Source organism: Ascaphus truei, chromosome 5, assembly GCF_040206685.1.
Source record: "Ascaphus truei isolate aAscTru1 chromosome 5, aAscTru1.hap1, whole genome shotgun sequence".
NCBI classification, from domain to species: Eukaryota; Metazoa; Chordata; class Amphibia; order Anura; family Ascaphidae; genus Ascaphus; species Ascaphus truei.
In genome coordinates, this window is record NC_134487.1 from 190,111,086 (window position 1) to 190,234,522 (window position 123,437).

Sequence of the window (123,437 nt, forward strand, 5' to 3'; positions counted from 1 at the left end):
AGAAGGTGGTAAAAATTGATGACAGTGTATTGAATGCACAAGGGGTTATGGTGTTTCCTCATTTTGAATTGTCAAATGATATTCTGTATTGGGTGAACAAGCATACACAAACAGGGGAGGTCACCAGACAAATCTTGGTCCCTAAGGTATTTATTAAAGCTGTCTTCACCCTAGCCCATACTATCCCGTGATGTGGTCACCTCGGTAGAGAAAAAAACATGGACTGTATTTTGTCCCAGTTTTATTGGCCAGGGATGCATGATGATGTTGCAAAATGATGTGTGGCATGTCCTGAATGCCAGCTAACCAGTCAGAAGGGGCAAAATCCAGTCCTCTACCCTTGGTCTCAGTTCCCTTTGAGAGGATTGGGGTAAACTTGGTAGGACCTCTAGAGCCCTCTTCAAAGGGACACAGGTTTATTCTGGCTTTTTTATTCTCGGAAGTTGACTATGTAACAAGGTACCCTGAGGCATTTCCCCTGAGAACAGCAACCAGGTTACAGTGAGAGCACAGTGATGTTAATTAATGGGCTGGTTTATGTACAGGTTATGGATCACCCGCAGTCGTCTCTCCACTGAAAGGCTTCTCGTCCTTGTAACTTGGTCAGTTGAACAGGAGCGGTGGTCAGCTATAAGTATGTAAATGTTTTCTGTATATAGTGTAAATAAAATGTAAAATTGTATACAGTATTTTAATTGGTTATGTTTGTTACTTTTTGTATTGATATGTTTGTAAATTTGTTTTGTTTTATATAATAAAAAAGATACCCTACATTCAATATAAACCCAGGTCTGCTTGAGCATGTCCCTGATAATCTGCAGTCAGGAGCTCACGCTACATTAGATAAAAAACCCAGGACTGTCTGATCCTGACCCTGATAATCTGCAGTCAGGAGATCACACTACATTAGATATAAACCTACTTGGCTCACAACAGCTTTATGCAACATTACCTACCTCTGTGATACTGAACCTGGTATGTACCTTAACTTTGTTCTTTCTCGTGGCCTCATGGAAATGTCGCTCCCTCTATCCACTACAAACTCCACCCTCCTGGCCCACACCCAACATCACCATACACCCTAGATTAAACAAAAGCCTTGCACTATCACAGAATGTTGGTGGATAACTCAAAACCAGCACACCAACCACCACACACTCAAAAGGCAAACATCACAAATTTACAACTTGCAAACAACTACTCAAATTTCTACTCCTGGTATAACTCTCTCTAGCAGGTAATATTGAACCTAACCCAGGCCCTCCCTTTCAACTCTGTCCCATACCCAAGAAAATACCTCCTTCAAATTCCAAAAACGTCTATCTGTCGCCCATATAAATATCCGGAGCCTCCTGACCAAATTGGATGAACTAAGGGCATGGTCACTTATGCATAAACCCAAAGCCATCGTTCTTACAGAAACATGGCTAACATCTAAAACCCTTGATGCAAATATCGCCTTTGAGGGATACTCAATTTCTAGGAGAGATAGTTCAAAGAGGAGGGGTATTATTTTATATTGCAAACACCTTACAATTTACACTGTTAAATTGCCCCCCAAGCCAACCCTCTTTTGAAATCCTAGTTGGCAAAATCTGCCTTCCCTTTTCTAAGCCTATCTTGGTTGCTGGCATCTGCAGCCCCCCTAAAGCCCCTCTACAGTCCCTGTATCACCCAGTTTCTTGGCTCCATTTCCTCTCTGAATGAGAAGAGTGAGCTGCTAGTTCTTGGGGATTTCAACTTCAATTGGCTTGACCCTAAAAACCACAAAATCCAGATACAACTCATGTCACTTAACCTAACACAACTCATTTCCCAACCCACACGGACAAACCTGAAATCTCACAACCATTCCTTGCTTGACTGGATTCTCTCCTCAAATCCCAGCAGAATCCAATCCTCTGGCATCCTTCCTGACATTTTCAGTGACCATGCAATAGTGTACTGTGTAAGGAAAATGAAACCACCCCAATCAAGCACTAAAGTTCTCCTCACTAGGACATTTAGAAACTTTAACCCACAACAGTTTCTGGCTGACCTTACCAACTGCCCTTGGTACAGAATCGACATAATTCCCGACCCTGATTCTGCGCTCGACTATTTCCAATCCGATTTCGTAAAACTCTGTGATACCCATGCTCCACTACGCAGAATAAGGGTACAGGGGGCCCACCTTCCATGGGTTACAACTGACCTTCTAGCCCTCTACCATTTCAGGGATGCCTTGTGGAAAATCTACAAAGTAACTGGCACTACCAAGGATCTTAATCACTACAGATGCCTGCGGAATATGTGCACAACGCAAACAAGGCATGCAAAAGCACAATATTACTCTGACAATCTTCTTCAGAATTCATCAAACCCCACTTCTCCAGAATACATCAAACCCAGCTAACTTCTGGAAGGTTATCAAAAATATATTCCAGCCTTCTATCCATCAACAACCAAGTAATATCACTAAGGAGGATATTACTCTGACAAACCCCACTGACATTGCAGTCAATGATTACCTTGTGGGTTTGCTACTAATTTATTAGTGAAGCGCATCCCAAACCACAAATATGAATCTCATTCTGTGAGTATCACTATAGCCCCACCCTCTCCCAACACTGCTCACAATTTCAATTTGTCCCAGTATCCGAAGAGATTACACAAGCGCTCCTCAAATTAAAACTAAGCAGCCAATGTGGACCTGACTTACTGCAATCTAAGTTCCTAAGACTTGGTGCCCCAGCCATTGCCAAACCATTTGCTTCCATAGTCAACACTATTCTGTCTGCAGGCCATATCCCTAAGACCTGGAAAACTGCTTGAGTTGTCCCAATCTTCAAAAGTGGGGACAAAAACACTGTCTCAAACTTCAGGATAAATGTGTTCACTCCCAATTAAGCGACTACTATACCAAGACAAATTTCCCTAGACAATTCCAATCTGGCTTTCGCCCCAAACACTCCACCGTAACTACCCTGCTAAAAGTTTGCAATGAAATCCAGTGTGGAATGGAACGGGGACAGCTCACTGGTGCAGTATTAATAGATTTTGCAAAGGCTTTTGATACTGTTGATCATGTTATCTTCCGTAACAAACTCCAGAGCTCTGGTATAGGGAAGCATGATTTAAACTGGTTTTATTCCTACCTATCAGGTAGATCCCAACATGTGTCCATCTCTGGCTTTAACTCCAACCCCCTGGATATCACCTGTGGTGTCCCGCAAGGCTCTGCTCTGGGGCCCCTACTCTTCTCAGTGTTCATCAATGATCTTCCCACAGCTTGTAAGGGAGCCTCAATACACATGTATGCAGATGACACAATCTTATATGCACACAGCCATAGCCTCTGCGACCTTGAACACATACTTCAGTCTGACTTTTTGAGACTTGAAAATTGGATTTCCCAAAACAAACTGTTTTTAAACACTGACAAGACTGTAACAATGGTATTTGGGACCAAAGCTACATTTTTAAAGCTTCCAATGACTGAGCTCCAGATCAGAACCAACGCTAATACCACCCTAACTCCGGTTACTAGTTTTAAATACTTGGGCATATGTTTTGACTCCCATTTAACATTTGGGATGCACATTGATACCCTGACATCCAAAACCTACTGTATGCCAAACTAGGTGTACTTTCCAGGAACAAATCCTCCATCAAAAGACTGTTCATGGTCCCAAGGTTCAACAAAGTATCCGGCCGCTCCTCCTTCTCTTACCGTGCACCCCAAAACTGGAACAATCTACCAGAGACTCTCAAATCCACCACCAGTTTAATGTCTTTCAAAACTAACGCTGTCTCACATTTTAATCTGGTCTGTAACTGTTACATACGCCTATAATATATACTATAACTGTGCATGCAATGTCTTGTACTGTATATAATGTATACCCTGTTCATTTATGTAACTGTATTTGTAACCATGTATTATTTGTCATTATAACTCTATGCCCAGGACATACTTGAAAACGAGAGGTAACTCTCAATGTATTACTTCCTGGTAAAACATGTTATAAATAAATAAACCCAGGACTGACTGCATGAGCCTGTCCTTTATAATCTGCAGTCAGTGGGTCACACTACATTAGATAGAAACCAAGGACAGTCTGAGCCTGACCCTGATATTCTGCAGTCAACTCACGCTACATAAAATATAAACCCAGGACTGTCTGAGCCTGTCCCTGATAATCTGCAGTCAGGAGTTCACACTACATTAGATATAAACCCAGGACTGTCTGTGCCTGTCCTTGATAATCTGAAATCAGGAGGTCACACTACATTAGATATAAAACCAGGACTGTCTGTGCCTGTCTCTGATAATCTGCAGTCAGGAGGTCACACTACATTAGATATAACCCAGGACTGTCTGAGCCTGTCCCTGTTAATCTGCAGTCAGGAGGTCACACTACATTAGATATAAACCCAGGACTGGAATGAACTCCAGCATTTTCTACGAGCTCCTGGGAATTTTACACAGAAACACCTGGAATTATTTAGGACAAAAATTGCTCCCTCAGGGGTAGACCCAGTGTGGGGTGGGGGAGGGGAAAAAAAGATGCAAACCCCACTGATTAATACAATGTTTTATAGGGTCTGCATGAAATGCTCAGTCTATCGGTACCAGCCACGCAATCCCAGATTTGCATGGCAATAAGGCACTCAGAAATTGGGTGACCAGCAAATCCTACAACATACTGTAAGGGGCAACGCAAAATCATTGTTGGGGCAATAAGGCACGCAGGAGTTGGGTTACCATAAGGTTATATCCAAGCAGTTACAGCATTCCGTTCATTGAGCAATGCGTGGCAGATTTCTGTTAGAGAAGCAATAGCCTGCAGATAAGTTACACGAGGTTAGTGGCCCTCTGCAGCTGCAGGAGAAACGCTGTGCAGCCCCCCGCCTAGTTACATGAGACACACTCAGCCCCCTCTCCGGCACGGGACCCTATGCTCTGCTATCCGGTGTTATGTCTGTAGGGTTAGAAAATCCCTGACAGGACACCCCCCTCCCTACCCTGACTGAAGAAAGGGGTGAGAGGTGCAGGGTGGGGGGATAAGGTCTTCTCTCCCCCTCCCTCTCAGCCAGGCTGGCTGTTTCCCAGGGACACGATGATATCCCAGGGGCTGTAGGGGGCTGATCCTAAAAAATCCCGCCCCTCTGAAACATCACATCCCAAAAAGAGAGAGGGAGAGCAGAGGCTGTCCTGAGTCCGGCAGGAGATAGCTGTGCTGCCAGGATGCCCTGGGTAGACCCCCCATTGCTTCTGTGGGTGCTGATCCCATGGGTGCTCCTTTTGGGACAGGGGCAGGAATTCCCAGATTATTCCTATGATCTGGAGGAGGAGGAAGACAGCATTGACTACAAGGACCCCTGCAAAGCTGGTGAGAGAGAGGAGGAGGGAGAGAGAGAGAGGGGGAGAGGGAGGTAGAAAGAGGGGACTGGGAGAGAGGAGGGGTGGGTAGGAGAGTAGAAAGAGAGGAGAGAGAGAGGGAGAGGAGAGAGAGAGAGGGAGAGGGGGGAGGGATGAAAGAGGGAGAGAAGTAGACTGGAGTGAGAACTTTGGACTGTACAGCTCACAGTGCAGTCTATAGCTGTGTGACTGTTACTATATGTATTACTGCATGTGTGTCACAGAGAGGTAGTACTGCATGTGTGTCACAGTGAAGTAGTACTGTATGTGTCACAGTGAGGTAGTACTGTATGTGTCTTTGTATGTGTGTTTATCGTTAGAAGTAACTGTGTATTTCTGTGCAAGTTTGTGTGTGTATATCTGTATATAATGTGTGTGTGTGTGTGTGTGTGTATGTGTATATATATATATCTTATATTTATATTGTGTGTCTATACCTGTGGGTGAGTTGGTAGACATGTGTTATCTCTGTGTTTTGTAACAATGGTGTGTGTCTTTATACTGTATCTGTGAGTGAGTTGGTATGTGTGTCTTTGAATGTGTTGTGTGTGTCTTTGAATGTGTGATACTTGTGTCTGTGTGTGTGCGTTAGCAGACTTGTGTTTTGTAATGAATAATGTGTGTGTGTGTGTTGGTGGGGTTTTTATGCTGGAAAGTTTTTAGGCTTAGAGAGAGAGAGAGAGCGAGAGAAAGAGAGAGAGAGAGAGAGAGAGAGAGAGATTGCCACACAGACAAACAGGGGATATAGATTGCTAGAAAGAAAAAGGGAGAGAGAGAATCCCTCCACGCTAACAGGACAGACACGACAACAAAAAGAGGCATTAGAGACTCATTATATATATATAATATATATATATATATATATATATATATCAGTCTTAGTATTTATTTATAAAGAGACTGATGCGTGTATGTGTGTGTCTGTGTGTATATATATATATATATATATATATATATATATATATATATATATATATATATATATATATATATATATATATATACACACACATACATACATGTATGTATACACACGTACACACGTGTCTGTGTGTATATATATATATATATATACACACACATACATACATGTATTTATTTATAAAGAGAGAAACTTGTGTGTATATATATATATATATATATATATATATAATCAAAAAATAAATAGATGATACCGTTCTGTGGCTAACGAAATGCTTTTATTATTGAAGCTCGGCTAACACGGTACTGATACCTCTACATGAATATATATATATATATATATATATATATATATATATATATATATATATATATAAAATATATATATATATATATATATATATATTCATGTAGAGGTATCAGTACCGTGTTAGCCGAGCTTCAATAATAAAAGCATTTCGTTAGCCACAGAACGGTATCATCTATTTATTTTTTGATTATATATATATATATATATACTGATACAATGTTTTAGCAAACAAAAGGTCCCAACACTACTACACACACACTGAAAGACATTCACTTCCAAACACACACACCGCTTCTCAGTGAAAAACATACACACACACACACACATAGACATCTTCTCTCTCCCCTCCCCACACACAGGGAAAGATTCAATGCCACATAAACACAAAGGCAGACACGCACACACACGCAAACTGACACACTCATTCATACATAATGCTCTGAGTCACACATACTGACTCATGTGTGCCTGGTGTGCTTATACATGGTATGCTTATACATGGTATGCACACAAGTAACACACACAGGGTACCCGCAGGTCACACTCACACAGCAACTATATTTGACATTTGCTATAAAGTCTGCTTTTGTCTGTGAGTGTGTGCAATTGTGTATTAGACAGACGGTGAGTGTGATTGTGTGTCACATGAACACTGTGTGTGATTTGTGTATTAGAGACTGAGTGTGACTGGTGTGTTTGACTGTGGCACTGTGTGACTTAGTAGGAGATAAACTTGGTGTGACAGTGTTTGTGGTTGTGTATTAGAGACTGCTGTGTCAGACTGTGACTTTGCATGTGATGTGTATTTTAGAGTACTGCATACTCCGGGGGGGGGGGGGGGGGGCAGTTGGGCCATGTTCAAATGAAACCCCCCATTGACTTTAATAGGAGTTTTCTTTAATTAGTCACTTCGGACAATATAGAATGACCCTCTTTTGTGTGATTGTGTGTGTGTCAGAACGTGACACTGTGTGTGACTGTTTTGACAAGACATACTGAGTGTTGTTGCGTAAGTTTAATTAGTGCCAATACTAACATCTGGATCAACATGTGTATTATTGTGTCAGCAGTTACTGTGTGTGTCTGATCTTATTTCTTGGTTGGTTTCTGCCTGTTGTTCTGCATCTTTCTATGTGTGCCTACAGTTTGTCTGTGGACACTGTGTGTAAATGTGTGTGTTGCATGTGTACAATCTGTGTGCGTTTGTACAGTCTGTACATGTGGTGGGGGGAGTTCGTTTTCACAGCTTATTACGTCTACATCGCATACAGTGAAGTCTGTTCTCAAACACACACACACAAGCACACACAGCATTAACACAAACACTCTATACTTAATAATTACCTGGGGCATATATCTCTCACCCCCTGCTAATATGCAGGCATCAGGAACACGTACCTCTCATCCCCTCCTAATACAGAGACATCAGTTACAGGCACCTCTCACCCCCTACTGATATGCAAACATCAGGGATGCATACCTCTCACCTCCTCCTATTACACAGACATCTGGGACACATACCTCTCAGCCCCTCCTAATACACAGACATCAGAGACACATACCTCTCAGCCCCTCCTAATACGCAGACATCAGGGACACATACCTCTTACCATTTCCTAATATATATATATATCAGGGCCATATACCTTTAACCTCCTCCTATATAGGTGTGTGTGGATGGGGGGGGGGGGAGGAGGGCAGGATGAGGGTTTCCTCTTCCCACGGTTTGATTTCTAACAGGAAATAAAAGCCATGTTCCTTTCCAGGAGGACACAGTGTGACATGTACAGCAAGATACGCAGTGATGCAGTGGCAGTGCCACACAAGGATATCCGCAGTCACAACAAAAACAATCTATTTTGACGACAAAATATCTTAAGGCAGATCACAAAATCCATGTTATCAATGAAATGACTTCAGGCATTTGCAAAATCCATTTTTGTTGACAAAAGGTCTCGTGAAAAGTAGCAAAATCTTGTTTGTCGATAAAATGACAGTCATTGTGTGGGCAAAAATGTCCCTTTACAAACGTCACCCCCATACGCACCCAGTGACGTGAGGTGACATCCTTAGTGACTCCAAGGTGGGCTCCATGCTGCTGATTGGACGGGCCGCCTTGCGTTCTAGTTGGCTGCTCCATCGTGTGCATTCTGATTAGCTGCTCACCCCCTGCTTTCTGATTGGCTGATCGCCTTCTCTCTCTCTCTCTCTCTTTCTCTCTCTGTGTAGTCGCTTTCTGGGGGGACATTGCTCTGGATGAGGAGGATTTGGCCAGCTTCAAGGTGGATCGAATCGTGGACCTGACAAAACGTACCATCTCCTCAGGTATATACTGGTAAATGCCCTGATCCGTCAGTATACTGATCAATCACTGTCCAGATCCATCAATGTCATGACTAATCAATATCCCAATCAATGTCACAATCAATTAGTAATGTGATCAATCAATTTCCTCATCTCTTTCCAGATCATTCGATATTATGATTTGTCAATGTAACTAATAATATGTGTCGCTCAACCCATGTCCATAACTGATCAATTTATATCAATATATATGGTCTTGATCGGTCCATGTTCCGTTCAACGTCTATCAATATCCTGATCAATTTATTGCAATCTGGTTATCAATGTCAGAATCAATCAGTATTAATTTCCTCACCGATCAGTGGCTCATCCATATACAGTGCATACTCAGTACTGTACTATGATACTTAGTACTATTATACAATTAGGGGTTTCCCGTCCTGTATATATACCCTGTCCTCTCTCCCTTTGTTTCTCTCTCCTGTATACTGTATGTTCTGGTGTCTCTCTGTCTCTAATCTCACCTCCTGTAAACACCCTGCTCTCTCATCCTGTTTTTCTGAAATCTTTCCTGTTTTACTAAATTGTCATGGAAATTGGAATTCTCACTTAAGTCATTCAGTATGAAGAACAATGTTGTGTGTGTATGTGTCTATATATATATATATATATATATATAGAGAGAGAGAGAGAGAGAGAGAGAGAGAGAGAGAGAGAGAGAGAGAGAGAGAGAGAGAGAGAGACCAGTTAAATACTTGAATGAGATAAACCTTTTAATAACAAGCAAAAGCCATCCTGTGGGGCACAGATAGTTACATCACACGACGAACCCTCCAGCCTCACTGCTAGGGATCCTCTTTACATTTCCATATCATTATTAGCACTGTTCAATATACTATATGTAACCAGCTATACATTATACAATTGTATGTACTGCACATACAGTATCTCCAGACCTTCCCGCCCAAGTAAACAGCAAACTCAACACAAGTATCTATAAAACATGCAGAGCATTTTTTTTTAGACAGAAAAGAGTGAGGGATCTCTGACGTGAGGATGGGACCGGGGGGGGGGGGGGGGGTGTGATTATTCTTGGACATGTGCAATAATACACCCATTTATTCACATTGCAAAATCGTTTCAAATCTATTTTATTCGTTTTGTAAATAATAATTATTGCATTCTAATTGTTTTACAAAACATATAAAAATGTGTTCACTTCAGATAATCACAATGATGTTATAAAATGTACCGCCTGGTCTCTGAAAAAAGGTACAGGAGCCACGTTCCACCACTTTCCCCCTGAAAAAAAGGTACAGGAGCCACGTTCCACCACTTTCCCCCTGAAAAAAAGGTACAGGAGCCACGTTCCACCACTTTCCCCCTGAAAAAAAGGTACAGGAGCCACGTTCCACCACTTTCCCCCTGAAAAAAAGGTACTGGAGCCACGTTCCACCGCTTTCCCCCTGAAAAAACGTCCTGGCAATATGTAAAAACACTCTGCAGCTCACATAGTTACCTAGTAGATGAGGTTGAAAAAAGACGTACGTCCATCAAGTTCAACCTATACTTTATCCTATATCCGTACTTACCGTATATTGATCCAGAGGAAGGCAAACAAAAAACCCCAGTGTCATATCATCCAATGATATCTCATAAGGGAAAAATAAATTCCTTCCTGACTCCAAATATTGACATCATGGATCAACATCCTTCCCATGTTTATTTATTTGGTATATCCCTGTATGCCTTTCCTTTCTAAAAAGATCTCCAATCTTTTAAAAATATATATCTATTGTATCTGCCATCGCAGTCTCCCTGGGTAATGAATTCCACATTCTAACTGCCCTTACTGTAAAGAACCCGTTCCTTTGTTGCGGATGAAATCTCCTTTCCTCCAACCTTAAGGGATGACCCGTGTCATTTGTACTGCCCTTGGGATGAATAGTTATTTTGAAAGCACCTTGTATTGACACTGAATATATTTGTATATAGTTATCATATCCCCTCTTAGACGCCTCTTTTCTAATGTAAACATATCTAATTAGCTAGCCTCTCCTCATAAATCAGATTTTCCATCCCCTTTATTAATTCGGTGGCTCTTCTCTGCACTTTGTCTTTTTCCATAATGTTTTTTTTTTTAATGGAGTGGTGCACAAAACTGTACTCTATATTCAAGGTGTGGTCTTACTGCTGCTTTATACAGTGGCATAATTATGTTTACTTTCCTTCCATCCATACCTAATTTAATGCAAGATAAGATCTTATTTGCCTTTGCTACATTGGGCACTATTGCTAAGCTTGCTGTGTTCAAGCACTCCTAAATCCTCCTCCACCCAGAATTGACCTAATTTTGCCCCATTTAATTTGTAAGTCGCCTGTTTATTTTTGTTTCCCAAATGCATAACCTTACATTTATCTGTATTAAGCCTCTTCTGCCATTTACCTGCCCACGTTTCCAGTCTCTCCAAGTCCTTCTGAAGAGAAATTACATCCTGCTCTGATGCTACTACCTTACACAATTTGGTATCATCAGCAAATATGGAGACTTTGCTCTCTATGCCAACCTCAAGGTCATTAATAAACAAGTTAAAAAGCAGGGGTCCCAGTACCGATCCCTGGGGTACTCCACTCACGACTTCAGCCCAACCTGAAAAAGTTCAATTTATGACAACCCTCTGTTCTGTCCTTTAACCAGTTTTCAATTCCAGGTGCATATATTATTACTGAGTCCAATTTTCTTTATTTTGTACACCAACCTCTTGTGTGAAACCGTATCAAAAGCCTTTGCAAAATCTAAGTAGACCACATCAACTGCATTACCCTGGTCTAAATTCCTACTTACCTGCTCAAAGAAACAGATAAGGTTAGTTTGGCAAGATCTATCTTTCATCAATCCATGCTGACTATTACTAATAACTGTGTTATACTTTATGTACTCCTGATTATTATCCCATACTAACAGCGGCAGATTTAAAAATCCGCCACCCTAGGCACTTGCCTGTGTATGCCTCCTCCTTTCTGCCAACCTCCTGCTTCTTTGGCCTCCCAGCGTCAAATGACGCCACGGACATCACGCATGTGACGGCGCGCTGCCATAGAAATGCGATGTCATGACGTAATTTGACGTTGCAAGATGCCATGTGTGGCGTCATTTGGCGCTGGTATTCCAAAGCAGCAGGAGGGTGGCAGAAAGGAGGCGGCTGACGCTGCGTACTAAACCTTCAAGTAGCTTCCCCACTATTGATGTCAGGCTTACAGGCCTGTAATTCCCCTGACTTGACTCTGACGTCTTGACCGCTGTTTCTTCTTTCATGTTGGCACTGCTTTTTCTTCTGTTAAGTCTCAATCAGTCTTGCAGTTCATGTGATGTCACTTCCTGATCTTTTCTTTGTTGGCCGTCCAGCTGAATCAGAGTTGTCGTTGCATGCCCCTTTCCTTGTTACCCGTCTCGGGTATTTATAATGGAAGGGTCCCCATTGGCTGTCAGTGTGTCTGAACTTTCATGTATTATCCTTAGGTCCCTGGTTTCTCATAAATGTGTCCTCCTGGTCCGTGTAAAGGATATAGAGCCTTGGTTGCCTTTGATGGCCCAAGATATGAGAGAGATAATGGCTTCTTTACGCCTACCTACTGGACCCTCTCCAATCGTGCATCCGCACAGCATACTCAACAGAAACCGCACTTACCAAGGTACCCAATGACCTCTATAGTGCCAAATCTCAAGAAGCTACTCCACTCTGATTCTTTAGGACCTCTCATCCACTTTCTATCATTTTGACCACACTCTTCTTCTACACATTCTTAACTCTCTTGGCATCCGTGGCACTACCTTCTCCTGGATCTCCTCTTATCTCACTGCTACTTCAGTTTCACTCTTGCCAACTCATCCTCTACCTCCTATAGATCTCTCTATATATGTACCTCAAAGCTTTGTTTTAGGTCCCCTACAATTCTCTCTGTGCCCTCTTGCTGAGTGACCACATGGATTCATTTGGATTTAGCTATCACCTCTATGGTGACGACACACAACTATATCCTGACCTTACACCTGCAGTTCAGTCACAAATCCCAGACTCCCTATCTGCAATCTCTGCCTGGATGGCCCTTCATTGCCTCAAGCCTAACATGGCAAAGTTTCTCATATTCTGCCCCAAACCGAGCCCCATTGTTCCCTTTTCCACTACATTCACTAACACCACTATCCACCCAATCTCGCAAGTGAATTGACATTTGACCCCTCTCTCTCCCCTCATAAACGCTTTTAATAGCAGCAAAACGTGAAAAATCCTATATGTTTTTTTTAAATAAATCTGTTATAGTCTGCGTTTTTTTTCTTTTAATGTACTGATCATCCTTTGGTTACTACAGCAACCATTTAAAAAGTCATATCCACTTCCTCTTTTGAAACAGGCTCTCACACACCTTTTTTGAGCGCTGTACTTTGGCAATAAAGTATCACTAACAGATCTGTTGCTGCGTTCCAAACAGCAGACTGTCTATTACTCTGAAAGCTGTAACAATAATGTGTTACACTTAGTAATATCATGTTACATATCAGCTGCAGAATTTCACAGAGTGCAGCACAAAGTTAGAAGGCGGCCATTTCATTAGGCACACAATCAGGATTTTGATTTAGAACAGGAGCACCAAACGATTGCCAGTTTAGGTAAGAATGCAGAATGATACATTGTCACATGCTTTACATATACAAATAAGAGAAGAAAAAAAAGGGGGTGTCCCTTCCTCCAACATTGCTAAGATACACCCCTTCATATGTTCCACTACCACTAAACCACTAATGCATGTCATTGTTCGCTCCCATATTGATTATAGCAGCATTCTTTTATCTGGCCTCCCTGTCTCACGCCTCTCACAATTTATTCAAAATGCTTCTGCCCGAATCATCTCCTGCTCTTCTAGACGTGATACAGAAGTGAAGCGCAAACCCAAACCTATTATAAATAATCCAGTGATTAAATACAAATTAACATCACCAAAAGGGAGATGCAGCTGGCGGTAGGTGTTTCACAACACCTCAGACGCACGTCACTTGTAGACGTGTATCTGCTTCCGACCTCCTGAAACCGCGCTGCCAGCTTCTTATTCATTTCCGTATAAATGACAACTTTCTCCTCCTTTGCTTTAAGAATCTACACTCCTCTGTATGTCCAGATATCAAAACTCTGATCTCGTTACCAGGGTCGGCTGGGAGTTTTGCGGGGCTCGTGCAGTGGGGTTTAGGCCGGGCCTCTTACCTTCTCCAGAGTGGCATCTCCTCCTGCTACGTCACGTTGTAATGACAGCGCGGCGGCGGCATGTAAGGCCATGAGACGCATCACGTGGTCACAGGATTGCAGGAGTAGATGCCGACTCCAGAGAGAAGGTAAGAAGCACGGAGGCCTCACTCGCTCCCCCAGCCATCAGTTTAAATGTTATGGGGAAGAGCGCGAGGCCTCTGTAAGTGCGGGGCTTAGGGCAGTGGCACTGATGGCACTGCCATAAAGCCGGACCTGTGTCGTTATACCCGTACTCATCTTTTATGCTCAATCCAAGTTTGTCCCATTTTTGTATTTTTTTACCTCCAAACCCCTCTTCCATCTTAACCCTTTTTTTTGTAAACATCTTAACTTTTTTTAACCTCTCTCGACCTGTAGAACTCCCTTCCACTCAATATTCGTGAAGCACCTTCAACTTTTGAAAAAAGAAACATTTTATTAAATTATCTACGCCTCTACTTCTGACTCCAGGTGCACTTAACCTCCCGGACTGAACTTTTAATAATACACTTTTTCTCGTACCGTGCCTATAAGTCTCCAAAATACCATTAAGAGGTTAGCTCTTATCCCCATTTTTTGTAACTTATTTACCTTGTTTTGTAATGATCAAATAATGACAACATTACAAGTAACAGTTACATACATGTTTAGAGTAGGAAACAGCCGAAATCTTCAAATGAAATTGTTCCAGTAGAGGTGTTCGGTAAGAGAAGGAAGCGCCACCAGATTCTTTATTGAACCTTGGAACCATAAGCAGATTTCTGGAGGTGGATCTAAGCAGTGGGATGAGAAGCCTGCTCAGGTAATTGGGTAACTTGTCAAGAAAGTATTTGAAGGTAAGACAGGAGGGATGGATTTTGTGTCTGGACTCAAGGGAGAGCCAACCTAGACCACTTAATATATCCCAAAGGTAGGTGTTGAAGTTACGTCGTAAGACAAAACAGCATATTGAGTTGTAAAGAATGTCATGTTTGCTGAGGTGATTTTGGGGTGCTCCATACACTATATCCCCATAGTCAGTGATTGACATTAGCATCTGTTGTGCAATGCACTTTCTGACCATTGAAGCTAGGCAGGATTTATTTTTATAAAGTACATTCAGTTTGGGATAGGTTTTGGATGTTTGGTTTGTCAACAAGCAATCCATATGTTAAATGGGAGTCTAGCCACATAACCAAATATTTAAAGCTAGTAATTGAGGCAAAGTTAGTACTAGAGTTGGTTCAGATCAGTAGCTGTGCCGTGGGAAGCTTTAGAAATGTATCCTTGGTCCCAGGTACCATAGTTACTGTTTTGTCAGTGTTTAAAAACAGTTTCTTTTGAGTGATATAGTTGTCGACCTTTGAAAAAATCAGATTGCAGTACATTTTCAAGGTCAGAGACCCTGGGACCGTATGCATATAGGATAGTATCACCAACATACATGTGCAAAAAAGTTGTCTTACAACTGTGGGAAGGTGATTTACAAAGACAGAAAAAAGTAATGGCCCAGAAAAGAGCCTTGGGGGTCCCCATAGGCAATATCCATGTGGTTAGAGTTGGAGCCTTAGGCCTCGGCCAAGCTTCGTGCTGATGCGCGCTGAGGCTCAGGGAAAGCGGGTGCTTTCCCTGGCCTTGCGGTTGCTTGCCCTGCGCACCGGCAGGGGGCGGGACAGTCACGGAGCTGGTTTGCCCTCATTGGGCGAACCGCTCACGTGACCAGCCCTGCGCTCCGGCAAGCGCTTGATTTTTAAAATGACCTAAGACCTATGCTTCCGCGCGCTTGCGGAAGCGTAGGCGAGCCCCTACTAAAGCCGCTCTAATTGCGGCTGTAGGGGCTCAGTGCCAAGCATGAGCGCGCGTCAGCACGCTTCAGCGAGCAAGCGCTTACCATGGACGAGGCCTTAGACACATATTGGGATCTTCCTGATAAATAAGAGAGAACCCAGTTTAAAGTGTGTGGTCCAATACCAGAGTACTGGAGCTTGTTTAACATAGTAGCATGGCAAACTGTATTAAAATCCTTTGCAAAATGTAGGAATACTGCACCAGTCAACTGTCCATGTTTCATTCCACACTGAATCTCATTGCATAATTTTAAAGAGAGTCGTGACTGTGGGGTGATTTGGACAGAAGCCAGATTGTAATTGACTAAGAATAATTGACGTCTTATAAAAGTTGCTTAGTTGGGAATGAGCACATTTTTCCATGACTTTGGATAGTAGAGGTCGAAACGAGATCGTTCTGTAGCAGGAGACAATGTTTTTGTCACCACCTTTGACACCAGGGATAACTGGCAGTTTTCAAGGCCTTAGGGATGTGCTAGGTCTGTACAGTATATTCAATGCTAGGGGAAGGGGAGGGTCAGTGTAAGTGATCTTCTATACTGAATGGTAATGATAACAGCACCAATTTATGCTGTGCGCGTTCCCTGAGCGGAATAGTCTCATCCTGCAGTGACGTCACTGCGCTCAGTGCTGTGCACTCCCATCTAACAGCTGAAGGGAGGAGGTCTTGCTCCTACGGTGCGTCTCCAGACACTCTTATATATTCATCTACTGCAGAAATCTTTATATAGTATTTACTTAAATGTAGGGCGAGTATAGCTATTCTCCCTTGGGGCTACCTCCCTTACCCTCCCTCTCCCCAGTGTAGGGTTGTAAATACAGGGTTAGGGCTGCTACCCTTTCTCCACACTGACGGCAATAGACAGAACTAACCCTTACTGTCTGAATACTCTCCTGCTTGGAGACAAGTGCGCGGCAGACGTTGGTATTTACACAGTGCTAGCACCACTATTTCTATATAGGGGATTACTAACGACAGCCTTCCCAGCATTACACATACCCATTCAGCAGGTGGAAGCGGGTCTCGCACCGCCCTGCTGCACACGCAGACTCCCACTTCTGCACGGAACCGTTTCACAGCCTGCAGCACACACAGATTCTGTTATAGACGGAGGACTAGCACGCTTGCTGATATTAGGGATACCTATCCCCCCTACCCTACTCATTTCCTGCCGGATCAGACTCTTCCGCTCGGGGAACGTGCGCTACACAAGTCGGTACTGATATCCTTACCATCCTTACCATTCTATATAAGAGATTACCGACGCCGACCCACCCAGTATTCAACATATCTATCTAGCAGCTGGGGGCAGGTCTCAAACATATACCCCCCCCCCCCCCCTCCTGCATGCGCAGACTCCTAGCCCTGCACGGCAGCGCACTTGAATTCTGCTAATAACGCAGGGTTAGCATGCCTACTCATGTGAGGGATACTTACCCCACAAATCTCTACTGCAGGGTCAGAGCTATAGATACAGACTATGTTTAGTTATCCTTGGGTAACTAAACCTGCCGTAACTCGGGTAACAAACTCTTAAGCTAGCACATAGCATACCCTTAAGCCGACCACCGGCCACTCAGGTACTGCACCGCAGTCACGACAACAGCACCTGCAAGGCGTCTCTCTCAATACATTTTAGAATGCTTCACCAGTGCAGCGACGGTGTAGTGTCCTGCACGCGTCTCTCAGACCCTCGTTATCGGAGTGTGCGCCTTTTATTTTCACTGCATCGACTCACGTTGTCACCTTTTTATCTATCTTTTGCTCCCCATTTATTTGCGCGATTTTCATTAATAAAAATGTTGTGTCTCAGTATCTCCACTGACATTCACATTCATCAGCGTCTACTGGGTGCGTCACATTTTTTCGGTCACCTAGTATATTGTGGACTCATCATCCTATACCTCCTCTCAATCACATATTGGTATTTTCTGGCCATTTAGTCCTTTTGCGTCCTGCGTCTGGACTCCATCCCATGAGATGGATTCACACTGTGATACTGACCCAGACTAATAGGTAACTGAGTGCATACAACTGGGGCCTGCCCTGCCTTTCTCCACTTCTGTGGGGGAAATTCTTTGGGCTCAGATTTTTTCTAGACCTATTTTATCAAATCTACTGAGGTTGAGCGAGTATCGCCTTCTGCTGTTAATTGCCTTAGGGATTTGGCCAGAAGACCAAATAGAGTTGATTATGGAGACAATTGGTTTAGCAATGACAGGGGCACCAAGACGTAGGAACTTAGATTGGTCTGGCCCACTTTGGTTGTTTTAGCTTTCGTGTGAGGAGCTACTGTACAATCTCCTCTTCAGACACTGGGCTGCATTCCTGAGCACCGTGAGGAGGGGGTACGGGTATAGGAATGCGCTCCGTCTGGCCTTCTGGATCAAGGTCACGTTTTGCGTCTTGATAATGAAGAAGCAGCCCACCCCACAAAGTACTGTATTCATTGAATGTGTTGCCAATGCCTGAGTTATCAGACACAATGACATAATTATTATTGATACTGGAAGGTTCTTGGAAGATATAGGGTTTCCACAATTATATTACATAGTAACATAGCAACATAGTAGATGAGGTTGAAAAAAGACATGCGTCCATCAAGTTCAACCTATGCTAAATTTAGACAACAGATACTGCATCCTATATCTATACTTACAGTATATTGATCCAGAGGAAGGCAAACAAAAACAAACCCCAGTAACATATCATCCAATGATATCTCATAGGGGGAAAAATAAATTCCTTCCCTACTCCAACAATTGGCAATCAGATTACTCCCTGGATCAACATTCTTCTCATGTTTACTTATTTGGTATATCCCTGTATACCTTTCCTTTCTAAAAAGATATCCAACCTTTTTTTTTAACAAATCTATTGTATCTGCCATCACAGTCTCAATGGGTAATGAATTCCACATTTTAACTGCCCTTACTGTAAAGAACCCTTCCCTTTGTTGCTGGTGAAATCTCCTTTCCTCCAACCTTATGGGATGACCCCGAGTCCTTTGTACCGTCCTTGGGATAAATAGTTCTTTTGAAAGCTCCTTGTACTGTCCCCGAATATATTTGTATATAGTTATCATATCCCCTCTTAGATGCCTCTTTCCTAATGTAAATAAATCTAATTTAGCTAGCCTCTCCTCATAAGTTAGATTGTCCATCCCCTTTACTAATTTGGTGGCTCTTCTCTGCACTCTGTCTAGTTCCATAATGTCTTATCTAAGGAGTGGTGCCCAAAATTGTTCTCCATATTCAAGGTGTGGTCTTACTAATGCTTTGTAAAGGGGCATAATTATGTTTACTTTCCTTCCATCCATTGCCCGTTTGATGCAAGATAAGATCTTGTTTGCCTTTGCAGCTACTGCATGACTTTGGACACTATTGCTAAACCTGCTGTCTACAAGCACTCCTAAATCCTTCTCCATCAAGGATTCCCCCAGTTTATCCCCATTTAAGTCGCCTGTTTATTCTTGCATCCCAAATGCATAACCTTACATTTATCTGTATTAAACCTCATCTGCCATTTACCTGCCCACGTTTCTAGTCTCTCCCGTCCTTCTGGAGAGAAATTACATCCTGCTCTGATACACAATTTAGTATCATCAGCAAAGATGGAGACTTTGCTCTCGATGCCAACCTCAAGGTCATTAATAAACAAGTTCAAAATGATTAACACGTTAAATAAATGTTAATGAACATTTCAGAATTTTGTAGGATTTGATGTGTATTGATAAGAATTGAGTAGTATTGTGAATTTGCAAGAGCAGTTTGCCTTGTGCATCTATTCAGCAGGGATCTATAATTATAGCGATTTCACACCCCTGGGCTAAGCTGTGGAAGATTGTCGGATACTCTGTTAAAGTAATAGTTTCCTTTGCTGTTGTTCTTACATCCCTCTTATTTGTTCATTGTCTTGAGATTTCAGCAAGGTGTTAATGATCAGTAAATTTGACTTAACCCTTCTCCCTGTCAACAATTGGGCTGAACAAAAAAAACTAATTGTTCAGTGGTGTGAATGAATAAAACTCTATGCTAATGGCCCCCTCAGTAAAAAGTATTTTTCGTAAGGTCCTTTACCGTCTTGATGGAGCTTTTACAACCAATCTGCTTGATGGAGGGTGATTTAAACTAGATGTTGCGTGAAAAATATCCCCATTTCTGGCAAATGGCCTAACTTCAGCGCTGGGAAATGACCGCCCCGGTGTCACTTACAAGAAAGTATTGTAAAAAAGCGATCGTTTATTTCAGCAACACAGAGAGACGGCAGCAACGTTTCAGTTCCAACACGGACCTTTCACCAGTCATCACTGTAGTCTTAATCTGGAATACAATGTCTGGGAAATGTGCCCTTCATACTTGCTATCACTGATTTGTAGTTAAGCTTATTGCTTTGCATGCAAATTTCTGCACACAAAGAATAATATCCGGCGACTATTAAATAGTGCTTTTAAATTCCATGTGTAACCCTATCTGCCCGGCTGCTAGGGAGTTTACATCAGTGCCTCTTATATTAGCAACTCAGAAGGGGTTACCTTGGGCTTCTTCTATAGTGCTCGCGATTCCTCCGCCGTGAGCGCGCGTCAATCATAGTTGGCTGCGTTTGGCATCCGTATAGATGGGACGCACGCGCAGACAGGAGAAAATGTAATGAAAATTATAGGCCAATCAGAGCGCGCCCTAACACTGTCACGCCCCCTAGTCGCCCGCGTCACCGCCTGCAATATCTAAACGAAACGCGCGGCGCCCAGCAGCGCGCACTATAGAACAGGCCTTATCAGGGTCCAGGCTTCGTGCGCCTGGGCGACGAGTTAGCAAAGATGGAAATGATGGGCGCCAGGAACTTTTGTAGTACAAGCAACACTCTTTTTTTGCACGTCTTTCTCATTCATCACAGTACACATATTTACAGGTTACATTGTTTCCTTTCAGTTGTTTTTACTCTTATACTGTATGTTGCATCCCTGTGTGCCCTCACTTACTGTAACCCCCTGCGGAGGTGCAGATTCTTAGAGGTGTTTGGATTAACTGAGCTGTCCCCATTCTGCATAACATCCATTACGCTCTATCATTAGTCGCCCCTTCTCTGGCCCTGGCCGACTCAATCTGGGTAATGGATCTATATCCTGCTCTACTGTGTGAACTGCCACTTCTAGGCAGACTAGTGCTGAGGCAAGAGGGGACCTGCCTGCAGAGCTGGTCCGGTTGCACCCTGGGGATTCGCTCATGGGGACCTCTGTTGCGTGCATACCTAAGGTGACCATATTTTAGTGACAAACCTAAATAAATAAAATACAACATTATTTATTAATCATCTCTCACTCACCCCTCTCTCTCTCATGCCCCAACACACACACAGAGCTTCCCCACAAGACACACACAGCTGCCCCACAAGACACACACAGCTGCCCCACAAGACACACACACAGCTCCCCCCCAAGACACAGACACAGCTCCCCCAAGACACAGACACAGCTCCCCCAAGACACAGACACAGCTCCCCCAAGACACAGACACAGCTCCCCCAAGTCACAGACACAGCTCCCCTAAGACACACACACCTCCCACCAAAGACACGCACACCTTTCCCCCCCAAGACACACACAGTGCTCCCCCCAAGACACACACACATACACAGCTCCCCTCCGCCAAGAAGCACACACGCAGCTCTCCCCCTAGACACACACACAGCTCTCCCTATACACAGACACAGCTACCCCAAGACACAGACACAGCTCCCCCTAGACACATACACACCTCCCTCCCAAGACACACACACCTCCCCCCAAAGACGTGCACACCTTTCCCCCCCAAGACACACACAGTGCTCCCCCCAAGACACACACACATACACAGCTCCCCTCTCCCAAGAAGCACACACGCAGCTCTCCCCCATACACACACACCAGTCCCCCAAGACACATACACACCCCCTCCCAAGACACACATCTCCCCCCAAGACACACACATCACACCCCCAAGACACACACACCTTCCCCCCCCAACACACACACACTGCTCCCCCCCAAGACACACACATACGCAGCTTCCCTCTACCAAGAAGCACACACACAGCTCTCCCCCAAGACACACACACCTCCCCCCTAAGACCAGAACATAATTGAAAACGATAGGTAACTCTCCATGTATTACTTCCTGGTAAAACATTTTATGAATAAATAAAAAAGACACACACACAGCTCACCCCCAAGCCACACACACCTTTCCCCCAAGACACATACACACAGTTTCCCCCCCAAGACACATACATACTGTTCCCCCCCCCAAGACACATACACACAGCTCACCCTCAAGCCACACACAGCTCACCCCCCCAAGACACATACACACAGCTGCACCCGCCAAGACACACATACCTAGCTCCCACCTTCCTCCAAGAATCATACACACAGCTCCCCCCAAGAAAAAATATACACACACACGCTTTACCTTTGTGGGGGGGACTGGGAAGGCCTCCGGTCCTATGTTGCTCCCGCGCACTGGCAGTTGCAGACGTTGTGCCCGCGTTCCTGAGGCGGGTCCGACGCTGATGACAGGGGAGGTATGCAGGAAGCTGAGCCGCAGCTGGGGACTAAAAAGGTTTGGGGCAAGTGATCAAATACCGGTACTGTCCCTGTTGAACCGGTACGTATGGTCACTTTATGCATACCTCTTCTTTTGTGACCCACTGTGGTCACCTTGGCCATATCTCAGGGCTCTGCTTGAAGGGGCACTTTCCCTAACTGGAACATAACAAACAGGGCCAGCTCTTTCCTACATACTCAGGAACATACCTCTCCACTATATACTGTACACGCCACTCACTCCTCCAGGAACCTCCCTCCTGGAATCTTTCACTTCCTATATATGTCCCTTATCCAGGCAGCAGTGGGCGGGGCTTAACTCTGCTGACTCACCCCAGCACCATGTAATATGAAAAGGCATTCTTCTATACCGTAGGTAGGCCCACACCGTTAACCCCTTAGGCTACGCTTATAGTGCTGGCGACGTGACGTCAGGCTGCAGTTGCTGGAAAAATCAAATTGAGATGTCTTCCAGCGATCGCGACCAAGCCGTTGCCTCGTGCTTACTATAAGCGCACGCGCCGACGGCAAAGCATTTCGTTTGACGCGGCGTCGCTGTCACTGGCACTATAAGCGCAGCCTTAAGGCCATGGTAACCCATAGGGGGGGGGGGTTACACTTGTAAATAAGTCAGTCTACTTTCTCTGCATAGTTTATATTTTAAGCCTTTAAAACAGTTTTCTAAAACATTTGCAGTGTTTTGATTCAAGCTCAATAATTTCCTTTTTGCTGAATTACTTTTTGAACGCTTACTGGTATTTCAATCTTAGTGCCCTTGAAAATAATTCCTTCTCTCACTAAAAGTTCATGTCTGCAGTTCCAGTAGTCACTTGCACTTGTAGAGCCGTTTTCCTTCTCATCCAACCACTTTTTCTTATGACATCTGCAAGGATACTTAGTGATTCATCCTTTTCTGTTTCTCGTTTGATTGTTTGCAGGTGGTTGTTGGCTATGGGCATTGACTTTACAATTAGATAAGCATTCATTTCTGAGGTCTTCTCATCATGCATTGATGGAGTCACTGACTGCTCTGAAAAGTGTCTGCTGGAAACATGAATGTACCTGCCATATAAGTTGCAACTAAATCATACTTCTGAAATGTTATTATTTTACTTTTTAGCCTTAAAGAGGAGTCATTTAATGGTTTACCAAATATGGCTATCAAGCACTTGTGATCTGTTTTTATTACCACTGTCTTGTTATGAATATATTGATTAAATAATTCACAGGCAGACAATATGCCTTAAAACTCCTTCTCGATCTGTGCATATCTGGTTTTCACATTAGTCAGTAACCTGGAGGCGTTGGTCACGGACTGCCAACAATGATTGCACTTCTGGAGAATTACATCACCCAGTCCCAACTGTGATATATCTCCTGAAATTTTAATAGGCCTTCCTTGTGTATACTGTAAAACATCAACATTAGTTCCTGCATGAATTGTTGTTTGATAATTTCCCATGATTCCCCCTGCTCTGGGCCCCACAACCATTCCTAGTTTCTAGGAGTCTCCTCAGTGGTGCTGTCTTTTTGTTGTTGTTGATGGATTACGAATAAACTTTTCAAGGTAGTTCACCATGCCCAGGAACTACATCCTTTATGGAATACGGACGACACATCATTTAAATGGCTGACACTTTTCTTTTGTCTGATTTTAAACCTTCATGGGAAACAACATTTCCAATATAACCCCAAAAAGAAATGTCTCGGTATTTCATTTCAATTTTTCATCTCTGGTTGCTTTCAAGATCTTTTTGAAGCCTACAATCATGTTCTCATTTAGTTGAACCCCAAATAACTGTCATCCATGGAGCCTCAAGATGGCGGCCGCCTCTAATCACTAAACAATTAATGTGTGTGAGTGTATAAAGAAGCATCTCTTCCTACCGCTTCAGACTCTTTACAAAGGGCAGTTTTCAGCCCGAAACGTCGAGTCTCCTTCACCAGGGTGCCAGCCCACTATCTTTCTATTACTAAGGTTATACTTCTACTTTGTATTTTGATACGGTAAACAAAACTCCACATACACGGCGTATGTTTTCTGTTGTGACGATGTTGATTCTCTGATTGACACCCTCAATATCTTCATAATCATAGGAATCTGTCATTTCCGGGGAAACGGAGCCTCTGGTTGGCAGTCTGAAGTGTTCCCTTTTCATAGCTTTATGAAGTTCTCTAGGATCTAGGTATTTGCTCACTCAGCCTGTCTCTTCCTCACTTATTTGTATCCGTTGCAGGGCTTCGATCCTTGCTGACGTAGAGCAAAGGGCACTTTTCGACATGGATGTATAACAGGCAGGACTTGTCTGTTTATCTGTATTGTATGCTCACAGGCAAGTATCCAAGCCGTCGCAACAAGCCCTGGAATTCCAACATGAGTTTCTAATAACTACTGTAGGCTCAGTACAACCTTGTAATAAGTACCAAGAACGCACACACTAAATATATGTGTGTGTGTGTGTGTGTGTGTGTGTGTGTGTGTGTGTGTATATGTATATATAAAGGCGGGGTTGCAGACCTGCCTAAGACATGCAGATGAGCATACAGCTATATTTGCATATATATATATATATATATATATATATAAAAATCTGTTTTAGGCATAGATTCCTTTGTAAACCAGTATGACCTGAGGAAGAGAGTAGAACTCTCAAAAGCTTGTCCTATGACATATAGGCCAAATAAAAAAGGTATCACCTAATACTGAAGAACTAATTTACTCTGCACTATATATATATATTTGTTAGTAACCAAAAAGGATATATCTAATACTAATAGGCAGTGGTTGACAAATCACCAAAAAATCTACTCGCCACCTAGTACCAAACGTGTGCTGCTTGGGCCAATATTTACTCGCCCGGGGGTTAAATCCACTCGCCCGGGGCGAGCAAATGTATAGGTTTGTCGAACACTGCTAATAGGTATATAACCAAAGTCACTATGATAGGTGACTATAAACACTGTAAATATAATAAATAATGTGTTACAAATGTGTGTGTATGTGTATATATATATATATATATGTAGAGGTATCAGTACCGTGTTAGCCGAGCTTCAATAATCAAAAAATAAATAGATGATACCGTTCTGTGGCTAACGAAATGCTTTTATTTGTGCGAGCTTTCGAGATACACTGATCTCTTCTTCATCGCCGGAAGAAGAGATCAGTGTATCTCGAAAGCTCGCACAAATAAAAGCATTTCGTTAGCCACAGAACGGTATCATCTATTTATTTTTTTATTTTATATATATATATATATATATATGTGTGTGTGTGTGTGTGTGTGTGTATGTGTACATACTGGGCACAAAGTGCTAGAAAATGAAAAATAAAAATCCCAATAAACTTTAGGAAAGAGGCTATATATTTATATATATATATATATATATATATATATATATATATATATATATATATAAAATGTTTCTTAGTAACCAAAAAAGTGTCCATGTATCACCAGCTCAAAAATGTATGGTGTGTATACATATGGATATGTATGGTGACCTAGCAGCTTCCAGGGGAAACAGCCAATTCCTTGCTTGGATGAAATAGTATGGCACCATCACATAAAGGGGCACCTATAGGTCCAAATTGTAGCTGCTCGTGGACACCACCTGTGTTTTTCTGCTGGGGGTCGCGTAACTATGTTTCTACCTCGATGAGGCTAACAAACAAACCTGTCGCTTGCTCCACCGTTTTAATACACAGGTTTAATGCAGATAAATGTAAGGTTATGCATTTGAGGAGGAAGAATAAACAGGCGAATTACAAATGAAATGGGGATAAATTAGAGGAATCCTGGATGGAGAAGGATTTAGGAGTGCTTGTAGACAGCAGGCTTAGCAATAGTGCCCATGGGGGATGGACAATCTAACTTACGAGGAGAGGCTAGCGAAATTAGATTTATTTACATTAGAAAAGAGGCGTCTAAGAGGGCATTTGATAACTATATACAAATATATTCGGGGACAGTACAAGGAGCTTTCAAAATAAATATTCATCCCACGGCCAGAACTAAGGACTCGGGGCCATCCCTTAAGGTTGGAGGAAAGGAGATTTCACCAGCAACAAAGGAAAGGGTTTTTTACAGTAAGGGCAGTTAAAATGTGGAATTCATTACCCATGGAGACTGTGATGGCAGATACAATAGGTTTGTTCAAAAAAAGGTTGGACATGTTTTTAGAAGGGAAAGGTATACAGGGATATACCAAATAAGTAAAACATGGGAAGGATCTGGATCCAGGGATTAATCCGATTGCCAATTCTTGGAGTCAGGAAGGAATTTATTTTTCCCCTTATGAGATATCATTGGATGATATGACTCTGGGGTTTTTTGTTTGCCTTCCTCTTGATCAATAAGTAAGTATAGATATAGGATAAAGTATCTGTTGTCTAAATTTAGCATAGGTTGAACTTGATGGCCGTACGTCTTTTTTCAACCTCATCTACTATGTAACTATGTAACTATGTAACCGTCACTGCCTGAATTCCTCTAGTATGGAGAGCTTCTGATAGGCTGAAACAAAGCTCCAATAAAGGGCCGTCCCAACTCGTTTCATTGCAAAGCTGGAACTTCCTCACTCCTGAGGAGGTGTTCACGAGCACGGCAGCAGCCACGATTTGGACCTAGGGTCATTTGGAGAGGTGTCCCTTTATGTGACGGTGCAGCCCGGTCCCATACTATTTCATCCTAGCACCTTTTGGATATTGGTGGCTTGGGACGCTTCGTCGGACATCTATAAGCACTGAAGACGCAGTCGCTAGAGCTTCCCTTACGTCCTCCAGTGGAACCCAGTGTGGTAACACATTTGCTAATAAGTTTGAAAGAATGATTTGTTTGGGAGTGTTTTTAATCTTTGAAACCTATTCATCATTGTTATATTAAATTGATCTATACTGTGGAGCACACGCTTCTTTGTTTTTTCCTTATATGTATGTGTGTGTTGATGCTTCAGCTTGCTCGAAATTCAAGGGCAAACGTAGACAAACAATGGAGAACTTTATAAAGATTATAGCTGAAAGTGCAGAGAGAACGGTGGGGGGGAATCGCTAACAAACTACAGGATAAGAAAATAGCATATACGAAGCAGTTATTGAGGAAACAACAAGAAATAAAGCAATCTGAAGATGCAAGAACAACAATCTAATATATAGAGCTGTGCCAGACGACCTTCAAGGGTATAACTGAGGATGTAAGAACGTTTTACGGAGATATGGTGAAGAAGACTATTGAACATAACAAACGTTTCAAAGAAATGAAGCAGCGACTTATGATTGGGAAGAAGCAAATCATTGCACTGGTGACAATAAAAAGCCAATACATTTTTATAAAGAGAGTTGAGGACTTCTACATGAAATTGTACAAGAACACTGTTTGCTAAGAGATAATGGGGAAAGATAGGGTTGCAGACCTGTCTGAGACATGCAAATGCACCACAAGTGGTATTTCTATTTTACTGTACAATAACACAAGGCATAATCAAACATAAAGAGCTCAAAGAAACCACCACTGCTGAACCATTCTTTCTTCCAGTAGAAATGGCAAAAGCAACAACACCCATGAAGAATGGAAAGGCCCCAGGGAAGATGGAATTAAAACTACAATCTTGGTGGAAGCTGGGGAAGAAGTAGAGAAAATCCTCGCAGAGCTCTTTACATGTTGCTTGAACAACAGGAAAGTCCTTGAACAGTGGAGGAATACCATAGTAACCTCATCATAAGAAAGGAGACAAAGAAGACCTCAAGAACGACAGACCAGTCAGTCTACTTCCAATCACTTTTTCAACAATTTTACAAAGATACTCTTTTAATTGGCTGCAACAGACCCTGCACTTTGCTTGGCCCAGAACACAAACGGGATTTTGTAGTGGATACAACACAATGGGCCGCATCAAAGTTGAATAAGAAGTAATTTCTCAAAGTACTGAATACAATCTACAGCTTGGTTTATAATTGGTAGAATATGAAAAAGCATTTGATTCTGTCCACACCGTTAGCTGTTTTAAGTGCACTAAGAAGACCACATTTCGAATAAGCGTACATTGCTATTATTAGATATTTACGAGAATGCCACATTAACCATTAGAATTACATGAAGATACAAGCAAGATAAGGATCAGCGAGGGAGTGCGGCAGGGAGACTCCAAGTCACCAAAGCTTTCAACAGCAACACTTGAAGAATTGTTTAAGACGTTAAATTAGAAGGAAAAAAGGGAATCTAAATCAACAATGAATATTTGAGTCACCTACGATTTGCAGAGGACATTGTTATTTTTGCCACAAGTCCGTAAGCCTCCAATAACGATTCTTTTGATATTCCTTGGAATCCAGTCGAGTACCATCCCCTGTGTAGAAAAAAGGTGGACCTAAAGCGCACAGGAGAGATAGAAAAAGAGACAAACCATAGTGTACTCTATAAATTATAAAAGCAAAATCCTGCTATAAAAATCTGCACTTACAAGATAGCAGATGGAAACAGGCAAAAGGCTGGAATCTCAGCTGCTTCAGTTGTTTTCAGAAGAATCCACTGTCAGGTTCAGCTGGGCTCCTCATCCGAGATCCGACGGCTAGGCTCAAACGCACTTAAACGTTTGACTCAGCTGTGCTCCCAGAGTAAGTGTTAGATAAGGAAAGAGAAGAGTGTATAAAAGTACAAACAAGGTAGACATAGTCTTCCATTTATTTAGATCTTTGCAGAGTTGATGCATTGGTTTAACGTCAATTTGGTTTTGCTGAGTTTGATACGGAGGCCCACAATCTTTCTCTGATCTGTTATTGGAGGTCTCCTGGACTTGTGGCAAAAAAAAAAAACCCAGTCATCTGCAAATCGTGGGTGACTCAAATCTTCACTGTTGATTTTGATTCCCTTTTCCTCACAATCTAATGTCTCAAACTATTCTTCAAGTGCTGCAGTGAAAACCTTTGGTGACATGTTGTCTTCCTACCGCACTCTCTTGCTGATCCTTATCTTGCTTGTATCTTCCTGTAATCTAATGGTTGATGTGGCATTCTCGTAAATGTTCTTTATAATATCAATGTACGCTTCATTAACGCTTTGTCTTCTTAATGCCTTTAAAACTGCTGAGGTGTAGACAGAAACAAAGGCTTTTTCATCATCTATGAATCCTAAGCTGAGTGGTAGATCGTATTCATTACTTTGGGAAATCACTTCTTGTACGACTTGGATGTGGTCCATTGTGTTGTATCCACAGCAAAATCCTGTTTGTTCTCTAGGCTGGGGGAAGTCCAGGGTCTGTTACAGCTGATTACAATAGTGGGTATCTTTGTAAAAAATGGTATAAGTGACTGGTCTGTAGTTCTCCTGTCTTATGGAAGAAGATAACTGTGGCTTTGAAATTTTCCTATTTTTCAAGAACCATGTAAAGAGTTTTGCAAGGATTTTCTCTACCTCTTCCCCAGTTTCTTTCAAGCTTTCTGTTGTAATTCCATCTTCCCCTGGAACCTTCCCATTCTTCATGGATTTTATTGCCTTTGCCACTTCTTCTGGGAGGACATATACTGTAGTACATTATTGGGGGGGGGGGGGGGGGGGGTTCATCTCGCTCTTCCTCTCCTGGATTATGCTCTGTGTTATCTGCATATTTGTACAATTTCATGTAGAAATCCTCAACCCTCTGTATAATTACGTTTATTGGTGATCCATTGACTTGTTTGAGTGCGATGATATGCTTCTTCCCAAACATAAATTGCTGCTTTGTTGTCTTTAAGCTGTGTTATCTTCAACAGTCTATTTCCGCTCTCTCCCCTCCCTCCCTCTCTGCCCTCTTTCTCTACCTCTCCCCTAAGTATATATATATATATGTGTATGGATATTTATATCTGTGTGTGTGTATTTTTATTTATATTACGCCAACAGTGTACACAGACCTATACAAAAGAGACAATAGAATAAAGAGAACTCATGCAACAAACAAAGTCAGGCAATCGGAAAGGAAATCCCTGCCCCGGAGAGCTTACAATTTAAGTGGAATGTTGGGAGACTTACAGAGACCGCAGGTGAGGGGATAAGTGCAGTAGATGGCAGTGCTTGGCCACAATGGTTGGTAGGTGCGACTATGGGTGTGGGACAGTAGCAATAAGTTCAGGCTATTGAAATGCTTTATTCAGAAGGTGTGTTTTTTAGGTTTGCATTAAAGGTGAGGAGAGAAGGTGCTTGGCGTATACTGAGTGTGATGGAGTTCCACAGGTAAGGGGCAGTGAGGGAAAAAGTTTTAAGGGAAGAGAAAGCCATGGAGCAGGAAGGGATTGAAAGAGACAATTATGAGCAGTGAGCGCAAGAGACCAGCTAGGACATAACAAGACATCAACGCTGATATGTAGGGAGGAACACAAGAGTGGAGAGCCTTGAAGGTAAGAAGGAGAACTATGTAGGCGATCGAAAACTTAATGGGAAGCTAGGAGAGGGATTTATGAAGGAGATGAGCAGGGCTGTTCTGGGAAAAAGTGAAATGATTCTAGCAGCAGAATTTGAAATAGATTGCCAAGGAGAAAGTTGTGTGGCAGTGAGGCCTGTTAGGAGTAGGTTACAATAATCTACATGGAGTGGATAAGGACATGCATTAGAGTTTCAGCAGTAGATTGACAGAGTTAAGGGCAGATCTTGGAAATGTTATCGAGGAGGAAGAGACACATTTTACCCATGTAAATGAAGAAAGAAAGGGAGGAGTCCTTGCCACCGTACTTGGGCAACAGGATAGATGGTGGTTTCACTTATTGTGATGGAAAAAGGGGATATTTCACCAAGTTTAGGAGGAAACATGAGAAACTTCATTTTAAATATGTACTGCGTCGCACATTTTCTGGTGTAAAATTGGCGTAGGGAATATTGAGCTTGCGTGCGCCTATGTAGTAACCTAAAATGTCTTCGCACCATCAGCATCAACAATTCGTTTTAATTTCTTCAGGCACCCAGAAATGCACTGCGCTAGTCATACAGATGTTTATAATATATATATTAAAGAAAATGATGTTTCGGTGCACCACAAAAATAAGTCTAAAATCGTCTGCCAAGTTCATCTTGGTGTAAACCCTGGCATAACCAATATCAACCCCAAAATGTATTTGACACTGCATGGATGTTTCATTATATACAATAGGCTATCAAAATGTATTATTTTCACAGTTTGGCTATAGAAATAATATTACACAAATCTATATATATAAAATTGAATTTTGTGAGATTGTTACTAGATGTGGTGAATCCGTGGGTCCGCGACCCTCATTGGCCAACAGGTACGCTGACATCACAGACACACCTACTCCACTGTGACACACACACACATACTGCCACAGACTCTCACCCCATCACATTCACCATACCTCACCCACAGCTCACCTCCACGCTGGCTCCCCCCCACCATCACCCCCCCCCCCTCACCCACAGCTCACCTCCCCGCTGGCTCCCCCCCACCATCACCCCCCCTCACCCACAGCTCACCTCCCCGCTGGCTCCCCCCCATTATCACCCCCCCTCACCCACAGCTCACCTCCCCGCTGGCTCCCCCCCCATTATCACCCCCCCTCACCCACAGTTCACCTCCCCGCTGGCTCCTCCCCACCATCACCCCCTCTCTCACCCACAGCTCCCCTCCCCGCCATCACCTCCCCGCTACCTTCCCCTTCGGCGCACCTTCCCCCCCTATACCACCGGCTCACAATATTAAAATGGCGCTCCGCACTACTCCACCCTGGCATCACCCTTACCGCACGATTTAAACTGTGCACCCCTCTGGGCGGCGATCGGAAGAGGCTGCTCTGCCCCTCCCCCCGTTGCCATCTCCCGGAGGGAAGGGCATGTCCCATGCGGCCGCCACTGCCCTGCTCCCCCCTGTTGAAGGGGGAAGGCGCGCCGAGGGGGAAGGTAAGTGGAGGGGGGGGGGGGGGGGGGTGGAAGTCGAATGGGAGGGTGGTGTGGTTTTAAAATGGGGTGGTATAAAAGGTTGTGTGTTTCCATTTTTGGTGGCTGCTAAAAGACTAAAAGGCAGGTCAGGTCAACGTCAGAGAAGGCTATGTTTATTATAGGGTAAGGGGGGTGCAGAGTTGAAATTGTGCGGTAAGGGCGACTCCTGTCCACTGTCCCTCCCCCATCCTGTCCACTGTCCTCCCCCCTCCTGTCCCCTCCCTTGTCCACTGCCCCCCCCTGTCCACTGCCCCCCCCCTCCTGTCCACTGTCCCCCCCTCCTGTCCACTGTCCCTCCCCCTCCTGTCCTGTCCATTGCCCCCCCTCCTGTCCACTGTCCCTCCCCCTCCTGTCCTGTCCACTGCCCCCCCCCCCTCCTGAAATAGGGGGAGAGGAGGGAGCGGGAAATTTAACTCACGGGCAACGCCGGGTCTCTCAGCTAGTAATTAATATTTACGAACATCAGTTGAAGGCTATTTCAAACAACAAATGATGTGTCGTATGTATGAAGCCTTGATCTATACGCATTGTATGAAGGTTTGTATTACTTTCTAGCACTGAAAGTTTGATGAACACGCACAAATGTGAAATATATTCTTGGCACGTGGGACCCCATTTAGTTTGAGATATCCATGGGGTTATAGCGAGGAGGTAATCAGAGATTTGGTGCCGTATTGCAGGAGTGAGGTAGGGGTCGATAGATATAGCTGTGTATCGCCTGCATAGACTTGATACCTAAGGCCTTGGACATAGTAAGCACTTAGGTGCTGCCGCTCGCTCTCGCTTGCTGCCGCTCGCTCTACCAGGAGCTTTTTGCTGTCCTTGCAGAGGAGACAGCAAGCGCTTGGGAGGCGGGTATCACTGTGTGTGTGTGTCACTTTGAAGTGATCTGTGTGTTTGTGTGTCACTGGGGAACGTGTGTGTGTGTGTGTGTGTGTGTGTATATTATATAATATTTAAAAAATTTAAAAAAAGACATGTGAGAGTAAATTATTTATTAACATTGTGCAACTTTGATAAATATATTCGCGCACACACATCACACACCACACATACACATACACACTGGTACACACACACATACACACACATGCACACACATACACACATACACGCACACATACACACTGGTACACAAACACACACACATACACACACTCACACATGGACACACACACATACATGCACACACACACACACATGCACACACACACACATACATACACACACACACATACATACATACACACACACACACACACACATACATGCACACACACACAGACACACGGGGCAGAAGGGGGCACATCACCCGCTCACCCCCGGCAGCGCAAGCCCCCTCCATCTCCCGCAGGCTGACAGCCACAGGGATCGGGCAGATGGAGGAACATCACCCGCTCCCCCCCGGCGGCGCAAGCACCCTCCATCTCCCGCAGGCTGACAGCCACAGGGATCGTGCAGATGGAGGCACATCACCCGCTCACCCCCGGCAGCGCAAGCCCCCTCCATCTCCCGCAGGCTGACAGCCACAGGGATCGGGCAGATGGAGGCACATCACCCGCTCACCCCCGGCAGCGCAAGCCCCCTCCATCTCCCGCAGGCTGACAGCCACAGGGATCGGGCAGATGGAGGAACATCACCCGCTCCCCCCCGGCGGCGCAAGCCCCCTCCATCTCCCGCAGGCTGACAGCCACAGGGATCGGGCAGATGGAGGCACATCACCCGCTCACCCCCGGCAGCGCAAGCCCCCTCCATCTCCCGCAGGCTGACAGCCACAGGGATCGGGCAGATGGAGGAACATCACCCGCTCCCCCCCGGCGGCGCAAGCCCCCTCCATCTCCCGCAGGCTGACAGCCACAGGGATCGGGCAGAAGGTACACTCACTCCGCTGGCGCCAGACCCCGTTCACATTTCCCTGCTCTCCTTCCATTGGTTGCTGAGGCGTCACGTGAGCGGACTCAGCGCGTGAATTTAAAATTTCACTGTCGGCTCTGTTCAAGCGCGCCTCAGCAAGCAACGGAAAGCATGCGCGAGCCCCTACTAAAGCCGCTTTAATTGCGACTGTAGGGGCTCAGTGGCAAGCAGCAGCAAGCGAGAGCAAGCGAGAGCAAGCAAGCAGTAACCATGCCCTGGGCCTTAGGCTAAAAGAGTTGATGAGGTCTCCAAGTGATAGTGTGTGGAGAGAGAACAGGAGAGGTCCCAGAACAGAGCCCTGAGGAACACCAACAGAGAGATCAACAGGAGACGAAGACATGGTGGCAACAGAGACAGAGAATGTGCGATGGGAGAGGTGTGATGAGAACCGGGATAGAGCTTGTTTGTGGATGCCAAGAGATTGAAAAAAATTAAAAATGGGATACGTGGATGTTCTCGGGCTCCGGATGGAGTGTTCCATCAGCAGCAATCCTGCCGTGATAAAGAGGGGTCATGGCAGAGTGACAGGGACAAACACATCTTTGCACGCACACAAACACTATTTTGCACTTTCTGTGCTATAAACTCCGTCAGCATAAAAAGGTCGGTGTATTAACCCCTTCACTGCCAGAGTGGACAGCAGTACATTGCTCTGCATGTTATTAGATTGCTCTGCATAGTTACATATGGTTCTGCGTGTTATTAGCTTGCTCTGCATGTTGTTGCCTCGCTCTGCACAGTATCATATTGCTCCGTAATGCGCTGCTGGACCCTCTGGCAGAGAAAGTGTAAGACATACACGTGATATCTACAGCCGTGGCATTTACACCCCATCCCTGTACCCTCAGACCCCATTAGGTACCTGTGCATTTCCCATGTATATGATCCCCTGGTGTCAGTCTGTTTCCTGTATTAACCCCCACCCCTCTGCTGGGAGTCTGCTCCATGGATCCTCCACTCCTGAAATTAGAAGGATGTCCTCATGTCTCCCCTGAGCCTCCCACCCCCCAGTATCAGATCATCGCCACTTATTGTAGGATTCCGTTCTTGGGAAGATACTTCTATATTAAATTACTCTCTCCCTCATTGCTCACCCCTCTCCCTCCCGTCCCCTCTCCTTCCTTTCTCTCGTATCCCCCCTCTCCCGCTCTTTTCTATCTCCCTCTTGAATTGTATCCCTCCCTGCTCCTTTTCTTCTCGCTTTTATCCTCCCCCCCATTCGTTTCTCTCTTGTTTCTACCCTCTCCCTCCCCTCTTCTTTCCCCTCTCTATTTCTCATCTCTCTCTCTCTCTCGTTTTCCCCTCTTCTCTTTTTCTTTTTTTTTTACATCTTTCCTCTGTCTCTCTTCTTTAACCCTCTCCCTCTTGCATTGCCTCCCTTCAGTGCTCTTGGCTCTCTTTCTTTTTTGTTTCTCTCTCTCTTCCCCCCTCTGCCTCCTTTTCCCTCTCCCTGCTCTCTTGTTGCTTGACAACACCCTCTCTCTTTTCCCCCTCTCCCTCCTCTCACACTCTCTTTTTTCCCCTCTCCCTCCTCTCTCGTTTTCCCTTTCACTCCTCTCGCGCTCTTGTTTTCTCCCTTTCCCCTTGTTCAATTTCCACCCCTCTCCTTCTCATTTCCCCCTCCTCTCTCTTGTTTCCCCCTGATCCTTCTCTCTTACTCATTTTCATCCATTCCTCTAATTTCCCTCGTCTCTCTCGTCGTTGTCCCCCTCTTTCTCGTTTCCCCCCTCTCTCGTTTCCCTCCTCTCTCTCTCTCTCATTTCCCTCCTCTCTCTCTCTCTCTCTCTCTCTCTCTCGTTCCCCTCCTCTTTCTCTCTCTCGTTTCCCTCCTTTCTCACTCTTTTCCCTCCTCCCTCTCTCGCTTCCCCCGATCCCCTTTGCAGTGGAAGTGACAAACACCACGTCTCTCTGGTCCCTTCTTCCTGCGTCACTGTGCCATACATTTAGTGTGTCCCCTTCTTGTTCCCTGTTGCAGGTGGGACATGGAATGGCTCCGTGTCACAGACACGCAGACACATACAGACAGGCAGACGGCACTCACGTGGCAGGCGCGCAGCTACCTCTCGGCCAGAGCGAGTGTGGCCGGACGGTGTCATCCCTTATGTCATCAGTGGGAACTTTAGTGGTGAGTGGATGGTTGTGGAGCAAAGGGGGAGTAGCATATACAACATGGGGCATTTAAAGGTGGCTGGACTGTCACGCAGATAAACTGCTCATGGGTGTGAAGATGTCATATTTAAATATGTCTGCCCCCACTTCTTTTTTTTTTCTGCCCCGCACTTCCATCCTCTATCTTCTTTTCTCTACCCTCCCCCCTTTAATCTCACTCCTCCTCATGCTCTCACCTTCCGACTTCATCTCTCTGCCTCTCCACCTTTTGCTCCCCTCTCTTCTTTATTTTCACTTTCTCCCTCTTTCTTTTCTCACTCACATGCTCTTTCTCTATAACCCCCCCCCCTCATTTCCCCACTCCTTCTCTTTTTCCCTTATCATTCTCCTCCCTTTCTCTCCTCCTCTTTCTCTACCCCACACCCTTCTTTCTCCTCTCTCTCCCCAATCTCCCCCTCCTCTGTAACCCCTGCACTCCCTTTTTTCCCACTCCTTTTTATCTCTCCATTTTTCTCTCGTTCTACATCCCCCCTCCTTTTTCCCTCCATCTCCTGTTTCTCTCTCATCCCCCTGCCCTCCCATTCTCCCCCCTACTTTTTCGGTCTCCCTATCCCCGTCTCTTTTTCTCTCTGCCCCTTCCACTTTCTACCTGTCCCCTCTTTTCTCTACCACCCCTTGCCCCCCCTTTCTTCCCCCTCCTTTCTCTCTCCCCATCCTTTCTCTCACCTCCTCCCTTCTCTCTCTACCTGCCCTCCCTTTCTCCCCACCTCACGTTTCTCTCTCCCTTCTCTCTGCCCACTTCCCTTTTCCCTATATCCCCCCTTTTCCCTTTCTCTCTCTCTCTCTCTCTCTCTCTCTCTCCCTCACTCCCTTTCTCACTCTCTCCCTCACTCCCTTCCTCTCTCTCTCTCCCTCACTCCCTTTCTCTCTCTCTCCCTCACTCCTTCTCTCTCTCCCTCTCTCTCTCTCTCTCCCTCTCTCCCTCACTCCCTTTCTCCCTCACTCCCTTTCTCTCTTTCTCTCTCTCTCCCTCACTCCCTTTCTCTCTTTCTCTCTCCCTCACTCCCTTTCTCTCTCTCTCTCCCTCACTCCCTTTCTCTTCCTCTCTCTCCCTCACTTTTCCTCTCTCTCCCCGGCCCCTTTTCTCTCTCCCTCCCATTTTTTCCTCTTTCCACATCCCTTTTTTTTCCTTTTGCCTCCTTACCCCATTTACTCTCCCTGGCCCTCTCTCTCTCTCTCCTCCCCCTTTTCCACACTCTCTCCTTCTTCCCTCGTTTTCTCTCTCTCTCTCTATTTCTCACCTCTTTTCTTTCCCTCCTCTCCCCACCCTGTCCCTCTCTGTCCCCGTGTGTCACAGGCAGTCAGAGAGCTATATTCCGGCAGGCTATGCGTCACTGGGAGAAGAACACCTGTGTCACCTTCCTGGAGAGGAGCGATGAGGACAGTTACATTGTGTTCACTTACAGACCCTGCGGGTAACTCCCCAATACACCCACTAACTGCACAGACCCCTCTCTGCTATTCCAGCATACACAATCTTGGCAAGCTCAAAACCCAGACCTGCAGTATTATATATCTGTATATATTTATTTGTGCTGATGGGGCCTACCTTGATGTTTGACCAAAGGACCAATTGTTTGGACCAAAGGATTGAACTGAATGACCCATACTTCTGAAAAGAAAAACACAGAGACAACATGCACACACCGCTCTCTCACGTCACCCCATCCTGCAGTGCAGCCCTCTGCTATTCCAGCGCTGATACACCACACACCGCTCTCTCACGTCACCCCATCCTGCAGTGCAGCCCCTCTGCTATCCCAGCGCTGATACACCACACACCGCTCTCTCACTTCTCCCCATCCTGCAGTGCAACCACCTCTGCTATTCCAGCGCTGATACACCACACATCGCTCTCTCACGTCACCCCATCCTGCAGTGCAGCCCCTCTGCTATTCCAGCGCTGATATACCACACACCGCTCTCTCACGTCTCCCCATCCTGCAGTGCAGCCCCTCTGCTATCCCAGCGCTGATACACCACACACCGCTCTCTCACTTCTCCCCATCCTGCAGTGCAACCACCTCTGCTATCCCAGCGCTGATACACCACACACCGCTCTTTCACTTCTCCCCATCCTGCAGTGCAGCCTCTCTGCTATCCCAGCGCTGATACACCACACACCGCTCTCTCACTTCTCCCCATCCTGCAGTGCAGCCCCTCTGCTATTCCAGCGCTGATACACCACACACCGCTCTCTCACTTCTCTCCATCCTGCAGTGCAGCCTCTCTGCTATTCCAGCGCTGATACACCACACACCGCTCTCTCACTTCTCCCCATCCTGCAGTGCAGCACCTCTGCTATCCCAGCGCTGATACACCACACACCGCTCTCTCACTTCTCCCCATCCTGCAGTGCAGCCCCTCTGCTATTCCAGCGCTGATACACCACACACCGCTCTCTCACTTCTCTCCATCCTGCAGTGCAGCCTCTCTGCTATTCCAGCGCTGATACACCACACACCGCTCTTTCACTTCTCCCCATCCTGCAGTGCAGCCTCTCTGCTATCCCAGCGCTGATACACCACACACCGCTCTTTCACTTCTCCCCATCCTGCAGTGCAGCCCCTCTGCTATCCCAGCGCTGATACACCACACACCGCTCTCTCACTTCTCCCCATCCTGCAGTGCAGCCCCTCTGCTATTCCAGCGCTGATACACCACACACCGCTCTCTCACTTCTCTCCATCCTGCAGTGCAGCCCCTCTGCTATTCCAGCGCTGATACACCACACACCGCTCTCTCACTTCTCCCCATCCTGCAGTGCAGCCTCTCTGCTATCCCAGCGCTGATACACCACACACCGCTCTCTCACTTCTCCCCATCCTGCAGTGCAGCCTCTCTGCTATTCCAGCGCTGATACACCACACACCGCTCTCTCACGTCACCCCATCCTGCAGTGCAGCCTCTCTGCTATTCCAGCGCTGATATACCACACACCGCTCTCTCACTTCTCCCCATCCTGCAGTGCAGCCTCTCTACTATTCCAGCGCTGATACACCACACACCGCTCTCTCACTTCTCCCCATCCTGCAGTGCAACCAGCTCTGCTATTCCAGCGCTGATACACCACACACCGCTCTCTCACGTCACCCCATCCTGCAGTGCAGCACCTCTGCTATTCCAGCGCTGATATACCACACACCGCTCTCTCACTTCTCCCCATCCTGCAGTGCAGCCCCTCTGCTATCCCAGCGCTGATACACCACACACCGCTCTCTCACTTCTCCCCATCCTGCAGTGCAGCCTCTCTGCTATTCCAGCGCTGATACACCACACACCGCTATCTCACTTCTCCCCATCCTGCAGTGCAACCAGCTCTGCTATTCCAGCGCTGATACACCACACACCGCTCTCTCACGTCACCCCATCCTGCAGTGCAGCATCTCTGCTATTCCAGCGCTGATACTGCTGCGACACACTTTATTCGAGCAAATACCCAGTATGTACCTGGCAGATACCTGGAATGCGCCGCTCCTCACCTCTGACAAGCCCCGTTGCATTTGCCTTCCCAGCCTGGGTTCATGCCTGGCTGACGGGCGGCTGATCTGTTAAATGATAATGATTAGGATTTAATAGGCTGCAATGCTTCGCGTGTCTACCAGATGGCATAAATTCATGAATTGTAATGCAGTATATATATATATACTGTGCAGTATTGCAGCCAGTGGGAATAAAATGCTTCAATCCCTGCCTGGAAAATAACCCAATGCACTCGGGCAGAAAACAGTCACAAACCTCAATACACCCGGGTATACCCGAATTCGTGGGACTAGCCGAGCTCGAATAAAGTGTGTCGCCAGTGTATACCACACACCGCTCTCTCACTTCTCCCCATCCTGCAGTGCAGCCCCTCTGCTATCCCAGCGCTGATACACCACACACCGCTCTCTCACTTCTCCCCATCCTGCAGTGCAGCCTCTCTGCTATTCCAGCGCTGATACACCACACACCGCTCTCTCACGTCACCCCATCCTGCAGTGCAGCCTCTCTGCTATTCCAGCGCTGATATACCACACACCGCTCTCTCACTTCTCCCCATCCTGCAGTGCAGCCTCTCTACTATTCCAGCGCTGATACACCACACACCGCTCTCTCACTTCTCCCCATCCTGCAGTGCAACCAGCTCTGCTATTCCAGCGCTGATACACCACACACCGCTCTCTCACGTCACCCCATCCTGCAGTGCAGCACCTCTGCTATTCCAGCGCTGATATACCACACACCGCTCTCTCACTTCTCCCCATCCTGCAGTGCAGCCCCTCTGCTATCCCAGCGCTGATACACCACACACCGCTCTCTCACGTCTCCCCATCCTGCAGTGCAACCACCTCTGCTATCCCAGCGCTGATACACCACACACCGCTCTCTCACTTCTCCCCATCCTGCAGTGCAGCCCCTCTGCTATCCCAGCGCTGATACACCACACACCGCTCTCTCACTTCTCCCCATCCTGCAGTGCAGCCCCTCTGCTATCCCAGCGCTGATACACCACACACCGCTCTCTCACTTCTCCCCATCCTGCAGTGCAGCCCCTCTGCTATCCCAGCGCTGAAACACCACACACCGCTCTCTCACTTCTCCCCATCCTGCAGTGCAGCCCCTCTGCTATCCCAGCGCTGATACACCACACACCGCTCTTTCACTTCTCCCCATCCTGCAGTGCAGCCTCTCTGCTATCCCAGCGCTGATACACCACACACCGCTCTCTCACTTCTCCCCATCCTGCAGTGCAGCCCCTCTGCTATCCCAGCGCTGATACACCACACACCGCTCTCTCACGTCACCCCATCCTGCAGTGCAGCCCTCTGCTATCCCAGCGCTGATACACCACACACCGCTCTCTCACTTCTCCCCATCCTGCAGTGCAACCATCTCTGCTATCCCAGCGCTGATACACCACACACCGCTCTCTCACTTCTCCCCATCCTGCAGTGCAACCACCTCTGCTATCCCAGCGCTGATACACCACACACCGCTCTCTCACTTCTCCCCATCCTGCAGTGCAACCACCTCTGCTATTCCAGCGCTGATACACCACACACCGCTCTCTCACTTCTCCCCATCCTGCAGTGCAACCATCTCTGCTATTCCAGCGCTGATACACCACACACCGCTCTCTCACTTCACCCCATCCTGCAGTGCAACCTCTCTGCTATCCCAGCGCTGATACACCACACACCGCTCTCTCACTTCACCCCATCCTGCAGTGCAGCACCTCTGCTATTCCAGTGCTGACCTACTACGCACACGCAGCTGTCACATCCTGCCTTGCTAGCACTCACTGCTACTCCTATACCAATCCCCCTCCACACACACAACTATGTCACTGCCTCTCCATCCTGCACTGAAGCCCCACTACTATTTCAGTACAGTCCCATGTACTGATTAACAGCTCTATCTCTGCAGACTCTCTCTGCTATTCCCTTCCACACACACACAAAGCTCTGTCACTGCAGAACCTCTGCTATTCCAGCGCTGACGCAGTGTGCCTCCCCTCCGCAGATGCTGCTCGTACGTAGGCCGGCGAGGAGGAGGCCCTCAGGCGATCTCCATCGGGAAGAACTGTGATAAGTTTGGGATTGTGGTGCACGAACTGGGTCATGTGATCGGATTCTGGCACGAACACACCAGGCCAGACCGAGACGAACATGTGTCCATCATCCGGGAGAACATCCAGCCGGGTACCGGGGGGAGCAATGCTCTGTGGGGTGGGGGAGTAACACTGTGGGTGAAGAGGAATTGGGTGAGAGCAGTACTCTGTGGGGAGGTAGTAGGGTCAAGGAATGCGTGACGATCTGCAGGGGTGGAGGAGAGGAAACAATGCTTTAAGGGGTGTGAGGTGGGAGGGAGTGACGCTCTGCTGGGAGGAAGGGGGTGATCTTCAGTAGAGGGAGCAGGGCTCTGAAGTGTTGATTAGTGGCTGTTGGGTGACTGCCCTTGGGGTGGGGCCTGTCAGTGTGGCTTTCTGATGGTTATGACTCCTCGGGCGGTGCCTATTCTGTGCTGGTCTCTGGTGGATTTGACTCCTGGGTGGCCAGGTCCGTCAGTGCCGCTCTCTGGTAGTAATGAGTCCTGGGGCCGAGCCTGTTAGTGCTGCTCTCTGATTGGTGTTATCGCCCTCAGGACAGGAGTATAACTTCCTGAAGATGGAGCCGGAGGAGGTGGAGTCTCTCGGGGAGATATATGATTTTGACAGCATCATGCACTACGCACGCAACACCTTCTCCAGGTGAGGGAAGGGGCTGGGGAGGAGCTACATGTTCTCCAGGTGAGGGAAGGGGCTGGGGAGGAGCTACATGTTCTCCAGGTGAGGGCTGGGGGGGTTACATATTCTCCAGGTGAGGGAAGGGGCTGGGGAGGACCTACATGTTCTCCAGGTGAGGGAAAGGGCTGGGGGGGGGGGGGGTTACATATACTCCAGGTGAGGGAAGGGGCTGGGGAGGAGCTACACGTTCTCCAGATGAGGGAAGGGGCTGGGGAGGAGCTACATGTTCTCCAGGTGAGGGCGGGGGGGTTACATATTCTCCAGGTGAGGGAAGGGGCTGGAGGGCTACATGTTCTCCAGGTTGAGGCAGGGGCAGGAGGGCTACACGTTCTCTAGGCTAGGGGTGATATTGGGGAGGAGTTATACATTTTCCATTTTGAGCTGGTCTGCATGCGGTGAGACTGGGGCTACTCCTTCTCCAGATAGCGGCAGAGACACATCATGTGTGGACATGGCCAGAGGCAGAGCTACACATTCCCCAGGTGAGAGAGTCAGGGAGAGGAGTTACATATTCTACACGTGAAGGGCTGGGGGAGGAGATGGAAGCACAGAAGCCGCGCTCGTGCTGTCAATCACAGAATCAAGTAGAATAAGCCCGTTGCTGCTGGATGCGTGGAGGTGCTCCCAGTCACTCCTGTGTAAGAACGCCCTAAGGCGATCTCACCATGAAACGAAAAGAACAGAGAGGCACACAGTGCACCAGGGGTTAATAGAGAATTACGCAATGCCGTGCGTGTTCAAAGGTATTGTATACACATCAAACTATATAGACAAATGGTGATTACCAAAACACCAATGATGTAAATTATTCTTAAAAGAGACAAACTATATATAAAAAGTATAACAATATTTATTAATACATAAAATAATTGTAAGGATCCGTGAGTCCCGCTACCCTCAGCGCGCCCCCTCCTTACCTCGGCCCGCAATCGGGTGCTCTGCTTCCCCCGCCTCCTGCGGCGCGTCACCTGGGCCATCTATCAGCTGTCGGACTACGGGCGCGCGTGCATGATGTGCGTAACTTTATAACAAGCCCTCTGGTCCCGCCTCCGGGTTGCGCCCCGCACGGGGGCGTCATCAGCACGTCACGTATGCGCAGGACGCGCGCTCTACGTGCGCAGGTACCGCGTCATCAGCCTCCATCTGTAAGCCTTCCCACACCTGTCTCCTGCACCAAACGCAGCAAGCGTTCCTGACGCGCCTCCTCTTGCCTTGTTCTCATTGGTTCCTGTTTGCCATATATGCTCAGCCGTTTCACTGGTTCATCGGCTGAGCATAAACCTTCCTGCTAGCGAAGTGTTCACTGCTGTCTTGCCTCCACAGTCTTGTTGTGTCTCCAGATCCTTGTTCCTGACCATAGCTTTTCCTCCGGACTCCGCTCTTCTGTTCTCCTGACATCGGCTACGTACGACCATCCGCACCTCTCCATTCCGACCTCGGCTAGCTCCTCGACGATCCGCTCCCCTCCAACACTGACCTTGGCTAAAGTACTACGACGATCCGCCTCTCTCCAATTCAGACCACGGATAAGTACCTCCTATGATCCGCTACTCTCCATCACCGACCTCGGTAAGTATTACTGACCATCCAGACCTCTCCTAACCCAACCCGGCTACCTCAACCAATCTACACTCCAGACGCGCCCACGCGGCTGTGGGTTGGTGTTATATCAAATCCCCACCTCAGCCTCGCGGTCACGCCTTGTTTATGGGGAGCACTCCATTACAGTATGCTCAGCCCAACAAACATAGACCCCGCTGAGGTAGGGCGAGTCTTGAGCACGCACGCAAGCATGTTTTGCAAAATAGAAAAATATTTTGGACTAAATGACCTTTGCATGGAATTATTGCACCAGAATCTCATGTCCCTTTCTGACTAGGTACAAACCCCTCCTCCTAGTCCTGACCCTTCGGGGCCTTCTGCTGCAACTATTGCTTCTATGCCTATGTCTCCCTCATCTGAACCCCGACTTCCCACACCAAACCGATATGGCGGCGACCCCCATGGGTCCAGGGGTTTTCTGAATCAATGTTTCATACAGTTCGAACTTATGCCTTATCGATTCATTTCCCAAAGATTCATGGTGGCGTACATTATTAAAGGCCTGGGTTTCTCCCATCACCCAGGATATCGGACAATTTACCCGGGAATTCCTCAGAGTCTTTGATACGCCTGGCCGCAAGGTACCTGCTGCTTCCTCTCTTTTTCATATTTCTCAGGGAAGTCGATCCGTGGCCAGATATGCTTTGGAGTTCTGCACTATTGCCGCCGAGACCGGATGGAATAACGAGGCGTTAGCAGCCGCCTTCTGGCAAGGTCTTACAGAGATTTTAAAGGAGGAGCTCATTTCACATGAACGTCCCACTGTTCTCAAGGAACTCATTGCCATATGTATTCGCGTTGATCAACGTCTGCAAGAGAGGAGAACTGAAATATTCCATCATTGGCAGCTTACTCCGAGGGTTCCTTCTTCCCATGCCGGTACAGCTGTACCCCTTCTGCCAGATATTCCAGAGCCTATGCAACTTGGGGGTAACAAGTTGTCTTCCAACGAGAAACAGCGTCAACGCAACACCGGTCTCTGTCTCTACTGTGGCAATCCCGGACATCAGGTACTCTTTTGCCCCGGAAGTCGAGAAACGCCAACTCCCAGTGAGGTCCAGGGGAATCACATTGGGAACACTTTCTACATCCCCTATCGCAGCTAAACAGCTGCCTACCAGGATCTTGCTTCCTGTTATGCTTACCGACGAGGGTTTCCACAATTCTGCGATGACCTTTCTGGATTCCCGGGTTGGGAGGCAATTTTGTCAATCAAGGCTTCGCCGAGAGGAATAACAACCCCCTCGTTCGCAAGAAATGCCCAGTAGGGTTACAAGCCATAGATGGTCGACCTCTGCAACCAGCATATATCTCTTTACAGACCGTTCTCTTTAATCTTCGTACAGGTGAGGACCACACGGAAGAGATCCAGCTGGATGCCATTCACACCCCTTCGGTGGACGTGATTCTTGGCCTCCCATGGCTGCAACTTCACAATCCACGCATCGATTGGTCTGACAAGGAACCGGTCCTGTGGAGCCCCTTTTGTTCCAAGAACTTCACTGTGCCCATCAAAAGTATTGGTGGGGTTACTGCTCCCAAAGAAGAGAAGGTAAAATTGCCCGAGGTCTATGCCAAATTCTGCGACGTTTTTGATAAAGCAGATCTGAGGTCTTACCTCTACATTGTCCTTTCGATTGTCCTAATGACTTGCTGCCTGGTTCTGTACCTCCCAGGGGAACTTCTTACCCACTTTCCCTTCCTGAGACGAAAGCTATGAAGGAGTATATCCATGAAAATTTACAAAGGGGTTTTATTTGAAAATCTTCTTCTCCAGCCAGTGCAGGCTTCATCTTTGTGAAGAAAAAGGACAGGTCAATATGTCCATGTATTGATTACAGAAGTCTTAACAAGGTCACCATTAAAAACCCTTACCACTGATTGCTGAACTTTTTGATCGCCTCCAAGGAGCCAACATCTTCACTAAACTGGACCTCAGTGGTGCCTACAATCTGGTAAGGATCCTTCAAGGTGATGAATGGAAAACAGCTTTCAATACCCGTGACGGCCACTGAATATCTCGTCATGCTCTTCGGTCTCTGTAATGCCCCTGCTGTCTTCCAGGACTTCGTTAATGAAATCTTCAGAGATCTGCTCAATCAATTCGTCGTCATCTATCTGGACGATATAATGATCTTTTCTAAGTCCTCACAGGAGCATGTCAACCATGTCAAACAAGTACTTCTACGCCTATGTGAAAACCATTTGTTTGCCAGTTCCATCAATCCTCCACAGTGTTCCTAGGATACATCATTTCCAACACAGGTCTCACCATGGATCCTGCAAAAGTAAAGGCGGTTCTGGATTGGTCTCGTCCCACTACCCTCAAAGCCGTGCAATGTTTCCTGGGGTTTGTGAACATCTACTTCAGGTTCATTCAAAATTGTCGGGCCGATGCTACTTTATCCCAGAGAAGGAAACCTCAAGGCAGACTCCACCCCTGTGCTTTTTTCTCGAAAAAAATGTCTCCAGTGGAACAAAATGATAACGTAGGTAACTGGGAACTCCTAGTAATCAAGTTAGCCCTGGTGGAATGGAGACATCTGTTGGAAGGCACAGAGAACCCGATCACTATTCTCACCGACCACAAAAATTTGCTCTATATCGAGGGTGCTCGATATTTAGAGGCCCGTCAAGCCCAGTGGTCGCTTTTCTTTTCCCGTTTTAATTTTATTATCTCTTCTTCCGGGTTCTCAAAATATCAAAGCCGATGCTCTTTTCCGTCAGTTCCTAGTGGATGACAAAACCGAGGATCAGCAGGAACCAATTCTTCCCTCCATTCCTGAGGGTCTCGTAGTTCCTCATGGGCGATTGTTTACCTCACCACCTCATCGGAAGAAGGTCCTTGAATTGGGTCACTCTTCGAAGTGTTCAGGTCACCCACGTGCTAGAAGGACCACCAACCTTGTGGAACGGACCTTTTGGTGGCCCGGCATGCAAAAGAATTTGTTGCTGCGTGCTCGACATGTGCTCGAAAAAAGAGTCCCCGGGATAAACCACCAGGACTCCTTCGACCACTGCCCATCCCGGACCGCCCATGGACACACTTGTCCATGAACTTCATAGTCGAACTGCCGGTATCTAAAGGGATGAATACCATCTTGGTTGTGGTAGACCGCTTTTCCAAGCAGTCTCCCTTTGTTCTGTTAAAAGGTCTACCCAACTCTTCCAAATTGGCAGACATCTTTATCAAATAAATCTTTTGCTTCCATGGGGTACCATTGGCCGTAGTCCCCGATAGAGGTTCACAGTTCATATCCAAGTTCTGGTGCTCCTTCTGCCAGCGACTAGGAATAGCGTTACATTTTTCTTTGGGTTATCATCCCCAAACCAATGGCGAGACTGAGCGCACCAACCAGTCTCTCGAACAATACATCCGGTGTTTTGTTTCAGACACTCAGGACGACTGGTCGGATCTTCTGCCCTGGGCCGAGTTTGCGCATAACAACTTGCGTAATGAATCCACCATGGAGTTGCCCTTTTCAATTAATTATTGGTTCCACCCATCACTTCTACCCATCTCTACACCCACTTCTGGGGTACCAGCAGCAGACGAAAGACTTCTTAGTCTTCAAAATGTGTGGAAAAAGATCCAGGAGAACCTCAAGAAGGCAACTACCATTAAAAAGGCACAGGCAGACCGTCACGAAGGAGGATCCAAGAGTTCAAACCAGGAGAAAGGGTGTGGTTGTCTTCTAGGAACATCAGGCTCAAGGTCCCTGCACGGAAACTGGCACCAAGGTTCATCGGACCATATTCCATCTTGAAAAACGTCAACCCAGTGGCATACCGGCTACGCCTTCCACCTTCTATGAAGATCCCCTCTGTTTTTAATGTGTCTCTGATAAAACCAGCTGTGCGGGGTACTCGCTTTCCCGTTCCCTCCTCGTCTACGGCTCCTGTTCTCGTACACGGCCAACAAGAGTACGAGGTTCAGTCTATCTTGGACTCCAGGATTTCAAGGGGATCGGTCCAGTACCTCGTGCACTGGAAGGGGTTTGGACCCGAGGAACGATCCTGGGTCCTCACCACCGTCTTTACGCTCCAAGGCTTGTTCACATCTTCCATGCCAAGTACCCTCACAAGCTGTTTCTGAGACGCCCGGAGGGCGCTCCTGAAGGGGGGGTTACTGAAGGATCTGTGAATCCCGCTACCCTCAGCGCGCCCCCTCCTTACCTCGGCTTGCGATCGGGTGCTCTGCTTCCCCCGTCTCCTGCGGCGCATCACCTGGGCCATCTATCAGCTGTCGGACTACGAGCGCACGCTCATCATGTGCGGAAGTTTATACCAAGCCCTCTGGTCCCGCCTCCGGGTTGCGCCCGCATGGGAGCGTCATCAGCACGTCACATACGTGCGGGAAGCGTGCTCTACATGCGCAGGTACCGCGTCACCAGCCTCCGCCTGTAAGCCCTCCCACACCTATCTCCTGCATCAATTGCAGCAAGCGTTCCTGATGCGCTTCCTCTTGCCTTGTTCTGATTGGTTCCTGTTTGTCTTATATGCTCAGCCGTTTCACTGGTTCATCGGCTGAGCATAAACCTTCCTGCTAGCGAAGTGTTCACTGCTGTCTTGTCTCCACAGTCTTGTTGTGTCTCCAGATCCTTGTTCCTGACCATAGCTTTTCCTCCAGACTCCGCTCTTCTGTTCTCCTGACCTCGGCTACGTACGACCATCCGCACCTCTCCATTCCGACCTCGGCTAGCTCCTCGACGATCCGCTCCTCTCCAACACTGACCTTGGCTAAAGTACTACGACGATCCGCCTCTCTCCAATCCAGACCACGGCTAAGTACCTCCTACGATCCGCTACTCTCCAACACCGACCACGACAAGTATTACTGACCATCCTGACCTCTCCTACCCCGACCTGGCTTCCTCGACCAATCTACACTCCAGACGCGCCCACGCGGCTGTGGGTTGGTGTTATATCAAATCCCCACCTCGGCCTCGCGGTCACGCCTTGTTTGTGGTGAGCACACCGTTACAGTAATCACATTAACATTTAATGTGTAAGGGTAATAATCACTGGTGGCACAACCACATGAATAATACAATTAAAAACTACCATGAGCACAGACAAACAACTAAACAATAAATCAGTTGTAAAAACACAAAAACGTGACAATACAAACAAACCACAATGGGGGATGCCAAGATACTAACCGAGAAATGTGAAAGCGGGGCTGCAGTGCTGTGTGCTGATGTAGCACTCCAGACTGCACAGATCAACAGCTGGTCTTCCGTCCGCTTCAGCTTCCCGGCGATCTGGCACAAGCCAATGAATGGGTAGGCGCGCTGAACAGCCTCATCTGACCTCTATGCGTTTTGCAACTGCGTGCTTTGTCTGGCCCTGACGAAGAGTAGAGGTATTTGGGGTTGAGGTTGTTTCCCTTACTGATGTTGGTAGGGGGACGTTTGTGGGTCAGGCTGATGTCACCCTCTGATGCTGTTCGGAGTGTAGGACAGAGTAGTGGGGTGGGCGGGTGGGGGTAGAGGTAAAAGCACGGGGGTATTCGTATTTAGTCTGTCGTCTCTAGCTGATTCCTGTGTTTGTTACAGGGGGATTTTCCTGGATACGATTCTGCCCAAATATGACGTGAACGGAGTGAGACCCCCAATAGGACAGAGGACAAGGCTCAGTGCGGGTGATATCACACAGGCCCGGAAACTATACAAGTGTCCAGGTATTTATTATAAATATATAATAATTTATATATATATATATATATATATATATTCTCTTCAGCCCTTGTTGATCCGTGGCTTGATGACAGGCTTCTCTAATTCTTATAAATATATAAAACACACACACACACACATATAGATATCCCAGGGAGTGCTTACACTTATTTCGTTTGTACATATCTGCAACGATTGCTGTAGCTGGTATGAGCACCCTTCTGTTACCAAGTTGTCTTGAAAGTGAGTGCCATCATTATATTTATATACATAGTGTGTGTGTGTGTGTGTGTGTGTGTGTGTGTGTGTGTGTGTGTGTGTGTGTGTCGCAATCCAGTTCGGCCTCCTGGTGCCTGCAACTGCCAGGCTGGGCCTCTCTGAGGGCCTAGTGCACGTGAGCGCCACACCGACCCCAGTCACATGGTCCCCTTCAGCAGCGAATTGAGAACAACCGCCACTCGCTAAAGCCTCCTCTGGGCAGAACCTAGTAGGAGGTAACTAGCATGCCCACCTGAGCTAGTCTCCAGTTCGGCATCACGCGATCACGTGGAAACTCCTTCCGCAGCCCCGTCGCAGCATAGAACAGCCCAAGGAGCTGCTGCAGCCTGGGACCACGCCTCCTGTGGCAGCCTGGGACCGCTCCTCCCGCTGCAGCCTGGGACCACGCCTCCTGTGGCAGCCTGGGACCGCTCCTCCCGCTGCAGCCTGGGACCACGCCTCCTGTGGCAGCCTGGGACCGCTCCTCCCGCTGCAGCCTGGGACCGCTCCTCCCGCTGCAGCCTGGGACCGCGCCTCCTGTGGCAGCCTGGGACCACGCCTCCTGTGGCAGCCTGGGACCGCCCCTCCCGCTGCAGCCTGGGACCGCCACTCCCGCTGCAGCCTGGGACCGCGCCTCCTGTGGCAGCCTGGGACCGCCCCTCCCGCTGCAGCCTGGGACCGCGCCTCCTGCTGCAGCCTGGGACCGCGCCTCACACTGCAGCCTGGGACTGCGCCTCCCACTGCAGCTTGGTACCGCACTTCCCACTGCAGCCTGGGACCGCGCCTCACACTGCAGCCTGGGACTGCGCCTCCCACTGCAGCCTGGGACCGCGCCTCCTGCTGCAGCCTGGGACCGCGCCTCACACTGCAGCCTGGGACCGCGCCTCACACTGCAGCCTGGGACCGCGCCTCCCACTGCAGCCTGGGACCGCGCCTCCCGCTGCAGCCTGGGACCGCGCCTCCCACTGCAGCCTGGGACCGCGCCTCACACTGCAGCCTGGGACCGCGCCTCCTGCTGCAGGCTTGAGCTCAGGAACTCGCCATGTGACTTGCAGGGACAAACTTTAACCGAAGCAGCGCGGGGACCAGAAATACAATGTGAGGCGCGGAATGATCTTCCGCCACTCACTGCCTATATCCCCTTCCTCCCAGCCGGACACTTCCTCCCTGCTGAGCGTCACCGCTGGGGGGGGAGTCAGGAGAAGGGCGGAACGGGAGCCTGGGTCCAGCAGTCATGTTGCACTTAACGTAGGGCTCAATGCTTTCTTTTCGAGCAAGCTGAAGCGCTTTTTCAGCTCTAGTTTAAACTCTCTGCTGTTTATCCTGTAGTTGTTTTTTTTTTTTTTTGTTTTGTTAAACATTGTCTTTTGTTTGAAATAGTATTACTTTTCTGAAGCCAGGGTCACGTGTGATGTGTGAATGGCCCCAGATAGCATTAACTCAGCTCCCTTTTAATCACTCCAAGTCCTATAATATTTCCTCCACCATATTGGGAAAAGCAGCAGAATACAGATACTTGTGGATGGTATGTAGTGGCGATTTGTAGTTAGAAACAGGTAAAAAGAGATGGCCTCACCATGGGAGATTAACAGAGAAGTGTGCTGTACTCACTGTCTCCAGGGTGGAAAAGGAAGTGAGGGGCAGTGTGGGTAAAGGGAATAGTCTAGGGGCAGACTATCTCTGAACAAACAGGAGGGGGGGCAGACTAGCCCATTCTGGTGAGGATCTCAGAGGCTGCAGTAGCAGCTCACTGATTCCATGCCCGGAGGCAAGAAATGCAACATTGTTGCAAGCCACACAGGCACAGTATGTGTGCAAACTCCATGCAGCTGGGAATAAGAACTGACAGGCAGAAGCTGCAAAGGAGAGAGGGGGGTGAGTCAGAAAATTAGTTCTTGTTCCATGACAATTACATAGATTTGATAAAACCGAATGGTGAATAATGGAGGATACAGAAAGCAAAAAGGGAATAGCATGCTAAAGATAATCGGGGTGGGGGGTGGACATAGGTACATCACATAGTTAAGCAATAGATCAATTTGTATAACATATGTCTCGGTGTCATATTACAGTGCTGGTTTCTAATCCTTATGTAAACATTGTTTTGCTGTTCATTTCATAATAATAATAGCATGCTCTTGTATAGCACGGCTAGTTTTACGTAGCGCTTTACAGAGACATTTTGCAGGCGCAGGTCCCTGCCCCGTGGAGCTTACAATCTATGTATTTGGTGCTTGAGGCACAGGGAGATAAAGTAACTTGCGCAAGGTCACAAGGAGCCGACACCGGGAATTGAACCAGGTTCCCCTGCTTCAAGCTCTCAGTGCCAGTCAGTGTCTTTACTCACTGAGCCGCTCCTTCTCCACATTTCCTTGTGGCGAAGACGTTCTTTGATCAGGGGTCTTTGTCTGCGTTTTAGTCAGCCTTTTTCTCTCCATCTTCGCATTCAGATATAATTTGCAGAGAACTAATTGGCGATCATTCCTTGTGTCAAAACAGTTCAGCACGCTGCAGTCTTCAATCATGTGTTTCTTGTTAGTTATGATATAGTCCACTTAGAGTCTATTTATAATCGACTGGTTGATGTGGCATTCTCGTAAATGTTCCTTATTATATCAATGTACGCTTCTTCTAAACGCTGTCCTAATGCATTGAAAACAGCTGAGGTGTAGACAGAATCACTTGCTTTCTCACAATCAACAGATCCGAAGTTGAACGGCAGAGCACATTTATTACTTATTGTGCAACTTGGATGTGGTGCATTGTGTTATATCCAATGTATCTTTAGTTGGGTAGTTACTTTACCACACAACTTGAATGTACTCATAGTATTGAATATACACTTGGTGTATCTACATGCTTTATTGATTGAAAGCCCATGCTCTTGTGTACGATGGACTTTTTCCTCTCTATTATGCCCTAGTGTCATGGTTAACAGGGATAACATACGCAACATCACGATGGCTACTGTACTACGGGGCTTATATACCTATGTTTTAAAAGGGTCGAGGATAGTTCTACCCATCTGAGTACCTACGCAGTCGTTAAGGGGTTAAGTCGACTCCCAACTATTTTGTATTTCTTTTGTTTTGAGCGTTCAGAGGATCCGCACTATATATAGTCCGGGTGACATCACCCCGTTGCACCACGCGTCACCCGAGGACAGAGATCCATGGTTCTGGCATATGAGGGGATTGTTATAAAGGGCTAAGCGCATATAGCGGCCGTTATCACGGCTTGAGGAAGGGCCAGGAAGGCCCGAAGCATTGTCCCAGTTACATCAGGGTGTGTATTTGGACCCAATACTGATTAGATGTATTTTGTGCTGTATATTTGTTTTTAACTCCATATATATTTTCTGTAATAACACCCATTTTTTATATAATGTGTATAAATGTATATAACGTAATAACGTATGTTTTTTCTAATTGAGGCTACTCTGGATTGCAGCGTGTTGCCTCTTCAGTATTTTGTGAATAATTTTTGTGCTGGTGCCACGGCGGCCTTCATGACGAGGAGACCACCTATTTCTCTGAGCACACATCTAACATATCTTGTTCCTTCCGCTACCTTTATCTCCTTCACAGTACTGCCTGCTATCCTCTGTGAAATCCTGCTTGTTCTCCCGGCTGGGCAACGACCAGGACCTTTAGAAACCCTTAAATAGAAGCGCACGCTCTAGAGCAGAGGTGCGCAAACTGGGGGGGGGGGGGGGCGCGACCCCCATGGGGGAACGCAACATTTTTTTGGGGGGGGGGCGTGGGCAGTTGCAGAGGTCCCGCGCTCTCCCCCTAGGCATTTAAATTAAATTACGGGAGAGCAACGCGCGAGGCCTCTGCAACCTCTACTTACCGAGGTTCAGCCGGCTCCAGGACGTGTTACCATGGCAACGTGACGTCAATTGCCACGTGGGGTCATGTGACATCACGGTTGCTACAGTAACGCGACGTCAATTGCCGCCGCAGGGGGTAAGCAGGGGGGCGCACCAAGGAGGAAAGCATGCACGGGGGGGGGGCACAAAAAGTTTGCGCACCCCTGCTCTAGAGTGTAGCAAATGTGAATACAATGAACTAAGTACAATAGAGTGAATGCACTCACAACGATAGATTCAAAATTGTCCATAGAGCCTCAGCCCGCGCTCCTCCGCGCCGACGCTGAGGCTCGCCTTCCCAGTCAGCAGCGATCCCATGGACTGGCAGGCGAGCCAGCGTGCGCGATCGGGTGGCGGGGCACTGACGTCGCTGGGCCAATAGCCCACAACGCACGGACATCAACGTCATGGCGCCGCGACGTTGACGCTGCTTTGCTGTGATTGGAGGTTTTCAGCCGACAGCGCGCTGAAAAACAGCATTGGCTGTCGGCTGAAAAGCCCAACTCGTCAGCACGCCTGCGGCCGCTCGCATGAGTCCCCTCTCAAGACATCCTCATTGAGGATGCCGGGGCTCAGCGCGGAGCGTCCGCACGGCTCACCGCGGCCTGTCCTTCCATGGACGCAGCCTTAGAAAGAAGTGATTGCCGTAGTCTTCGGATAATGTGTCACTGGCGTTTTTTGTTTGCCTTCCCCTGGATCAATATACTTTAATGCAAATATAGGATTGAGTATCTGTCGTCTAAATTTAGCATAGGTTGAACTCGATGGATATTGTCTTTTTTCAACCTCATCTACTATGTAACCAGGGTATCTAATAACGGGTATCCAAGGCTCAGCACCCAGCAGTGGTTTCATATTTTGTGACTGTGCCGCCACCCCCTTTTTCGTGCTCCCCTAATATTATAGGAATTTGACCCCCTCCCCCATTTTGTACATTTTTTTGCAATTTGTTTAATAGAATTCAAGCCGGGGGTCTCCGGAGCGGAACCCCATTCATTTCAGTCCCGGGGAGCCCCCTGCTTCCAGAGATTCTTACCTTCGTTGGGAGGGGGGGGGGGGGGTTGCAGGTAGCCAATCCGGCTTGGCTATGCGGTCCATGTAATGGCTGCTCTTCAAAGCTCCCTGGTCCTGTGGTATAATAGGAAGCCGTGACGTCATCCTGTGCGGCTCCTATTGGCCCACGTGACTGTGGGCTTTACACAACACCAAATATGGGCACCACCTACGTAGTTAAGTATCTCTGGAAGCAGGGGCTCCCCCTGAGCTGAAATGAATGGGGTTCAGCACCAGCGACCCCCAGCTTCAATCCCGCTTGGATTGCTCCTCAAATCCATACCAGTGTATCCTTACAACCTCTTCCTCTCCTCCCTGGTAGTGATGTTGTGTATTTCAGTTCTCGGTTGTAGATTGTGACTGATGGTGACGTCTGCCCTCTCCAAACGTACAGAATGATGCTGAAGAGTGTCTGCCTCCCTCACTACTGGGCCTAGTGCTCAGGAGGAAACTAATATAGTTTGAGTAATAAACCAAGTCACTTAAAGTAATAGTTTGGCAAATGTATGTATATCTTTATTTATATAGCGCCATTAATGTACATAGCGCTTCACAGCAGTAATACACGGGACCATCATATAGATAACAAATAATACAAATAACACATAATGGGAAGAAGTGCTTCAGACATAAATGTGACACTTAGGAAAAGGAGACCCTGCCCCGAAGAGCTCACAATCTAATGCCATTAATAGGTTTTGCACATTAACCCCAAACCAAATTTGTAAGAGAAACAACATAACAATCTTTAGTCTAAGTGGTACCTGTATATTTAAGATGTCATTTTAAATCCAGTTTGGAGTGTGTAGACGAGGGCCCATATTAACTCTTGTACATGTAATTAATTTAATTAAAATGCTCCCAGGCTGTGCTGCACAGATGCAGGAAGGGGAGGTCATTCCATAGGAAGACACAACGGTGTAAATCCTCACGTGGTGATTGGACCATAGATGTGGAAAATGGGCTGTGAATAGCCTTCCAAATTCCCTATCTAACTAAATAAAGAGTACCACTAATGAGCACATTGACATGTCTCAGACAGGTCTACGTCTCAGACAGATTCATCTAACTAATTAACATACAAGTCGTATAGGAAATTCTCCACAGTGGGAAGGTCCAGTCTCAGATGGGTGAATCCAGGCACGATGATCCGGTATCCCAGGCACGATGATCCGGTATCCCAGGCACGATGATCCGGTATCCCAGGCACACTGATCCGGTATCCCAGGCACACTGATCCTGTATCCCAGGCACACTGATCCAGTATCCCAGGCACCCTGATCCGGTATCCCAGGCACACTGATCCTGTATCCCAGGCACACTGATCCGGTATCCCAGGCACACTGATCCTGTATCCCAGGCACACTGATCCAGTATCCCAGGCACCCTGATCCGGTATCCCAGGCACACTGATCCGGTATCCCAGAAACACTGATCCGGTATCCCAGACACACTGATCCGGTATCCCAGGCACACTGATCCGGTATCCCAGGCACACTGATCCGGTTTCCCAGGCACACTGAACCGGTATCACAGGCACACTTCCGGTATTCCAGGCACACGGATCCGGTATCCCAGGCACACTGATCCGGTATCCAAGGCACACTGATCCGGTATCCCAGGCACACTGATCCGGTATCCCAGGCACACTGATCCGGTATCCCAGGCACACTGATCCAGTATCCCAGGCACACTGATCCGGTATCCCAGGCACACTGATCCGTTATCCCAGGCACACTTCCGGTATTCCAGGCACACTGATCCGGTATCCCAGGCACACTGATCCGGTATCCCAGGCACACTGATCCGTTATCCCAGGCACACGGATCCGGTATCCCAGGCACACGGATCCGGTATCCCAGGCACACGGATCCGGTATCCCAGGCACACTGATCCGGTATCCAAGGCACACTGATCCGGTATCCCAGGCACACTGATCCGGTATCCCAGGCACACTGATCCGGTATCCCAGGCACACTGATCCAGTATCCCAGGCACACTGATCCGTTATCCCAGGCACACTTCCGGTATTCCAGGCACACTGATCCGGTATCCCAGGCACACTGATCCGGTATCCAAGGCACACTGATGCGGTATCCCAGGCACACTGATCCGGTATCCCAGGCACACTGATCCGGTATCCCAAGCACCCTGATCCTGTATTCCAGGCACACTGATCCGGTATCCCAGGCACACTGATCCGGTATCCCAGGCACACGGATCCGGTATCCCAGGCACACGGATCCGGTATCCCAGGCACACTGATCCGGTATCCCAGGCACACTGATCCGGTATCCCAGGCACACTGATCCGTTATCCCAGGCACACTTCCGGTATTCCAGGCACACTGATCCTGTATTCCAGGCACACTGATCCGGTATCCCAGGCACACTTCCGGTATCCCAGGCACACGGATCCGGTATCCCAGGCACACTGATCCGGTATCCAAGGCACACTGATCCGGTATCCCAGGCACACTGATCCGGTATCCAAGGCACACTGATCCGGTATCCCAGGCACACTGATCCGGTATCCCAGGCACACTGATCCGGTATCCCAGGCACACTGATCCGGTATCCCAGGCACACTGATCCGGTATCCCAGGCACACTGATCCGGTATCCCAGGCACACGGATCCGGTATCCCAGGCACACTGATCCGGTATCCCAGGCACACTGATCCGGTATCCCAGGCACACTGATCCGGTATCCCAGGCACACTGATCCGGTATCCCAGAAACACTGATCCGGTATCCCAGAAACACTGATCCGGTATCCCAGGCACACTGATCCGGTATCCAAGGCACACTGATGCGGTATCCCAGGCACACTGATCCGGTATCCCAGGCACACTGATCCGGTATCCCAAGCACCCTGATCCTGTATTCCAGGCACACTGATCCGGTATCCCAGGCACACTGATCCGGTATCCCAGGCACACTGATCCGTTATCCCAGGCACACGGATCCGGTATCCCAGGCACACGGATCCGGTATCCCAGGCACACGGATCCGGTATCCCAGGCACACTGATCCGGTATCCAAGGCACACTGATCCGGTATCCCAGGCACACTGATCCGGTATCCCAGGCACACTGATCCGGTATCCCAGGCACACTGATCCAGTATCCCAGGCACACTGATCCGGTATCCCAGGCACACTGATCCGTTATCCCAGGCACACTTCCGGTATTCCAGGCACACGGATCCGGTATCCCAGGCACACTGATCCGGTATCCCAGGCACACTGATCCGGTATCCAAGGCACACTGATGCGGTATCCCAGGCACACTGATCCGGTATCCCAGGCACACTGATCCGGTATCCCAAGCACCCTGATCCTGTATTCCAGGCACACTGATCCGGTATCCCAGGCACACTGATCCGGTATCCCAGGCACACTGATCCGTTATCCCAGGCACACGGATCCGGTATCCCAGGCACACGGATCCGGTATCCCAGGCACACTGATCCGGTATCCCAGGCACACTGATCCGGTATCCCAGGCACACTGATCCGTTATCCCAGGCACACTGAACCGGTATCACAGGCACACTTCCGGTATTCCAGGCACACGGATCCGGTATCCCAGGCACACTGATCCGGTATCCAAGGCACACTGATCCGGTATCCCAGGCACACTGATCCGGTATCCCAGGCACACTGATCCGGTATCCCAGGCACACTGATCCAGTATCCCAGGCACACTGATCCGGTATCCCAGGCACACTGATCCTGTATTCCAGGCACACTGATCCGGTATCCCAGGCACACTTCCGGTATCCCAGGCACACGGATCCGGTATCCCAGGCACACTGATCCGGTATCCAAGGCACACTGATCCGGTATCCCAGGCACACTGATCCGGTATCCAAGGCACACTGATCCGGTATCCCAGGCACACTGATCCGGTATCCCAGGCACACTGATCCGGTATCCCAGGCACACTGATCCGGTATCCCAGGCACACTGATCCGGTATCCCAGGCACACTGATCCGGTATCCCAGGCACACGGATCCGGTATCCCAGGCACACTGATCCGGTATCCCAGGCACACTGATCCGGTATCCCAGGCACACTGATCCGGTATCCCAGGCACACTGATCCGGTATCCCAGAAACACTGATCCGGTATCCCAGAAACACTGATCCGGTATCCCAGGCACACTGATCCGGTATCCAAGGCACACTGATGCGGTATCCCAGGCACACTGATCCGGTATCCCAGGCACACTGATCCGGTATCCCAAGCACCCTGATCCTGTATTCCAGGCACACTGATCCGGTATCCCAGGCACACTGATCCGGTATCCCAGGCACACTGATCCGTTATCCCAGGCACACGGATCCGGTATCCCAGGCACACGGATCCGGTATCCCAGGCACACGGATCCGGTATCCCAGGCACACTGATCCGGTATCCAAGGCACACTGATCCGGTATCCCAGGCACACTGATCCGGTATCCCAGGCACACTGATCCGGTATCCCAGGCACACTGATCCAGTATCCCAGGCACACTGATCCGGTATCCCAGGCACACTGATCCGTTATCCCAGGCACACTTCCGGTATTCCAGGCACACGGATCCGGTATCCCAGGCACACTGATCCGGTATCCCAGGCACACTGATCCGGTATCCAAGGCACACTGATGCGGTATCCCAGGCACACTGATCCGGTATCCCAGGCACACTGATCCGGTATCCCAAGCACCCTGATCCTGTATTCCAGGCACACTGATCCGGTATCCCAGGCACACTGATCCGGTATCCCAGGCACACTGATCCGTTATCCCAGGCACACGGATCCGGTATCCCAGGCACACGGATCCGGTATCCCAGGCACACTGATCCGGTATCCCAGGCACACTGATCCGGTATCCCAGGCACACTGATCCGTTATCCCAGGCACACTGAACCGGTATCACAGGCACACTTCCGGTATTCCAGGCACACGGATCCGGTATCCCAGGCACACTGATCCGGTATCCAAGGCACACTGATCCGGTATCCCAGGCACACTGATCCGGTATCCCAGGCACACTGATCCGGTATCCCAGGCACACTGATCCAGTATCCCAGGCACACTGATCCGGTATCCCAGGCACCCTGATCCGGTATCCCAGGCACACTGATCCGTTATCCCAGGCACACTTCCGGTATTCCAGGCACACGGATCCGGTATCCCAGGCACACTGATCCGGTATCCCAGGCACACTGATCCGGTATCCAAGGCACACTGATGCGGTATCCCAGGCACACTGATCCGGTATCCCAGGCACACTGATCCGGTATCCCAAGCACCCTGATCCTGTATTCCAGGCACACTGATCCGGTATCCCAGGCACACTGATCCGGTATCCCAGGCACACTGATCCGTTATCCCAGGCACACGGATCCGGTATCCCAGGCACACGGATCCGGTATCCCAGGCACACTGATCCGGTATCCCAGGCACACTGATCCGGTATCCCAGGCACACTGATCCTGTATCCCAGGCACACTGATCCAGTATCCCAGGCACCCTGATCCGGTATCCCAGGCACACTGATCCTGTATCCCAGGCACACTGATCCGGTATCCCAGGCACACTGATCCTGTATCCCAGGCACACTGATCCTGTATCCCAGGCACACTGATCCGGTATCCCAGGCACACTGATCCGGTATCCCAGAAACACTGATCCGGTATCCCAGAAACACTGATCCGGTATCCCAGGCACCCTGATCCAGTATCCCAGGCACACTGATCCTGTATCCCAGGCACACTGATCCGGTATCCCAGGCACACTGATCCGGTATCCCAGGCACACTGATCCGGTATCCCAGGCACACTGATCCGGTATCCCAGGCACACTGATCCGGTATCCCAGGCACACTGATCCGGTTTCCCAGGCACACTGAACCGGTATCCCAGGCACACTTCCGGTATTCCAGGCACACGGATCCGGTATCCCAGGCACACTGATCCGGTATCCAAGGCACACTGATCCGGTATCCCAGGCACACTGATCCGGTATCCCAGGCACACTGATCCAGTATCCCAGGCACACTGATCCGGTATCCCAGGCACACTGATCCGTTATCCCAGGCACACTTCCGGTATTCCAGGCACACGGATCCGGTATCCCAGGCACACTGATCCGGTATCCCAGGCACACTGATCCGGTATCCAAGGCACACTGATGCGGTATCCCAGGCACACTGATCCGGTATCCCAGGCACACTGATCCGGTATCCCAAGCACCCTGATCCTGTATTCCAGGCACACTGATCCGGTATCCCAGGCACACTGATCCGGTATCCCAGGCACACTGATCCGTTATCCCAGGCACACGGATCCGGTATCCCAGGCACACGGATCCGGTATCCCAGGCACACGGATCCGGTATCCCAGGCACACTGATCCGGTATTCCAGGCACACTGATCCGGTATCCCAGGCACACTGATCCGGTATCCCAGGCACACTGATCCGGTATCCAAGGCACACTGATCCGGTATCCAAGGCACACTGATCCGGTATCCCAGGCACACTGATCCGGTATCCCAGGCACACTGATCCGGTATCCCAGGCACACTGATCCAGTATCCCAGGCACACTGATCCGTTATCCCAGGCACACTTCCGGTATTCCAGGCACACGGATCCGGTATCCCAGGCACACTGATCCGGTATCCCAGGCACACTGATCCGGTATCCAAGGCACACTGATGCGGTATCCCAGGCACACTGATCCGGTATCCCAGGCACACTGATCCGGTATCCCAAGCACCCTGATCCTGTATTCCAGGCACACTGATCCGGTATCCCAGGCACACTGATCCGGTATCCCAGGCACACGGATCCGGTATCCCAGGCACACGGATCCGGTATCCCAGGCACACTGATCCGGTATCCCAGGCACACTGATCCGGTATCCCAGGCACACTGATCCGTTATCCCAGGCACACTGATCCTGTATTCCAGGCACACGGATCCGGTATCCCAGGCACACGGATCCGGTATCCCAGGCACACTGATCCGGTATCCAAGGCACACTGATCCGGTATCCCAGGCACACTGATCCGGTATCCAAGGCACACTGATCCGGTATCCCAGGCACACTGATCCGGTATCCCAGGCACACTGATCCGGTATCCCAGGCACACTGATCCGGTATCCCAGGCACACTGATCCGGTATCCCAGGCACACTGATCCGGTATCCCAGGCACACGGATCCGGTATCCCAGGCACACTGATCCGGTATCCCAGGCACACTGATCCGGTATCCCAGGCACACTGATCCGGTATCCCAGGCACACTGATCCGGTATCCAAGGCACACTGATCCGGTATCCCAGAAACACTGATCCGGTATCCCAGGCACACTGATCCGGTATCCAAGGCACACTGATGCGGTATCCCAGGCACACTGATCCGGTATCCCAGGCACACTGATCCGGTATCCCAAGCACCCTGATCCTGTATTCCAGGCACACTGATCCGGTATCCCAGGCACACTGATCCGGTATCCCAGGCACACTGATCCGTTATCCCAGGCACACGGATCCGGTATCCCAGGCACACTGATGCGGTATCCCAGGCACACTGATCCGGTATCCCAAGCACCCTGATCCTGTATTCCAGGCACACTGATCCGGTATCCCAGGCACACTGATCCGTTATCCCAGGCACACGGATCCGGTATCCCAGGCACACGGATCCGGTATCCCAGGCACACTGATCCGGTATCCCAGGCACACTGATCCGGTATCCCAGGCACACTGATCCGTTATCCCAGGCACACTTCCGGTATTCCAGGCACACTGATCCTGTATTCCAGGCACACTGATCCGGTATCCCAGGCACACTGATCCTGTATTCCAGGCACACGGATCCGGTATCCCAGGCACACGGATCCGGTATCCCAGGCACACTGATCCGGTATCCAAGGCACACTGATCCGGTATCCCAGGCACAGTGATCCGGTATCCAAGGCACACTGATCCGGTATCCCAGGCACACTGATCCGGTATCCCAGGCACACTGATCCGGTATCTCAGGCACACTGATCCGGTATCCCAGGCACACTGATCCGGTATCCCAGGCACACTGATCCGGTATCCCAGGCACACGGATCCGGTATCCCAGGCACACGGATCCGGTATCCCAGGCACACTGATCCGGTATCCCAGGCACACTGATCCGGTATCCCAGGCACACTGATCCGGTATCCCAGGCACACTGATCTGGTATCCAAGGCACACTGATCCGGTATCCCAGAAACACTGATCCGGTATCCCAGGCACACTGATCCGGTATCCCAGGCACACTGATCCGGTATCCCAGGCACACTGATCCGGTATCCCAAGCACCCTGATCCTGTATTCCAGGCACACTGATCCGGTATCCCAGGCACACCGATCCGGTATCCCAGGCACACCGATCCGGTATCCCAGAAACACTGATCCGGTATCCCAGGCACCCTGATCCAGTATCCCAGGCACACTGATCCTGTATCCCAGGCACACTGATCCGGTATCCCAGGCACACTGATCCGGTATTCCAGGCACACGGATCCGGTATCCCAGGCACACTGATCCGGTATCCCAGGCACACTGATCCGGTATCCAAGGCACACTGATGCGGTATCCCAGGCACACTGATCCGGTATCCCAGGCACACTGATCCGGTATCCCAGGCACCCTGATCCTGTATTCCAGGCACACTGATCCGGTATCCCAGGCACACTGATCCGGTATCCCAGGCACACTGATCCGTTATCCCAGGCACACGGATCCGGTATCCCAGGCACACGGATCCGGTATCCCAGGCACACTGATCCGGTATCCCAGGCACACTGATCCGTTATCCCAGGCACACTTCCGGTATTCCAGGCACACTGATCCTGTATTCCAGGCACACTGATCCGGTATCCCAGGCACACTGATCCTGTATTCCAGGCACACGGATCCGGTATCCCAGGCACACGGATCCGGTATCCCAGGCACACTGATCCGGTATCCAAGGCACACTGATCCGGTATCCCAGGCACACTGATCCGGTATCCAAGGCACACTGATCCGGTATCCCAGGCACACTGATCCGGTATCCCAGGCACACTGATCCGGTATCCCAGGCACACTGATCCGGTATCCCAGGCACACTGATCCGGTATCCCAGGCACACTGATCCGGTATCCCAGGCACACGGATCCGGTATCCCAGGCACACTGATCCGGTATCCCAGGCACACTGATCCGGTATCCCAGGCACACTGATCCGGTATCCCAGGCACACTGATCCGGTATCCAAGGCACACTGATCCGGTATCCCAGGCACACTGATCCGGTATCCCAGGCACACTGATCCGGTATCCCAAGCACCCTGATCCTGTATTCCAGGCACACTGATCCGGTATCCCAGGCACACCGATCCGGTATCCCAGGCACACCGATCCGGTATCCCAGAAACACTGATCCGGTATCCCAGGCACCCTGATCCAGTATCCCAGGCACACTGATCCTGTATCCCAGGCACACTGATCCGTTATCCCAGGCACACGGATCCGGTATCCCAGGCACACTGATCCTGTATCCCAGGCACCCTGATCCGGTATCCCAGGCACCCTGATCCGGTATCCCAGGCACACTGATCCGGTATCCCAGGCACACTGATCCGGTATCCCAGGCACACTGATCCGGTATCCCAGGCACACTGATCCGGTATCCCAGGCACACTGATCCGGTATCCCAGGCACACTGATCCGGTATCCCAGGCACACTGATCCGGTATCCCAGGCACACTTCCGATATTCCAGGCACACGGATCCTGTATCCCAGGCACACTGATCCGGTATCCAAGGCACACTGATCCGGTATCCCAGGCACACTGATCCGGTATCCAAGGCACACTGATCCGGTATCCCAGGCACACTGATCCGTTATCCCAGGCACACTTCCGGTATTCCAGGCACACGGATCCGGTATCCCAGGCACACTGATCCGGTATCCCAGGCACACGGATCCGGTATCCCAGGCACACTGATCCGTTATCCCAGGCACACTTCCGGTATTCCAGGCACACTGATCCTGTATTCCAGGCACACTGATCCGGTATCCCAGGCACACTGATCCTGTATTCCAGGCACACGGATCCGGTATCCCAGGCACACGGATCCGGTATCCCAGGCACACTGATCCGGTATCCAAGGCACACTGATCCGGTATCCCAGGCACACTGATCCGGTATCCCAGGCACACTGATCCGTTATCCCAGGCACACTTCCGGTATTCCAGGCACACTGATCCGGTATCCCAGGCACACTGATCCGGTATCCCAGGCACACTGATCCGGTATCCCAAGCACACTGATCCGGTATCCCAGGCACACTGATCCGGTATCCCAGGCACACTGATCCGTTATCCCAGGCACACTTCCGGTATTCCAGGCACACTGATCCGGTATCCCAGGCACACTGATCCGGTATCCCAGGCACACTGATCCGGTATCCCAAGCACCCTGATCCTGTATTCCAGGCACACTGATCCGGTATCCCAGGCACACCGATCCGGTATCCCAGGCACACCGATCCGGTATCCCAGAAACACTGATCCGGTATCCCAGGCACACTGATCCGGTATCCCAGGCACACTGATCCGGTATCCCAGGCTCACTGATCCGGTATCCCAGGCACACTGATCCTGTATTCCAGGCTCACTGATCCGGTATCCCAGGCACACTGATCCGGTATCCCAGGCACACTGATCCGGTATCCCAGGCACACTGATCCGGTATCCCAGGCACCCTGATCCGGTATCCCAGGCACACTGATCCTGTATTCCAGGCTCACTGATCCGGTATCCCAGGCACACTGATCCGGTATCCCAGGCTCACTGATCCGGTATCCCAGGCACACTGATCCTGTATTCCAGGCTCACTGATCCGGTATCCCAGGCACACTGATCCGGTATCCCAGGCACACTGATCCGGTATCCCAGGCACACTGATCCGGTATCCCAGGCACCCTGATCCGGTATCCCAGGCACACTGATCCGGTATCCCAGGCACACTGATCCGGTAGAGGGCAGTGTTTAATATCCAACGCAAGTACTACACGACTAGGAACAAATTAAAAAGTTAAATATACAGTATATAACATAAAGCTGAAAAGGATCTCTTAGGTGCTGCAGTCTTCAGGTTACATCCAGATCTGAAGTGTCCTGGTAAAACTGTGCAGTCTTAAGCGCTTACTGAAAGAGGAATGAATCACTGCAGGGGCATATTCAAGAAACTAGTCAGAGTGAGGGTTAAGGCAAAAACTCACGAAAACCTCCCTACTGGGAATATTACCCAAATAATATATATATAGCTAGTCCTTAGCTATACTACTAATGGGCTCCAATACAGAGCTCAAGTGTAGAGCACAGTGGTTTTCAACATTTTTTTTGTTAAGGAACCCTATCATTATAACGTGAAATTCTGCAAACCCCCCAACCCTCTCTAATAGCGCGTCTGAGATCAGATGCATTGTAAGGAACCCCAACCCTCTCTAATAGCGTGTCTGTGATCAGATACATTGTAAGGAACCCCAACCCTCTCTATAAATAGGTCTGAGATCAGATGCATTGTAAGGAACCCCAACCCTCTCTATAAATAGGTCTGAGATCAGATGCATTGTAAGGAACCCTAACCCTCTCTAATAGCGTGTCTGAGATCAGATGCATTGTAAGGAACCCCAACCCTCTCTAATAGCGTGTCTGAGATCAGATACATTGTAAGGAACCCCAACCCTCTCTAATAGCGTGTCTGAGATCAGATGCATTGTAAGGAACCCCAACCCTCTCTAATAGTGTGTCTGAGATCAGATGCATTGTAAGGAACCCCAACCCTCTCTATAAATAGGTCTGAGATCAGATGCATTGTAAGGAGCCCCAACCCTCTCTATAAACAGGTCTGAGATCAGATGCATTGTAAGGAACCCCATCCCTCTCTAATAGCGTGTCTGAGATCAGATGCATTGTAAGGAACCCCAACCCTCTCTATAAATAGGTCTGAGATCAGATGCATTGTAAGGAACCCTAACCATCTCTAATAGCCCGTCTGAAATCAGATGCATTGTAAGGAACCCCAACCCTCTCTAATAGCGCGTCTGAAATCAGATGCATTGTAAGGAACCCCAACCCTCTCTAATAGCACGTCTGAGATCAGATGCATTGTAAGGAACCCCAACCCTCTCTAATAGTGTGTCTGTGATCAGATGCATTGTAAGGAACCCTAACCCTCTCTAATAGCGTGTCTGAAATCAGATGCATTGTAAGGAACCCCAACCCTCTCTAATAGCGCGTCTGAAATCAGATGCATTGTAAGGAACCCCAACCCTCTCTAATAGCACGTCTGAGATCAGATGCATTGTAAGGAACCCCAACCCTCTCTAATAGTGTGTCTGTGATCAGATGCATTGTAAGGAACCCTAACCCTCTCTAATAGCGTGTCTGAAATCAGATGCATTGTAAGGAACCCCAACCCTCTCTAATAGCGCGTCTGAAATCAGATACATTGTAAGGAACCCCAACCCTCTCTAATAGCGCGTCTGAAATCAGATGCATTGTAAGGAACCCCAACCCTCTCTAATAGCACGTCTGAGATCAGATGCATTGTAAGGAACCCCAACCCTCTCTAATAGTGTGTCTGTGATCAGATGCATTGTAAGGAACCCCAACCCTCTCTAATAGTGTGTCTGTGATCAGATGCATTGTAAGGAACCCCAACCCTCTCTAATAGCCCGTCTGAAATCAGATGCATTGTAAGGAACCCCAACCCTCTCTAATAGCGCGTCTGAGATCAGATGCATTGTAAGGAACCCCAACCCTCTCTAATAGCGCGTCTGAGATCAGATGCATTGTAAGGAACCCCAACCCTCTCTAATAGCGTGTCTGAGATCAGATGCATTGTAAGGAACCCCAACCCTCTCTAATAGTGTGTCTGAGATCAGATGCATTGTAAGGAACCCCAACCCTCTCTATAAATAGGTCTGAGATCAGATGCATTGTAAGGAGCCCCAACCCTCTCTAATAGCGCATCTGAGGTCAGATGCATTGTAAGGAACCCCAACCCTCTCTAATAGCGCGTCTGAGATCTAATGCATTGTAAGGAACCCCAACCCTCTCTAATAGCGCGTCTGAGATCAGATGCATTGTAAATTCTTCTGTATTTGGTACAATTTTCAATTGACCAGAAAATTGCAGAGAACCCTTTAGAGATGCCCGGGAACCCATGGCTTCCTAGGAACCCTGGTTGAAAAACACTGGTATAGCAGCTACTCAACTTGTAGGATTCATTACACAAGGAGTTTACCTCCTGCATACGATACATCTGTGTTGCCAGTCACACAACCCTCAGCTGACTGACTTGTCTGTCTGTGAATGTGAGGGCTTCAGTGTATATTAATAATGTATTTGAACAATACAAAACGCATGGTACTGCTAATTAGCATGTATACATTATGTTCATTTAAATACACTTTTGAATATTGTGACACCTGAAGATCACTTCCTTGTTATACAGACCAGGGGTTGCCTTGTGTTACTGGTCTTCTAATATTTGTGCGAGGAACAGACGGGGTGATCTGAATACTGGCACACTATTGTAGACTGCCACCTAGCTTCCCAGCCGTTACACAAACATACTGCAGCATAGCAAATGAATGCACATTGATACACAGTGCAATTCATTGTATGCCCGGCAATAGAATTTCTAACCTCTCAGCTGTTTAAAGGGAATTTCCTACAGCTCTGTGAACATAGCACTATTTGCACTTCCAATCCACTCAAATGGCTACAGTAGTTTACACATACTTTAGACGTACTCTTATGCGCCAATAGGGGGGTTACACTTGTACTCCAACCTCTCTTTAGGAAAAGTGCACAGCCTTTTATTGTTGATCCCTTGTCTTGTTTGAGTTCTTCTTAGTGTTTGCTTCTTCCCAATAAGAAGTCACTGCTCCTTCTTCTTCACCATATCACAGTACACACACACACACACACACACGTGTGTGGGCGCGTATTGCAGACAGCCATCGACCTGGGCCTCCTCCTCTTTCAGCGCCGGGATGTCACGTGGAGACGCGTTTCCAGGACAGCGCGACGGCATGTTGTCATGGCAACGTGTCGCCATGTGACTTTGCGGTGTTGTTGACCGCTGTAGGAGGAGGAGGAGGGAGATGCTGCAGGAGAAGGTAAGAGACCTTTAGGCCTCGGGCATGGCCTGCACTTATGCACTGACCCGTGCTGAGGCGCGCTCTCACTTACCAGTGAGCCCCTGCAGCCGCAATGAGAGCGGCTTTAGTAGGGTCTCACCTACGCTTCCGCAAGCGTGCGGAAGCGTAGGTCTTAGGAGAATTTTACATTTGCGCGCTCACGGGAGCGCAGGGCCGGTCACTTGAGCGGTTCGCCCAATGAGGGCGAACCAGCTCCGTGACGTCACTGGCCCGCCCCCCGACACGCCCCCGGACAGCGCGCTAACCAAGGCCGCACCTCCGCATGGGCTGAGTCACCATGGACTCAGCCTTACAGCGGCCCCAAGCTCTCCTCCGGCAACCAGTTTAATTGTTGTGGGGAAGAGAGCGAGGCCTCTGTATCAGCAGCACCGGCCCACTGGGGCAAACCCGAACCCCCTATAGGGCAATCCGCCCCAGTGTGTATGTGTGTGTATATATATATATATGTATATGTACCCCTGAATTGGGTCCACTTAGGGACCGAAACATCAGGCTACCCAGTGTTGTAGGGAATAATAAACCACCTTTTTTCACCTTATTGATGTGTCCTTGTGCTGGTAATAACATCCCCTGCGGGATCATCCTTTTGTATTAACTATGATTTGTCTGTCACCCATGGAGTAGTCCTTTTGGGCATGTTACCCTAGACGAGTGTGTGTCCATCCATAAATATATATATATATCCATAAATATATATATCTATATATATATATATGCAAATATAGCTGTATGCTCATCTGCATGTCTTAGGCAGGTCTGCAACCCCGCCTTTCCCCATTATCACCCAGCATACAGCACTTCCACTGCAGCAAGGGATTCTGGGAAATGACATGCAAATGAGCACACAGTGTCACTTTTTGCCTCAATAACCATTTTTAACATGGTTCCCTATAGGCTTAAGCTTGCTGCATGGTCACAGCTTTGAGCACAGCCAGGGTTAAGGTGCATACCCAGAAAACCACCCACAGACAGCTGTTTCGACCTTGATGGGTCTCATCAGTGTGGGGTTGATTTTACTGGGATGCAAGAGAGGCTTATGGGATAGGCCAAACCATAATACTGAGTTAAGTTATGGTGAGTAAAAAAAGTGACAAAAACCCTCCACAGGAAAGCAAATATGCAAATATAGCTGTATGCTCATCTGCATGTCTTAGGCAGGTCTGCAACCCCGCCTTTCCCCATTATCACCCAGCATACAGCACTTCCACTGCAGCAAGGGATTCTGGGAAATGACATGCAAATGAGCACACAGTGTCACTTTTTGCCTCAATAACCATTTTTAACATGGTTCCCTATAGGCTTAAGCTTGCTGCATGGTCACAGCTTTGAGCACAGCCAGGGTTAAGGTGCATACCCAGAAAACCACCCACAGACAGCTGTTTCGACCTTGATGGGTCTCATCAGTGTGGGGTTGATTTTACTGGGATGCAAGAGAGGCTTATGGGATAGGCCAAACCATAATACTGAGTTAAGTTATGGTGAGTAAAAAAAGTGACAAAAACCCTCCACAGGAAAGCAAATATGCAAATATAGCTGTATGCTCATCTGCATGTCTTAGGCAGGTCTGCAACCCCGCCTTTCCCCATTATCACCCAGCATACAGCACTTCCACTGCAGCAAGGGATTCTGGGAAATGACATGCAAATGAGCACACAGTGTCACTTTTTGCCTCAATAACCATTTTTAACATGGTTCCCTATAGGCTTAAGCTTGCTGCATGGTCACAGCTTTGAGCACAGCCAGGGTTAAGGTGCATACCCAGAAAACCACCCACAGACAGCTGTTTCGACCTTGATGGGTCTCATCAGTGTGGGGTTGATTTTACTGGGATGCAAGAGAGGCTTATGGGATAGGCCAAACCATAATACTGAGTTAAGTTATGGTGAGTAAAAAAAGTGACAAAAACCCTCCACAGGAAAGCAAATATGCAAATATAGCTGTATGCTCATCTGCATGTCTTAGGCAGGTCTGCAACCCCGCCTTTCCCCATTATCACCCAGCATACAGCACTTCCACTGCAGCAAGGGATTCTGGGAAATGACATGCAAATGAGCACACAGTGTCACTTTTTGCCTCAATAACCATTTTTAACATGGTTCCCTATAGGCTTAAGCTTGCTGCATGGTCACAGCTTTGAGCACAGCCAGGGTTAAGGTGCATACCCAGAAAACCACCCACAGACAGCTGTTTCGACCTTGATGGGTCTCATCAGTGTATATATATATATATATATATATATATATATATTCTACAAAACACCTTACCTTGCTTGTATGTATTTTCATGTCATCTTAATAGTTGATGTGACATATAGATACATTGTGTATATACAGATAGATAGATAGATAGATAGATAGATAGATAGATAGATAGATAGATAGATAGATAGATAGATATAGAGATATATATAGCTCAACCCCCTTATAACACTGTTCTTGGGGTCCAAAGAATCACGTCACGTTATAAGCGGATCACGTAAAGTATTCATAAATACGAAAATTGTGAGCCACGCTTACATCGCGTTATAAGCGGATTCGCGTTGTAACGGATCGCGTTATAACGGTGTTGAGCTGTACATACATACACACAGACTATAACCCAAGCCACCCCAATAACTGGTATACATAAAATAAATCAGAAAAAGGGAAGGGAAACACAAAATGAATGTGCACCCTAAAAGAATTCACTTATATGCACACCAACCTAATGTAAAAATTAACTTTTAATAAGTGTCTTAAAACATATATTACCAAAGTAATGTGCAATGTGGATTAAAAATATATTAAATCAGAAACGCAATGTTGTCAGTCGCGCAATGTTGTCAGTCTCCTACTTGGAGCTGTTTTAATGCAGTGTCTGTAGTCTCCTGGTTCTAACTTTGTAGACCCTAGCAGATAGTTGTTTATTTATTTATTTATTTTCACAGTTTGTGTGCCTGCTTTCCTTGCACTCTATGTGAGGTGCCTTCACAATTATCTTTGTGCTATTCACCCCAGCACTGCTGAGTCTGGTGGTTGTATGTTGCAGTGTCTGTACTATTATTACACTATACAGGCATACCCCGCTTTAAGGACACTCACTTTAAGTACACTCACGAGTAAGTACATATCACCCAATAGTCAAACGGCAGCTCACGCATGCGCCTGTCAGCACGTCCTGAACAGCAAAGTTGAACTCCCTACCTGCACCAAAGCTGTGCGCAAGCGGGGAGACTATAGAGCCTGTTACGTATGCATTATTTACATCAGTTATGCACGTATATGACGATTGCAGTACAGTACATGCATCGATAAGTGGAAAAAAGGTAGTGCTTCACTTTAAGTACATTTTCGCTTTACATACATGTTCTGGTCCCATTGCGTACGTTAATGCGGGGTATGCCTGTATGTGTTAACTTCACTATCCAGGCACTTGCACTTCAATACACCAGGGCCCTTATTGCAGTGCGTAGCACTGGTCTAACTAGCAAGGAAGCTCTATCTGTGAACAATTATATATTATCATTACTGGGTCTCATCGTTGCTACAGAGGGGTTAACACCCTGACTCCTAGCATCCTCTGTCTTCAGTATCCCATCAATACTAAGTGGATATCTGGGATAGCAGGACCTAATAATTAAAGACACGGATGCCAGATATTTCTGATTTAATATATTTTTAATCCACATTGCACATTACTTTGGTAATATATGTTTTAAGACACTTATTAAAAGTTAATTTTTACATTAGGTTGGTGTGCATATAAGTGAATTCTTTTAGGGTGCACATTCATTTTGTGTTTCCCTTCCCTTTTTCTGATTCACTTTTCAGTTCACAGTTTGCACCCATCTCTTTGATTACCTCACTTACATAATTGATTACATTATACAATTGGTATGGTCCTGTGATCACTCCCCATCCTTTCGTTGTTTCTATACATAAAATAAAAAATAAAAATAAGTGAAAGTAATAAACAAAAATATTAAGATCCTAAAACCAGTCTCTATATCTGATTATTCAGTATATACACTCAGCCCAGTATTGACGTTGCAGATTTTGTGCAATGTCCTTTCACCTTCCAGAAACATCTGAAGAAAACAGCACACAGAAAACGCCTCCAATAGTGTAGTACGTCTTTATAATAATCATTTATTTGTTTTTATTTTCTTTTTAATCTTTTCCCGAACCGCGGGGTTTCCCGGAGCTGGCCGCTTTTCCCCACGACATCCGGGGACTCCCAGTTCTTGACACAAATAAAATACAAATATTGCGGCCAGTGTGTATCGCTGCTTTAAAAGTTGTACAATTTATTTCTGAGATTGCACACAAATGTATACGTATATACCCATGTGTAGTGTCTCTTTCACCCTCTCTCACTCTCTATGGGGCTAAGCACGAAGCAGTGAGCTTTTGCGCCCGATTGGGAAATTTGTAATCCCATCATAAAATATGAAGCCAGGCGCGGGATTCACTAAGAAGTGAAGCGTATGTGGTTAGGTGCGGGCAAAAACATGCCCGATCACGCAAGCTGTTTCCCCCCTGCTATCATGCTTAAAAATCTAAAGCGCGATAGCTGATAGAACAAAAAGCAGCCAGTAAGCTGCATGGAGACTCTGCGTCTCCATGCACAGTTCTTACAGGCGATCGTGCAGTCTACATATACATTTTAATAATAGTGCACACGTGCAGGGGGTCTCCTGAGCTGAAGCGCATTGGTTTCAGCCTCGGGGACCCCCGTACTTCATGAGATACAGGCCCCGTTATCCCTGTGCTTTTAAAGCTCCCACGTCACGTGTCCGGGGGATTTAAATTCTGCACTGGGATACCGGCCCCCCATAACGGGGCCTGTATCTCATGAAGTAGGGGGTACCCGAGGCTGAACCCAACGAGGTTCAGCTCAGGAGACCCCCTGCTCATGTACACTAGTATGAAAACACGCATATCAATAAAAAATTATTCATTACCGTAGCGGATTTCCGCTATAGTAATGAAGCTGCATTAATGTCATTTTTGTTAATAGTGTGCGGGAGCAGGGGGTCTCCCGAGATGAACCGCATTGATTTCAGCCTCGGGGACCCCCTGCTTTCCAAGTTACAGGCTCAGATATGGGGTGCCAGTATCTCCATTATTTAAATGTCCCGCGTCATGTGACGCTAATGCTTTAAAAATGGCGGCGACGCTGGTATCCGATGCCCCAAACCGGGGCCTGTAACTCGGGAAGCAGGGGGTCCCTGAGCCAAAAATCAAACCGGTTCAGCTCAGGAGACCCCCTGCTCCAGCACACTATTAAAAAAAAATACATTAAAGCAGCTTCATTATCTTAGCCACTAAGGAGGGGATAGGGGGTGTATTTATTTCAAAGTATTGTCTGTTATGTTTTTTTGGCCATGTTACAGAGTACATGCAACTACACACGCGGGGTCTCTTGACAAGGCTTATTTATTTAGCCTTAAAAAATATACAGCACACAAAACAAAAATAGCTTCTCTTCAGCAGATAAAACATAATTCCTTGTCTTCAGCATGGCAAACAAAATAGCTTCTCTTCAGCATGGCAAACACAACAGTTCATAAAACATGTACTTTGCAAAACAGACCTTAAACCAAGCTGTTCTCTCTCCAGAGTTTCAGGGTATTTCCCTGCTTCAGACAGCATACAAAAAGACAGACATTATATCAGTAATCTACTTCAGTATTTCACTCCTGTCTCCTGACCAGCTAGGCTGCATGTGTGCACATCCTGGGTTTTTTTTAACACACCTTGATTAGGCAGCTGGGATTCAACTAATTGCCGTGAGCTTCCCAGCTGAAGTTAACCTCGTCACTGCTGCACTGCAGACTAAACATATGTCTGCCAGGCATATAGCTGGTGGCTTTTATTTACCCTGTCACAGGCCACACGACTGGTACCGCAGGCCAGCGGGGATCATCCGAGGGCCCGGACTCCCGCGGGGATCACCTAAGGGCCCCGGACTCCTGCGGGGATCACCCGGGAACACCCGCCGGCCTGTTGTATTAACCGTGTGGTGAAAAAAACGTAAACAATGATTTTATTCATGGCTCCATTTCTTTTGTGCCAGCCTTTAACTGGTGTAAAAATCTGGCGTGCTTTAAAAGTAAGTTTCACTTATCACTGCTTAGTGAATCGCGCTGACTGGCAAAAAACAGCGTGTTTGCCGTTTTTTGCCTTATCGACGTATTTTTTTTACCCACTTTTTTGTCTGAAAAAATGCCTTTTAAGGCCGATAAAGCACTGATATCACTGCTTAGTGAATCGCGCAGCAGGCAGTATCGGTCTTAAAAGCCATTTATCGTACTTAAAATCAGTTATCACTGCTTAGTGCATCGCCTCCTATTTCTCTCTCAATCTCTCTCCCTCTCTCGTCCTCACCCGTTCTCTCATTCTTTCTCTCGCTCTTTCTTTTTATTTCTCGCTCTCCCTCTCCCCTCTCTCTTCTTCGCCGTTTCTCTCATTCTCGCTCTCTCCTGCTCTCTTCCTCACCCGTTCTGTCATTCTCTCTTTCTTTTTATTTCTCTCTCACTCTTTCTTTTTATTTCTCACTCTCGCTCTTCCTCTCTCCCTCTCCCGTTCTCTCAGTCCCTCTTTCTCTCTTAATTTTTATTTCTCTCTCTCTCTCCTGCTCTCCCTCTCTCATTCCCTCTTTCTCTCATTCTTTTTATTTCTCGCTCTCGCTCTACCTCTCTCCCTCTCCGGTTCTCTCATTCCCTCTATCTCTCAATTTTTGTTTCTCGCTCTTTCTCTCTCCTGCTCTCCCTCTCTCCTCTCCGGTTCTCTCATTCCCTCTCCTGCTCTCTCTCTCTCTCTCTCTCTCCTGCTCTCTCTCTCTCCTGCTCTCCCTCTCTCTCCTGCTCTCCCTCTCTCTCTCTCTCTCTCTCTCTCTCTCCTGCTCTCCCTCTCTCTCTCTCCTGCTCTCCCTCTCTCTCTCTCCTGCTCTCCCTCTCTCTCTCTCCTGCTCTCCCTTTCTCTCTCTCTCCTGCTCTCTCTCTCTCTCTCTCTCTCTCTCTCTCTCTCCTGCTCTCGCTCCCTCTCTCTCCTGCTCTCCCTCTCTCTCTCTCCTGCTCTCTCTCTCTCCCTCTCTCTCTCCTGCTCTCTCTCTCCCTCTCTCCTGCTCTCCCTCTCTCTCTCTCCTGCTCTCCCTCTCTCTCTCTCCTGCTCTCCCTCTCTCTCCTGCTCTCTCTCTCCCTCTCTCTCCTGCTCTCGCTCTCTCTCTCTCTCTCCTGCTCTCCCTCTCTCTCCTGCTCTCCCTCTCTCCTCTCCGGCTCTCTCTCTCCTGCTCTCTCTCCCTCTCTCTCTCTCTCCTGCTCTCCCTCTCTGGCTCTCCCTCCCTGTCCCAGTGGAAGTTTTCCTGTTTCTGTGACAACAGCAAGAAGCAGTTTGGTTATTGTGGTGACCACTGGCTGTGTATGCGGGTAAATGTGTATGTAATGGTGCAGAGCGTTGCTCCATAACACCCATCTACCTCCTGCCAGAGACCTGGATAGCATTGCTCCATGTAACCCATTCCCTGCCAGAGGTCTGCAGAGCGTTGCACCATTAAAATCACCTCCCCTGGCAGAGACCTACAAAGCTTTGCTGTCTCACTGCAGAGCGCTGTTCCCTCCCTGGCCTCTGGTATCACAGTTTGCGGGGGCCCACACACTGTATAACCTCAGAACATCTGGGTGACATCTGGACGTCACATGACGATGACATCAGGAGGGCAGTGAGTCGGAGGGAGGGAGAAACTGACCGACCACAGGAGAGAGGGAGAGGGACCGACCACAGGAAAGAAGGAGAGGGGGGGGGGATTGACTGACTGAACACGGGAGTGAGAGTATGTGATGTGTATTTCGGTGTGCTTTGCAACATTAAACATGTCCCTTTATAGTCTTGCCATGTTACATGTAGCACTCAAAGACATGTATGTGACCTGTATCTCAACATGTGACATGTGTTGACTCTGTATGTGGTGCGTCTCAACATGACGTGGGATTTCTGTATGTGGCGTATCGCGTCCCAGTGGCGTCTCTGTATGTGGGCTGTGTCTCTACATGTGATACTTGGGGTCTCTGTATGTGGGCTGTGTCTCTACATGTGATACTTGGGGTCTCTGTATGTGGGCTGTGTCTCTACATGTGATACTTGGGGTCTCTGTATGTGGGCTGTGTCTCTACATGTGATACTTGGCGTCTCTGTATGTGGGCTGTGTCTCTACATGTGATACTTGGCATCTCTGTATGTGGGCTGTGTCTCTACATGTGATACTTGGCGTCTCTGTATGTGGGCTGTGTCTCTACATGTGATACTTGGCATCTCTGTATGTGGGCTGTGTCTCTACATGTGATACTTGGCGTCTCTGTATGTGAGCTGTGTCTCTACATGTGATACTTGGCTTCTCTGTATGTGGGCTGTGTCTCTACATGTGATACTTGGGGTCTCTGTATGTGGGCTGTGTCTCTACATGTGATACTTGGGGTCTCTGTATGTGGGCTGTGTCTCTACATGTGATACTTGGGGTCTCTGTATGTGGGCTGTGTCTCTACATGTGATACTTGGCGTCTCTGTATGTGGGCTGTGTCTCTACATGTGATACTTGGGGTCTCTGTATGTGGGCTGTGTCTCTACATGTGATACTTGGGGTCTCTGTATGTGGGCTGTGTCTCTACATGTGATACTTGGGGTCTCTGTATGTGGGCTGTGTCTCTACATGTGATACTTGGCGTCTCTGTATGTGGGCTGTGTGTCTACATGTGATACTTGGGTCTCTGTATGTGGGCTGTGTCTCTACATGTGATACTTGGCGTCTCTGTATGTGGGCTGTGTCTCTACATGTGATACTTGGCGTCTCTGTATGTGGGCTGTGTCTCTACATGTGATACTTGGGGTCTCTGTATGTGGGCTGTGTCTCTACATGTGATACTTGGCGTCTCTGTATGTGGGCTGTGTCTCTACATGTGATACTTGGGGTCTCTGTATGTGGGCTGTGTCTCTACATGTGATACTTGGCATCTCTGTATGTGGGCTGTTGTCTCTACATGTGATACTTGGGGTTTCTGTATGTGGACTGTGTCTCTACATGTGATACTTGGCATCTCTGTATGTGGGCTGTGTCTCTACATGTGATACTTGGGGTTTCTGTATGTGGACTGTGTCTCTACATGTGATACTTGGCCTCTCTGTATGTGGGCTGTGTCTCTACATGTGATACTTGGCCTCTCTGTATGTGGGCTGTGTCTCTACATGTGATACTTGGGGTCTCTGTATGTGGGCTGTGTCTCTACATGTGATACTTGGGGTCTCTGTATGTGGGCTGTGTCTCTACATGTGATACTTGGCGTCTCTGTATGTTGACTGTGTCTCTACATGTGATACTTGGGGTTTCTGTATGTGGGCTGTGTCTCTACATGTCATACTTGGCGTCTCTGTATGTGGACTGTGTCTCTACATGTGATACTTGGCGTCTCTGTATGTGGACTGTGTCTCTACATGTGATACTTGGCGTCTCTTTATGTGGGCTGTGTCTCTACATGTGATACTTGGCGTCTCTGTATGTGAGCTGTGTCTCTACATGTGATACTTGGCTTCTCTGTATGTGGGCTGTGTCTCTACATGTGATACTTGGGGTCTCTGTATGTGGGCTGTGTTTCTACATGTGATACTTGGCGTCTCTGTATGTGGGCTGTGTCTCTACATGTGATACTTGGCGTTTCTGTATGTGGACTGTGTCTCTACATGTGATACTTGGCGTCTCTGTATGTGAGCTGTGTCTCTACATGTGATACTTGGCGTCTCTGTATGTGGGCTCTGTCTCTACATGTGATACTTGGCATCTCTGTATGTGGGCTGTGTCTCTACATGTGATACTTGGCGTCTCTGTATGTGAGCTGTGTCTCTACATGTGATACTTGGGGTTTCTGTATGTGGGCTGTGTCTCTACATGTGATACTTGGCGTCTCTGTATGTGGGCTGTGTCTCTACATGTGATACTTGGCGTCTCTGTATGTGGGCTCTTTCTCTACATGTGATACTTGGGGTCTCTGTATGTGGGCTGTGTCTCTACATGTGATACTTGGCGTCTCTGTATGTGGGCTGGGTCTCTACATGTGATACTTGGCGTCTCTGTATGTGGGCTGTGTCTCTACATGTGATACTTGGCGTCTCTGTATGTGGGCTGTGTCTCTACATGTGATACTTGGCGTCTCTGTATGTGGGCTGTGTCTCTACATGTGATACTTGGGGTCTCTGTATGTGGGCTGTGTCTCTACATGTGATACTTGGGGTCTCTGTATATGGGCTGTGTCTCTACATGTGATACTTGGGGTCTCTGTATGTGGGCTGTGCCTCTACATGTGATACTTGGGGTCTCTGTATGTGGGCTGTGTCTCTACATGTGATACTTGGGGTTTCTGTATTTGGGCTGTGTCTCTACATGTGATACTTGGCGTCTCTGTATGTGGGCTGTGTCTCTACATGTGATACTTGGCATCTCTGTATGTGGGCTGTGTCTCTACATGTGATACTTGGAGTCTCTGTATGTGGGCTGTGTCTCTACATGTGATACTTGGCGTCTCTGTATGTGGGCTGTGTCTCTACATGTGATACTTGGCGTCTCTGTATGTGGGCTGTGTCTCTACATGTGATACTTGGCGTCTCTGTATGTGGGCTGTGTCTCTACATGTGATACTTGGGGTCTCTGTATGTGGGCTGTGTCTCTACATGTGATACTTGGCGTCTCTGTATGTGGGCTGGGTCTCTACATGTGATACTTGGGGTCTCTGTATGTGGGCTGTGTCTCTACATGTGATACTTGGCGTCTCTGTATGTGGACTGTGTCTCTACATGTGATACTTGGCGTCTCTGTATGTGGGCTGTGTCTCTACATGTGATACTTTGGGTCTCTGTATGTGGGCTGTGTGTCTACATGTGATACTTGGCATCTCTGTATGTGGGCTATGTCTCTACATGTGATACTTGTGGTTTCTGTATGTGGGCTGTGTCTCTACATGTGATACTTGGGGTTTCTGTATGTGGGCTGTGTCTCTACATGTGATACTTGGGGTTTCTGTATGTGGGCTGTGTCTCTACATGTGATACTTGGGGTTTCTGTATGTGGGCTGTGTCTCTACATGTGATACTTGGGGTTTCTGTATGTGGGCTTTGTTTTGGCATGTAACACATTTGTCTCTACAGCCTGCGGGGAGACGCTGCAAGACAGTCAGGGGAACTTCTCGTCCCCTGGGTTCCCCAATGGATACTCTGCGTACATGCACTGCGTGTGGAGACTGTCTGTCACTCCCGGGGAGAAGGTATGTGACTCTATGCAGAGCTCTTTTCTCTTGTCAACCCCTCTCCCTGTCTCTTTCCCTCTACCCCTGTCTCTCTCATCTTCCTCCATCTCGCATAACTCCCCCCATCTCTCTCTCTCACCTCCCCTTGTCTCTCTCTCTTCCCCACATCTGTGTCTGTCTCACCTCCCCATTTCTCTCACCTCTGCCTGTCTCTCTCACCTCCCCGTCTTTAACCTCCCCTTGTCTCACACTCACCTCCCTCCTGTCTCTCTCATCTCTCCACTTCTGTGTCTTTCTCACCTACCCCTGTCTCTCACTCTCTCTCTATCCCCCCTATAATTCAGATCATTTTGAATTTCACGTCTCTGGATCTGTACCGCAGTCGTCTTTGCTGGTACGATTATGTTGAGGTCAGAGATGGATTCTGGAAGAAAGCTCCCCTTCGAGGTACTGCCCCTCCCTCCAACCTACCCCTGGAGCTTTCTGTATGTCTCACTGTTTTCTCTCACTCATTCCGATTCTATAAATACACATACAAACAGAGATACAAATACAGGTTTTTTTTCAACCAGGGTGTCTAGGAAACCTTGGGTTCCCCGAGCATCCCTAAAGGGTTCCCTATAATTTCCAGATCATTTTACAATTGCACCAAATACAGAAGAATTTTGGGTCGGGTTTCCTTACAATGCATCTGATCTCAGACGCTATTAGAGAGGGTTGGGGTTCCTTACAATGCATTAGATCTCAGACGTGCTATTAGAGAGGGTTGGGGTTCCTTACAATGCATTAGATCTCAGACGCGTTATTAGAGAGGGTTGGGGTTCCTTACAATGCATCTGATCTCAGACACTATTAGAGAGGGTTGGGGTTCCTTACAATGCATTAGATCTCAGACGCGTTATTAGAGAGGGTTGGGGTTCCTTACAATGCATTAGATCTCAGACGCACTATTAGAGAGGGTTGGGGTTCCTTAGGCCCGGGTCATAGAGGGGTGAGGAGAGCGGATGCGCGCTAACGCTGAGGCTCGCCTGCTTCAGTCAGCGCGATTCCACGGACTTGCAGGCGAGCCATCGTGCGCGAAGGGAGCCGGAGGGAGGTGGTTGGAGGCGGGGCACTGACGTCTATGTCACGGCGCCAACGTCACGGCGCCGACGTCACGGCGCCGTGACGTTGACGCTGCTTAAGGCTGATTGGATGTTTTCAGCCAACAGCACGCTGAAAAACAGCTTGGCGCTCGGCTGAAAACTCCAAAGCCTGAGCACGCCTGCGTATGCTCGCGTGAGCCCCCTCTCAAGGCATCCTCATTGATGATGCAGGGGCTCAGCGCGGAGCGTCCGCACGCCTCTGCGCTGCTTGTCCTTCTATGGACGCAGCCTTACAATGCATCTGATCTCAGACGCTATTAGAGAGGGTTGGGGTTCCTTACAATGCATCTGATCTCAGACGCGCTATTAGAGAGGGTTGGGGTTCCTTTCAATGCATCTGATCTCAGACACACTATTAGAGAGGGTTGGGGTTCCTTTCAATGCATCTGATCTCAGACGCGCTATTAGAGAGGGTTGGGGTTCCTTACAATGCATCTGGTCTGAGACTCGCTATTAGAGAGGATATAAAGAAAAAGCCGGTTGCTTGCTCTAGGAGCCGCGCTGTATATATAGCAATATGCAATCAATATGCTTAGGTGACAGAGACAGACATATTAAGAGGAATGATAGGGAAGCCTCCGGTGTAAAGTGCATCAGCGTCCTCACAGAAAAGTACAGCTGAAAAATGAGCACATAAAATCCTAAGAGACATTTTTCTATGGCGTGGAGTGTGCAATATACTCACGATCAATCGCCATGTCCCTAATCCTCGTGGCCAAACAACAGCAGTGTAGCTCTGTATTTTCTGTCTGTTGGAGTCTTGTCCAATCCTGGGATAGCAGTAGAGTGAGAAGGGTTCGGTGTGACATCCAATCGCACTATTAGAGAGGGTTGGGGTTCCTTACAATGCATCTTAGTTACAAATAGTTACATAGTAGATGAGGTTGAAAAAAGACATAAGTCCATCAAGTTCAACCTGTGCTAAATTTAGACAACAGATACTTTATCCTATATCTATACTTACTTATTGATCCAGAGGAAGGCAAACAAAAAACCCCAGAGTCATATCTTCCAATGATATCTCATAAGGGGAAAAATAAATTCCTTCCTGACTCCAAGAATTGGCAATCGGATTAGTCCCTGGATCAACATCCTTCCCATGTATACTTATTTGGTATATCCCTGTATACCTTTCCCATCTAAAAAGATGTCCAACCTTTTTTTTAACAAATCTATTGTATCTGCCATCACAGTCTCCATGGGTAATGAATTCCACATTTTAACTGCCCTTACTGTAAAGAACCCTTTCCTTTGTTGCTGGTGAAATTTCCTTTCCTCCAACCTTAAGGGATGGCCCGAGTCCTTTGTACTGCCCTTGGGATGAATAGTTCTTTTGAAAGCTCCTTGTATTGTCCCCGAATATATTTGTATATAGTTATCATATCACCTCTTAGACACCTCTTTTCTAATGTAAATAAATCTAATTTAGCTAGCCTCCCCTAATAAGTTAGATTGTCCATCCCCTTTATTAATTTGGTGGCTCTTCTCTGCACTCTTTCTAGTTCCATAATGTATTTTCTTAGGATTGGTGCCCAAAATTGTACTCCATATTCAAGGTGTGGTCTTACTAGTGCTTTGTGAAGGGGCAACATTATGTTTACTTCCCTCCATCCATTGCCCGTTTGATGCAAGATAAGATCTTGTTTGCCTTTGCAGCTACTGCATGATATTGGGCACTATTGCTAAGCCTGCATTCTACAAGCACTCCTAAATCCTTCTCCATCAAGGATTCCCCCAATATATCTCCATTTAATTTGTAAGTCGCCTTTTTATTCTTGCATCCCAAATGCATAACCTTACATTTATCTGTATTATACCTCATTTGCCATTTACCTGCCCACGTTTCCAGTCTCTCCAAGTCCTTCTGAAGAGAAATGACATCCTGCTCTGATTCTATTACCTTACACAATTTAGTATAATCAGCAAAGATGGAGACTTTGCTCTCGATCCCAACCTCAAGGTCATTAATAAACAAGTTAAAAAGTATTGGTCCCAGTACCGATCCCTGAGGTACTCCACTCACGACTTTAGCCCAACCTGAAAAAGTACAATTTATGACAACCCTCTGTTGTCTGTCCTTTAACCAGTTTTCAATCCAGGTGCATATATTATAACTGAGTCCAATTTTCTTTATTTTGTACACCAACCTCTTGTGTGAAACCGTATCAAAAGCCTTTGCAAAATCTAAGTAGACCACATCAACTGCATTACCCTGGTCTAAATTCCTACTTACCTCCTCAAAGAAACAAATAAGGTTAGTTTGGCAAGATCTATCCTTCATAAATCCATGCTGACTATTACTAATAATTTTATTTTCCATTAGGTATTCCTGAATATTATCCCATATTAAACCTTCAAGTAGTTTCCCTACTATTGAAGTCAGGCTTACAGGTCTGTAATTTCCCGGCTGTGATCTAGCTCCCTTTTTAAATATAGGCACCACATCTGCTTTACGCCAATCTTGTGGTACTGAGCCTGTGGAAATGGAGTCCTTGAATATTAAATATAATGGTTTGGCTATTACTGAGCTTAACTCCTTGAGAACTCTTGGATGTATGCCATCGGGGCCAGGTGCCTTATTTACTTACATTTTTTCAAGCTGCCTATGAACTTCTTCCTCAGTTAACCAATTGTTCATTAATATGGAGGTTGTGGCTTCCTCCTGCGGCACTACTATTAAACTTGATTCTTCCCTGGTAAACACAGAGGCAAAGAATTTGTTTAATACCTCAGCTTTTTCCTTATCTCCAATAATCTGCCTACCCATCTCACACTGAAAGGGTCCTATATTTTCTTTTCTCATTTTTTTGTTATTAAGGTACTTAAAGAACTTTTTAGGGTTGACCTTACTTTCTATTGCAATCCTTGTTTCATTATTCATTTTTGCTAATTTAATTGCCCTTTTGCAATTTTTGTTACATTCCTTATAATTCTGATACGATTCCTCCGTCCCGTCTGACTTAAAGAATCTAAACACCTTCCTCTTCTTATCCATTTCCTCCCCTACCTGTTTATTTAGCCACATTGGTTTTGACTTATTTCTTTTATACTTATTACCCAAGGGTATACACTGATAAGTGTGCTTTTCTAACAATGTTTTAAAGACTGCCCATTTATCCTCTACATTTTCCCTGCAAAAACATCACCCCATTGTATTACTACTAGATTAGACCACAGTTTATTAAAATCTGCCTTACTAAAGGTTAAGGTCTTTGTTGAACCCAATAAATCTATTTTTTGATCATTTATTTCAAATGAGACCATGTTATGATCACTGTTACCCAAATGTTCCAGGACTTGAATATTTGTTATTACTTCTACTTTGTTTGATATGACCAAATCCAGTATTGCCCCGATCCTGTTTGGTTCCTCAATAATTTGGGTCATATAATTGTCTTTAAGCACCCCCAAAAACCTGTTTCCTTCTGTTGTAATGCTAATCTCATTGCCCCAGTCTATATCTGGATAATTAAAATCCCCCATTATGCAAACATGACCCAGTTTTGATGCCCTTTCCATTTGCAAAAGTATTTTAGCTTCCTCAATCTCACAGATATTTGGTGGTTTATAGCATATTCCCACAAACATTTTCTTAATACTTTTACCTCCACTGCTAATTTCTATCCACAAAGTCTCTACATTTTCATCATTCCCTTCATAAACATCATCCCCTATAATAGGTTTTAGTTCCGGTTTAACATATAAATATACTCCACCTCCCCTTCTATTTGTTCGATCCTTCCGAAAAAGGGAATAACCCTCTAAATTAACTGTCCAGTCATGAGTTTCATCCCACCATGTTTCAGTAATGCCTATGATATCATACTGCTCAGACACGCTTGATATGCCTATGATATCATACTGCTCAGACACGCTTGATATGCCTATGATATCAGACATGATATATGATATCAGACATGCCTATGATATCTGATCTCAGACGCGGTATTAGAGACGGTTTGGGTTCCTCAGAATTTCACATAGGGTTCCTTAACCAAAAAAAGGTTGGAAAATGTGTGTGTGTGTGTGTGTGTGTGTGTGTGTGTGTGTGTGTGTGTGTGTGTGTGTGTGTGTGTGTGTGTGTGTGTGTGTGTGTGTGTGTGTGTGTGTGTGTGTGTGTGTGTGTGTGTGTATGTGTGTGTGTGTGTGTGTGTGTGTTTATGTATGTATGTATGTATGTATGTATGTATGTATGTATGTATGTATGTGTATATATATATATAAATTAGGAGAAAATTGCGCTGACTGTACCAGGGTGAACGAAGGTAGGGTTAAATGATAATGGGGTGTTAAGAATAATGCTCGGTTATATGGGGTTACCATGAAAAAATACACAAATAATACCACTAAATATCACTTAGTCCAATAAATGGTTAAAAGTGTAGGTATTCGCTGGAAGCGAGACGAGGGCCAACAAAGTGCTGCTGTCCGTGTAAGTGTTCCTGCGGTCACTTGGCAGTTATGCCCAGGCCCTGGGAGATAAGAACGCAAAACGCTTCTATGGAACAATAAGAGATTTATTCACATGAAATTTAAAGGAGTTAAGAAATGCCAACTCCCAATCTTCTTCATTAACAAGAAGCCTATAAAGGAATGTGGGGGCTTGCAGCCTAATCCCAATACAATCAGGAATCGAGAGGGACAGTCACTCCTACTGCCGAAGGCAGCGTTTCAGTCCTCAGCGACCTCGTCAGGGGGATCACCTTCCGTCCTGGGAGTCACTCCGTGCTGATATCACAGCTGCGTCACCCTCCCCTCTCAAACTCGTGCAGCCAACGCGTTTCATGAGTGCTCCGCCCACTTCCTCAGGGGTAAGTGTCTGATAAGTGTATGTATCGTACACTTGTTTAAGTGTATAAGACACTTACCCCTGAGGAAGTGGGCGGAGTGCTCACGAAACGCGTTGGCTGCACGGCAGAGTTTGAGTGAGAGGAGGGGGCGACGTAGCTGTGATGTCAGCACGGAGTGACTCCCAGGACAGAAGGTGATCCCCTGACAACGAGGACACTGCGGGCTGAAACGCTGCCTTCCGTGGTCGGAGTGACCTTTACAGGCTTCTTTTTAATAAAGAAGATTGTGAGTTGGCATTTCTTAACTCCATTTAATTTCACGTGAATAAATCTCTTTTATTGCGCCATATAGAAGCATTTTTCTCATCTCCTAGGTGTGTGTATATGTATAGGTATCTGTACCATGTTAGTCAAGCTTAATAACGGTATCGTCTATTCGTTTTTGATTTTTTTTAAATATATATATAGGAAAAAAAGGGACAGGCACTATATTTATTGCATATACTAGTGCCTGTCCCTTTTTTTTCCTTTTTCTGTATCTTTTTGGACAGTATGCACCTTCCCTTTACCTTTATTTTATATATATATATATATATATATATAAAATCCATATTTCTCAGATTTCGATAGTTTGATCTCTTTTCATAGCTTTTGTTTAACTTATTGTGTGTGTGTGTGTGTGTGTGTGTGTGTGTGTGTGTGTGTGTGTGTGTGTGTGTGTGTGTGTGTGTGTGTGTGTGTGTGTGTGTGTGTGTGTGTGTGTGTGTGTGTGTGTGTGTGTGTGTTTGTGTGTCTCATGACATTGGCCATGTTTTTTTTTTTTTCTCCACTCAGGACGGTTCTGCGGGGATAAGATCCCGGAGTCCATCATATCCACAGAGAGCCGACTGTGGATCGAGTTCAGGAGCAGCAGCAACTGGGTGGGGAAGGGATTCCAGGCGGTGTATGAAGGTACCCAGAGGAGGGAAAGGGTTCTAGGTGGTATATGAAGATACCCAGGGTGGTGTGAAGAGGGAGAGAGGAGGGAAAGGTTCCAGGTGGTGTATGAAGGTACCCAGAGGAGGGAAAGGGTTCTAGGTGGTATATGAAGATACCCAGGGTGGTGTGAAGAGGGAGAGAGGAGGGAAAGGTTCCAGGTGGTGTATGAAGATATCCAGGGTGGTCTGAGGAGGGAGAGAGGACAGCATGGATTGAGTGAAAGGGTTGCAGGCGGTGTATGAAGGTACCCAGAAAGGTGTGGGGTGGGAGAGCGGGGAAGGGTTCAAGGCGGTGTATGAAGGTTTCGGGATGGCAGATAGTGGGGGGAGAGGGAAAGACTAAGGGAAGGGGAATTGGCCGTGCGACAAAAGAAAAGAAAGGAGGAAAAGGCAAACAGGTGGTCAGAATAATTTTAGTACAAAGTCACTTTCTCCGTTTCTTTCACACACAAAAACCGGATGAATGTCAGAAAAAAAGTTCTTAACCGTTTTATGTTAGCAGGTCCCTCGTCACTTACATTGGCCATTGGAAATTCTGCAGTTTCTCTTTGGGCGTTTCTCTTCATTTCGTGGGAATAAATCTCAGTTATTATATTAAAGGACCAGCTCGGTCATAAAGAAATGTGACCGTTTCAGTGATGCAAAACTGGCAACCATGAGCATTTGTGTTGATTTAGTCATTTTGGTTGCAAAATAAGACAAGCGTATGTCCCCCTGCTACCAGCCCCCCCCCCCCCAACCCCCAAACAAATCAAAAAGAGGTCATGCTCTGAAGAAGGAGGGGGGGAGCTAAAGGCATGGAAAGAGGTGGTGGATTAATGGAATAGCCTCCCGGCAGAGGTGGTAGAGACTAATACAGTAAGGGAATAATAATATAATTGGCATAGACACACGGCTATCCTAAGCACAAGAGAGCCCAGGATCAAAGCGGGGCTGAGGTTTAAAGCAGGTCGTAAAATGTGAAAACTATGTAAGCAAAATGTAAGCAAAATGGTTCTTATCTGCTATCCAGTTCTGTGGGGCCTATTCTCGTAGCTCTGAATTGTGACAAACCGCTTATAAAGGGCCCTTTCCGATCGGATCGGCATGCTTTGCTCTTCTGTAAGCCTTTCTCGCATGTCCAATCCGCGTATAAACGGCTTTTTTAGACGCGGTTTCACTCTGGCTCTGACAATCCGATTGGTTTGTCAAAAAAGCCTCAAACTGAAATTTCTTTGACAACTGCTATTCTTATTTTCTCGTTATGCAAACCGCTTTTATAAACAGCATTTTTTTTCACGCCACCTAAAGCCGGAAGTCAGACTGGGGCTGAGTAAGGCTAGGTCCCTGCTGATGATGGCAGCGCGCGCGATGGCGTGCTCGCCTCTCTCCAGTCCCTCTCCTCCTTTCTACATGGCCCCGGTGTCTCCTTGCTCGCTGTGGCACGTCAGCCAGCAGGGGATACAAGGGGATTGTGTTCCCGTGCGGCGACACATCACATGGTGCACTGTGAGCCAATGAAGAGGGGAGATCACCGGCAGCCTGGCATGACCAGGGGAGGGGTGGATCTGGAGGGCTGCAGCCCCAGTGCCTGCGCTGCACGAGCGTCTGCGAGGCTGGCGGAGCGCGCAGCCAAATTCCCCGCTCTGCAGTGAGCTGCAGGGGGAAAGACAGGGGGGGGGGGCGTGATGGGGGCGCCGCCGTGACATCACCCGGCAGGTTCGCTCTCATTGGCTGAACTGCCGGGGGCGTGGCCTAGCGCTCCGTCGCAAGTCCTGCTCTCAATTTTCTTGAGAGCAGGTGTTTCTGTCTGCGCAGCGCGGCGGCGTTTCCGGCCCCATTTTGGCGCGGCTCTTTTCCCTGCAATAGCCAGCGGGGACCTGACCTAAACCTGCAGAAAAAACAGTGAACTAGTGGCGATGGATTTGTTAATGCGTTAAATTGACACCATTGTAAAAAAACATCATATGAGTATTAAAAACAACAAAAAAGTTAACCGTTAAATGCCTCCTCAATAACCAAAAATGTTGCAGTGTTTTTACGATCTTTACCTAGTCTCTCCCATGTCCAGGCGGTTTACAAACTGCTGTACCTGCAGGTAAGCTGCTAATCCAGATGTTGTGTCCCCCTTTTTGATGGGTTTAAAATAGTGATGCTGCCTCGTTAGCTGAAGAGATGAAGAAACATAACACACACCGCTCCCAAATACAGTGCTATGTACATTCTCCTTTTGAGCATCTCCTCGAACCAATGGCAGCCTAGCAAGTTCATGGCCGCACCCTCCCGGACCGTTTAGGCCACGCCCCCCACGTCTCCGATCGCTGGTAACAGACCGCAGATCGCGGTTGGCAGCTGTGCACGCGCCGCCAGAACGCCAGGCGCGCATGCTCAGCCTCCAGCGGGCCCTTAGCCATGGCACCACCTCAGGTCATTCCGCTTCCAAAGCATGTGCAAACGGTGCGGTTTGGCTGTTAAACCGGTTTGTCACTTTTTATAGACGTGGTTTTGAAGATACGATTTACCATAGAGAATAGAGGGTTTTTTTCTCATATTTATTCTGCTACTTCTGAACATGTCAATCCACGCGATTTGGCAATCACAACTTCGGAGCTACGAGCATAGTCCCCTCTGTTTCTATGCGCAATCAGAATTTTATACCTGCCCTCCCCTTCGACGTTGTGACGTCACGTGACGTTGCGTTCTCATGGCAACGCATCACCATGTGACGTTGCTGCATCACGTGATGGCGCGTTGTCGTGGCAATCCATCGGCATGTCACGTGGCGTCACCATGATGACACAGCGACACATGACCCTGCGACGTCGTTGAGGAGTGCTGCTCTTCTACAGAGGCTTCGCGCTCTCTGCCCCGGCAATCAGTTTCATTGCTGTGGGGAAGAGAGCGGGGCCTCAGTAAGCACAATGCCAATTCTTTGGTGGTGCAAATGCACCTTTGCACCCCCTCCCACCCCCCTGGTACTGTATGAATGTACCTAGGAGGGGAGAATATGTGATGGGAGGAGAGACAGACTCGGGAAGCGATTGCAAGTCGTGTATAAAGGTACCAGAGGGGAATACAAGGGCATCCCAGACCAAGATGGGGGAGGAGAAAGAGACTGGGGCAAGAATACTGCATGATTTGGGTAAGAGGGAAGAGAGTTTGAGGGGCAGAGGCTGGGGCACAGGAGGGAAAAAGCTGGGAGAAGAGAATGAGAATTAGAGACAGGCAGGAAAAGGGATTCCAGGTACCAAGGAAGGAGAGCGAGGGGAGACGAGAGAGACCAGGGGCAGACGTGTTGACTGAGGGTAGAATGAGGTTCCCGGTGAATATCACAGCGGGAGGGAAGAACCTCTGCCCTCCTCTGTTACTGACCTCCCTCTCTCGGCAGCGCTGTGCGGGGGAGAAGTGAAGAAGGACGCCGGTCACATCCAGTCCCCGAATTATCCTGATGATTACAGACCCAACAAGGCCTGTGTGTGGAGGCTGAGCGTGGCAGAGGGATTCCACGTGGGGGTGTCCTTCCAATCCTTCGAGGTCAGTGCAATGCTCTGACGGGAGGCGGGGGGGGGGGGGGGCAGGAGTGACACTACAGCAGGGAGGGGGGTAATTCTCTGCAGGGCTGCTGTGAATAGTAGCACAACGCTCTTTAGGGCTGTATTGCATAGTGGTATCGTGCTCTGCAGGACTGTATTGGATAGTGGTATAGTGCTCTGCAGGGCTGTATTGGATAGTGGTATAGTGCTCTGCAGGACTGTATTGGATAGTGATATAGTGCTCTGCAGGACTGTATTGGATAGTGGTATAGTGCTCTGCAGGGCTGTATTGCATAGTGGTATAGTGCTCTGCAGGGCTGTATTGGATAGTGGTATCGTGCTCTGCAGGGCTGTATTGGATAGTGGTATAGTGCTCTGCAGGGCTGTATTGGATAGTGGTATAGTGCTCTGCAGGGCTGTATTGGATAGTGGTATAGTGCTCTGCAGGGCTGTATTGGATAGTGGTATAGTGCTCTGCAGGGCTGTATTGGATAGTGGTATAGTGCTCTGCAGGGCTGTATTGGATAGTGGTATAGTGCTCTGCAGGGCTGTATTGGATAGTGGTATCGTGCTCTGCAGGGCTGTATTGGATAGTGGTATAGTGCTCTGCAGGGCTGTATTGGATAGTGGTATAGTGCTCTGCAGGGCTGTATTGGATAGTGGTATCGTGCTCTGCAGGGCTGTATTGGATAGTGGTATAGTGCTCTGCAGGGCTGTATTGGATAGTGGTATAGTGCTCTGCAGGGCTGTATTGGATAGTGGTATAGTGCTCTGCAGGACTGTATTGGATAGTGGTATAGTGCTCTGCAGGACTGTATTGGATAGTGGTATAGTGCTCTGCAGGACTGTATTGGATAGTGGTATAGTGCTCTGCAGGACTGTATTGGATAGTGGTATAGTGCTCTGCAGGACTGTATTGGATAGTGGTATAGTGCTCTGCAGGACTGTATTGGATAGTGGTATAGTGCTCTGCAGGGCTGTATTGGATAGTGATATAGTGCTCTGCAGGACTGTATTGGATAGTGGTATAATGCTCTGCAGGGCTGTATTGCATAGTGATATAGTGCTCTGCAGGACTGTATTGGATAGTGGTATAGTGCTCTGCAGGGCTGTATTGCATAGTGGTATAGTGCTCTGCAGGGCTGTATTGCATAGTGATATAGTGCTCTGCAGGGCTGTATTGGATAGTGGTATAGTGCTCTGCAGGACTGTATTGGATAGTGGTATAGTGCTCTGCAGGGCTGTATTGGATAGTGGTATAGTGCTCTGCAGGACTGTATTGGATAGTGGTATAGTGCTCTGCAGGGCTGTATTGGATAGTGATATAGTGCTCTGCAGGACTGTATTGGATAGTGGTATAATGCTCTGCAGGGCTGTATTGCATAGTGATATAGTGCTCTGCAGGGCTGTATTGGATAGTGGTATAGTGCTCTGCAGGACTGTATTGGATAGTGGTATAGTGCTCTGCAGGGCTGTATTGGATAGTGGTATAGTGCTCTGCAGGACTGTATTGGATAGTGGTATAGTGCTCTGCAGGGCTGTATTGGATAGTGGTATAGTGCTCTGCAGGACTGTATTGGATAGTGGTATAGTGCTCTGCAGGACTGTATTGGATAGTGGTATAGTGCTCTGCAGGACTGTATTGGATAGTGGTATAGTGCTCTGCAGGACTGTATTGGATAGTGGTATAGTGCTCTGCAGGACTGTATTGGATAGTGGTATAGTGCTCTGCAGGACTGTATTGGATAGTGGTATAGTGCTCTGCAGGACTGTATTGGATAGTGGTATAGTGCTCTGCAGGACTGTATTGGATAGTGGTATAATGCTCTGCAGGGCTGTATTGGATAGTGGTGTAATGCTCTGCGGGGCTGTATTGCATAGTGATATAGTGCTCTGCAGGGCTGTATTGGATAGTGGTATAGTGCTCTGCAGGACTGTATTGGATAGTGGTATAGTGCTCTGCAGGGCTGTATTGGATAGTGGTATAGTGCTCTGCAGGACTGTATTGGATAGTGGTATAGTGCTCTGCAGGGCTGTATTGGATAGTGATATAGTGCTCTGCAGGACTGTATTGGATAGTGGTATAATGCTCTGCAGGGCTGTATTGCATAGTGATATAGTGCTCTGCAGGGCTGTATTGGATAGTGGTATAGTGCTCTGCAGGGCTGTATTGGATAGTGGTATAGTGCTCTGCAGGACTGTATTGGATAGTGGTATAGTGCTCTGCAGGGCTGTATTGGATAGTGGTATAGTGCTCTGCAGGACTGTATTGGATAGTGGTATAGTGCTCTGCAGGACTGTATTGGATAGTGGTATAGTGCTCTGCAGGACTGTATTGGATAGTGGTATAGTGCTCTGCAGGACTGTATTGGATAGTGGTATAGTGCTCTGCAGGACTGTATTGGATAGTGGTATAGTGCTCTGCAGGACTGTATTGGATAGAGGTATAGTGCTCTGCAGGACTGTATTGCATAGTGGTATAGTGCTCTGCAGGACTGTATTGGATAGTGGTATCGTGCTCTGCAGGGCTGTATTGGATAGTGGTATAGTGCTCTGCAGGGCTGTATTGGATAGTGGTATAGTGCTCTGCAGGGCTGTATTGGATAGTGGTATAGTGCTCTGCAGGGCTGTATTGGATAGTGGTATAGTGCTCTGCAGGGCTGTATTGGATAGTGGTATAGTGCTCTGCAGGGCTGTATTGGATAGTGGTATAGTGCTCTGCAGGGCTGTATTGGATAGTGGTATCGTGCTCTGCAGGGCTGTATTGGATAGTGGTATAGTGCTCTGCAGGGCTGTATTGGATAGTGGTATAGTGCTCTGCAGGGCTGTATTGGATAGTGGTATCGTGCTCTGCAGGGCTGTATTGGATAGTGGTATAGTGCTCTGCAGGGCTGTATTGGATAGTGGTATAGTGCTCTGCAGGGCTGTATTGGATAGTGGTATAGTGCTCTGCAGGACTGTATTGGATAGTGGTATAGTGCTCTGCAGGACTGTATTGGATAGTGGTATAGTGCTCTGCAGGACTGTATTGGATAGTGGTATAGTGCTCTGCAGGACTGTATTGGATAGTGGTATAGTGCTCTGCAGGACTGTATTGGATAGTGGTATAGTGCTCTGCAGGACTGTATTGGATAGTGGTATAGTGCTCTGCAGGGCTGTATTGGATAGTGATATAGTGCTCTGCAGGACTGTATTGGATAGTGGTATAATGCTCTGCAGGGCTGTATTGCATAGTGATATAGTGCTCTGCAGGACTGTATTGGATAGTGGTATAGTGCTCTGCAGGGCTGTATTGCATAGTGGTATAGTGCTCTGCAGGGCTGTATTGCATAGTGATATAGTGCTCTGCAGGGCTGTATTGGATAGTGGTATAGTGCTCTGCAGGACTGTATTGGATAGTGGTATAGTGCTCTGCAGGGCTGTATTGGATAGTGGTATAGTGCTCTGCAGGACTGTATTGGATAGTGGTATAGTGCTCTGCAGGGCTGTATTGGATAGTGATATAGTGCTCTGCAGGACTGTATTGGATAGTGGTATAATGCTCTGCAGGGCTGTATTGCATAGTGATATAGTGCTCTGCAGGGCTGTATTGGATAGTGGTATAGTGCTCTGCAGGACTGTATTGGATAGTGGTATAGTGCTCTGCAGGGCTGTATTGGATAGTGGTATAGTGCTCTGCAGGACTGTATTGGATAGTGGTATAGTGCTCTGCAGGGCTGTATTGGATAGTGGTATAGTGCTCTGCAGGACTGTATTGGATAGTGGTATAGTGCTCTGCAGGACTGTATTGGATAGTGGTATAGTGCTCTGCAGGACTGTATTGGATAGTGGTATAGTGCTCTGCAGGACTGTATTGGATAGTGGTATAGTGCTCTGCAGGACTGTATTGGATAGTGGTATAGTGCTCTGCAGGACTGTATTGGATAGTGGTATAGTGCTCTGCAGGACTGTATTGGATAGTGGTATAGTGCTCTGCAGGACTGTATTGGATAGTGGTATAATGCTCTGCAGGGCTGTATTGGATAGTGGTGTAATGCTCTGCGGGGCTGTATTGCATAGTGATATAGTGCTCTGCAGGGCTGTATTGGATAGTGGTATAGTGCTCTGCAGGACTGTATTGGATAGTGGTATAGTGCTCTGCAGGGCTGTATTGGATAGTGGTATAGTGCTCTGCAGGACTGTATTGGATAGTGGTATAGTGCTCTGCAGGGCTGTATTGGATAGTGATATAGTGCTCTGCAGGACTGTATTGGATAGTGGTATAATGCTCTGCAGGGCTGTATTGCATAGTGATATAGTGCTCTGCAGGGCTGTATTGGATAGTGGTATAGTGCTCTGCAGGGCTGTATTGGATAGTGGTATAGTGCTCTGCAGGACTGTATTGGATAGTGGTATAGTGCTCTGCAGGGCTGTATTGGATAGTGGTATAGTGCTCTGCAGGACTGTATTGGATAGTGGTATAGTGCTCTGCAGGACTGTATTGGATAGTGGTATAGTGCTCTGCAGGACTGTATTGCATAGTGGTATAGTGCTCTGCAGGACTGTATTGGATAGAGGTATAGTGCTCTGCAGGACTGTATTGCATAGTGGTATAGTGCTCTGCAGGGCTGTATTGCATAGTGGTATAGTGCTCTGCAGGACTGTATTGGATAGTGGTATAGTGCTCTGCAGGGCTGTATTGCATAGTGATATAGTGCTCTGCAGGGCTGTATTGGATAGTGGTATAGTGCTCTGCAGGACTGTATTGGATAGTGGTATAGTGCTCTGCAGGACTGTATTGGATAGTGGTATAATGCTCTGCAGGGCTGTATTGGATAGTGGTGTAATGCTCTGCAGGGCTGTATTGGATAGTGGTATAGTGCTCTGCAGGGCTGTATTGGATAGTGGTATAGTGCTCTGCAGGGCTGTATTGGATAGTGGTATAGTGCTCTGCAGGACTGTATTGGATAGTGGTATAGTGCTCTGCAGGGCTGTATTGGATAGTGGTATAGTGCTCTGCAGGACTGTATTGGATAGTGGTATAGTGCTCTGCAGGACTGTATTGGATAGTGGTATAGTGCTCTGCAGGACTGTATTGCATAGTGGTATAGTGCTCTGCAGGACTGTATTGGATAGAGGTATAGTGCTCTGCAGGACTGTATTGCATAGTGGTATAGTGCTCTGCAGGGCTGTATTGCATAGTGGTATAGTGCTCTGCAGGACTGTATTGGATAGTGGTATAGTGCTCTGCAGGGCTGTATTGCATAGTGATATAGTGCTCTGCAGGGCTGTATTGGATAGTGGTATAGTGCTCTGCAGGGCTGTATTGGATAGTGGTATAGTGCTCTGCAGGGCTGTATTGGATAGTGGTATCGTGCTCTGCAGGGCTGTATTGGATAGTGGTATAGTGCTCTGCAGGGCTGTATTGGATAGTGGTATAGTGCTCTGCAGGGCTGTATTGGATAGTGGTATCGTGCTCTGCAGGGCTGTATTGGATAGTGGTATAGTGCTCTGCAGGGCTGTATTGGATAGTGGTATAGTGCTCTGCAGGGCTGTATTGGATAGTGGTATAGTGCTCTGCAGGACTGTATTGGATAGTGGTATAGTGCTCTGCAGGACTGTATTGGATAGTGGTATAGTGCTCTGCAGGACTGTATTGGATAGTGGTATAGTGCTCTGCAGGACTGTATTGGATAGTGGTATAGTGCTCTGCAGGACTGTATTGGATAGTGGTATAGTGCTCTGCAGGACTGTATTGGATAGTGGTATAGTGCTCTGCAGGGCTGTATTGGATAGTGATATAGTGCTCTGCAGGACTGTATTGGATAGTGGTATAATGCTCTGCAGGGCTGTATTGCATAGTGATATAGTGCTCTGCAGGACTGTATTGGATAGTGGTATAGTGCTCTGCAGGGCTGTATTGCATAGTGGTATAGTGCTCTGCAGGACTGTATTGGATAGTGGTATAGTGCTCTGCAGGACTGTATTGGATAGTGGTATAGTGCTCTGCAGGACTGTATTGGATAGTGGTATAGTGCTCTGCAGGGCTGTATTGGATAGTGGTATCGTGCTCTGCAGGGCTGTATTGGATAGTGGTATAGTGCTCTGCAGGGCTGTATTGGATAGTGGTATAGTGCTCTGCAGGGCTGTATTGGATAGTGGTATAGTGCTCTGCAGGGCTGTATTGGATAGTGGTATAGTGCTCTGCAGGGCTGTATTGGATAGTGGTATAGTGCTCTGCAGGGCTGTATTGGATAGTGGTATAGTGCTCTGCAGGGCTGTATTGGATAGTGGTATCGTGCTCTGCAGGGCTGTATTGGATAGTGGTATAGTGCTCTGCAGGACTGTATTGGATAGTGGTATAGTGCTCTGCAGGACTGTATTGGATAGTGGTATAGTGCTCTGCAGGGCTGTATTGGATAGTGATATAGTGCTCTGCAGGACTGTATTGGATAGTGGTATAATGCTCTGCAGGGCTGTATTGCATAGTGATATAGTGCTCTGCAGGACTGTATTGGATAGTGGTATAGTGCTCTGCAGGGCTGTATTGCATAGTGGTATAGTGCTCTGCAGGGCTGTATTGCATAGTGATATAGTGCTCTGCAGGGCTGTATTGGATAGTGGTATAGTGCTCTGCAGGACTGTATTGGATAGTGGTATAGTGCTCTGCAGGGCTGTATTGGATAGTGGTATAGTGCTCTGCAGGACTGTATTGGATAGTGGTATAGTGCTCTGCAGGGCTGTATTGGATAGTGATATAGTGCTCTGCAGGACTGTATTGGATAGTGGTATAATGCTCTGCAGGGCTGTATTGCATAGTGATATAGTGCTCTGCAGGGCTGTATTGGATAGTGGTATAGTGCTCTGCAGGACTGTATTGGATAGTGGTATAGTGCTCTGCAGGGCTGTATTGGATAGTGGTATAGTGCTCTGCAGGACTGTATTGGATAGTGGTATAGTGCTCTGCAGGGCTGTATTGGATAGTGGTATAGTGCTCTGCAGGACTGTATTGGATAGTGGTATAGTGCTCTGCAGGACTGTATTGGATAGTGGTATAGTGCTCTGCAGGACTGTATTGGATAGTGGTATAGTGCTCTGCAGGACTGTATTGGATAGTGGTATAGTGCTCTGCAGGACTGTATTGGATAGTGGTATAGTGCTCTGCAGGACTGTATTGGATAGTGGTATAGTGCTCTGCAGGACTGTATTGGATAGTGGTATAGTGCTCTGCAGGACTGTATTGGATAGTGGTATAATGCTCTGCAGGGCTGTATTGGATAGTGGTGTAATGCTCTGCGGGGCTGTATTGCATAGTGATATAGTGCTCTGCAGGGCTGTATTGGATAGTGGTATAGTGCTCTGCAGGACTGTATTGGATAGTGGTATAGTGCTCTGCAGGGCTGTATTGGATAGTGGTATAGTGCTCTGCAGGACTGTATTGGATAGTGGTATAGTGCTCTGCAGGGCTGTATTGGATAGTGATATAGTGCTCTGCAGGACTGTATTGGATAGTGGTATAATGCTCTGCAGGGCTGTATTGCATAGTGATATAGTGCTCTGCAGGGCTGTATTGGATAGTGGTATAGTGCTCTGCAGGGCTGTATTGGATAGTGGTATAGTGCTCTGCAGGACTGTATTGGATAGTGGTATAGTGCTCTGCAGGGCTGTATTGGATAGTGGTATAGTGCTCTGCAGGACTGTATTGGATAGTGGTATAGTGCTCTGCAGGACTGTATTGGATAGTGGTATAGTGCTCTGCAGGACTGTATTGCATAGTGGTATAGTGCTCTGCAGGACTGTATTGGATAGAGGTATAGTGCTCTGCAGGACTGTATTGCATAGTGGTATAGTGCTCTGCAGGGCTGTATTGCATAGTGGTATAGTGCTCTGCAGGACTGTATTGGATAGTGGTATAGTGCTCTGCAGGGCTGTATTGCATAGTGATATAGTGCTCTGCAGGGCTGTATTGGATAGTGGTATAGTGCTCTGCAGGACTGTATTGGATAGTGGTATAGTGCTCTGCAGGACTGTATTGGATAGTGGTATAATGCTCTGCAGGGCTGTATTGGATAGTGGTGTAATGCTCTGCAGGGCTGTATTGGATAGTGGTATAGTGCTCTGCAGGGCTGTATTGGATAGTGGTATAGTGCTCTGCAGGGCTGTATTGGATAGTGGTATAGTGCTCTGCAGGACTGTATTGGATAGTGGTATAGTGCTCTGCAGGGCTGTATTGGATAGTGGTATAGTGCTCTGCAGGACTGTATTGGATAGTGGTATAGTGCTCTGCAGGACTGTATTGGATAGTGGTATAGTGCTCTGCAGGACTGTATTGCATAGTGGTATAGTGCTCTGCAGGACTGTATTGGATAGAGGTATAGTGCTCTGCAGGACTGTATTGGATAGTGGTACAATGCTCTGCAGGACTGTATTGGATAGTGGTATAGTGCTCTGCAGGGCTGTATTGCATAGTGGTATAGTGCTCTGCAGGACTGTATTGCATAGTGGTATAGTGCTCTGCAGGGCTGTATTGCATAGTGGTATAGTGCTCTGCAGGACTGTATTGGATAGTGGTATAGTGCTCTGCAGGGCTGTATTGGATAGTGGTATAATGCTCTGCAGGGCTGTATTGGATAGTGGTATAGTGCTCTGCAGGACTGTATTGGATAGTGGTATAATGCTCTGCAGGGCTGTATTGGATAGTGGTATAGTGCTCTGCAGGGCTGTATTGGATAGTGGTATAGTGCTCTGCAGGGCTGTATTGGATAGTGGTATAGTGCTCTGCAGGACTGTATTGGATAGTGGTATAGTGCTCTGCAGGACTGTATTGGATAGTGGTATAGTGCTCTGCAGGACTGTATTGCATAGTGGTATAGTGCTCTGCAGGACTGTATTGGATAGAGGTATAGTGCTCTGCAGGACTGTATTGGATAGTGGTACAATGCTCTGCAGGACTGTATTGGATAGTGGTATAGTGCTCTGCAGGGCTGTATTGCATAGTGGTATAGTGCTCTGCAGGACTGTATTGCATAGTGGTATAGTGCTCTGCAGGACTGTATTGGATAGTGGTACAATGCTCTGCAGGACTGTATTGGATAGTGGTATAGTGCTCTGCAGGACTGTATTGGATAGTGGTATAATGCTCTGCAGGGCTGTATTGGATAGTGGTATAGTGCTCTGCAGGACTGTATTGGATAGTGGTATAATGCTCTGCAGGGCTGTATTGGATAGTGGTATAGTGCTCTGCAGGACTGTATTGGATAGAGGTATAGTGCTCTGCAGGACTGTATTGGATAGTGGTACAATGCTCTGCAGGACTGTATTGGATAGTGGTATAGTGCTCTGCAGGACTGTATTGGATAGTGGTATAATGCTCTGCAGGGCTGTATTGGATAGTGGTATAGTGCTCTGCAGGACTGTATTGGATAGTGGTATAATGCTCTGCAGGGCTGTATTGGATAGTGGTATAGTGCTCTGCAGGACTGTATTGCATAGTGGTATAGTGCTCTGCAGGACTGTATTGGATAGTGGTATAGTGCTCTGCAGGACTGTATTGGATAGTGGTATAATGCTCTGCAGGACTGTATTGGATAGTGGTATAGTGCTCTGCAGGACTGTATTGGATAGTGGTATAATGCTCTGCAGGGCTGTATTGGATAGTGACACGATGCTCTGCAGGACTGTATTGGATAGTGGTATAATGCTCTGCAGGGCTGTATTGGATAGTGGTATAGTGCTCTGCAGGACTGTATTGGATAGTGGTATAATGCTCTGCAGGACTGTATTGGATAGTGGTATAGTGCTCTGCAGGACTGTATTGGATAGTGGTATAATGCTCTGCAGGGCTGTATTGGATAGTGACACGATGCTCTGCAGGACTGTATTGGATAGTGACACGATGCTCTGCAGGGCTGTATTGGATAGTGGTGTGACGCTCTGCAGGGCTGTATTGGATAGTGGTGTGACGCTCTGCAGGGCTGTATTGGATAGTGGCACAACGCTCTGCAGGGCTGTATTAGATCGTTGCGCGACGCTCTGCAGGGCTGTATTGGATAGTGGCGCGACGCTCTGCAGGGCTGTATTGGATAGTGGCACAACGCTCTGCAGGGCTGTATTAGATCATTGCGCGACGCTCTGCAGGGCTGTATTAGATCATTGCGCGACGCTCTGCAGTGTGGTGCTGACCGTCCGTCCCCTTTCATGCAGATCGAGCGCCATGACAGCTGTGCATACGATTACCTGGAGATCCGGGATGGCACCACAGAATCTAGCCCTCTGATTGGACGCTTCTGTGGTTACGACAAACCAGATGACATCAAGAGCTCGTCCAATCAACTGTGGATTAAGTTTGTGTCCGACGGCTCCATCAACAAGGCTGGATTCTCTCTCAACTACTTCAAAGGTTAGCAAATCACCCCACCACTTCAGGGGTTAGCAAAATATTCTCACTCACCGTTTTAAAGTTGTTCAAAACGTTCCCGCACAATGTCTCTCTCTTATTCACTCTCTCTCTTTCCACCCTCTCTCTCTCCACCCTCTCTCTCTCCCTTCCCCCTCTCACTCTCTCTGCCCACCCCTCTTGCGCTCCCTCTCTCTCTTTGCCCCCCTTTCTCTATGGCCCTCCTTCTCTCTCCCCCCTCACGCTCTCTTGATCTATCCCCCCCCCCCTCTCTCTCAGAGGTAGATGAGTGTTCCCGCCCTAATAATGGCGGCTGTGAGCAGCGCTGTGTGAACACTCTGGGCAGCTACAAGTGCGCGTGTGACCCGGGGTACGAGCTGGGACCGGACAAGAGGACGTGTGAAGGTGAGAACCTAAAGAGCGTTGCGTCATTAACCCCTCCCCTACTGGAGACCTACACAGAGTGTGGCTCTATTAACCGCTCGAGCTGCCCCTCCCCTCCCCTAGCAGTGCTGTGAACCTCCTCCCCCAGCAGTGCTGTGAACCTCCCCACCCCTAGCAGTGCTGTGAACCTCCTCCCCCAGCAGTGCTGTGAACCTCCTCCCCCAGCAGTGCTTCATTTTTCAGCGGCTTGTGGGGGTTTCCTGACCAAGTTGAACGGCTCCATTACCAGCCCGGGATGGCCCAAGGAATATCCCCCCAACAAGAACTGTGTCTGGCAACTGGTGGCCCCCACTCAGTATCGCATCTCTCTGAGATTCGATCAGTTTGAGACTGAGGGCAACGACGTGAGTGCAGAGTACCACACACACACACACACACACACACCCTTATTCCACTAACACCACCCTTTTATATGACACCCCCTCTTATATAACAGACACACCCCTCTTATACCACTAACTCCCCACCCCACATACCACACACCATTTATACCACTGTCAGGGGAGACCAGGTTATTTACACCTTTTTACCGGGATCATACATTGAGCAAAACAAGGTAATGAAATAAATAGTAATTTATTCGGTATAAATTCGCTTACAGACAATGATATACAAAATACAGACAAAAAGTCACACTTACTTTGGGGCTGGGGTTGAAAACGAGACTTTCCTAGGTGCAGGGAACTCTATGGGAGAGTTTTACCCTGACCGGGACTTAGCCCGGAATCTCCAGGAACCGAAATCGGCATAAAGTTCCACACGCCACCAGAACTTGGTCCCTCCTGACCGTGAGTTAGTCCAAATCTCCTGGAACTCAAATCGGCATAACATCCCAGCCTCGACCTCTATGATCGTTTCTGAGAACTTGGGCATAAAAGTCAGGACTTAGTCTCTGGCTGGCAGGCTTTTCAGGTTTGTAATCGAAGCCGGTTGCTCTGCTATTCGCGCAGAAGCAACTCTGAAAAGCCAGCCTGCGCTCTTACTACTGGAGAACTACAATCTGATTGGCTCACAGATTCTTATAATATTCTGAGTTTCATTCACAAAACTCAGTAGCCAATCAACGCGTGGGAAAATTCCTAAGTAACCAATCAGAGACAAGCCGGCTAGAAAAGCCAGGTCAGCGGGAAATCTGAAATAGCCAAGGGACATACGCAAGCCTGCCACCTTTCTCCCTGGCTATCTCAATGCCACCCGCTGGGACAGGCTCCACCAGGTCTGGCAGAGGACTGACATTGATCTCCGGACCTGGTACTCCGCCTTCCCCCGCTGGCCAAATGCTATTCTCACCTCTGGGCATTCTCTGATTGCTTTGAACTCCGATGTCCAGCAGACTTAATGGCGCCTCTGGGTTAGCCTGTTTGGATATCGGTTCCGAATGTAAAAAAACACATTACATTTTAATAAAGCATATTTTACTATACTTCTGAGTCTTGGGGACAGAAAGGGAAAAATGTTGTAGTGTTATTTCTATCTGCCTTATTCCCCACACACTTTCTCTTAGTCAGTCTGGACTCTAAGAGTCCACCCCAACCTTATATACAGTTGGGAAACCCACAAACCCTATACAAACCCCAGGTGTGGGTCACCTGGGCACTAGCTGGAATACCCCCTTTAACCTAGGGATTCCCTCAGCTACTGGAATAGAGGTTTGATCCCTGTGCCCCATTCTCCTTTTAGGGCTGTGCTGAAGCAGGGTACCCTAGGGGTGAGTCGCGTTTGCGTTTTCAAGGGGAGGTATTGCCGGGACAATGTGCCTACATGTATCCGGGAATCAGGTATGATTCCTGGGTACATTTATGGGGGAAACGACAACTCCGGACCCCAACCTCCTAGGCACATTCAGGCAGCGGTTCCTCCGCAAAATCCCCTTAACCGGGTGAATATAAGACACCAGTCCTATGCCTGGCAGACCTATGTTTAGGTCTGCAGTGCAGCAGTGACCAGGTTAGATTTCAGCTGGGAAAAGGTTTGGTTAATTGGTCAGGTCCAAGCTGCCTCGTTAAGGGGCTTTAAAAACCCAGCCTGCACACACATGCAGGGCTGTCTAAACCAGTGAGAGACTGGAATGCTGGAGGAAAAATGCTTGCCACAAGGTCTGTCTTTTCCTATGATCTATCGTTGCTTATTGCTACTCTGGACTTTAAACAGCCCTTGTGGGGAAAAGGGCAAAGCCCTGCTCAGGACTTATTTTCTGTTTGTCTGCATATGCTGAAAAGAAGCTGTGTGATTTTTGTATGCAATATTTTGAGGCTGAATAAACAAGCCCATTCTAAGAAACCCACGTGTTGTTGCATTTACCCTGCAACACCCCCCTTGTAACTCAAGACAATTACCCCTAGGGCGAGCATCTCTTCTACCTCCCTCTCTATACTCCCCTTCACCTCTGCTGATACCCGATAGGCATGCTTATGCAGAGGACTCTGATCCCCGGTGTGGACTGGGTGATCAGAGATGTGTCCTGCCCGGCTTATCCGTGAACGGGACCCTATGCTGTTCTAGCATAGCTCGTTTTTGCACCCGCTGGGGTGCACTGAGCTGAGACCCTATCTCTACCTGCTCCACTGTGCCCCCTTGCCTAACTTCCCCTAGGAAGCTTTTCCCGACAGCAGAGCTTGGCTCGCCGGGTCCCCCACCGGTGGGCTACAGATACCATATCAATATGTGGCATCAGTGATAGCTATGTCCTATGTCTCCCTGTCTCTACATCTAACTGTACAACATAGTTGCACTCGTTCATCCGCCAGAGTACCGTATACGGCCCAGCCCAGGCAGCCATCAGTTTGTTCTGCTGTGTGGGCTTCAGAACAAGCACTTGCTGCCCAGGGATGAACTCTCTGCTATGGGCATGTTGGTCATACCAAGTTTTCTGCTTGGTCTGAGCCTTCCTGAGGTTAGCCTGTGCTAACCCCATGAGCATTTCTAACCGGTCCCCGAGATCCACTACATACTGAAGCACAGAAGTTTCAGTAGCAGTGGTCTCCCCTTCCCATCTATCATGGAATAGGTCAAACGCTCCCTGGACCCTGCAGCCATATAGAAGCTCGAAGGGTGAGAAGCCAGTGGACTCTTGCGGTACCGCATGGTATGCAAAAAGCAAATGCTGCAGATGAGTCTCCCAGCCTTTCCCTTAAGCCTCTATAAATGCCCGAAGCATCTGCTTCAGGGTACCATTGAACCGCTCACATAGTCCGTTGGTCTGGGGGTGGTAATGGGTTGTGCGCTGGTGCTTCACCCTGTACGAGTCTCAGAGACAGTAAAGCAATTCAGACACGAATTGCGACCCTTGTTCAGTTAGAATCTCACTAGGAAATCCTACTCTAGAGAAAATCACTAACAATGCCTTAGCCACTGTTCTAGCCTCAATGGTGGCAAGGGCTACAGCCTCAGGGTACAGGGTGGCCAAATCAACCACCGTGAGGATGTAGTGCTTGCTGGCCCAGCTAAGGATCTTTAGAGGTCCCACTATGTCCATAGCTACTCTCTGAAAGGGTTCCCCAATTACCGGTAGTGGGTTCAGGGGAGCCTTCACACGATCACCCACCCGCCTTACCTACTCGCTGGCAGGCATCACAGGACCGGCAAAAGTCTGCCACTGACCTGGATGCCCTCGCCCAGTAGAAATGCTGCAATAGCCCGGCTCTAGTGCGAGTGACCCCCTGATGCCCAGCTAGTGGAATGGAGTGGGCTACCTGCAGTAACTGCTGCCTATACTCCCTGTGTACCACTAAATGTCTTCTACCTGTCCATACACTGTCCCGAGTGCTAGGGTCTTGCTCCCTATACAAGAGCTCGTGGTGCCAAAGATACTGGTACGACCCACTCTCAGAGGCAGACTCGGACGCCCGGAGTCTCATGCCCTCTAAGTCAGGATCAGACCGCACTGCCGCTCTGAACTGTGCCTCCAGCTCCGGACTCACTCCCTCAGTCACTAAGTCGGGTGATGGGGAAACATGTAAGTTGGAAGGAGAGTCATTACATCAACTCTGTTTGGCTTACCTGCCTGGTCTCCGCAGGGACCTCTGGAGCTGTTGGTCCCAAATGCAGGGGTACGGCGAGATCCTCAGTGGGCAGGGGTACCAAAGGCTCCCCTGCCTGGGCAAGTGCCCTGCTCTTGCTCCTGTTGATGGCTGCAACCGGAGCAGCTTCCTCCGCAAATGAGCAGATGAGGTGCCCCAGGTCCTTACTGGTAGCACATCAGTATCCAACCCAGGCAAGACACCCACATCTCTCATACATCGACCAGCGCCCGGAACACCCGGGTGACCTGGATTGACCTGGGTCCCCCGTCTGGCATGGTGACCTGAATCCCTGTTCCTGGGAGCAGATTCTCTGGATTGACCATATCAGGTCTCACCAGAGTAACAGTGGCTCCGGAGTCGAGCAGGCCGGCTGCCTGGCGAGGTCCGATGATCACTGGCTGCAAATGCTTCCTCCTCACATTATTGGACAACCTGACAGTTGCAACCTGATGCCCGTCTGCTGCTTCTGCTGTGCCACTTGCTGAAGGGGTAGAACTCTCCGTCTGGGTTCACTGCTGGATGTGCTGGATGGCTGCATGTTGCTCCTCTGTGTGTGCTAGTCTCACGGCAGTGACTGGCCTCGCAGCTGGAGTGCGTTACCCCTGAGGGGCTTTGCTGGAACGGTGCCGCTCCAGACAATCTGGCCTGATGGGCCCTGTTCGATTGCATTGGTAGCACGGCTTCTTGTGCCTGAATTCTGCAGACTTGGGTGGACTCCCCTCTGCAGCTGCTTTCGGCTTCCAGTGTGGAGCACCGTTGTGGGACTCCGTGCCCTTGTGTGCCCATGCCGGAGTGGCTCCATTCTGGGCAGACACTTTCCTGCCCGACAGGGCACAGCTGGTGACATAGTCATCAACCAGGCTGGTTGCATCCTGGCAAAATGATGGGCTTGTGATCAAACACCCAATCCCTCACCTCAGCCTGGCACCGCTGTAAAAACTGCTCCTTGAACATTTACCCCAGTAAGCTGTCGTACTTGGTTGCTTTGCATCCTTCCACCTACTGAGTGCCATGCTGGATATGTCGGGAAACAAATATCATGTGAGCTTCCCTGACGGTCTTGTCCCCAGACCTGAACATGCCACTGTGTACCTCTGGAGTGAGGGCATACTGGCACAGTAACAAAGCCTTCACATGATGGTAGTCGTTGCTGTCCGCTGACAGTATCCCCTGGAAAGGTATCCCCATCAATAGCAGCTACAACCACAATACCCAGTCCCATTCTGGCACACGGAACCAGTAACACTGATCCTCAAACACCTTGAGAAATCCGTCAATGTCATCCGTACCATCTACACATTTGCGTAAGCTGTAGTGTGGCACCTGTGATCGGAGAGGTTGGTAAGGGTCCTGCTGGGGTCTCTGGGGGGCTGCATACCTTGAGAAGAAGCAATTAACTTCAACCTCTGCTCGAAGGTGACCCACTCTCCCCAAACGGCGAGGAGAGAGGTAAGTCCTGTGGTAGGGAGACCGGTAGCAATTGGGGCTACTACGGCTGCACTCCCTGGTTTAAGCTCACCCTCTGGATCCTCTGCTTCCCTGTTGTTCTCCTCCGCCTCCACTTCCTCCAGGGCTGGAAGATCCTCCTGGACCCTGGCCGGAATGGTTGTCACTGCATCAGCAGGCGAAGCTATGCTCGCTTCATGTCGTTCGAGATCCACCTCCAGCAAAGTCTTTGCCCAACCGGCGGTCGGTAGTCCATATCCCTCACACCGGGTTACGATTCGGGGATGGTCCCAGGTCCGATAACGACCTGACCGTCTGTCCACATTCGCCTGGTGGCACTAAACTTACAGTGACAAGAGATAACCTGCGCTTTTCCTGCTTTGTGTAACGTGTGTAAGTCACTACTTGTTTTGAAAGCTCGCAATGTACGAGTTCGTCTTTATGCTATAAATCCCAGCAGGATTTTATAGCATAAAGCTCAAGGATCCCACCACTGCCACCAGTAAATTATAGACTGTCAGGGGAGACCAGGTTATTTACACCTTTTTACCAGGATCATACATTGAGCAAAACAAGGTAATTAAATAAATTGTAATTTATTCGCATAAATTCGCTTACACACAATGAAACACAAAATACAGACAAAAAGACACACTTACTTTGGGACTGGGGTTGAAAACTAGACTTTCCTAGGTGCAGGGAACTCTTTGGGCGAGTTTTACCCTGGGCGGAACTTAGTCCGGAATCTCCTGGAACCCAAATCAGCATAAAGTTCCACACGCCACAGGTACGTTCTCTTCTGAAAACTTGGTCCCTCCTACGCGAGTTACTACAAATCCTCTGGAACTTAAATCGGCATAAAATCCCAGCTGCGTCCGCTACGATAGTTTCTGAGAACTTGGGCGCAAAAGTCAGGACTAAGGCCTCGGGCATGGTGCCTTGGGCCGCGCTGATCCGCGCTCCTGCTCTGCCTCGCCTGCTCAAACTGGAGCTTTTTTTGTGTCCTGGCAGGCGAAGCAGTGAGCTCGCTTTGGAGGCGAGGCGGAACGGAGGCGTGACGGGAGGCGGGGCTAGTCCCTCGCTCCCATTGGATGTGAGCGGTCACGTGACCGCTCCCCTGAGCGGCAAATTTTAAATTTGCCTGTCTCTCCAAAATATCTGAGCCTCCGCACGCATGCGGAAGCGGCTGCTAAAGCCGCGCTGATGACAGATGCAGGGGGTAAGTGCATCTGCTCAGCACAGCTCAGCAAGGCTCACCGTACTATGTCCCAGGCCTTAGACTCTGGCGGGCAGGCTTTTCAGGCTTGAAATCAAAGCCGGTTGCTCTGCTATTCAAGCAGAAGCGACTTTGAAAAGGCCGCCCGCACTCTTACTACGGGAGAACTACAATCTGATTGGCTCACAGATCTTTATACTATTCTGAGTTTCATTCACAAAACTCAGCAGCAAATCATCGCGTGGGAAAATTCCCAAGCAACCAATCAGAGCCAAGCCGGCTAAAAAAGCCGGGTCAGCGGGAAATCCGAAATAGCCAAGAGACATGCGCAAGCTTGTCACCTCTCTCCCTGGCTATCTCAATGCCACCCGCTGGGACAGGCTCCACCATGTCTGGCAGAGCAAGTGGCAGCCCGGATGACTGCCATTGATCTCCGGTCCTGGTACTCCGCCTTTCCTCGCTGACCAAATGCTATTCTCACCTCTGGGCATCATCTGGTTGCTTTGAACTCCGATGTCCAACAGACAGACTGGTGCCTATGGGTTAGCCCGGGCAGCCTGTTTGGACATCGGTTCCGAATGTAAAAAGCACATTACATTGTAATAAAGCATATTTTACTATACTTCTGAGTCTTGGAAACGGGACAGAAATCGAAAAATGTTGTAGTTTTATTTCTATCTGTCTTATTCCCCACACACTTTCTCTTAGATTCAGTGTGGACACTGAGTCCCCACGGCTGGGGTACCCACAAACCCTATACTGGTTGTGGGTCACCTGGGCACTAGCTGGGGTACCCCCCTTAACCTAGGGATTCCCTCAGCAACAGAAATAGAGGTTTTATCCTTGTACCCCATTTTCCTTTCTGGGCTGTGCTGAAGCAGGGTACGCTAGTAGTGAGTCGCGCTTGCATTTTCAAGGGGAGGTATTGCCGGGACAATGTGCCTACATGTATCCGAGAATCAGGCATGATTCCCGGGTACATTTATGGGGAAACCGACAACTCCGGACCCCAACCTCCTAGGCACATTCTGTCCTCCGCAAAAAAACCTTGAAACTCACATCCTAGCAATCCCTGCTCGCTGCCATGCCCGGAAATGGAAAAACACAAAAAATACTTTTATTGCATACAAGACATTGGCCTAATACAATGTTACTGGGCCCAAGAGCTAACTCTCTTGGACTCTTATACACGGATCAGGGGTAACCAAAACGGGCTTAACCTTTATTTGAGATCCTGGTTACCCCTTACCATCACAACCACTAAGACCCCCTTATATATACAGCACACACACACCCCCACCATATAAACCCTACCTTACATAACATCCCTCTTATATACCACACACCCTTATACAACTAAAAAAAACGTTTTTATATGACACCCCCCCTTATATAACAGTCACACACCTCTTACACCACCAACTTCCTCTTATACCACTAACTCCCCCTTGCATACCATAAACACACAAATTATACCACTAAGACCCCGCACACACCCACCCCCACTAATATACCCTCCCTTACATACCATCTTTTATATACCACACACTCCCCTTATACCACCCGACGTATTTACCCCCGTACATAACACTCCTTAAATATACCATACATACCCCCCCTTGCTATACCACATACCCCGATTATAGAACAGACATTCTCACCACTTTTATGCAACCAACCCCCTCAGGTGTGTAAGTATGACTTTGTGGAGGTGCGCAGTGGATTGACATCGGACTCCAAGCTCCACGGGAAATTCTGCGGCTCTGATCTTCCCTCCGTCATCACCTCCCAGTACAACAACATGCGCATCGAGTTCAAGTCCGATAACACTGTGTCCAAAAAGGGTTTCCGGGCTCACTTCTTTTCAGGTGAGCTGCCCCCACCTTCCCCCCGCCCCCCCCCCCCCCCCCCGCATGCTGCTTATCCCCCCTCTCCTTCATACCCCATGCTCAGGGGATCCAGCACACACGGCTAGGCTGTGTTTCATCCCCTGAGCTGTGGCCTCCAACGTCCTTTGGGGAACAAGGTGACTTTTGTCATGGCATGATGACATTGGAGTCTTGGTCACATGACTGCATTGCTTAGTGATGTCACCACCCCCGCTCCCCCCTCTCCTACCATTGTAATGCAAAATGATGTTCTAGTGTGATAGTCATTAGTGTCACAGACAGTAGGGACCTGTGACCCACAGGGTATGTTCCCCCCACTGTGACACAGACAGAGGGGACCTTTAAGACACTGGGGGGTCATTTGTATGTATATCTTTATTTATATAGCGCCATCCATGTACATAGCGCTTTGTAATACACGGGACATAATAATATAACGCATAATGGGAATCAGCGCTTCAGACATAAAACAATAGGTAAAGCAGTCCCAGCCCGAAGAGCTTACAACCTAAGTGGTAAGTGGGGAGAACTTACAGACAGTAGGAGGACGTTCTGGTAAGTGCGCCGGCAAGGGGCCAAGGTCAGTGCATATGAGATGTACAGTATCAGCCAGCGGAGCTACCTATATTGTTCGTTAAAGAGGTGTGTTATAAGAAAGGTGCTAAAGGTGGAGAGAGAAGGAGCCGGCCGGATATTCAGGGGAAGGGCATTGCAGAGTGCATGTACCCAAGTCTCCCGGGCCACAAACCCGGGCAAAAACACTGCACTACATTTATCATGCAAGAACATCCCATTTGTTTCAATGGGAAAGTGTTTGTCTTACCCCCCCATGGAGTCTGTCCCTTGACCACAGGATGACAAGAACAGATCTGTGTCACAGTGGCAAAGACAGAGGGAACCCATTACCAAAGGAGGGTGTGCCTCCCCCTGCAGGGTGACATTGTGACAGACCCATATCATGGTGACAGTGGCACAGACAGAGGGGACCTGTGTCCCATGGAGTCTGTGTTATACTGCAGTGGGAGGAACAGTGACACAGACCCACAGCAGTGTGACACAGATGACTCGGGGTGACAGGGCTGCGAGTGCCACTTGTGACCCAAGGATGGAACTCTCCTTTGTTGGTTTGGATGTCAGTGTATCTCCCCTTGGAAAGGCACTGAGGGCTCTCAGGGTAAATCATTTGCCAGGTGTTCCCCCTTCTCCCCCCTCCCAAATGGCTGCATGCTGTGCTTGGCATGGAGGCTGCATGCCCACCTCCCCTCTTCCCCTGCACGCTCTCTCCAGCTTCTGGCTCCAAGCTCTGCATCCTGGATCATCACAAGGAAGAGGGTATGCTCCCCCCACCCCCCGCTCACTCCTCTCTCTGTCTGTTTCTCTCCCTGTCTCCTACCCACCTTCTCCTTCCCGTCACCCCTTCCTTTTACCACTTCACTGTATTTCTCTCCTCTTTTTTCCCTCATATCATCCCTCTGGGTCCTCTCCCACCATCTCGGTCTCTTTTCTCCTCCTTTTTTACCTTGTTACCATTTCTCCCTACCTTCTCCCTGTACCCCCCCCTCTATTTCCCCCAACCCTCTCTCCCACCTCTGTCTCCCCTGCTCTTTCCCTCCCTCTGCCTCCTTCATTCTCTTTCTCCCTTTTCCCTCCCTCTATCTTCCCCCCCCCCATTCCTCCCTGTTTCCCCTGTCTCTCTCCCCACGCCTCCCCTCCCTCTGTCTCCCTCCCCACCCTCTGCCACCCTCCCCACCCTCTCTCACTACAGAGAAGAAGCACCTTCAGAAGTTATTGCAGCTGAATGAAGTGAGCCAGCAGCAGCATCATCAGGCTCCCCCAAGGACCCGCTCCCGAATGAGATCCAGGACTCAGAAAAAGACCCGCCCCCCTTAACGAGAGCCCCCCACTGTCCCTCCTCTCCTCAAATATCCCTCACTTGTCTTCCCTCTGCCCCCCACCTTCCTCTTCCACTCAGAATCCTATTCGCATCCCCCCCTTCCTTATCTGTCCAGCCACCTCCCCCCGCCCCAGAATACTACGCACCCCAGGGGGGGATTTACCCCTCCCCTCTTCAGAGACATTTTGGGACTGGGGGGGGGGGGGAGGATTATTCCTGCCCCATCTCTTTGTTTCTTTATTTGTTGTTGTTTTTTTTTTTTTTAGTAAATAAATATCTATTTTTATCATTTTTTTTTTAAATTGGCAGCATGAGTGTGTCAGTGATATGGGGGAAAGGAACATGAGGGAACAATAAGGGACCCGTCCTCCCCGGCTTTGTATATGGGGCGACTTAACCCCCTCTCAGGTTATGGTGGTGTTCCCTTGCTTGGGCGTTGAGAGATGGAGACGGGCAATGTGATTAAGGACAGAGGTGACAGGTGCTGCCTCCCCCCCCATCCTCGCAATCCTCTCCCCCTCCACCATGTTGACCTCCACCCTCCCCCCACCCCCCCATTCCTCTGTTGTGTTTCAGATAAGGACGAGTGTACTCGGGATAATGGGGGATGTCAGCATGAGTGCACCAACACGCTGGGTAGCTACTCCTGTCAGTGCCGCAGCGGATACACTCTTCATGAGAACAAGCATGACTGCAAGGAAGGTAACTCAACCCCTGGTGTACCCCAATACTGTGTGTGCCATAGCCCATACACACAGACAGTGTGTGTGCGTCATCCCTCGTATACTCCGACATAGTGCCACCCCATGTATACCGCAATGTGTTCCAGCCCTATTTACCATCATACTGTGTGTGCCACCCCCGTAGACTCCGATTCTGTCCCCCCCCATGTCTCAATACTGTGTGTACCCCACCCATACACTTGACACACTGTCCCCCCCAAACATACACACCCACCATGCTCTGTATGCCAGCATATGCCTATCCACCATGCTTTGTGTGCGCCACCCATATACCCATCTACCATATTCCGTGTGCGCCACCCGTACGCCCATCTATAATGCTCTGTATGCGCCACCCATGACACAACCACCATGCTGTATGCCACTAATGTACCCCTCAACCATGCTTTTTGTGCACCACTACTATGCCAACACACCATGCTCAGTGTGTACCACGACTATGCCCACCACTCACTATACCCATTATGTGCCCCTCAAGTACATACCACAATGCTTTGTGTGCCCCACTATACTCACCGCCATGCTCACTGTCTCTGTATGCTCCCATACTATGTTGCCCCCATATATTCCCCACCATACTGTTTGATCCCCTACCAATGCCCTGCAGTACTCTCCTGCTTGTAACAATATTCAGTATAATCTCCCTGTAACAATAGCCTAGGATTACCTCTTATAACCATACTCTAGCATACTCCGACCCATAACAATACCATTCCCTAGGATACTCTCTAATGTAACAATATTCTGGGATACTCTATATAAAAATACTCTTGTATTTCTCTCTGCGTGTCTCCCCGCTCCCTCTTTCCACCTCCACTCCCATCCTCACCATGATAGCAAGACTCCCAGAATGCTTTGGTGTTGGTTCTCCCCCTGCTGATCTGTGACCTCTCCTCCTTCCAGCTGGCTGTGACCATAAAGTGACCGGCAGCACTGGGACCATCTCCAGCCCCAACTGGCCTGACAAATACCCCAGCAAGAAGGTGTGCACGTGGCAAATTACAGCCACTGCGGGCCACCGCGTCAGACTGGTGAGTATATTATATCCTATTATATGTGTCTATATGTACCTGGATCACCTATATGTACTGTGTGATATATATATATGCAAGTATATATATATATATATATATATATATATATATATATATATATTTTCACATTACCCCCCTCTCTCTTTCTTTTACACCCCCTTCCACCCGTCTCTCCCTCTCTATTGCAGACCATGTCAGAGCTGGATCTGGAGTCCCACCAAGAGTGTGCGTACGATCACGTGGAGGTACACGCCGGCCGTGACTCTCAGGCTCCTGTCCTCACTCGCTTCTGCGGCAGCAAAATCCCTGATCCCATCACAGCTCCATCCAACAAGATGTTCCTGAGGTTTGTGTCCGACAACTCTGTGCAGAAGAGAGGTTTCCTGGGGGAGTTTTCATCAGGTCAGTGACACGCTGATACACAACTATACAATGATACACAACTACTACACAGGATTCCTGGTGGAACTGTCATCAGGTCGGCCACACTGATACAGAAAAACGCCTACACGACTATATAACATCTACACAACTGCTACTACACAACTACTAAAATAGATTCTTGTGGGAGCTGTCAAGTCACTTACACAGATACACAACTGCTACACAATGATAAACTACAGATCTACACAGATACATAATGATACACCACTACTCAACAACTACAATGGATCACCCGGCCTATACAATGATGCACAACTACAGGGGATCACATATACATACACAACTACACAGATACTTGTGTAGTTGAATGCTGGTTGTATTGATGTCTAGCTTTGTTGCTGATTTGTTTGTGCAGCTGGCTGTGTGAATGTTGTGTAGCTAGGACTGTGGATTTGTAACTCATTGTGTAGTGGTGTGGTCGGGTTGCTGTTTAGCTGGGATTGTGCAGTTGTGTAGATGTGTAGCTGGCTGTGTGGTTGTGTAGCCAGTTGTATAGAAGTGCGTCTCCCTATCACAGTTTGCGGTGGGATGCTGAACGCGGAGGTTCGCACACATGACCTGTACTCACATGCTCAATTTGGTGATGATACGCACCCATCGGCCGTGGACTGCGTGTGGCACGTGGTATCAGAGCCCGGGTACGGAGTGGAGCTGGTCTTTCAGAGTTTCGAGTTGGAGGAGGATCCGGACTGCGGATATGACTACATGGAGCTCTACGACGGGCCGGATGAGGAAGCTCCCCGTCTGGGGAGGTACTGCGGTTCAGGGGTATGTACACGCGTGTCCATGGAAGTCACTCCCATGGAACATCTCATGAGTAAATTATGTGTTACAACCATTGTCTCATGTCTTACCTCTGTGTCCCTCCCTATAGAGTTTTCCAGCCTAGTGTTCCATCTTATCCTGCCTGAGGGGCACACACCCTGTATCTCAACCCCTTACCCATCCCGTGTCTTGCTCTGCAGCCTATCTCACTTATCATGCTTTTTGTCCCCTACACCTCATGTCTACCCTTGTGGCCCCTCCTGTCACATCTCACCCTGTGATTTCCCTCCATCCCTCATGTCTCTCCTTGTGTTTCCTTCCCCTTATGTCTTATCTCACCTTGTGGACCTCAATCTCTCTCACTTCTCATGCTGTGGCCCTCCTCTTGTTGCCTTGTTCCTTTGACATGTCTCACCCTGTGGACTTCTCTCTCACCTCACAATGTGGACCTCTCTCTTTCCCATGTGTCCTGCTGTGATGTCCTCTTCTTGTTGTCCTTCTCTCTCCTCGTGTAACGCTGTGGCCCTCTCTCTCTCATCTCACACCATGGTTTTGCTCTTTCCGACAGCCTCCTGAGGAGGTCTATTCTGCTGGTGACTCTCTTACTATCAAGTTCCATACTGACGACACGATTAATAAGAAGGGTTTCCATGTGCGATACACGAGCACCAAATTCCAGGACACGCTGCACTCCCGCAAATGACGCCTCACAAGCCTCCCACCACTGCCTCTTGAACCCAGGTCCGCGTTTATCTGCAGGAGCCCCCGAAAACTACAGGACCCCCAAAATCGGAACCATGCGCCAGCTTACAAGCCTCATCACATGCACACTCGCTGCAAGAGGCATGCAATAGCCTCAGGGATGTGTAAGGGCACACGCACAGTGCCTGACTTGCGCAGACGCAAACTGCTTGACATGTGCCAGATGCACACTTCCTGACTCGCGCAGATGCACACTGCCTGACATGCGCCAGATGCACACTGCCTGACATGCGCCAGATGCACACTGCCTGACACACGCGCAGACACACACTGCCTGACACGCGCACACTGCCTGACACGCGCGCAGACACACACTGCCTGACACGCGCCATATTCACACTGCCTGACACGCGCCAGATGCACACTGCATGACACGCACACACTGCCTGACATGCGCCATATTCACACTGCCTGACATGCGCCAGATGCACACTGCCTGACATGCGCCAGATGCACACTGCCTGACATGCGCCAGATGCACACTGCCTGACATGCGCCAGATGCACACTGCCTGACACGCGCGCAGACACACACTGCCTGACACGCGCACACTGCCTGACACGCGCGCAGACACACACTGCCTGACACGCGCCATATTCACACTGCCTGACACGCGCCAGATGCACACTGCATGACACGCGCAAACTGCCTGACGCGCCATATTCACACTGCCTGACACGCGCCAGATGCACACTGCCTAACACGCGCGCACTGCCTGACACGCGCACACTGCCTGACAGGCGCACACTGCCTGACACGCGGACACTGCCTGATACGCGCCAGATGCACACTGCCTGACACGTGCGCACTGACTGACACGCACGCACACGCACACTGCCTGACACGCACGCACATGCACACTGCCTGATGCGCGTTGACACGCACACTGCCTGACACGCGCAGATGCACACTGCCTGACACGCGCACATGGCTTGACACTCGCGCACTCACACTGCCTGACGCACGCACACTGCCTGACGCGCGCGCAGGTGCACACTGAATCTGACGCGCGCGCAGATGCACACTGCCTGACACGCACGCTGATGCACACTGCCTGACACGAGCGCTGACGCACATTGCCTGACATGTGCAGATGCACACTGCCTGACACGAGCGCTGACGCACATTGCCTGACACGCGCAGATGCACACTGCCTGACGCGAGCACTGATGCACACTGCCTGACATGCGCAGATGCACACTGCCTGACGCGAGCGCTGACGCACGCTGCCTGACAGGCGCACACTGCCTGACACGTACAGACACACACTGCATGACAGGTGCACACTGCCTGACATGCGCACACTGTCTGACGTGCGCAGATGCACACTGCCTGACGCGAGCGCTGACGCACGCTGCCTGACAGGCGCACACTGTCTGACACGTACAGACACACACTGCATGACAAGTGCACACTGCTTGACATGCGCACACTGTCTGACGTGCGCAGATGCACACTGCCTGACACGCGCGTACGGCTTGACGCGCGCAGACGCAACTGCCGGACATGGGCCAGACACACACTGCCTGACACACGAGTGCCTTGCCGGTCGCTGCTTCCTGACAGACACACAGTGCCTGACATATCCTGCCGCACACAGTTACACAGAGATATACACACACCTGTCTGTGCGTTGCATGGTGCTCGCACAGGGAGTGTCATGTGCTGGTTTGCAAGTATAAGGTTTGAAATCTCCCCCCAAACCCACAATCATATTATGTACTCGTAACACTAACCTCAACTCTAACGCACGCCTCCATCCCCCACCCTGATCCTAACCTTTAACCTCCATCCTACTGTCCATAACTCATTCCTGATCCCTGACCTCTTGCACTATCTGAAGCCCCTGACCCAATGACCTAACCCTAAACAAGTGTCCCTATCCTGTACCCCAAATCAGCCCCCTCACCTTTCGGCCAAGCCTACAACTAACCCCTGACCTATTTACCATAACACTAAGACCCCTAACCTCTTCACCCAGGCTCTAAAAGGGCCCTGACTGCTGTATTCCAACTCGAAATTTGATTCCTGACCTCTTCAACCCAGCCCTAAAACTGAGCTCTGACCTCTTCTCAATCCCTCTACTTGACCCGGACTTGATCACTGTCCCTGACCGCCAACCCCTTTTGTCCCTCTTCATGTTGACTTTTATTTTAAAGGCACATTCTTGTGTAAACCAGTTCCCTCCCCCCCACCAAAAAGAAAAACCCATTCGGGATCTTATTTACAGATCCCCCAACCCCACCCGCCTCCCCTTCCTGAACACACACGTCTCAGTGAAAGTCTCTGCCAGGAATTTCAGTGTAAACTACGGACTCATTAAAGATGACCGCCACTGTGAACCAGAGTGTCTGGAAAGTGCTGCGCTCTGAGTGAGCCGCTGGGGTCAGAATTTGGGGCCTGAATTGGACAACCTAAGAGGGCTGTTAAGAGGAACGCAATGGCCGAAGCCGCACGGGAAGCGTTGAGAGGTTGAGTGTCGCTGCTCTGACAGTCCTTGCTGACCAGGACAGCTGCACGGAAGCTTTCATATATACCTGTGGGAGTGTGGATGCACACTTCTATATGTGTGACTGTATGCACACTTCTGCATGTGTGAGTCCTATTATACCTGTGTGCGCGAGAGTTTGCACACACCTGTCTCTTTGCTTAAAATGTATTTATTTATGTACACCCTTGTGCATATACTGTATGTATATTAACACCTTTGTGTGTGTGTGTGTGTGTGTGTGTGTGTGTGTGTGTGTGTGTGTGTGTGTGTTTGTCTATGTAAACTGTGTGTATATGAACACCTCTATACAGGCATACCCCGCATTAACGTACACAATGGGACTGGAGCATGTATGTAAAGTGAAAATGTACTTAAAGTGAAGCACTCCCTTTTCCCCACTTATTGATGCATGTACTGTACTGCAATCGTCATATACGTGCATAACTGATGTAAATAACACGTGTAACAGGCTCTATAGTCTCCCCACTTGCGCACAGCTTCGGTACAGGTAGGGAGCCGGTATTGCTGTTCAGGACGTGCTGACTGGCGCATGCGTGAGCTGCCGTTTGCCTATTGAGCGATATGTACTTACTCGCGAGTGTACTTAAAGTGAGTGTCCTTAAACCGGGGTATGCTTGTATGTATGTGTGTATCCTTGCGCATCTGTGCGTGTCTGCACACTGTTATATACTGTATGTGTAAGTGTAAAGATTCAGTCTTGCACACCAAATGCAATATAATATAAGCAAAATACTTGCGTTCTTAAGGTACCGGCGCACCCTGGTTCAGGGAAAAACCTGTGGTGAGATCCTGAGTATACAGAAGAGAATAGGAGATCCAGGGCACTACGGATTTTTGAAAAGAAATTTATTCTTTCAGTGGCACACGCGACGTTTCGAACTGCACAGAGTTCTTTCTCAAGTGACTGGTGTACTGTATGTGGACATGTATTCAGAAATGTGTGTGTATATGGCATGTGCGCAGCTGCTCGTATAGTCACATTTCACACTTTCACCAGACAATAATTAGTGACATTTATTTCAAGCACAGCACACACAGCACACGCCGCTAGACCCATTGCACCAGTGACATTTAGTGCTGAGAGGTGTCAGGTGCCTTATTGTAATATACCGTCCTACCCCCTCTCAAATACCTACCTGACCCTACACCTCACACAGCTATTTTCTAAAACAGGGCCCTTTCTATACACCCCCAAACAGCTATCTGACTCCTCCATACACAGCTCACTAAACCTTTGCCGCCACCCCCCCCCCTCCCAATTGCCCTAAATACACTTTGATATTGCCCTCCACCCTAAAACTTTAACCCACCCACTCCTTTTGTGCACCCCCAAAAAATGAACTGCAAAAACACGCTCACCCCATATTGCACCACTTCCCTGCCACTATCGCCTCCCCCTCCACATAAAGGAGATTAGACACACAGGTTTACCTCCACTGATTAATAAAAGCCATTCGCAGCATATGGGGCTGCTAACAAAAGTTAATAATGTGCTCGTTAATATCTTGTATCCTAAATACTACAGGTTCCTCATATTAGCATCTGGATAGCAGAATGCAGAGAGATGACACTTTATAATGCAAAGAAAGCAGTATATTCTGGGTTGTCATTCTGTGATGTCATAGGAGGAAGAATGCACACGGAATTGTCGTTTAGACCCATCATTGTCAGAGGGGTCAGCAATGCATTGCCGAGTAGTATAAGAGTAATATGCAGAACGATGCAATTCCATACAGAACCACAGAATATCATGCAGAGTAATATACAGTTCTGTGAAAAGGAAAGTACACCCTCTTTGAATTCCATGGTTTTACATATCAGGACATAATAACAATCATCTGTTCCTTAGCAGGTCTAAAAATTAGGTAAATATATTCTCAGATGAACAACAACACATGACATATTACACCGTGTCATCATTTATTTAACAAAAATAATGCCAAAATGGAGAAGTCATGTGTGAAAAACTAAGTACACCTTATGATTCAATCGCTTGTAGAACCACATTTAGCAGCATTATCTTGAAGTAATCGTTTTCTGTCTGACTTTATCAGTCTCTCACATCGTTGTGGAGGAATTTTGGCCCACTCTTCTTTACAACGTTGCTTCAGTTCATCGAGGTTTGTGGGCATTTTTTATGCACAGTTCTCTTAAGGTCCAGCCACAGCATTTCAATCGGGTTGAGGTCTGGACTTTGACTGGGCCATTGCAACACTTTCATTCTTTTTCAGCCATTCTGTTGTAGATTTGCTGGTGTGCTTGGGATCATTGTCCTGTTGCATGACCCAATTTCGGCCAACTTTTGCTGTCGGACAGATGGCCTCACATTTGACTCTAGAATACTTTGGTCTACAGAGGAGTTCATGGTCGACTCAATGACTGCAAGGTTCCCAGGTCCTGTGGCTGCAAAACAAGCCCAAATCATCACCCCTCCACCACCGTGCTTGACAGTTGGTATGAGGTGTTTGTGCTGATATGCTGTGTTTGGTTTTTCGCAAAAAGTGGCGCTGTGCATTATGGCTAAACATCTCCACTTTGGTCTCGTCTGTCCAAAGGACATTGTTCCTGAAGTCTTGTGGTTTTTTTCAGATGCAACTTTACAAACCTAAGCCGTGCTGCCATGTTCTTTTTAGAGGAAATAGGCTTTCTCCTGGCAACCCTTCCAAACAAACCATACTTGTTCAGTCTTTTTCTAATTGTACTGTCATGAACTTTAACATTTAACATGCTAACTGAGGCCTGTAGAGTCGGAGATGTAACTCTTGGGTTTTTTGCAATTTCTCTGAGCATTGCATGGTCTGACCATGGGGTGAATTTGCTGGGAAATCCACTCCTGTGAGATTGGCAATTGTCTTGAATGTTTTCCACTTTTGAATAATCTTTCTCACTGTAGAATGATGGACTTTAAATTGTTTGGAAATGGCCTTATGTCCTGATATGTAAAACCATGGAATTCAAAGAGGGTGTACTTTCTTTTTCACACAACTGTAACAACACGCAGGCCCATGTAATAACATGCAGAGCAATATAACAAAACGCAGGTCCATGTAATAACATGCATAGTAATATAACAACACGCAGGCCCATGTAATAACATGCAGAGTAATATAACAACACACAGGTCCTATGTAATAACATGCAGAGTAATATAACAACACGCAGGCCCATGTAATAACATACTGAGCAATATAATAACACACCGGCCCATGTAATAACATGCATAGTAATATAATAACACATGCCCATGTAATAACATGCAGAGCAATATAATAACACAGAGGTCCATGTAATAACATGCAGAGAATATAATAACACACAGGCCCATGTAATAACATACAGAGTAATATAATAACACAGAGGCCAATGTAATAACATACAGAGCAATATAACAACACGCAGGTCCATGTAATAACATGCATAGTAATATAATAACACATGCCCATGTAATAACATGCAGAGCAATATAATAACACAAAGGTCCATGTAATAACATACAGAGCAATATAATAACACACAGGTCCTATGTAATAACATGCATAGTAATATAATAACACATGCCCATGTAATAACATGCAGAGCAATATAATAACACAGAGGTCCATGTAATAACATACAGAGCAATATAATAACACACAGGCCCATGTAATAACATGCAGAGAATATAATAACACACAAGCCCATGTAATAACATACAGAGTAATATAATAACACACAGGCCAATGTAATAACATACAGAGCAATATAACAACACGCAGGTCCATGTAATAACATGCAGAGTAATATAATAACACACAGGCCCATGTAATAACATGCATAGTAATATAATAACACACAGGTCCATGTAATAACATACTGAGCAATATAATAACACATAGGCCCATGTAATAAGAGGCAGAGTAATATAACAACACGCAGGCCCATGTAATAACATACTGAGCAATATCATAACACACAGGCCCATGTAATAACATGCAGAGCAATATAATAACACACAGGCCCATGTAATAACATGCAGAGAATATAATAACACAGGCCCATGTAATAAAATACAGAGCAATATAACAACACGCAGGTCTATGTAATAACATACTGAGCAATATAATAACACACAGGCCCATGTAATAACATGCAGAGTAATATTATAACACACAGGCCCATGTAATAACATACAGAGCAATATAATAACACGCAGGTCCATGTAATAACATGCATAGCAATGTAACAACACACAGGGAAATACAACAAGCGGATAACATGCAGAGTCGTCTAATAACATACAGAGCAATCTGTCGCTAGAACCGTTGCCATCAGTGGGGTTAATGGTGCACTATGCAATCCTCTAATGCAGTGTTTAATAACCTTTTTTGGGGGGTTTAGGAACCCACTAATTATATTGTGAAATTCTCAACCCTCTAATAGTGCATCTGAGATCAGATGCATTGTAAGGAACCCCAACCCTCTCTAATAGTGTGTCTGAGATCAGATACATTGTAAGGAACCCCAACCCTCTCTAATAGTGTGTCTGAGATCAGATGCATTGAAAGGAACCACAACCCTCACTAATAGCGCGTCTGAGATCAGATGCA

General features: G+C 48.0%; 1 protein-coding gene across 2 annotated transcripts; it reads left to right on the forward strand.

The window, feature by feature from the left end:
- Window positions 1-5,151: 5,151 nt before the first annotated feature.
- BMP1 (bone morphogenetic protein 1) lies at window positions 5,152-118,681 on the forward strand. 2 transcript variants are annotated; one of them, XR_012801790.1, is made up of 21 exons: window positions 5,152-5,375; window positions 8,865-8,960; window positions 36,438-36,587; window positions 37,929-38,046; window positions 42,137-42,315; window positions 42,758-42,863; window positions 50,060-50,184; window positions 80,784-80,899; window positions 81,226-81,328; window positions 87,651-87,767; window positions 91,161-91,306; window positions 101,488-101,683; window positions 101,960-102,085; window positions 102,308-102,468; window positions 110,496-110,676; window positions 113,168-113,293; window positions 114,238-114,365; window positions 114,557-114,770; window positions 115,330-115,580; window positions 116,146-117,618; window positions 117,789-118,681. XR_012801790.1 is itself a non-coding variant. In XM_075601453.1 (20 exons), the coding sequence occupies exons 1-20, from the start codon at window positions 5,231-5,233 to the stop codon at window positions 116,278-116,280; spliced, it is 2,919 nt and encodes a 972-aa protein (XP_075457568.1). In that variant the 5' UTR covers window positions 5,152-5,230; the 3' UTR covers window positions 116,281-118,681. The 2 variants fall into 2 exon arrangements, 1 of the variants encoding a protein (XP_075457568.1); XM_075601453.1 differs by having other exon boundaries at window positions 116,146-118,681.
- Window positions 118,682-123,437: the final 4,756 nt, after the last annotated feature.

Bases quoted from the DNA above. Each gene is read 5' to 3' on its own strand.
- BMP1 (XM_075601453.1), top strand. From the start codon at position 5,231: ATGCCCTGGGTAGACCCCCCATTGCTTCTGTGGGTGCTGATCCCATGG. The intron at 38,047-42,136 runs GTAACTCCCCAA...TCCCCTCCGCAG, and splicing joins TTCACTTACAGACCCTGCGG to ATGCTGCTCGTACGTAGGCC. The intron at 113,294-114,237 runs GTAACTCAACCC...TCCTCCTTCCAG, and splicing joins CAAGCATGACTGCAAGGAAG to CTGGCTGTGACCATAAAGTG.